This window comes from Etheostoma spectabile, unplaced genomic scaffold (assembly GCF_008692095.1).
Source record: "Etheostoma spectabile isolate EspeVRDwgs_2016 unplaced genomic scaffold, UIUC_Espe_1.0 scaffold00018315, whole genome shotgun sequence".
Classification (NCBI taxonomy): Eukaryota; Metazoa; Chordata; class Actinopteri; order Perciformes; family Percidae; genus Etheostoma; species Etheostoma spectabile.
Genome location: NW_022604205.1, coordinates 1 through 143610, shown reverse-complemented (window position 1 = coordinate 143610; position 143610 = coordinate 1). Strand labels below are relative to the sequence as shown.

General features: G+C 41.8%; 39 non-coding genes across 39 annotated transcripts; 20 read left to right on the top strand and 19 right to left on the bottom strand.

Moving 5' to 3' along the window:
* The first annotated feature begins 7284 nt into the window (after positions 1–7284).
* On the top strand, positions 7285–7356 carry trnag-ucc (transfer RNA glycine (anticodon UCC)). The gene has a single exon. It is a non-coding gene; the product is annotated as a tRNA-Gly (tRNA).
* A 1254-nt stretch (positions 7357–8610) lies between these two features.
* Positions 8611–8723, bottom strand: LOC116680057 (U5 spliceosomal RNA). The gene has a single exon (XR_004329625.1). It is a non-coding gene; the product is annotated as a U5 spliceosomal RNA (small nuclear RNA).
* Positions 8724–10683: 1960 nt separating this feature from the next.
* On the bottom strand, positions 10684–10899 carry LOC116680055 (small nucleolar RNA U3). The gene has a single exon (XR_004329623.1). It is a non-coding gene; the product is annotated as a small nucleolar RNA U3 (small nucleolar RNA).
* A 5801-nt stretch (positions 10900–16700) lies between these two features.
* Positions 16701–16772, bottom strand: trnaw-cca (transfer RNA tryptophan (anticodon CCA)). The gene has a single exon. It is a non-coding gene; the product is annotated as a tRNA-Trp (tRNA).
* A 7415-nt stretch (positions 16773–24187) lies between these two features.
* On the bottom strand, positions 24188–24260 carry trnar-ucg (transfer RNA arginine (anticodon UCG)). The gene has a single exon. It is a non-coding gene; the product is annotated as a tRNA-Arg (tRNA).
* A 2727-nt stretch (positions 24261–26987) lies between these two features.
* On the top strand, positions 26988–27060 carry trnak-uuu (transfer RNA lysine (anticodon UUU)). The gene has a single exon. It is a non-coding gene; the product is annotated as a tRNA-Lys (tRNA).
* Positions 27061–28071: 1011 nt separating this feature from the next.
* trnar-ccu (transfer RNA arginine (anticodon CCU)) lies at positions 28072–28144 on the top strand. The gene has a single exon. It is a non-coding gene; the product is annotated as a tRNA-Arg (tRNA).
* Positions 28145–32239: 4095 nt separating this feature from the next.
* trnal-cag (transfer RNA leucine (anticodon CAG)) lies at positions 32240–32322 on the bottom strand. Its single transcript has one exon. It is a non-coding gene; the product is annotated as a tRNA-Leu (tRNA).
* Positions 32323–34690: 2368 nt separating this feature from the next.
* trnak-uuu (transfer RNA lysine (anticodon UUU)) lies at positions 34691–34763 on the bottom strand. The gene has a single exon. It is a non-coding gene; the product is annotated as a tRNA-Lys (tRNA).
* A 3757-nt stretch (positions 34764–38520) lies between these two features.
* On the top strand, positions 38521–38593 carry trnar-ucg (transfer RNA arginine (anticodon UCG)). Its single transcript has one exon. It is a non-coding gene; the product is annotated as a tRNA-Arg (tRNA).
* Positions 38594–41410: 2817 nt separating this feature from the next.
* Positions 41411–41482, top strand: trnaq-cug (transfer RNA glutamine (anticodon CUG)). Its single transcript has one exon. It is a non-coding gene; the product is annotated as a tRNA-Gln (tRNA).
* Positions 41483–42730: 1248 nt separating this feature from the next.
* Positions 42731–42802, top strand: trnae-uuc (transfer RNA glutamic acid (anticodon UUC)). Its single transcript has one exon. It is a non-coding gene; the product is annotated as a tRNA-Glu (tRNA).
* An 8939-nt stretch (positions 42803–51741) lies between these two features.
* trnag-ucc (transfer RNA glycine (anticodon UCC)) lies at positions 51742–51813 on the bottom strand. Its single transcript has one exon. It is a non-coding gene; the product is annotated as a tRNA-Gly (tRNA).
* Positions 51814–58300: 6487 nt separating this feature from the next.
* Positions 58301–58382, top strand: trnas-aga (transfer RNA serine (anticodon AGA)). Its single transcript has one exon. It is a non-coding gene; the product is annotated as a tRNA-Ser (tRNA).
* Positions 58383–65224: 6842 nt separating this feature from the next.
* Positions 65225–65297, top strand: trnak-cuu (transfer RNA lysine (anticodon CUU)). Its single transcript has one exon. It is a non-coding gene; the product is annotated as a tRNA-Lys (tRNA).
* An 856-nt stretch (positions 65298–66153) lies between these two features.
* Positions 66154–66226, top strand: trnak-cuu (transfer RNA lysine (anticodon CUU)). The gene has a single exon. It is a non-coding gene; the product is annotated as a tRNA-Lys (tRNA).
* Positions 66227–67485: 1259 nt separating this feature from the next.
* Positions 67486–67558, top strand: trnak-cuu (transfer RNA lysine (anticodon CUU)). Its single transcript has one exon. It is a non-coding gene; the product is annotated as a tRNA-Lys (tRNA).
* Positions 67559–68894: 1336 nt separating this feature from the next.
* Positions 68895–68967, top strand: trnar-ccu (transfer RNA arginine (anticodon CCU)). The gene has a single exon. It is a non-coding gene; the product is annotated as a tRNA-Arg (tRNA).
* A 1511-nt stretch (positions 68968–70478) lies between these two features.
* On the top strand, positions 70479–70552 carry trnan-guu (transfer RNA asparagine (anticodon GUU)). Its single transcript has one exon. It is a non-coding gene; the product is annotated as a tRNA-Asn (tRNA).
* A 5393-nt stretch (positions 70553–75945) lies between these two features.
* trnas-aga (transfer RNA serine (anticodon AGA)) lies at positions 75946–76027 on the bottom strand. The gene has a single exon. It is a non-coding gene; the product is annotated as a tRNA-Ser (tRNA).
* Positions 76028–81904: 5877 nt separating this feature from the next.
* Positions 81905–81978, top strand: trnat-agu (transfer RNA threonine (anticodon AGU)). The gene has a single exon. It is a non-coding gene; the product is annotated as a tRNA-Thr (tRNA).
* A 759-nt stretch (positions 81979–82737) lies between these two features.
* Positions 82738–82810, top strand: trnat-ugu (transfer RNA threonine (anticodon UGU)). Its single transcript has one exon. It is a non-coding gene; the product is annotated as a tRNA-Thr (tRNA).
* A 750-nt stretch (positions 82811–83560) lies between these two features.
* Positions 83561–83633, top strand: trnat-ugu (transfer RNA threonine (anticodon UGU)). Its single transcript has one exon. It is a non-coding gene; the product is annotated as a tRNA-Thr (tRNA).
* A 15168-nt stretch (positions 83634–98801) lies between these two features.
* trnav-uac (transfer RNA valine (anticodon UAC)) lies at positions 98802–98874 on the bottom strand. The gene has a single exon. It is a non-coding gene; the product is annotated as a tRNA-Val (tRNA).
* Positions 98875–99056: 182 nt separating this feature from the next.
* On the bottom strand, positions 99057–99129 carry trnav-uac (transfer RNA valine (anticodon UAC)). Its single transcript has one exon. It is a non-coding gene; the product is annotated as a tRNA-Val (tRNA).
* A 239-nt stretch (positions 99130–99368) lies between these two features.
* Positions 99369–99441, bottom strand: trnav-uac (transfer RNA valine (anticodon UAC)). Its single transcript has one exon. It is a non-coding gene; the product is annotated as a tRNA-Val (tRNA).
* An 850-nt stretch (positions 99442–100291) lies between these two features.
* trnay-gua (transfer RNA tyrosine (anticodon GUA)) lies at positions 100292–100379 on the bottom strand. The gene is given in 2 exon segments: positions 100292–100327; positions 100343–100379. It is a non-coding gene; the product is annotated as a tRNA-Tyr (tRNA).
* A 161-nt stretch (positions 100380–100540) lies between these two features.
* Positions 100541–100612, top strand: trnag-ucc (transfer RNA glycine (anticodon UCC)). The gene has a single exon. It is a non-coding gene; the product is annotated as a tRNA-Gly (tRNA).
* Positions 100613–102593: 1981 nt separating this feature from the next.
* LOC116680058 (U5 spliceosomal RNA) lies at positions 102594–102707 on the bottom strand. The gene has a single exon (XR_004329626.1). It is a non-coding gene; the product is annotated as a U5 spliceosomal RNA (small nuclear RNA).
* A 2409-nt stretch (positions 102708–105116) lies between these two features.
* Positions 105117–105332, bottom strand: LOC116680056 (small nucleolar RNA U3). Its single transcript, XR_004329624.1, has one exon. It is a non-coding gene; the product is annotated as a small nucleolar RNA U3 (small nucleolar RNA).
* Positions 105333–111140: 5808 nt separating this feature from the next.
* Positions 111141–111212, bottom strand: trnaw-cca (transfer RNA tryptophan (anticodon CCA)). Its single transcript has one exon. It is a non-coding gene; the product is annotated as a tRNA-Trp (tRNA).
* Positions 111213–125540: 14328 nt separating this feature from the next.
* Positions 125541–125612, top strand: trnad-guc (transfer RNA aspartic acid (anticodon GUC)). Its single transcript has one exon. It is a non-coding gene; the product is annotated as a tRNA-Asp (tRNA).
* A 1938-nt stretch (positions 125613–127550) lies between these two features.
* trnav-aac (transfer RNA valine (anticodon AAC)) lies at positions 127551–127623 on the bottom strand. The gene has a single exon. It is a non-coding gene; the product is annotated as a tRNA-Val (tRNA).
* A 7522-nt stretch (positions 127624–135145) lies between these two features.
* On the bottom strand, positions 135146–135218 carry trnav-aac (transfer RNA valine (anticodon AAC)). The gene has a single exon. It is a non-coding gene; the product is annotated as a tRNA-Val (tRNA).
* Positions 135219–135459: 241 nt separating this feature from the next.
* Positions 135460–135531, top strand: trnad-guc (transfer RNA aspartic acid (anticodon GUC)). The gene has a single exon. It is a non-coding gene; the product is annotated as a tRNA-Asp (tRNA).
* A 1741-nt stretch (positions 135532–137272) lies between these two features.
* trnav-aac (transfer RNA valine (anticodon AAC)) lies at positions 137273–137345 on the bottom strand. The gene has a single exon. It is a non-coding gene; the product is annotated as a tRNA-Val (tRNA).
* Positions 137346–137586: 241 nt separating this feature from the next.
* On the top strand, positions 137587–137658 carry trnad-guc (transfer RNA aspartic acid (anticodon GUC)). Its single transcript has one exon. It is a non-coding gene; the product is annotated as a tRNA-Asp (tRNA).
* Positions 137659–139140: 1482 nt separating this feature from the next.
* trnav-aac (transfer RNA valine (anticodon AAC)) lies at positions 139141–139212 on the bottom strand. Its single transcript has one exon. It is a non-coding gene; the product is annotated as a tRNA-Val (tRNA).
* Positions 139213–142614: 3402 nt separating this feature from the next.
* trnar-ccu (transfer RNA arginine (anticodon CCU)) lies at positions 142615–142687 on the top strand. The gene has a single exon. It is a non-coding gene; the product is annotated as a tRNA-Arg (tRNA).
* The last annotated feature ends 923 nt before the right edge of the window (positions 142688–143610 follow it).

Here is a 143610-nt window from a genome sequence, read left to right as displayed (position 1 = left end):
TTAATGCATATACACATCAAATTTCTTTTTGATTAATGCATAAACACATCAACTTTCTTTTAGATAATGCATATACACATCAACTTTATTTTATATTAATGCATATACAGATCAAAATTCTTTTTAATTAATAAATGTACACATCAACTTTCGTTTTGATTAATGCATATACACATCAGCTTTCTTTTATATTAATGTAATACACATCAACTTTCTTTTTGATTTATCATCACCATTCATTATGTCATCATCACTATTCATTATGACATCAACTTTTTTGATAGATTAATGCACATACACATCAACTTTCTTTTATGTTAATGCATATACACATCTAATTTCTTTTATTAATGCTTATACACATCAACTTTCTTTTTTATTAATGCATATACACATCAACTTCATTTTAGATTTCTGCATATACATATCAACTTTCTTTTATATTTATTCATACACATCAATTTCTTTTTCAATATATCAATACCATTCATTATGTGATCATCACACAAATCATTATGTCACCATCACAATTCATTATGACATCAACTTTCTTTGATATTAATGCATATACACATCAACTTTCTTTTTGATGTATGCATATATACCTCAACTTTCATTTTCATTAATACATATACACATCAAATTTCTTTTTCATTAATACATATACACATCAAATTTCTTTTTTGATTTATGCATATACAAATCAACTTTCTTTTCATTATATCATCACCGTTCATTATGTCATCGTCACAGTTCATTATGACATCAACTTCGTTTTAGATTAATGCACATACACATCAACTTTCTATAATATTAATATATACAGTGGTGTGAAAAAGTGTTTGCCCCCTTCCTCATTCCCTGTTCCTTTGCATGTTTGTCACACTTAAGTGTTTCGGAACATCAAACCAATTTAAACAATAGTCAAGGACAACACAAGTAAACACAAAATGCAATTTGTAAATGAAGGTGTTTATTATTAAAGGTGAAAAAAATCCAAACCATCATGGCCCTGTGTGAAAAAGTGATTGCCCCCCTTGTTAAAACATACTATAACTGTGGTTGTCCACACCTGAGTTCAATTTCTCTAGCCACACCCAGGCCTGATTATTGCCACACCTGTTCACAATCAAGGCATTACTTAAATAGGAGCTGCTTGACACAGTGAGGTCCACCAGAAGATCCTTAAAAGCTACACATCATGCCGAGACCCAAAGAAATTCAGGAACAATTGAGAAAGAAAGTAATTGAGATCTATCAGTCTGGAAAGGGTTATAAAGCCATTTCCAAAGCTTTGGGAATCCAGCAAACCACAGTGAGAGCCATTATCCACAAATGGCGAAGACATGGAACAGTGGTGAACCTTCCCAGGAGTGGCCGGCCCGCCCAAAATTACCCAAGAGCACAGCGACGACTCATCCAAGAGGTCACAAAAGACCCCACAACAACGTCCAAAGAACTGCAGGCCTCACTTGCCTCAGTTAAGGTCAGCGTTCATGCCTCCACCATCAGGAAAAGACTGGGCAAAAATGGCCTGCATGGCAGAGTTCCAAGGAGAAAACCACTGCTGAGCAAAAAGAACATCAAAGCTTGTCTCAATTTCTCCCAACAACATCTTGATGATCCCCAAGACTTTTGGGACAATTCTGTGGACCGATGAGACAAAAGTGGAACTCTTTGGAAGGTGTGTGTCCAAGTATATCTGGTGTGGAAGGAACACTGCATTTCATAAAAAGAACATTATACCAACAGTAAAATATGGTGGTGGTAGTATGATGGTCTGGGGCTGTTTTGCTGCTTCAGGACCTGGAAGACTTGCCGTGATAAAAGGAACTAAGAGATCCTGAAGGAGAATGTCCGACCATCTGTTCGTGTACTCAAGCTGAAACGAACTTGGGTTCTGCAGCAGGACAATGATCCTAAACACACCAGCAAGTCCACCACCGAATGGCTGAAGAAAAACAAAATGAAGACTTTGGAGTGGCCTAGCCAAAGTCCTGACCTGAATCCTATTAAGATGTTGTGGTATGACCTTAAAAAGGCTGTTCATGCTCAAAAACCCTCTAATGTAACTGAATTAGGACAATTCTGCAAAGATGAGTGGGCCAAAATTCCTCCAGGACGCTGTAAAAGCCTCATTGCACGTTATCGCAAACGCTTTGCAGTTGCGGTTGCAGTTGTTGCTGCTAATGGTGGCCCAACCAGTTATTAGGTCTAGGGGGCAATCACTTTTTCAACACAGGGCCATGATGGTTTGGATTTTTTTTCACCTTTAATATAAACACCTTCATTTACAAATTGCATTTTCTGTTTACTTGTGTTTCCTTGACTATTGTTTAAATTGGTTTGAAGTTCCGAAACACTTAAGGTGACAAACATGCAAAGGAACAGCAAATGAGGGAAGGGGGCAAACACTTTTTACACCACTGTAAGTGTACCTATGTTTAAATGAACACACTGTAGCAATGTTTATAGTGTGTTTTTTTTTAATTTACCTGTTTTTTTTTCTGTGAGGGACAGCTCTGTCAGGCTTATTTATGTAGCATGGAGGCTAGCGTTAGCTAACTAGCAGCCAGCCTGCTTCTAAACAAATACTTTTTAATTATCTCAACACTTTTTAACAGTCAAACTGAAACACTGGCGGTGAGCTCCAGGTCCTGCAGCTGCAGACGGACATGGATAGCTTCAGACCCGCTCACCACTAGTGTTGGTGGATTAGCAAGCTAGCGTTAGAAAACTAACCCCGCTTATAAATAAATACCTTTTAAATATCTCAACACTTTTAACAGTCAACTCAAAACAATGGGGTGAGCTCCAGGTCTTGCAGCCACGGACGGACCACCATCATAGGTATAATGCGTGCCTTTTAAATTACTTTTTTTGTTGTTAGCGGGCTGGTTGGTTAGTTCGCTACGCTAGCTTGCTATTCCACCAACACTGGCGGTGGGCTCCCGGGGGGTTGCGCCGCTGCCACCGGGTCTGGAGCTTTCTGTGTCCCGCTGGAGATCAGATCACGTCGAGGTCGGCAGCGGAGCTTTCTAGCGATGTTTCCCCGCTGGCCGAGCCCCACTGACGGCAGACAGTCTGCGTCTGCAGGACCTGGAGCTCCAGTGTTTCAGTTTAACTGTTAAAAAGTGTTGAGCTAATTAAAAGGTATTTACAGTATTTAGTATTTGTTTAATGAGCGGGATCTTGATCTTTAAGCCACAAGCATTTGCTTATGGCTTTAGAGGTTGAGCTGCACATGTATGCTTATCAGGCTATTTTCCTGTTTATATTTCCTTAGAAATTGGGGAAGCTGACTCATGCGGAAATGTAGAAGCTGGACGTGCATTGTATTGATCTTACATCTCAAATGGATTCTGACTTTGAATTCAAATATTTGGCATCCAAGAAAAATTTTAACTGATGATGCATCAGTCATTTTGCTGGTGGTTTCTTGGTCACAGCAACAAGCTTGATCATTGACATACAGTTGCCCGCCACATATCACAAAACTGTTGGTGGGGCCTTAAGTATTGCTTGTATTACATCAAGTTTTCCAATAACATTAACAAGCATAACGTTGATTACGGTGCCTGTGTTTGTCATGATGTGGAAAGTTGATAATTGCAGGTAGTGTTGCCGAGTGGTCTAAGGCGCTGGATTAAGGCTTCAGTCTCTCTGGAGGCGTGGTTCAAATCCCACCACTTCCATTTGCATATCTTAAATGCTGGAAGGCAACCAATGTGATGTCTTACAGCTGTGGCATTTGGCCTGAACTTGGTGAGTAACTAGAATCATCCATCAATAACTTTGCTGAGATTAGAAAATCAACAGATAATTGTGATAATTAATCGTGATCTCCATATTGATCAAAGTTTTGTAATTATCATTTTGGCCATAACATGCAGCTCAAGATATTTTATCAAACCAGGTGGGCAAGTAACCTTTCTGCTGCTTCTCTTGTAAAAAAAGAATGTACCACAACCCAAAAACAGTTACTGCGACTGCGATGGCTGGGAATCGAACCCAGGTCAACTGCTTGCGGCAGCTATGCTCACACTATACCACCATCGCTGGATACGTGATGTTCATTTCAATCTTGTAATACATTGGGGCTTGAGACATGTTCAAATCTGGCTCGAAGGAGCAGTCTTTTCCAGAGTTTTTTATTGTATTTAGAAGCGGGCTGGATGCTAGTAAGCTTATGCTAGCTTTCATGCTAATAACTAAGACAGAGTTGTCCCTCATCTGGGGATAGACTTTAATGCTTTACAAACACCAAAGCAAGTAGCGCTGTGACTAACATTACTCTTCTGAAGTGATTTTGGAGAGGTACATCAGGTAGAAATATGCTGGTTGACTAGCATGACACCATTGTATTCATATAATAATCAATCCAGGCTAACGTGAATGAGAGTGACCGCATGTTACTTCCTCTAATTTAAGGTTGTGGTTGACTAGCGGGTCAGCTCGATAGTTTGACAAATTGATCAGAACCTGCACGTCATGCACACTAGAAACAAACCGTGTATCCAGAACAGTTCAGTCAGTGGAAATGACGTTCGATCAGACACAGCCATCTATAGTAGATTAGTGTTACGTTTCCAGTCGCGGCTCCGAACCAAAACGTTAGTTGGGACAGACGGACCGCTTGTTTCTTTAGGATAACTATATTAGCTTTAGACCGGCTGGTAGCAGCTTTGTGCTTGGTTCTTTAGCTGACTATATTAGCTTTAGCCTGGCTGGTAGCAGCTTTCTGCTGGTTTCTTGAAGCTAACTATATTAGCTTTAGCCTGGCTAGTAGCACTTTCTGCTTGTTTTTTGGGGCTAACTGTATTAGCTTGAGCCTGGCTGGTAGCAGCTTTCTGCTGGTTTCTTTAAGCTAACTATATTAGCTTTAGCTTGGCTGATAGCAGCTTTCTGCGGTGGGAAATGGCCGGGAGACGTTGTGATTATGTTGCATTAATCAGGGGATTTAGTTTGTATTTGTAGAGAACATAAAACACTGACTACTGTAGCGTCCCTTACTACCCATGAAAACTATGACATCACTGTATCAGCGGCAGCTGCTGCCTCCGGTACTTTTCTACACAAAGAGCCTCACTTCCCATACCAATAAACCCCATCGGACTAACGTCACATCCACACGTTGCCCACATGGCTACCTGTCTTAAAGGGGAATGGTCGGATGGTAATAATCATGTAAAGGAGAAACGGTGAAAGTTTACTTTTCTATCAAGCAGCAAAAAAGTATTAACGTCAACATCGTAACGTCCTGTGATGCGACCATCGCGCATGTGCACATTGCGATGTCAATGCTAAAACACAATATTGTTCAGCCCTAACTGACGATATACTTCAGTAAGCTAGTTTGCCACTTTTATCTTGGGTAATGCCACATGTAAGTATATCTTAGTTTATTTAGATACCCAACATAGGTTATACTACGTACACTGTATAACAATACATTACGTGTTTCTTTATTTCATCTTACATTTTCGCTAGCCTACTGTATATACCACCGCATTACAATGTTGTGTAGTTATATTGTTTTTACAATTATCTTTGTTTAATATCTGTGACTCATTAAGATCTAAATAACTGGTCATTGTGTTTCATCCCAGTTTCACCCTTTGTTACTCAAATAAACGTGTCGCCAGTGCTTGATGGTGGAAGGTGTTTAGCTGCTGGTCAGATTGCACAGCGTTACGTGCGTGCAGGACAATACATATTTCATGGTAATTTTAGAATAACAGAGGTGAAGAAGTTCCCTGGAAAATACCAGAAGCATTTCCAGGTAATCTCTTCACCTCTGTTATTGTAATATTACCATGTAATAAAAATTGAAACAGGCAGTTTTGCATTTTGCACCACTGCCTTCTAAAGCTCTAGCCAGGCGCCATTCCTCGCCTAAAACAATATAACCAACAATATGGCTAACTAGTCAAGGAACAGCAAGAGACTTGATATTTAAGACTACAAACTGACTATGTGACAGATGTGTAATCTGTCATGTCCTGCCTTCTGAAGGTCTAGCCAGGAGCCATTCCTCGCCTAAAACAATATGAGTCATTCCAGTAAGTGAAGAGGAAACTCACATCTACAAAGATAAATTTGATAGCGGTGACTCCCTGATGGTCTAGTGGCTAGGATTTGGTGCTCTCACCGCTGCGGCCTGGGTTCAATTCCCGGTCAGGGAATGGTCAGGACTTGACAGATGCAGGTGTAATATTTGAAAGACTAAGTTCCTGGACTACGTTTTGGTTGATTTGTCAAATTCTTCCTCATTAGTTTATCGCTAGAACCACAACACTTTTAAAGAGTACCATTTCCTTTAAAGCAGACCCCCGACAGCGGATGTATCTTTTTGTCATCATTGATGGGTCATAAACACTTCATCTGCCTCTATCTCAATAACAATTATTTTCATTTTTCAACAGTAACTTGTAATGGTAAATTACATTTAACCAATGATTTTCATATTAATTATTCATGATAAGATCTCCAATGCCTCTCAGAGGATATGACTTCTGTATCTTTTCTCAATGTTTTCTCCTTGTAGGAGACAACTGAATTTGTTATGTCTTTGCTTTCTCCCACCAAGGAGGGCTCGCTGATTCCACTCGGGAAATCCAAACGACAAGGAAGCAATTTCAAACAGCGGGGGTAAGTTAAAGTTTCAATACTGTTGGATAAATTATTTAAATGGACATTGAGATGGTTTGTGAGACAAATGTTGACTGTGATTTAACAGGGATTCGGTGAAAGTTATCTTTTGTTTTGTAAAACTTTGGGTTGTGTACAAAAGAGGAAAAAAAGAAGCTAGTTTTTTTGCAATTCTTCTGGTCACACTTGGCACTATTTCACAACTTTTGCCTAGTTCTCTATTCTGTCGGGGCTTAACTCTGTCTCCCCCACCTCTTCTTGTTTTTTCTTGTTCTGTCTTGGCAAGAAGTATTATGCTTTTGGGTTGTCTGTCCATCTCTACATCAGAATCAGAAACACTTTATTGATCTGTGAAGGGAAACTCTTAAAAAAGGGCTGCTTCTTCAAGCTGGATTTGAACCAGCGACCTAAGGATTTCAGATTCATGCCCCTACAGTCCTCCGCTCTACCAACTGAGCTATCAAAGGGAGATAACATACAGGAACACACTTCCCATTCTTGTTGATGTGATAACACAGGACCCCTTGGGGGGACTTTCTGAATCATCAGGGACTGTAGCTCAGTGATAGAGCGCACTTCCAGTCTCAATGCCCAGATGTATTACAAGATTTGAAGTGAACATTGGATTGCCCAGCGATGGTGGTATAGTGGTGAGCATAGCTGCCTTCCAAGCAGTTGACCTGGGTTCGATTCCCAGCCATCGCATTAGCTTTCTGTGAGTGATGTTACCTGCTTTATTTGACAAGAAGTCAGCAGAAAGGTTACTTGCCCAACCTGGTTTGATAAAACATTAGATCTCTTTGGGCTGCACGATTATGGCCAAAGTTATAATCACGATTAGTTTGATCAATATGGAGATTATCACAATTATTTGTTGATTTTCTACTTCAAAGTGCCGGAAAGGAAGCTTTCACCAATCGAAAAAAAACCTTCGCAAGAAAAAGCCAATACTTTATTAAAAAATGCCAGTACTTTATTAAAAAATGTTATCACACTTTGTCATTTTTCTCTGGCATTGTTGATTATTAGAATATTGTAACCAGCATTAAGTGAGTAGGTTTAGGTCTGTGTGAATATGGGCCGAGCATCTACCTGGGCTGAATTTGAGAACATCTTCTTTTGCATTTTCTCTGTAAAGAGCCATTACTCCTCCATGTAGGGCGTCAGAATTTGGGTTTCTTGAAAATGGTTCTTTGAATACAGGTAAACATAGAATGCTAAAACAGGATTTTGAAGAAAAGAAGAAAAATGTTTGAGGGGCAAAAATGAAAAGCACTCAAGATCTGATATAAATAGAGAAAAATAAGCAATGTTCTAATCAGTGGTTGAAAGAAGCCAAATGTAAAAAAAAAAAAAAAAAGAGGGTGCATCAACAGTTAACTCCAGAGAAGACAAAAAACAAAGAAAGGACATATGAACAATGTCACTAACGCATTTTCTCTCCATCCAAGTCCTAAAGATGGCGAATAGCTGCTCATCCCACCACCACCCTACCCTCCTCCGCCATCCAGGCCGAAGGGAGAAACACCGTCCGTGTCTCTCCCAGAAGCAAGCGCCAGGAGCGGACAAGATCCCACACAGCCCCCACCTCGCTGCAAGCTCTCTCTCTCTACAAGCAGCCACGCCCCTCCCCCACCTACATCTGACATTAAGATCAGAGAGGTATGATTCCATCCAGAACCGTGCCATAGCTGCAGTTTTAGGATTTCTGGATGGGGCCGTGGCTGCTGTTATGTGTGTAGCTGTAAATCTGCTCCTTAAAAACAATAACAGGTCTGGCACTCCTTTCCCTTCTTTGTCCTTTGACTTCTTCATCACTCTTCTTTTCACTCGTTCCCACTTAGACCACTACAGGAAATAAAAGATGGCTCGTTCGGGGTCTAAAATCCCTTTTCTGGGTGGGATAAAAACAGAGCTGATGAGTAAAAGCAAAGGTAAGCAAAAGCTAGTACAAAAAGCTGGGCCAAACAGCAAAGCCCACCAAAATAGTTTCAACTCATCGGCGTTCCCTTCCAAGGAAGTCTTTAGTAAAAGGCAAAAGACTTGTGTGTTATGAAGAGAAACCAGAGTGAGTACAGCCGTCTGATCGAGAGCAGCAGAAACCCCTAGTGGACCCAGTCCAAACCATCGCGGTAAGCCTCACTGGGTGTCCAAACTAAAATGATAAGAGGCAACTTGGTAGACTCCTTTCTGATGTTTATATCTGTACTCCCTGTACAAACGCCCTGTTTGTCAGGTCTATTTCCCATCTGGCAGGGACATTTCTAGATTCAGGTGGACATTGTGGACAGAAACATTGGTAGATCTTGATTCCCACCATAGGATTTGGCCTGTATTGCACATTGTCTTCACATCCCGCGCAATTTATTGCCATTGTCAAGCACATGACAGATTTTTTTTCCAAGCTCTCGTGTGTTTTTTCATTGTGTGACATCAAATTAAAATCTTATTTTTACAAGTGCAAATTTAAACATTTAGTTCAGATTTTTTTGTTCTGCAAGCTCTCACCTTTTGCCCCATATTTCCCTTCATATGAGTCCGAGCCAGCAGCACTAAGGAAGAGCAGCCTCTCCTACGGCGAGTGGTGGCGACCCACGGGGAAACTTTGGTTTCCCAGTCAGTTCCAGTAGTACAGGTGAGAAAGTGGTGGATAAAACGAGGACTGTGTGTCGGCGTTGTTGGTACGTGAGTGGAAATACATCCAACATGCTAACGCATATCCAACGCCATCACCCAGACATGACAATCACTGGAACGAGACAAAAAAACTATCCAACGTCTCCTCCCTACAGTGGTTAACCAGCCTTTAGATCCAAATACAAATAGGGCCAAAAAATCACTGAATCAATCAGGATTTCCACATCACCTTCAAAGCCCCGTATCCACTCGTAGAGTAACCTGGCTTCAAGTATTTGCTGTATGTACTCAAACCTCGTTACAACACGCCATCCCGTCCACCGGGACTTCAGTGTACCGTTCCACCCTTTAGTCGCCACCACTCGCCGTAGGAGAGGCTGCTCTTCCTTAGTGCTGCTGGCTCTGACTCATATGAAGGGAAATATGGGGCAAAAGGTGAGAGCTTGCAGAACAAAAAAATCTGAACTAAATGTTTAAATTTGCACTTGTAAAAATAAGATTTTAATTTGGAAAGTGTTCTTTCCTTTGGTATCATCTGTTGGTTTGGCAATGCCACTGAAGCACAAAAAAGGTACATTAGAAAAATAATAACTTCCAGCAAACTTTTGTGTATTCCATTTCCAAGTATGGAAAGTTTATACAAAAACAGGATACGGAGAAAGGCAAATAGCATTGTGGGCAACCAGAAGCACCCCCTTTCCTCCTCATTTGAACTGCTGCCCTCAGGACGACGATACTGTGCTCCTTTGTTTAAAAAAAACAGATCCAAGCTCTCCTTTGTTCCACAGGCCATTAAACTCCTTAATAATGAAGGTCCCGTCCAATGATATATATATTTTGTGTATCTATTTTATTCTCTTCTTTCTCCCAGCTGGTCTGGAACTCTACCCCCCCCCCTTCATATTATTCTGGTTTATGGTACGAGTGGTGGTGTACATATGTTTTGTTTTGTTTTTTCCTCCTTGCCTTATCTGTGTTAATGTTGAATACCATGTGATGTGATCTGCAACCTAATTTCCCTATGGGGACAATAAACATGAACTAACTAACTTTAATACATGTCAATCAAGCTGAGCCTGTAAAGGCCACACAGTCTGATTAGTCAAGTGGAAACACCTGTGGGAGTGGAACATGGATGTGAAGAGATGGGCTTTCAAACAATGCACCTTTTTTACATGTCAAAGTAGAAAAAGCAAAGGTAAAAATAAAAATGAATTATGGCTTAACTCAGTTTACATTTTTAAACCGGACATAAGGCATCACAAAGTCAAGAAAGTAGGTGTTAACCCGTTAAAGTAACCTTGTCCACCATGGACAAAACATACTTCAAGACTGACTATAATTTCGCATGGTTTATTACCTTCATACAATTACGTTTTACACATGTCTGCTACTACCACTCTGATCATATTCCCTTCTTCAATACTCCATAAAGAAGCAAAGAACGATCATCAATGACAGAGAGCACATGAAGTGAATCATTACTCTCTGTCAGTTTCACGCTCGGAAAAGAATATCACAACTCATCATCGTGGTCAGCGAGACCAAACACTTTAGAAACACATTCCTCAAGTCAGAAACTCTAGAAATGATCCCTGAAAGTATAGTCTTGTTTAGACTGAGGGGGGAAACTGCATCTCATTCACTGCAGAGTGATTGTCACTCAGGGTTCAGAGGGACAGACGCTAATCGTTACGTGCTCCAGATGACTCTGAGGTGAGAAAATCTATTTAGATCTTTAAAGCCCATGTTGCAGGTTAACCACCACTGTTGATTATTGGGTACAAAAAGCACTCAAGATTTGTATATCATCTCCAAATATTGTTAAAGGGGTGATATAATGCAAAACCGATTTTACCTTGTCATAGGTGAATAACGACAGTTCAGTGGGTAAATAGGACATACATAAAAGCTTTAAATCCCAATGACATGCCTTTCCTCTGAAAATCCCACATTTTGAAACTGCCGCTGAAAACGGGCGAATCCCAACAAAGCCAAAAGGTGACGTCAGGATCTCAGAACCATCAGCTTTGTCACGCCCATGGACGTATAAGGAGAACGGTCCAGCCCCAACATTTACACACAGGCCACTGACCTGAGACCAGCTCCTAATGTTGCTGGCGTTAGGTCGATTAGATGTCCGACTGAGAACGCTGCTCCTGTACTCTGACGGGATTTACTAAGAAGAAAGTTTGAAATATTTCCCAGGACATTGACAATGAACCCGGGTTGTAAATGCAGAGTTCCAGTCTGTACAGGGAACGGAGACACTTCTCATAGCTAGTCTTCCCAAGGAAGCAAACACTCGACGGACATGGCTGCTGTTTATAAGGAGATCCCTGTGAACTTTTCCCCCAAAGACAGTTTTCAAAACTTCGGACAATTTAAAGCAGGATTTGCTGAGCTGCTGCTGCTGTTCCGACTGTCTGGTCATCCCAACATCAAGCTGTAAGTATGATTTCGTCGCTAACAGTAACATTAGCAATGCTAACGTAGCCTGTAGCTAGCATAGGCTGAATGTGTGTTGATAACTGTAATGGCAAAGGGGCTAACGTTTCATTTTCCTAACTGTTCCATTCAAATAATACCCCGTGTTGTCATGTAGCTCCATCTATAGTTCACCGTGCATGTTGGTCCACTTTGGCAGGTTAATTTTTATTGTATTTCAGCAAGAAAGCTAACTGCAGCTGAGTAGAATCCTGATAGTTTGGTTGCGAGCTAGCTAGCGTTAAGCTGTAACGTTACTCAGCTAGCTAGCTAGCTAAATCATCCCGTTAGCTTCGGCAACAGAACTAGAAACGTTATCATTTCATATGATATTGAGTCAATCTCGTGAAAACGGTGTGTATATAGACTGCAATGTATTGATTTGCAGTTTTTTTTTATTTCAGAGCACAGAAGAAAGTCAAGACACGAAAGATGCGGCTTGCTAAACAGATGCTCAGAGTGTGTCATCTCGGGGACACAACTGTCTCATAAGACATCTAGACCTCATGTAACCCAGGTTTACTTAGTTAGCAAAATAAATAAACTGGTTAAAAGGAAATTAATCAATAAATATGTTAACATATGGTTAAACGTTTATTGAGAACCTTTTGTAATATTTTATTCCATGGTATGTCATTTCATGAGTTATTTTGTATTAAAAAGCATGTGGACTTTTATTTTGAATATGTGGACTTTTATTTTGAAAAGGGCACGTTGTTACGTAACCCAGGTGACTATCACTCACCAATCAGATTGTCAAAAAGTTTCTCTTGCTAGGACAGTTTGGTTTTTGCAGAGCGAGCCGCAGATGAAAAGCTGTGAGAGTAACGGAGAATAAGGTGGACAAAACCTGTACCTTTTGAAAGCCAATTTGGTTGACTTTTGTGAAAGATATCCCATGCAGGCACGGCGTCATGGGTGGGCCTGACGGGCCTAGGCCCACCCACTTTTCAACAGGCCCACCCACAAATTTTCATTAAAAAAAGAAGAATATAATAGGCTATATTTAATTATAAAGAATTATTAAAAAGTGTCAAATTATCTCATAATTTGTGCTAAATTAGTCTAAATCTTAAGTAGTTTTTAACTTAATTTTAAAAAAAAGTTGTTTGTCTATTAAGTGACATCGATCTGCGCAACATTTCCAACGCGCTAGACTGCCAGCTTAGCGAACTGAACACTCGATTCCACAGTGACACCTATGGCCTCATGGCATCTGCAGCAGTCCTGATGTCTCCTAGCCTTCATACAAATGACACCAGCTGGTCAATGAGGACGTTTTCCCAAATATCCGTGCTTTCCTAAAAGCTCTGATAACACTGCCGATGACATCCTGTACAGTTGAACGCGTCTTTTCCAGTGTCAATCGGATTAAAACACCAAACAGGAGCACCATGCTTACGTCTCGCCTTATGTCTCTGTGTCTGTTGACATACGAGAGCTTACAGTAACTCTTGACTTCGATGATATCATCTACATTTTAAAGAGCAAACCCCGCCGACTACTGCTGTAATTTGTGTCAGTGTGTGTGTGTGCGAGGCGACCTAAAAACATGCGATGAATCCGTAGGCTACATGTTGAAAGTTAGTAACATAGCAAAGAGAAAAAGAGGAAATGAGTCGTTCCATGTTCGCTTCTTCTAGGCCTTTTTAGCGAGTTTAATTGTTTACCACGAGGGGATAAGAGTATGTGAAGGCTACTCTGTCTGTATTGAGATATATTAAAATAATCGATTCATAACCCGTTACAAATCTACAGGCGCATTTCTATTTCTATATCAGCTTGTTACTGTTCTTTTTCCCTCCTGGGCTCCCCTTGTTATGGGCGCTGTGTCTGATGTTAATGTGATTTATTTCCTTTTGTTAAATATGGTTATAACATGAATCACACTAAAGTAACAGTTTGTCTCTTTCGGAAATAACTTGAGTTTTACACGACAGATGACGTCAATGAACCAGTTCTGTGCCCGAGTTATGAATGAAAACTGTCGGGAGGTGTTGTTGATCTGTAGTGCTGAAAATATAAAAACAATTAAACAGAATTGTGAAATATTTGGCCTCCTGTTATACGAGCAGAACTAAATTATGTTTTGGGGAAATATTAAATGCCTTACCACTGTTCCAGTCTTAGGTCTATGGAGCTTTGCGTAATAGCGCAGCCAGGTATGGTGCGTAATGGAGATTCCAACGCGCTCCTCTCTGGGCAGAACCAAGGAGAGCGGTCGCGGATGGGGTCGACCTATACAACCAAACGTTTGTACAATGTTTTTTTACAACATATTTAAAGAGCATCAAGCTATTGAAATCTCTATTATGTTAGCACATATAATATAACAGTATAGTAGTCATTTGTATTAGGTTAAACAGTGATTTGATATCATGTTTTAATTTAAGGCCCACCCAAAATTGGTCTGGCCCATCCAAAACTGAAATCCTGGCGCCGTGCCTGATCCCATGTACTCAATTTGTCCCTGGTGAAGACGATTAGTGCATTGGAAATCGGGACTTGGCTATTTTGAGTGGGTTGAAGAAATGTTCAACCGACGTCGACCGACATCGACTTGAGAGACACAAGGTTGAAACAAGATGGCGAGCCACCCAGTGATCTGCTGAACCGTTGTGAATACCTGAGTCACAGCGTCTCAATAGGACGTTGCTCACAATCTTCTGAACTGGTAGGATTCATCCAGTTTCTACGAATCCACACTTCTGACTAGTAGGATTTCCTTCAGCTTCTGCAAATTCTGCAGCGGACTCCAAACGAACTTTGAGTTACGGTTAACAAGTAAAAAGACGATAGGGGAGAGGAGAACTCCTTTTTCTTTACTTATTTCTGTTGGTCCTAACCACCAATTTGTTCAGTCTTTTGCTGAATTATTATGGTTTTGTAACTCCAAATTATTGTTTTTTTCATTTTCTTTTCCATGGGTATTACCACTTGTAAATGGGTACATTACTACATGCAAATACTCTAATTAAGAGGTGAAATTCACTGATGTGATTTAGATTAACTGAAGTTAACTAAACAAATCAAAACTCTAAACAGAACTAATTAGAGAACTAAAAAAAGGGAAAAGAAAACCAAAAGGGATTAAAACCTAAAACCAAACTGAGGTTAAAACTGAAATTAGATTAATATAGAACTAATATTGAACTTGGTATAAACTCAAAAGGTGAAAACCTAAATAACTTAACAAAAAGGGTGTTAAGTGGGATTGTATTTTGTGTAATTGTTGTCAATGGTTTTGTATGTATATGTGTATGTTAATATTCAAATAATAAGCCGGCAGTTCAAACTTATTTCCTGGTCTGTGGTTTTCTACTTTTTCTTTCAACATGTTGTAATATTAACTCTTCTGCTCCAGTAGACGAATCTAGTAGAACAATTCTGGTCCATAGAGCATAGATCACTACAACTAGTAATTACCCAACAGAGGGGTTACATTATGTTAAATACAATTAAACATAAATGTCAAAATGACCTCTTCTCGGATACACCTACACTTTTAATTTGACATTTTCTTTCAACCTTAAATATTCTAGAAATATTTTCCAGGGTGATGTCCACTTCCTGGGTTTGTATGGTTCTGGCTCCACGCCAGAGGGTGGCTTTGTATCAGTCTTTATATGTATACGTTAATACAACTTAATACATATTTTCCCATTATTTTTAATTTTTACATAAAATACAAAACACATAACATTTACAGCATGTACAACAGAACATAAGAACTAATGCATCAATACAAAAGCAGAAAAGGCCTTTCAAACAACACAACTATAACTTACTAATTGCAACAAATAATCATATACTTACATACACTAAAGTCTAACATACAACAGTTACTTTCATTACATGCAAATTGTGCAGCTCTTGATGGCCACAGCACTCCACCAATGTAAAGGTATAAAGTCCTTCTCCATGTCTTCTCCGAACTTCTCCCACACCCGCTGCTTTGCCTCTTCCACAGCAGAGGCTGAAGCCCTTCGGGCCCGTCGGTACCTTGCTGCTGCTAAACAAATGGCTTTCAACTGAATCTACCGTCCATTCTCTGCAGTTCATTGACAATTTTAACATTTTCCGGGACCGCAGACATCTTTTTAAAGAAGAAGGACTTAGAATTCCAGTCAATTTTAACACGTAGCTCTGTAGTTTGTACATTAGGAGGTCTGTCAGTGGAGAGAGAAATGAAACCAATCGGTGGTGTCTACACCGTGTTATCCTCCTGCTAGAGTCAGCACCCAACAGGCTTCAACAGGGCAAGTTTTAAACCTGTTTTTAGCCTCTTAACATGTTCAAAATGTCATTACCAGTGCCTAGCCATGTGCAGTTATTCCTTCCGAGTGAACACTGCTGTAGATGTGACAGAAAGGCGTGTTTCCACTAGTGTGGACTTCACCGGAAAACAGGAAATAACCAGAGGTATGGGCACTGGCTGAATTAACACAACTTTTATGCATTTCTTTCTCATCTACTGCAATCAAATTCATTGTGTTTACTCTGAAGGAATCACTGCACATGGGGGGGGCACGTTTAATGAAATTATGGACATGTTTAAAGGCTGGTGGTAATACAGTGTGTAAGTGTATCAACTTTCTTTTTGATTAATGCATACACACATCAACTTTCTTTTTGATTAATGCACATACACATCAACCTTCTTTTAGATTAATGCACATCATCTTTCTTTTTTAAAAATTAATGTAATATGTATACTACTTTTTGACACAATTTACACTCTTTGTTAGTAATCACACACAGGTCTGAAAACACACACATGCTCAGGACCTATTCATGCCTAAATGTAGAATTGTCACAGCTGGCCAGCACCCTGAGAGGTTGGGAGGGGGTACAATGCCTTGCTCAAGAACACCTGGTAGTGCCAAGACATTCTCATTCCGGAGCTACTGCCACCCCTAAACATCTGACCCCGACGTGATTTGAACACGCAACCTTCTGATCTGGAGTCAGACGCGCTACCGTTGCGCCACGAGGTCTGTTGATTAATGCATGTACACATCAACTTTCTTTGAGATTAATACATATACACATCAACTTTCTTTTTGATTAATGCATACACATATAAACTTTCTTTAAGAATAATGCATACACACATCATCACTCTGGAAGCCCCCTAGACATAACAATAGTATCAGGCTTTTCCAGATCATGCCCTGACATTAAAGTGTAGTCATGACGTCTCTTTTAAAGGCACAGTTTCTAGAAAACTGGCTGTGTGAATTAAGCGTTTTGTTACTTTCACAGTATTTATATTGCACATCAGCCTGGTTTTGAATCAAAGAAAGACACAGACATCTCCATTTTTACAATATAGGACTTTCAAGGGATGTCTTCCGTTTTTCAAAACCTGAACCCTATTTTCCTTTGTTTTTGTGTCTAAGTGACTGATAGATAACAATCTTTGACACTGGTGTAGTATTAAGCGAGATCGCTGCAGTCGGCAGCGGCGAAACAAGCTACAATATGAGTTAAAGAGGAAAATGTCCAGCTTGTATATACTAGGGATGAGCGAGTACAGCATTATCTGTATCTGTATCTGTTTACCACATGAATTATCTGTATCCGTATCCATACTCGGACTGGGCGGGGCCTAACTCGAAAGTGGTTAGATTTAACCGGAAGTGGGTCGGTTTGTCTTGAAATGGGCGGGGCTTTAACCGGTATGTTATTTTAAGCATGCAAATTGTTATATTTATTGCTGATTAGAAAACTATTTACATGAGCTTCAGATCAATGGTGTTGTCATGGTAACAAACAAACTATATACAGAACGTTTTGCAACAATGAATACAACACATGCGGTTGCAATTATGAAGTAAAATGTAATGAACAAGAGTTTTCATACTCAATATAACTTTAGTTTTTTAACTTTAAATTTTTTTACGATCAGTGTGATTTTTTTTTGTTTTTGGTTCTTTTTTATTTTTTTTATTTCCACACCAGGTATGTGTGAAATGTGTGTGTGTGTGTGTGTGTGTGAGTGTGAGTCAGCTAACAGTTAAAAAAAAAAAATTCTGATGGCAGAGACGCAACGGGAGTTGCATTTAAACCAAGCAGCATGTCTGAAACCCACGTTCACCAGAAATCTACTGGTTACTATGTAAGGACTACAAACCCCACGTTCAACAGAAATCTACTGGTTACTATGTAAGGACTACAAACCCCACGTTCACCAGAAATCTACTGGTTACTATGTAAGGACTACAAACCCCACGTTCACCAGAAATCTACTGGTTACTATGTAAGGACTACAAACCCCACGTTCACCAGAAATCTACCGGTTACTATGTAAGGACTACAAACCCCAAGTTCACCAGAAATCTACTGGTTACTATGTAAGGACTACAAACCCCAGGTTCACCAGAAATCTACTGGTTACTATGTAAGGACTACAAACCAAAGTTAAAAACAAACCTGAAGCTGAAGAAACCCTAAACGTTAACGGAACAGATCCGCAGACCGAATTGACTGACGGAGCAGGAGAGAGCGAGAGAGAGAGCGAGAGAGAGAGCGCATTTCTCCATGTTCTGTGTGTGTGTGTGTGATTGATCCGAGCGGGTTTGTAGGCGGGGTGGGGGGGGGGCGCTGTGATTATCACAGAACGCTGCGCGGCCAGTTGAGGAGTTTTATTCAATCCGAGCACGGATATTGACTCATATTACTCGGATAATACTTGTACTCGGCAAAAGTGCTTTATCCGTACCGGATACTCGTTTCAGCCGGACACTCGGATCACCCCTAGTGTATACCTTCACAAAAGTGCTTGTTTTGCCACTGAGAGGCTCTGATTATTATTCTAAATTTTTGAAAACTTTATGGAAAGGATTTTAAGGAGGTTGACCTTTCTGTTGAAGAGTAAGATTCTTTTTTAAACAAAAAAAATCCACGTAATTAAAATTGCTAAAGCCATCAGACTCCATGTAAATTTACAGTAATTTTAGCATCGTTAAACACGCACTTCATTCAAAGTCGAAAGAAACTAAATAAAACTATGAAAAGCCGTTTTGGGTCGTCTTTTCACTTCTCCAACCATCACAACTCTAGTTTTGGTTTAATAAACTCCTAGTTACCGACCTACAGGTGAAAATATGTCTGCTCTAAACACGTTAAAATAATTTACACATTTATAGTGTGATGTGTATATTCTCATAATGTATTACAATATGTTTTGTTTTCATCCCTCAAAAATAAATAAAAATAAAATGATAAAGTCTTATAGACTGGAATTGTCTACGGTGTATGACATCACAGCATTCTATAACACATCTAAAGAACTACTGGCCAATCAGCTGTGAGTTCACGATGACCTCATGAGTGAGGTCACAAAACGTCCATAGAGGACCTTATAAGTACAAGCCGTGTTGAGTCTTTAAGTTCAGGGTCCTGCTCCGGGCAGCTGGAGGCCAGCGGCTTCAGCAGAGACCAGGTGCTGCGAAAGCAGTTGGTCTTTGGAGGACTCGCTTCCAGAAGACTAGGACCAGATGCTGCTAAAGCAGTTGGTCTTTGAGGCCTCCTTGTCTGAATCCGCCGACCTCCAGTCAGCCAGAGCAGAGGGCCCGACCTGCTCCGCTGAGGAACAGAGCTACCAGCTCTGGGGGCAGGGGTCAGGGACCAGGGTAAGTGGTTTAGAAAGGTATTAGGGATCATGAATGTGCTTCAGCAAAACTAAAAACAAGTCTGAAAAAAAAAGCCCATAGTGTCACACCACCTTGTGTGTGTGTGACCTCTCAGGTCATCTGGGACAGGTCTACTTTCTGTCCCCAGAGTCAGAACTAAACAGGGTGAAGCAGCTTTCAGTTTCTATGCTCCTCATATCTGGAATAAACTCCCAGAAACCTGTAGATCCGCTGCTACTCTCAGTTCTTTTAAATCACGGCTGAAGACCTTTCTTTTTGATGCTGCCTTTCTTTACATGACTGCTCATTTCTTTAAATTTCTTATGCTGCACTGTAACTTTTATTCTTGTGTTTTATGTGTCCTAATGTTTCAATTTTGTTTTTAACTGTCTATTCATGTGTTTTATCAGTTTTTAATGCTTATGATTTTTAACTGTTTGTACTTGTGTTTTATCTGTTTAACTGATTTTATGTAAAGCACTTTGAATTGCCCTGTAGCTGAAATGTGCTCTACAAATAAAGCTGCCTGGCCTTGCCTTGCCTTGTGTGTGTGTGTGTGTGTGTGTGTGTGTGTGTGTGTGTGTGTGTGTGTGTGTGTGTAACTAGATAAAAAATGAAATGCTTTGGACTTTTAATTGGCACTTTAGGGATTTATGGCTTAGACCAATGCTGTTTATGTTATGTTTAGGTAATATTTTATGTTTGTCTGTGATTTGTCCTCAGACCTGCTGTACTTTCCTATGGACTATGGGATCAGGTCAGAGTTGACTGTGGGAAAAAGTTTTATCTGGCATTATTCATACAGGAAAATCTGGCAGAATACAGACACAATACTAAAAGGCAGCCTTACCTTCAGACTCCTTCTACAAGGGTGAAATGAATGTTTTGTTAAAAATTAATCCAGGTTTCTTGCAATTGTATTTCTAATGAAGGCTGGCAGACTTACACTATCCTTAAAAACCTGCACAGATTCATGTGATTGAGAGAATGTGGTGGGAGATGAATCCCAGAGTCAACTACCCTTTGAAGACAGCTTTGGTAGAGCTGGGGGACCAAGAGGAAGTCAACATAGAGGACAAAACATCAAAATATTATGTGTCAAACCAAAGACATGCCAGCTGGCTAGGATTGGCATCACAAAAGTCACAGAGGCATGGAATGCACACAGGATCCCAGGTATAATTAATTTAATATTACTGACTACATTACATACATTACATAACTTTTTTTTGTAATATTTTTATTGTAAATATGCACTACAATACTTAAAGTCACAGATAACAGCATTACACAGCCTTGTAATGCTGCACAGCGTCCTGCTATGCCATGAACTACCACAAAGAACTTCTACAAACTACTAATTTTTTCTATTTTTGTTATTGCCACTCTTCATTCTAACCCCAACCGGCCCGTCAGACACCGCCTACCAAGAGCCTGGGTCTGACCGAGGTTTCTGCCTAAAAGGAAGTTTTTCCTCGCCACTGTCGCACTGTTGCTTGCTCTGGAGGAAACTACTAGAACTGTTGGGTCCTTGTAAATTCCGGAGTGTGGTCTATCTGTAAAGTGTCTTGAGATAATTCTTGTTATGAATTGATACTATAAATAAAATTGAATTGAATTGAATTGAATAGATACAATTTATCTTTTTTTTAAACATATATGCATACATACACACATAGAAACAAACAAAAAAATAATAAAAAAAAAACGCTCTGAAAAGAATGTAGGAGAAAATATTTAAGTTAAATCCGAGTACCGTGTGGGGGCGCTAGTGCGCATGTGTAGGATATAGACATGCTTAGCGTGTGCTCTCCATAACAACTCACACAAAATTACCAAATACCACGACAAAACTGCCTGAGAGCTGACATTTCCTGCTCGCTTGTCTATTCCATCTGTTGAACTTCGCTACTCTGAAGATGTCGCAGCAAAGAAACCCTCCTGGGAAGCCCAAGAAGATCAATGGATACATCGGCGGTGCTAATGCTAGCGGCGCTAGTGCTAGCCATAGCCGCTCTAATGATCCCGCTGCTAAACCCCGACTACTGCTTCAGATACTGTGTCTATAGTAGGGTGACCAGACGTCCCCGGTTTCCGGGGACAGTCCCCGATTTTGGCTACCTGTCCCCGGCTGGATCTGTCCCCGGAAATGTCCCCGGTTTTTTCAGTGTGACTGAAAGACCCAAAATTGGAATGAAAGAAAGAAAAAACTAACAAAACGTAGCCGATAATCGCTCACCCAACACACGCAGGCTCTAGACAGCCAGAGCCAGCGGTGCTCAGAGAGGTTTTAGAAGCCGTGTTTTACGATGCTAAAATCACTGATTATTTACATGGAGTCTGGTGGGTTTACCGAACGCAATTTCTCGGACTTTTATGTTTTAAAAAGGATCTTAATCTTTAACAGAAAGGTCGACCTCCTTAGAAATCCTTTCCATAATGTTGTCAGACACTTAGAATATTAATCTGAGTCTGTTAGCTGCTAAACAAGCACTTTTATGAACGTAAATACAAGCTGGACAATTATCCTATTAACTTACATTGCAGCGATCTCGTTTAATACTGCATCAATGTCAAAGGAAAATATGTCCTCAGTAGTTGTTGTTGTATCTGATTCTAAAGGAGCTGTTGCAGAAACAAGCGTTGAGCAGTAAAGCAAAAGCTGTCAGTAGTTCAGTAAACATTACAATATTATGAAATATTGAGACTTTCTATCTTGAAATATTAAGACTTTCTATCTTGAAATATTAGGACTATTAGGACTTTATATTTTGAAATATTAAGACTTTCTATGTTGAAATATTAGGACTTTTTATCTTGAAGTATAAGGATGGATTTTTTTATCTTGAAATATTAGGACTTTCTATCTTGAGGTGTAGTGGAGTAGGAAGTAGCAGCTGGGGTGGGTCTAGGATCAGACCTGGGGGGGGGGGGGGGCTCCGCCCCTAATAAGAACAGCTCTAGGTCTAGTGTCCCCAATGTAAGTTTTGCAAAAATAAAACCATTACTTGTTTTGTAGGTAAATACGCTTCTGAGCTGAAAATGTCCCCGGATTTTGTCTGAGAAATCTGGTCACCTTACGTTAGCTGTAACGCTAAATTATATAATTTATGCTTTACTGCTGTGAACAGCTTCACATAATTGAACACACATTTACACACCTTGTTTTTCAGCTCATGAAGTCATCCCAATGCGTCACTTACCGGCGTGAGTTTTACAGTTTTATAGAAACAAATGTGCAAAGGTGCATTGGTGCTAGTAGCAAATCTCTACTGGCTAGCTACTGTTAGCTAGTTTAGTTAAGTTAGACTTGACAACAATCCAATGCTAGCTACGTGTTTTGGAAAACATGCTTACCGAGGTGGCCTGCGGTGGCCCAGAGGCTGTCGCTGTCGCTGTTGAATAAGTTTGTACAGCCACCAGGACGGCTCTGCCGATGTTCTCGGCTAACACTGAGTCATTTGACATTTCGGAGTGTGACCATGGCCGACAGTACCGTGCCTTATCGGGGGCGGGCGGGGATAGGCTCTTGCTGACCTTACTGCAAGCGAACGTGACAGACCAGTCAAAGTGAGCCCCCCCTCGTGGCTGGCTATAGTCATAAGTCCGGCACCATCCATAAAAGTGACACTTAAAACTCAAAGTACTCTTCAAACACAGTTTCTCCAACTGTGTTTATTATTTTAGGTAGTTATTATCACGTTTTCCAAGTTCAACAGTCCATATCCCCGGATGAGATGATTTTTATTCGTTATTTGACACTATAAACATACACTGACCTCCTCGAGCTTTTATTTTGTTACTTCCGGTTACATACATTATGAAAGGTTGATTTTTTTCACCTATACTGTGGCTTAAAACACATTCCACCGAGATTTGCACTCAGATTGCTGGATTCAGAGCCCAGAGTGCTAACCATTACACCATGGAACCTTTAAAAGTGTTGCAAGTGTTTGCTTGACAGTTTCTTTCATAATATCCACATAATATTGATATGATATGATATTGAAGGCACACAACAATCACAACGCAGATGAAAAAGCAACAATTATTGGCCAACTTAAGTCATTTAGTTAGCTAAGCATTCAGAGGATGTGGGAAAAGGCAAGTCAAGAACAGGTTTTCCAAAAGTAGAATGGGAGCCAGAGCGTTCCTCTCCTGTGGAACCAGGTTCCAGTTTGGGTTCAGGAGCCAGACACCATCTCCACATGTAAGAGTAGGCTTAAGACTTTCCTCTTTGATAAATCCTATAGGTAGGGCTGGCTTGGGTGAGTCCTGAACCATCCCTTAGTTGTGCTGCTATAGGCCTAGACTGCCAGGGGACTTCCCATGATGCACTAGGTACCTCTCTCTTCCTCCTTCTCTCCATCTGTATGCAACCTCATATGCCTTTGAGATACAAGAACTTCTTCACTTGCGTAAATGGCCTGTTTGTGCATACAAAAGGTGGAATCAGATGATCTTGGGTGTAGGGTTTGGTGATTTTAGTACCCCTAAAGTGTCTGCCGGTGCTTAGCATTATTAGCACCACACTCAAACCATCTGAGCTAACCGGCCTGCTTTTTAAGTGTTTGAAAAAGAAAAATTTCCCAAAACAAACCAGGCGAAATCAAGCAAAATTGGGCCAGTTCTGGATGGGTTACCTGGTTGTGAATGGTTTGTAGGGACTGCATATGTTTTCGGCCTTGCAAAAAAGACATGGAAAGCATAGCTATAGAGTCCAAACCAAGATGCTACATGCTCCCATTCTGTTTCTGGAGGTAGACAGGAGCTTCTAACCACGGAGGGACTTGAACCCTCAATCTTCTGATCCGAAGTCAGACGCCTTCTCCATTAGGCCACGTGGTTGCAAGAAAAGGTAATATTTCCAAATCTGAATTGCCATGGTTTATCTGAAATTCAGGAGCGAGGTAGCATTTAAAAAAAAAGGCAGACTAATTAGGTGGCCAGTTAGCTTTTGTTGAAGGAAATAGATTGAATGCTAGGCACATCAGTTACCTGTGACTCATATTGCACTTACTGATCAGACAACCTTACAACTGTATGTTTTTGGCCTTGCTACAAAAGACATGGAAAGCAGAGCTATAGAGATTGAGACTTGTTTTTGCGTTAATGGCCGATTTGTGCAAACAAAAGGTGGATACAGATTATTTTGGGCGTAGGGTTTGGCGATTTTAGTACCCCTAAAGTGTCTGCCGGTGCTTAGCATTTTTAGCACCACACTCAAACAATCTGAGCTAACCGGCCTGCTTTTTAACTGTTTAAAAAGAACAGATGTCCAGAAACAATTAAGGCCGAATTGAGCAAAATTGGCAGAGTTCTGGATGAGCTGGATGAGTTGTACACTTTGGCAATTCTGAACACTTTCAGACACTGTTGTCTCATGTAAGTAACATGTACAAGTCTTTAATAAGAAATGTGGCTGTTTTTTATGCAGGTTTGCATCATAACAATGCGGGTGCTATCTCTAAATGAACAATGGCCAACCTACATCCATCTTGTTAGCACCCAAATCTCTGTGCTGATCTCCCTACTTGGATGGCAAGTCATCTGGTGGATTTTTCCCGTCAAGAGGAAGCGGATCAAGAGGGAGAGTTGTTTTATTGTACTCACCAGCAATAAAGTTTATTTGTCCACAAATTGCAATAGGTTATCAACGTTTTCAGCGAAAAAGAATACCACAGCTCAAGTCCCTGGTAAGGCAACAGCTTGATTGTGTGATATGTATGAAGTGCTCGCTATTGTTATCTGTCATGCAGGTTTGCAGGATGTTCACAGTCTACTAGTGGCCATGATGAGTTGGGACTTTGAGCTTTTTAACCGTTTTGGTCAATTTAGCCAATTTTCAACCAGTTTGTGCAATAACATTTGGTGTTCTCAGGAATTGTGCAAATTATGGTCTACCCTCCTGCTGTCCAGAAGACCGTGATCATGGCAACAGCTTAATGGTCTTCATTTACTTAAACTTCAATCTGTAGTTCAGGAGATTATTTTTTCCACAGACAATAGTTTTAGAAGCCAGGGTAGCTCAGTCGGTAGAGCATCAGACTTTTAATCTGAGGGTCCAGGGTTCAAGTCCCTGTTCAGGTGTAGAGTTGATGTTCTTGAACACTTCAGATACTGACATATCGTTTGTGTTCCATCCATAAGTCTTTAAAAAGAATTGTGGCTGTTTTTCAAGCAGGTTTGCATCATAACAATGTTGCTGGTAAGTCTAAATGTACAATAGGCAACCTACGTCCATCTTGCTAGCACCCAAATCTCTGTACTCATCTCCCTGCTTGGATAGAAGGTCATCTGGTGCATTTTTCTTGTCACGCGGGCTAAGTGTTGTGGTCTGGTGCATTCCCCAACCTGTGTCGTGTCTTCCCTTTCTTCTGTGTGTCTTGTCTGTCTTGCCGTGAGGGCGTTCCAGGCGATCTAGAGGCGTGGCTTTCCATCTACGTTCCGTCATCCACTCAGCTGTTCCTCATCACTCATCACCCACTGCAATACATAAACCCGGGCTGACCGCCTCTTCAACGCCAGATCATTACATGCACTATTGTGGTAACTGGGCTCCTAGTCATTTGCGCCTGTGTTGTTGTTTGTTGTTGTATTCTAGTACTAACTCTGCCTCTCCTTAGATCCATCCGTTGTCCCTCCGAGCTGCCTTCCTCCCTCACTTCGACCAGCCACCTGTCTACACCAGTGTTTGAACCCCTCCGCACTCATTAAACGTGCCTTTTGTATCTCTATGGTTCTGGGTCTTACTAACCATAACACTAAGAGTATAGAAGCGGAACAAGAGGGAGAGTTGTTTTTTTGCACCCACCAGCAATAAAGTTTACTTGTCTGAAGCTGTGTTGTTTGAATTAGGTTATCAATGTTTTGAGTGAAAAAGAATACCACAGCTAAAGTCCTTGGTAGGGCGACAGCTTTATTGTGGAACACTTCAGATACTGCCATATTGTTTGTGGTCCCTCCATAAGTCTTTAAAAAGAATTGTGGCTGTTTTTCAAGCAGGTTTGCATCATAACAATGTTGCTGGTAAGTCTAAATGTACAATAGGCAACCTACATCCATCTTGCTAGCACCCAAATCTCTGTACTCATCTCCCTGCTTGGATGGCAAGTCATCTGGTGGATTTTTCCTGTCACAAGGGCTTTTGATCAAACTACGTATAGTGCTTCCGAATGAGGACACTAAGAGTATAGAAGCGGAACCAGAGGGAGAGTTGTTTTATTGTACCCACTAGCAGTAAAGCTTATTTGTCTATAGCCATAAAATTGCATTAGGCTGTCAACGTTTTGAGCGAAAAAGAAAACCACAGCTCAAGTTTGCAGGATGTTCACAATCTGCAAGTGGCCATGATGAGTTGGGACTTTGAGCTTTTTAACCGTTTTGGTCAATTTAGCCAATTTTCAACCAGTTTGTGCAATAACATTTGGTGTTCTCAGGCAATGTGCAAATTATGGTCTACCCTCCTTCTGTCCAGAAGACCGTGATCATTGCAACAGCTTTTTGGTCTTCATTTACTTGCACTTTAATTTGTAGTTCAGGAGATTTTTTTTCCCACAGTTCTCTGTTTTAGAAGCCTGGGTAGCTCAGTCGGTAGAGCATCAGACTTTTAATCTGAGGGTCCAGGGTTCAAGTCCCTGTTCAGGTGTAGAGTTGCAAACTCTGCTAGATGAGTTGTCCATTTGACATACCTGTATGGACATGGACCAATTCAGACACTATCATATCATGTGTTCCATGCACAAGTCTTTAAAAAGAATTGTGACTGTTTTTCAAGCAGGTTTGTATCATAACAATGTTGCTGGTAAGTCTAAATGAACAATGGGCAACCTCCATCCATCTTGCTAGCACCCAAATCTCTGTACTCATCTCCCTGCTTGGATAGTATGTCCAAGGACATACCATTTATGGTCTATAACCCTTTTCATTGGTTTGCTACCACTCTTAAATAATTCCTTTCATTGTATCAATCTCAGAAATAACCAAAGAATGACAAATTCCATTCATGTGCTTGTGCCAGTGTTCAACCACCTGTCACTGTATTTTCAGCAGCAGTAGTGTTTTTTAAAAATTGTTCAGAAAGCTTAATGAATTTTCATATGACCAAAGCTATTAACCACCTGAACCTGGTAAAAGGTATGAGGTACTCATGCATAGCTAGCTAGTGATTTACCTTCTGAAGATGGTGGTCGGCGTGCCAATGAGGCTTGGAAATTTGCAGTTGGTGATTCAGAGGAGATGTAACAGTTTTAAATGTAAAGTAACTTAATTTTCTAAATTGTCCACCTACAGTGCCAACGAGAGCTCTACTCTAATATTACCGGGTATGCAATAGCTATTCAACTTTAGAAGGTATTGTTGATCTCAGAAACAACGATAGACAGCACCATCTTATCACAACGCCCATGTTTGTGTTTCTTCAAAGTTTGCAAAAACATTCACATGAACTCGCAAATCAATTGATGAGATTTTGGAGGTCAAAGGTCCATTATCAAGGTGACTGTGTCCTCATGTCTGTCCATCCAATTCTTGTGAATGCAATATCTCTGGACGCCTAGAGGGAAGCACTTCAAAATCTAGAGGTCAAGGTTACTGTTTCATTATGTCTCCAGAACTGTATATGTATTTCTCCTGAACTGTTGAGTTTGGGTGACGTAAGGCCCCAGTGGCCTAATGGATAAGGCACTGGCCTCCTAAGCCAGGGATTGTGGGTTCAAGTCCCATCTGGGGTGGTTTTCAGCAGATTGGCACAATGGAAGTGTGCTGGGCCCACAACCTAGAGGTTGATAGTTCGAAATCATCCTCTGCTAGCTCTGTTTTGCTGGTGACACAATGGTAGACACTCTGAAAGGGAGATGAATCAAGAGATTATGATTTCCATGGTGAGATGAATCATGTTATAACTGCTGGAAAAGTTGTTGACAGCCCATGAAAAGTAGCAAATCACGTTCTGGCAGTTTTCTGTCCATTTTAAAAAATTGACATCCACTACCCTGTCAGGACCCTGTAGTAATGCTGTCTTTCCAGTGATGTGATTGGTAAGTGGTTGGGCTGTATACAGGTTTTAATCATATCCATCGGTTGCATGGACGGGACATCAATACCCTGGTTCCACCGCCTGACCGCTGTCTTGTCTTTGTCGTTCAACGACTATTTGGGCTCACACCTAAACGCACCCGAAGCATCTCAGCCGAAAATCACACTGCACCTCAAAAGTGCTCTCAAGCACTCCCAGCTGTGCTTTTGCAGAAGAGTGCCTTGTTTTCTTTTAGCTTAGAAAAAGGCTTTAGCTTGACAAGGTAAACAAATTGATCCATAGTGCTACTCATTAGTGTGTCCACTTCAGTTATGTATTGAAGCACATCCTTAGAGCTAATGGCCCTCATTTATTAACCTAACGTACGACTGGCTTCACGTGAGATTCATGAAACGTTGTATCACACCAATCAGAGCGTAAGAATGATCGTACATTGATAAATGCAGCAGCTGGAAACAATCATAATTAAAATTATCACACCCCATTATATTCTCGGTTTTGAGGCATCGCCGCTACTATTTACGACATGGACAGACATAATCCGGCTAAGAAGAGGCATTTTTCAGAGGTGGAGATTGCAAACCCTGACATCTCAGGTGCTCTAGTGCAGCCAGCTACCACCAGGACCAGGAGCAGCCGGCTACCACCAGGCCCAGGAGAATATGCCACCTAAGAAAAATGCAATCCTACCCGATGAGGTTGAGGAGATAAAGAAATCTCTGGACTTCTTGTCGGCGGAGATTTCTTCTGTTGCAGTGCAGTGCAACAGAAGAAAAATCATGGATCTGATGAGTAAAATACAAACGCTAAACGGGCAAAACGTGGAGAAGATTGCTTTTCTGAAACTTGAGTTGCTGACCTCGAGCAATGCAATGTGATTATCAGCGGCCTGAGAACCAAACAACGGAACCATGCCAGAGTGGCCGCAGACGCTGGATACACCACTGCTAGGCTGAGGGAAGCTCTCGAGGAGGAGAAGGAGACGCTGGAACAACAGGTGATTTGCTTTTTGGACAGCAAAGGCATTTATGTTGATAGCAGGGACATTGAGGATTGTCATACTCTGCCGAGCAAAAACAAACGGCCACTCCATTGGTAATAATCCGGTTCACCAACTGAAAGAAAAAGTCAGCACTCCTCAGACAAGGAAGGAAATTAAAAGGCATCCAAGTTTACATCAACAAACACCTCACCAAGAAAAATGCTGATATTGCAAAGAAAGCACTCATACTCAGAAAACAAAACAAGATCCAGGCAACATGGGCAAGAAATTGTAAAATATACATCAAACTTCACGGGTTGACGCCTGAGGCAGCAAAAGAGATTGAAGAGATTCTCATCAGGGACATCACCGAGCTGGATAAGTTTGAAGAAGGAATGAATCAAGAGCAACATAGGTCTACATAAGGTAACTGCATACAAACTGAATTGGACGTATCAAACACAATGATCATGGCAAACTTGGACAGAAACTTCTCTGTTACATATGATCAACTGAACTTTCAAACTTTCAAATACACAGAACTTAAACCACAAGACATTGAAAACAACATTGACCAAGATAATAATTTCTACAGTGGTTCTCACTGCCAGTGTGCATATTACACAGTTAAACCTGTAAGCTTACTGTAAACTAGATGTGGAAAGTTGAAAGGTTGATCTTTTTTACCTGTGGTGTGGCTTAAAAAATCAGGTTCCACCGAGACTTGAACTCAGATCGCTGGATTCAGAGTCCAGACTGCTAACCATTACACCATGGAACCTTTGAAAGTTTTGCAAGGGTTTGTTAACTAAAATGGACTAGTCCATACACACAATATATACATACTCTAAACAGAACAATACAGAGGCCGTCAGAGATGGCAAAAGTACTCACTGCCCGTGCTCAAGTAGAAGAACAGATAATTGTGTTAACAAATACTCTGGTAAAAGTAGAAGTACTGATTTAACTTCTTTACTCAAGTAAAAGTACCAAAGTACAGGCTTAGCAATATACTTAAAATATAAAAGTAAAAGTAGCCTTATGAATGACAAAGCTCCCTGGACCAGACACATGTTACTAGAGAGCACACTGAGAAACTACAGTAGACATGGAGAAAAGACTCTTTATTCTTTATTCTTTATATGCCATTGCCTACATTTTAAATGGCCGTCTGCCAATAGGCCTAAAACATATATAAACATATAGCCTATTTATATTGACAGAGACTGGGACTCCAGGTTAATAAGATTCTGACCGAGTAGCAAGATATGAATTCAAGTGTGATTTTGTGAGAAGTCTGTGTATGTTCCAATTTAATTAGATTAAATTTTGTAATGGTAACTCCAGGGAAATTATTAGAAATTTAGTGAGGACTAGATTAGAACTGGATTTAAAGCTAATTCTGGTTTCCAACTTCGGCCCAGGTGTGTCTGTTAAAACACAGATGGAGACAACTCTCTGTTACTGCTTTATTACAATCAATCATCAGTATAAACATGGGGGGGCAGCTCTGCTATGAATGTGTGTGTGGTAATAAATGAAATAAACAACATTGTAAAGGCTACCATACACAATGTATAGGAATCATATATGCTAGTAAATAATAACAATAAACCAACTACTTATTACATTATCTTAATGAGCAAGGACGTTCAACAATCGCCATTATATCAAATCAACAGCCAGGTGTAACCTAGCCAACAGTAGAAGAACGTAAACAAGCTAACTTTTAAATGTACCAGAACTACAGACCAATACAACAACAGGCTTACATGAACTGACAACATCAGTTCTATGACTTACAGTTCTCAAAGACGCACACGATCTCAACTGGTTATCCTCCAGACAGCTAGTCTCTTTTTCTTTTCTCTTACTTTTGTCTCCGTGTGCCGTGCGCGCCTGCTCGTGGTGTCAGGTGCATGTCCGCGCTATTCTCCGACATGGACTCCAAATCACACCTGATAGACAACCTTTAGCACAAAACTAAAGTAACAAGCCAATTTTGTAAAATGTAGGGAGTAGAAAGTACCAATATTGTGGTAAAATGTAAGGAGTAAAAGTAAAAAGTCGCCAAAAAAATAAAGAGTAAAGTAAAAAAATCCGAAAAATCTACTTGAGTACAGTAATGAAGTGTTTGTACTTCGTTATTTTGTTAACGAAGTATTTGTACTTCGTTACTTCCCATCTCTGATGACTGTAAAGATGACTATGTACATGGTTTCCAGAACTGTATCTTCTGATAGACATAAGGCCACTTGGGTTATCTTCAGGCTGCTCTATAGTCTCCTGAAGAAGGATAAATCCCAGAGTTGGCTCACTCCAGATTGTTTAAGCAACAAACGTCCCTGGGTGGACTTGAACCACCATCCTTTCGATTAACAGCCGACTGCGCTGACCTATTGCGCCACAGAGACTGCATATGTCTGATGTTTTTTTTTTATTTCTGATTCTGATGTAGAGATGGACAAACGACTCAAAAGCATAATACTTCTTGCCATGACATAACAAGAAACAGTAAAAAAAAAGAGGTCGGCGAGATAGAGTTCAAGACCCTTTTTTCAGGACACCCAAACTTTGTCGCTCAATATGGCAGGAATTCTATGCATCCAGGGCCAAATGTTTTACCATTTCATCCACTACGGGCCCCTAAGGAACTTTACATGTGTTGACAATAAAGATGCTCACAAAACGCTGCACTTGGAATTGCGTTTCTCATGCACATTCATGTCCTCTTAAATACAAAGAACTGCTAAGTTCTTTATTCCCAATATCAACTCTTAGACATTAGTTCCAAATGAAAATACTAGTTGTCAGAAGTGGGATTTGAACCCACGCCTCCAGTGGAGACTGCGACCTGAACGCAGCGCCTTGGACCGCTCGGCCATCCTGACTGATCCAACACATCTTCAGTAGGACCTGTCTCAAAAATTATTATATAGTAAATTAAACATGTCATGATATCATGACATGTCTGACGGGGCGCTACCTATACCATCCAAAGACTGAGACTGCAGCAATATGTTCAATGCCTGTATATGTTTAATGTATTCATATTTTCGTTATTTTCACAATGTTTATTCTTCTCATCGGGTAGGGTTGCATTTTTCTTAGGCGGCATATTCCCCTGGGCCTGGTGGTATCTGGCTGCACCAGAGCACCTGGGATGTCAGGCTTTAAATCCCCACCTCTGAAAAGTGCCGCTTCTTAGCCGGATTATGTCTGGCCATGTCATAAATAATAGAGGCGAGGCCTCAAAACTGAGAATGTATTGGGGCGTGATATTTAAATTACAATCGTTTCTAGCCGCTGCATTTATCAATGTATTATCATTCTTACGCTCTGATTGGTGTGATACGAACGTTTCATGAATCTCACGTGAAGCCTGTCGTACGTTAGGTTAATAAATGAGGGCCATTAGCTCTAAGGATGTGCTTCAATACATAACTGAAGTAGACACACTAATGAGTAGCACAATGGTGCAATCTGTTTACCTTGTCATAAGCTAAAGCCTTTTCCCAAGCTAAAAGAAAACAAGGCACTCTTCTGCAAACGCACAGCTGGGAGTGCTTGAGAGTTCTTTGAGGTGCAGCGTGATTTTAGGCTGAGATGCTTCAGGTGTGTTAAGGTGTGAGCCCAAATAGTCGTTGAACGACAAAGACCAGACAGCGATCAGGTGATAGAACCGGGGTATTGATGTCCCGTCCATGCAACCGATGGATATGATCAAACCCTGTAAACAGCCCAACCACATCACTGGAAAGTCAGCATTACTACAGGATCCTGACAGGGTAGTGGATGTCAATTTTTTAATCTGCCAGAACATGACTTGCCACTTTTCATGGGCTGTCAACAACTTTTCCAGCAGTTATATCATCTCACCATGGAAATCAGAGTTAGCAGAGGATGGTTTCAATCCATCATATTGCATTCACAAGAATCGGATGGCCAGACATGAGGACACAGTCACCTTGACATTGAACCTTTGACCTCCATAATCTCATCAATTTATTTGCGGGTTCATGTGAATGTTTTTGCAAACTTTGAAGGAACACAAACATGGGCGTTGTGATAAGATGGTGCTCTCTATCGTTGTTTCTGAAATCAACAATACCTTCCGAAGTTGAATAGCTATTAAATACCCGGTAATATTAGAGAAGAGTGCTTGTTGTCACTGTAGGCGGACAATTTAGAAAATTAAGTTACTTTAAACTTTACACTGTTACATCTCCTCTGAATTACCATCTGCAAATTTCCAAGCCTCGTTGGCATGCCGACCACCATCTACAGTAGGTAAATCACTGGCTAGCTATGCAGGAGTACCTCATACCTTTTACCAGGTTCAGGTGGTTAATAGTTATGGTCAAATGAAGCTTCATTAAGCTTTCTGAACAATGGTCTTCTTTTTCTGAACTTATTCACTCAGTAGTGTTTTATTATTGGTTGTGCATCTGTGATTGCCCTAGAGGTCTCTCAGTCCAGCACCTCTCCCGCTCATCTTTGTTAGTTTTACACTGTCCAGCATAAATCGCTGACACCATACCTCACACTCATCCATGCATACACCTTGCATACATGTATACAACCTTTGCACACAGTCTTTTGTCCTGGCCTTTTCATGGGGTCATGACAAAGCATCTAGTGTTGATCTTAGCCTTTGTGTGAGTACATAGGTCTCCACATACATTGTTTTTATTAAGATTGACGACCAAATTGTTAGTTTTTCTGAAATTTTGCGAACCATTGCAATGCCTTTCATAGCCTCGTTGGCGCAGTAGGCAGCGCGTCAGTCTCATAATCTGAAGGTTGTGAGTTCAACCCTCACATCGGGTAGGTGTTTTAAAAAACACTACTGTTGCTAAAAATACAGTGACAGGTGGTTGAACACTGGCACAAGTACATGAATGTAATTTGTCATTCTTTGTTTTTTTCTAAGATTGATACAATTAAAGGAATCATTTAAGAGTGGTAGCAAACCAATGAAAAGGGTTATAGAACATAAATGGTATGTCCTTGGACATACTATCCAAGCAGGGAGATGAGTACAGAGATTTGGGTGCTAGCAAGATGGATGGAGGTTGCCCATTGTTCATTTAGACTTACCAGCAACATTGTTATGATACAAACCTGCTTGAAAAACAGTCACAATTCTTTTTAAAGACTTGTGCATGGAACACACATGATATGATAGTGTCTGAATTTTTCCATGTCCATACATGGCATGTCAAATGGACAACTCATCTAGCAGAATGTGCAACTCTACGCCTGAACAGGGACTTGAACCCTGGACCCTCAGATTAAAAGTCTGATGCTCTACCGACTGAGCTACCCAGGCTTCTAAAACAGAGGACTGTGGGAAAAACAATCTCCTGAACTACAAATTAAAGTGCAAGTAAATGAAGACCAAAAAGCTGTTGCCATGATCACGGTTTTCTGGACAGCAGGAGGGTAGACCACGATTTGCACATTGCCTGAGAACACCAAATGTTATTGCACAAACTGGTTGAAAATTGGCTAAATTGGCCAAAACGGTTAAAAAGCTCAAAGTCACAACTCATCATGGCCACTTGCAGATTATGAACATCCTGCAAACCTGCATGACAGATAACAATAGCGAGCACTTCATACATATCCCAGAATCAAGCTGTTGCCTTACCAGGGACTTGAGCTGTGGTTTTCTTTTTCGCTCAAAACGTTGATAACCTAATGCAATTTTATGGCTATAGACAAATAAACTTTACTGCTAGTGGGTACAATAAAACAACTCTCCCTCTGATTCTGCTTCTATACTCTTAGTGTCCTCATGCGGAAGCACTATACGTAGTTTGATCAAAAGCCCTCGTGACAGGAAAAATCCACCAGATGACTTGCCATCCAAGCAGGGAGATCAGCACAGAGATTTGGGTGCTAGCAAGATGGATGTAGGTTGGCCATTGTTCATTTAGACGTACCACCAACATTGAGCTACCCGTTGAAGAGGCGGTCAGCCCGGGTTTATGTATTGCAAGTGGGTGATGAGTGATGAGGAACAGCTGAGTGGATGACGGAACGTACAGTGGTGTGAAAAAGTGTTTGCCCCCTTCCTCATTTCCTGTTCCTTTGCATGTTTGTCCCACTTAAGTGTGTCAGAACATCAAACCAATCTAAACAATAGTCAAGGACAACACAAGTAAACACAAAATGCAAATTGTAAATGGAGGTGTTTATTATTAAAGGTGAAAAAAAATCCAAACCATCATGGCCCTGTGTGAAAAAGTGATTGCCCCCTAAACCTAATAACTGGTTGGGCCACCCTTAGCAGCAACAACTGCAACCAAGCGTTTGCGATAACGTGCAATGAGGCTTTTACAGCATCCTGGAGGAATTTTGGCCCACTCATCTTTGCAGAATTGTCCTAATTCAGTTACATTAGAGGGTTTTCGAGCATGAACGGCCTTTTTAAGGTCATACCACAACATCTCAATAGGATTCAGGTCAGGACTTTGGCTAGGCCACTCCAAAGTCTTCATTTTGTTTTTCTTCAGCCATTCAGTGGTGGACTTGCTGGTGTGTTTAGGATCATTGTCCCGCTGCAGAACCCAAGTTCGTTTCAGCTTGAGTACACGAACAGATGGTCGGACATTCTCCTTCAGGATCTCTTGGTAGACAGCAGAATTCATAGTTCCTTTTATCACGGCAAGTCTTCCAGGTCCTGAAGCAGCAAAACAGCCCCAGACCATCACACTACCACCACCGTATTTTACTGTTGGTATAATGTTCTTTTTATGAAACGCAGTGTTCCTTCTACGCCAGATATACTTGGACACACACCTTCCAAATAGTTCCACTTTTGTCTCATCGGTCCACAGAATGTTGTCTCAAAAGTCTTGGGGATCATCAACATGTGTTGTGGAGAAATTGAGACGAGCTTTGATGTTCTTTTTGCTCAGCAGTGGTTTTCTCCTTGGAACTCTGCCATGCAGGCCATTTTTGCCCAGTCTTTTCCTGATGGTGGAGGCATGAATGCTGACCTTAACTGAGGCAAGTGAGGCCTGCAGTTCTTTGGACGTTGTTGTGGGGTCTTTTGTGACCTCTTGGATGAGTTGTCGCTGCGCTCTTGGGGTAATTTTGGGCGGCCGGCCACTCCTGGGAAGGTTCGCCACTGTTCCATGTCTTCGCCATTTGTGGATAATGGCTCTCACTGTGGTTTGCTGGATTCCCAAAGCTTTGGAAATGGCTTTATAACCCTTTCCAGACTGATAGATCTCAATTACTTTCTTTCTCAATTGTTCCTGAATTTCTTTGGGTCTCGGCATGATGTGTAGCTTTTAAGGATCTTCTGGTGGACCTTACTGTGTCAAGCAGCTCCTATTTAAGTGATGCCTTGATTGTGAACAGGTGTAGCAATAATCAGGCCTGGGTGTGGCTAGAGAAATTGAACTCAGGTGTGGACAACCACAGTTATAGTATGTTTTAACAAGGGGGGCAATCACTTTTTCACACAGGGCCATGATGGTTTGGATTTTTTTTCACCTTTAATAATAAACACCTTCATTTACAAATTGCATTTTGTGTTTACTTGTGTTGTCCTTGACTATTGTTTAAATTGGTTTGATGTTCCGAAACACTTAAGTGTGACAAACATGCAAAGGAACAGGAAATAAGGAAGGGGGCAAACACTTTTTCACACCACTGTAGATGGAAAGCTACGCCCCTAGATCCCCTGGAACGCCCTCACGGCAAGACAGACAAGACACACAGAAGAAAGGTAAGACACGACACAGGTTGGGGAATGCACCAGACCACAACACTTAGCCCTCGTGACAAGAAAAATGCACCAGATGACCTTCTATCCAAGCAGGGAGATGAGTACAGAGATTTGGGTGCTAGCAAGATGGACGTAGGTTGCCTATTGTACATTTAGACTTACCAGCAACATTGTTATGATACAAACCTGCTTGAAAAACAGCCACAATTCTTTTACAATTAAAAGTAAATGAAGACCATTAAGCTGTTGCCATAATCACGATCTTCTGGACAGCAGGAGGGTAGACCATAATTTGCACAATGCCTGAGAATACCAAATGTTATTGCACAAACTGGTTGAAAATTGGCTAAATTGACCAAAACGGTTAAAAAGCTCAAAGTCACAACTCATCATGGCCACTAGCCGACTGTGAACATCCTGCAAACCTGCATGACAGATAACAATAGTGAGCACTTCATACATATCCCAGAATCAAGCTGTTGCCTTACCAGGGACTTGAGCTGTGGTATTCTTTTTCGCTCAAAACGTTGATAACCTAATGCAATTTTACGGCTCTAGACAAATAAACTTTATTGCTAGTGGGTACAATAAAACAACTCTCCCTCTTGATCCGCTTCCTCTTGACGGGAAAAATCCACCAGATGACTTGCCATCCAAGCAGGGAGATCAGCACAGAGATTTGGGTGCTATCAAGATGGATGTAGGTTGCCCGTTGTTCATTTAGAGATAGCACCCGCATTGTTATGATGCAAACCTGCATAAAAAACAGCCACATTTCTTTTTAAAGACTTGTGCATGTTACTTAAATGATACAACAAAAATGTCTGAAAGTGTTCAGAATTGCCAAAGTGTACAACTCATCCAGCTCATCCAGAACTCGGCCAATTTTGCTCAATTTGGCCTTAATTGTTTCTGGACATCTGTTCTTTTTAAACAGTTAAAAAGCAGGCCGGTTAGCTCAGATTGTTTGAGTGTGGTGCTAAAAATGCTAAGCACCGGCAGACACTTTAGGGGTACTAAAATCGCCAAACCCTACGCCCAAAATCATCTGTATCCACCTTTTGTTTGCACAAATCGGCGATTAACGCAAAAACAAGTCTCAATCTCTATAGCTCTGCTTTCCATGTCTTTTGTAGCAAGGCCAAAAACATACAGTTGTAAGGTTGTCTGCTCAGTAAGTGCAATATGAGTCACAGGTAACTGATGTGCCTAGCATTCAATCTATTTACTTCAACAAAAGCTAACTGGCCACCTAATTAGTCTGCCTTTTTTTAAAATGTTACCTCGCTCCTGAATTTCAGATAAACCATGGCAATTCAGATTTGGAAATATTACCTTATTTTGCAACCACGTGGCCTAATGGACAAGGCGTCTGACTTCGGATCAGAAGATTGAGGGTTCAAGTCCCTTTGTGGTTGGAAACTCCTGTCTACCTCCAGAAACAGAATGGGAGCATGTAGCATCTTGTTTTGGACTCTATAGCTATGCTTTCCATGTCTTTTTTGCAAACCGAAAACATATGCAGTCCCTACAAACCATTCACAACCAGGTAACCCATCCAGAACTCGCCCAATTTTGCTTGATTTCGCCTGGTTTGTTTCCGGAAGTTTTTCTTTTTCAAACACTTAAAAAACAGGCCAGTTATCTCAGATGGTTTGAGTGTGGTGCTAATAATGCTAAGCACCGGCAGACACTTTAGGGGTAATAAAATCACCAAACCCTACACCCAAGATCATCTGATTCCACCTTTTGTATGCACAAACAGGCCATTTACGCAAGTGAAGAAGTTCTTGTATCTCAAAGGCATATGAGGTTGCATACCGATGGAGAGAAGGAGGAGGAGAGAGGTACCTAGTGCATCATGGGAAGTCCCCCGGTAGTCTAGGCCTATAGCAGCACAACTAAGGGATGGTTCAGGACTCACCCAAGCCAGCCCTACCTATAGGATTTATCAAAGAGGAAAGTCTTAAGCCTACTCTTACATGTGGAGATGGTGTCTGCCTCCTGAACCCAAACTGGAACCTGGTTCCACAGGAGAGGAACACTCTGGCTCCCATTCTACTTTTGGAAAATCTCTTCTTGACTTGCCTTTTCCCACATTCTCTGAATGCTTAGCTAACTAAATGACTTAAGTTGGCCAATAATTGTTGCTTTTTCATCTTCGTTGTGATTGTTGTGTGCCTTCAATATCATATCATATCAATATTATGTGGATATTATGAAAGAAACTGACAAGCAAACACTTGCAACATTTTTAAAGGTTCCATGGTGTAATGGTGAGCACTTTGGACTCTGAATCCAGCGATCTGAGTGCAAATCTCGGTGGAATATGTTTTTAAGCCACAGTATAAGTAAAAAAAATCAACCTTCCAAATTTCCACATTTAGTTTAAAGTAAGCTTACAGGTTTAATGTCCTTGGCCAGTTAGACTGAAAACAGTACATTGGTGGGGGCATGTTGAGGAGTCACCTGGTTGTTAATGTAACTTGAAGAAGCTCCACATTTGACAGTATTGACTGGAAGTGATAGGCTTTGAGTTACATGGTGGATACACACTTTGCATTCAGTCACCATAAAAATTAGGAATCACTGAAATTTGAACTTGTGTTGCTGCAGTCAGAGTTTACAGTGCTCATCCTGAATGGGTCGGTATAGTGCATCAGAATTGCTTGTTGAATGGTCTATTTGCTTTGGAACCCCCCTTTCCCCACAGCTTTCAATTGTCAGATATGGATAGGGGAGTGGGCACTGTGTCCAACCCTTTCTGTGTAAAAAACAACAACTAAAGAAGTCTCTTGGATGAGAGACAAAACTTCTGCGGAGGACCTTTTTACTAAGTCCTGTTGCCCTTCAAGGTTCAAGGAGTCTTTATTATCCCCGGGGGGCAATTTGTTGTGCAGCACCATGTAACATAAATAACACACAGGTTATACAAGACAACAGCCATACATCTAAAAACAAAATAAATATGTACTACACGGAAGTCTACACCTCACATTGACTTATTAAAGAAGCCTATAGCAGCAGGGACAAAAGAGTGTTTGTGTCTGTTTGTCCTTGTCCAGACGGCAACAAGATGAAGCAGCTGTTCAGGGGGTCGGCCAGGACTTATTGGGCCTTCTTGAGGGACCTTGTCTCATATACAGAGTTTAAGTCAGTCAGAGGGTTGTGAGAATTCTCGCAACGCACCTTAACTATATATTGCAGCCTGTTCTTGTTTTTAAGCGTTGGGGCAACGTTATTAAAAACTGACAGCTTCTCACTAAAATCATAAATATTAAAACAATTATAAAAAGTGTTGTCATTTGAGAGGGCAAGGTGTGACATGCCATTGAGGCGGATCAGACACTTCTTAGGTTGCATCCCCATCATTGTTTTCACACCCTCCCATGCAGGACGTGAGTGGCCTGTGCTCAGCATGTTCTCAGCTTTTTCCTTATAATTAAGTTTTGCAAGCTTAAGTTCCTTTTTAGCTTGTTTTTGAAGTACTCTGTATTGAGTCATGTTACCTTGGTTGAAGCTAATATTTCGTTGACTAATTATGCTTTTGACAGATTTGGAGACCCATGGTATATTATTTGGACATATGTATATGGATTTACGAGGGATGACTAAGTCCTCACAGAAGGGGATGTATGCAGAAACAGTCTCTTTGGGCTCATCAAGGTCCTTACATTTGTTTTTGAATAGATCCCAGTCAGTGCAGCAGTAGCATTCCTGTAGACACTGGATTGATTAATTTGACCAAACCGGAACTAAGTTTCGTTTTGGCTTGTTTCTCTTCAGGGCCGGTTTGTTAGACGGAACCAAATGAACAAAGTTGTGGTCAGACATGCCGAGTAGAGCTCTGCTGTAGGATTCATAAGCATCTTTGATGGATCCATAACAGTTTGCCATGTTCTTTACATTTAAGAGAACATGAATGTGCGCAAGAAACGCAATTGCAAGTACAGTGTTTTGTGAGCATTTTTATTGTCAACAGATGTAAAGTTACCATGTGTTTGTACACAGTAGACATATCTACGGCTGTAGTCACTGTCTGTGGCAAGTCCTTCAAAACCTGTTCTTGACTTGCTTTTTCCCACATCCTCTGAATGCTTAGCTAACTAAATGACTTAAGTTGGCCAATAATTGTTGCTTTTTCATCTTCATTGTGATTGTTGTGTGCCTTCAATATCACACATGTGGATATTATGAAAGAAACTGCCAAGCAAACCCTTGTGAAATTTTTGAAAGGTTCCATGGTGTAATGGTTAGCACTCTGGACTCTGAATCCAGTGATCTGAGTTCAAATCTCAGTGGGACCTGATTTTAAGTTGCATGTATGGATTAGCTTAAGTGTAATGTCTTGTTTGGGTTGTAGTATCTATAGAGATTTGTGGTGTAGTATGGAACCATTTTCCTGTCTTTTATGTATCATGAAACTTATTTCCCTGGAAGAATAGTTATTGTAGCTCATTGGGATTTTTCCTGGTTAAATAAAGGTAAAATAAAAATAAAATGAATCTGTAATAAGTCCAAACATTCTTCTCTTCATTACCAACATACTGGAAGTCGGCCATGTTTAATTAGATGCTCTCCAGTTATTGTTGTTTGGTAGATTAACATTATATTTTCCTACTTTGGGGACTTTTCATTTCATATTCTTTGTCTGACATTTTCTATTCCCTGTTTGTATTTTCTGTGACTGCATGTGGTTTTAAATCTGTTGGAGTTTCTTCAGACAAAAGCAAAGACACTGATGATGTCATCCAAAAGAAACATAAAGGACAGCAACCTGTTTCCAGAGGACACTAAAGAATGACGGAGCAGCAGGAAACAGAGCAGCTCAAATAGCAAACAGCTGATTTATTCATCTGACTCGTAGAATAACGCCAATGATTGACTTGTTTTAAATGTCTGGGAATGTGGAACAGCTTCATGCTAACTACCTGAAATAAAACAAGGCAAAATGCTGATTATTGGGGACTTGATTTGATGGATTTATTCTTCCTGTTGTGTCTCTGTTTAAACTCCTAATTTAAAGGTAAAGGCAGCGTCCACTAAAGGTTGTGTTGTTGCTGCTGACAGACTCAGATCATTATTTTAAGTGTGTGACAACATTATGGGATGGATCCCTACAGAGATAGACCTTTTAGTTAAAGAGGAACATCCTTTTAGTTTAGATCCTTTAGTTTCCAACCAGACCAGAGTGGTGATTGTAGGAACAGTGGAAAGATGAACCAAGACGGCTTGTCATATTTTGTTTTTTCTATTGACTATAGTTGTGTTTGTTATTAACAGAAATCAACCTGTCAACATTTCTATTTGTCATAAAGTTCCAACGTTAAGTTTTTTACCGCCAGTTAAAAATGGAGCTCCCTAACGGCCGCTCTGCTCTGCTCCGTGCCCCCGCTGTCCGGTAATAGTTAAAGCAGATAAAAACCTAAAGAACACTCAAAAGCTTCAAGATAAAACTTTCTTAAGAAGCTTCTTCATTCACGTTGAAGAGAAGGCCTGTTTCCAGCCAGACTATGAATCGATTCATGAAATCCCTGTTATTAATACGTAGTTGGTCCCATATGGTCTAGCGGTTAGGATTCCTGGTTTTCACCCAGGTGGCCCGGGTTCAACTCCCGGTATGGGAATTGGTATTTAGCTGGTGAAGGTCTTTAGAAAGATCTGTATGATCTCTGACATTGGCCTGTATTGAATCAGAGCTGTAGTTATGTACATTCCCAACACGGTTAGACTTTGCTGTAATTTCTACAGTTACTTACCGTAAAATACGATAACTTTCTTTTCCGGTTTATTACTGTAATATGCATTGCATTATGGGTAGTAACATTTAATTTACATTTATTTACTGTATTTTTTGAATTTGCTGTAGTCTGCTGTAAAACAACAGCAGTAGTGCTACTGTAGGTGAATAAAATTGTTTGTTCATGTTATAGAAGCATAGAATGAAATGGAAAAATAAAATATCTCTAAAAAATTAAACTATTTCATTTTATAGAAATATTTTACATTTTCTTTATTATGCTTTTAGCAGTGGAGGTAATTTAAAAATGTGAAATGCTTTTCAGCAGTGTAAATAACTTATTGAGAGTTGTAGAGACAAACAACCTGTAATTTTCTAATGTTAAACTCAGATAAAACTGAAGTTATTGCTCTGGGGCCCAAGCACCTCCGTGAAGCATTATCCAAAGAGATAGTTACTCTGGATGGCACCACCCTGGCCTCCAGCACCACTGTGAGGAATCGTTTCACCTATGTAAATGTGCAAAATAAATATTTGTATAAATATCAAATGTATTATGTTCCAGTTTAATGGGTGTTACGACAGGTATCAGCAATGCAGTTTCCATTTTAAACTTGACATGCCATAAAGTTTACTCTTCAGCAGCTAGAGACAATTCACTCAAGACACTTGCAGCAACAGATGCTTTGCCAGACATCAACAAACTGGAAATAGACTTGATGCTGAAACAAAGCATAGGGATTAGCAGAAGATAGTTTTGATCCATCGACCTCTGGGTTACGGGCCCGGCACGCTTCCGCTGCGCCACTCTGGTCTGCTGTTTATGTTCAGGGGAAGGAAAATTCTGAGATTCACATTTTGAGGGACAGTTTTCGGGTTGCAAAGTTAAACATTTGGTAGACCTTGCAACTATCATTTATGTGAGCTTCCTGCTTACCTCGAAGAATCTTGAAGGAGTCTACTGAAGCAATAATGAGCCAATACCTTGTTAAAAAATGTTATCAACACCCTTCACTCGTTGCAATTTTTCTCTGACATTGTTTATTTTAGAAAATTGTAACCAGCGTTAAATGAGTAGTTTTAGGTTCAATTCAATTCAATTCAATTCAATTTTATTTATAGTATCAATTCATAACAAGAATTATCTCAAGACACTTTACAGATAGACCACACTCCGGAATTTACAAGGACCCAACAGTTCTAGTTTCCTCCAGAGCAAGCAACAGTGCGACAGTGGCGAGGAAAAACTTCCTTTTAGGCAGAAACCTCGGTCAGACCCAGGCTCTTGGTAGGCGGTGTCTGACGGGCCGGTTGGGGTTAGAATGAAGAGTGGCAATAACAAAAATAGAAAAAATTAGTAGTTTGTAGCAGTTCTTTGTGGTAGTTCATGGCATAGCAGGACGCTGTGCAGCATTACAAGGCACAGCAGGACGTAGCAGGACGTAGCAGGACGTAGCAGGGCACCACAGTGTAGCAGTTGAACATGGCATCACAGAACGTGTAGCGGAACCATGGCAATAGCTGCTACCCTGATTTCGGAGCCTCTCTGATCCAAGGGAACATGCTGGGGAAAAAAGAACATAAGGACTCCGGGGAATGACTCCCCAGAAATAGGTTAGTAACAAGCATTTCTGGGACATGGATGCACATAAATGAAAAGATGGAAAAATAGAGGAGAGAGGAGCTCAGTGTATCAAAATAAGTCCCCAGCTGTCTAACACTATTACAACAAAACCAAGAGAGACGAGGTAAAGAGAGCTCCAGCCCGGCCGGGCCAGAACTCTCCCCAACCGGATCGGGCTGTATGCCAAGTCTCCCTTTGGTTCTATTATATTCTTGATTATATGTTAGATAAATCTGAAAACTATGTGACTAGCTACTACTCCCTAACAATATTCGATTCTATGCCCTAACTAGTGTATCAAAATAAGTCCCCAGCTGTCTAAAACTATTACAACAAAACCAAGAGAGACGAGGTAAAGAGAGCTCCAGCCCGGCCGGGCCAGAACTCTCCCCAACCGGATCGGGCTGTATGCCAAGTCTCCCTTTAGTTATATTATATGATAGATAAATCTGAAAACAATGTGACTAACTACTACTCCCTAACAATATTCGATTCTATGCCCTAACTATAAGCTTTATCAAAAAGGAAAGTCTTAAGCCTACTCTTAAATGTGGAGACGGTGTCTGCCTCCCGGACCCAAACTGGAACCTGGTTCCACAGGAGAGGAGCTTGATAGCTGAACGCTCTGGCTCCTGTTCTATTTTTAGAGACTCTAGGAACCACCAGTAACCCTGCATTCTGGGAGCGTAGTTCTCTCCCAGGGTTGTAAGGTACTATAAGCTCTTTAAGATAAGATGGAGCCTGACCATGAAGAGCTTTGTAGGTGAGAAGAAGGATTTTAAATTCTATTCTAAATTTTACAGGAAGCCAATGCAGAGAAGCTAAAACAGGAGAAACGTGATCTCTTTTCCTGGTTCCTGTCAGAACACGTGCCGCAGCATTCTGGATCAGCTGTAGAGTCTTTATGGATTTTTTCGAGCAGCCTGATAACAGAGAATTGCAGTAATCCAACCTAGAAGTAACAAATGCATGGACTAGTTTTTCTGCATCATTTTTAGACAGGATATTCCTGATTTTTGCAATATTACGTAGGTGAAAAAAGGCGATCCTTGAAATTTGCTTTAAATGGGAATTAAAGGACATGTCCTGATCAAAGATGACTCCAAGATTCTTCACTGTGGTGCTGGAGGCCAGGGTGATGCCATCCAGAGTAACTATATCTTTGGATAGTGCGTCACGAAGGTGCTTGGGTCCGAGAGCAATAACTTCAGTTTTATCGGAGTTTAACATTAGAAAATTACAGGTCATCCAGGTTTTAATATCTTGAAGGCACGTTTGAAGTTTAGCTAACTGATTAGTTTCATCCGGCTTGATTGAAAGATATAATTGAGTATCATCTGCATAACAATGAAAGTTTATGGAGTGTTTCCTAATAATACTGCCTAAAGGAAGCATATATAAAGTGAACAGGATTGGACCGAGCACAGATCCTTGTGGGACTCCATGACTAACGTTGGCGTGCACAGAGGATTCATCGTTAACATTAACAAACTGAGATCGATCTGATAAATAAGACTTAAACCAGCTTAGAGCAGTCCCTTTAATGCCAATTAAATGTTCCAATCTCTGTAATAAGATATAATGGTCAATGGTATCAAATGCAGCGCTAAGATCTAATAACACAAGTACAGAGATAAGTCCTTTGTCTGAAGCAATTAGGAGGTCATTAGTAATTTTCACAAGTGCTGTCTCTGTGCTATGATGAACTCTAAATCCTGACTGAAAATCCTCAAATAAGCTGTTGCTATGCAGAAAGTCACACAGCTGTTTGGCGACTGCTTTCTCAAGAATCTTAGAGAGAAATGGAAGGTTGGATATAGGTCTATAGTTGGCTAAAACATCTGGATCAAGGTTTGGCTTTTTCAGAAGAGGTTTAATTACAGCTACTTTAAAGTGCTGTGGTACATAGCCTGTTAATAAAGACAAATTAATTATATTTAGTAGTGAAGTGTTGACTAATGGTAAAACTTCTTTAAGTAGCCTAGTCGGGATGGGATCTAAGAGGCAGGTTGATGGCTTAGATGAAGAAATAATTGAATTAAATTGATAAAGATCAAGTGAAGCAAAGCAGTCAAAACATGTATCTGGTTTTACAGCTGTTTCTAAGGTTCCTGAGTTTAGAGATAAGTCAGTGCCAGTTAAAGGCAGGTCTTGGTGAATTTTGCTTCTAATAGTTATAATTTTATCATTGAAGAACCTCATAAAGTCGTTACTACTAAGAGCTATGGGAATACTTGGCTCAGTAGAGCTGTGACCTTCTGTTAGCCTGGCTACAGTACTGAAAAGAAACCTGGGGTTGTTCCTATTTTCCTCTATCAATGACGAGTAGTACGCTGCTCTGGCATTACGGAGGGCCTTCCTATACGTTTTAAGACTATCTTGCCAGGTTAAACGAGAATTTTCCAGTTTGGTGGAGCGCCAGATCTTCTCAAGTTTCCGCGATATTTGCTTTAATTTGCGAGTTTCAGTGTTATACCATGGAGCTAACCTTCTTTGTTTTATTATCTTCTTTTTTAGAGGGGCAACAGAGTCTAGAGTCATTCGTAGCGAGCCTGCTGCACTATCAACAAAATGATCGATTTGGGAGGGACTAATAGCATAGGAGTCCTCCGTTACTTTGGGACTTGGTAATGAATTAAATGCTAACGGAATCGTATCCTTAAATTTAGCTACAGCACTATCAGATAGACATCTTGTATAGGATGTTTTGCCTAACGGCGTGTAGTTCAGCAGTATAAACTCAAAAGTTATCAAACAGTGGTCAGATAGGAAGGGATTCTGTGGGAACACTATTAAATGTTCAATTTCAACACCATATACCAGAACAAGATCGAGGGTGTGGTTAAAACGGTGAGTCGGTTTATGTACACTTTGAGAGAAGCCAATGGAATCTAATAGAGAGATAAACGCAGTACTAAGGCTATCATTCTCATCGTCCACATGAATATTAAAATCCCCTACAATAATAACTTTGTCCGTTTTTAGCACTAAGTTCGATAGAAACTCTGCAAATTCGGATAAAAATTCAGAGTATGGACCAGGTGCTCGGTACACTATAACAAATAGAACTGGTTGCATTGATTTCCAACTTGGGTGTGAAAGACTAAGAACAAGACTTTCAAATGAGTTATAATTTAGTTTAGGTTTAGAGCTAATTAGTAGACTGGAATCAAAGATAGCTGCAACTCCACCTCCTCGGCCTGCGCCTCGAGGAATGTGAGTATTAATATGACTGGGGGGGGTGGACTCATTTAGACTAACATATTCTCCATTACTCAACCAGGTTTCAGTAAGACAAAATAAATCAATATTAGAATCTGATATTAATTCATTTACTAGTACCCCCTTAGAAGAGAGGGATCTGATGTTTAAGAGTCCACATTTAATTATCCTATTCTTTTGAACTATTGCACTTGTGGTTTTAATTGTTATGAGGTTTTCATGCACAGCTCCTCTTCTGTTTACCTTTGATTTAAATAATTTTAATGGTCGGGGGGCAGACACCGTCACTATGGGATTTTTACTAGGTAACACCTGGAATAAAGGAGCAGAGAAGTGTGTTAGACTGGGACTCTGCCTCCTGGTCCCAACTATGGATTGTCAAGGATTAGGTCCACCAATAAACTTGTCAATGTTTCTAGAAATGAGAGCTGCTCCAGTCCAAGTGGGATGAATGCCGTCTCTCCGAATCAGATCAGGTCTTCCCCAGAAAGACTGCCAGTGATCCACAAAGCCCACATCATTATCTGGACACCACCTCGATAGCCAGCGGCGAAATGACGACATGCGGCTATACGTGTCATCGCTGGTTAGATTTGGCAGGGGTCCAGAGAAAACTACGGTGTCCGACATTGACTTCGCGTATGTACACACCGATTCAACATTAATCTTAGTAACCTCCGATTGCCGTAACCGGGAGTCATTAACGCCAACGTGAATAACAATCTTGCTGTATTTACGTTTATCCTTAGCCAGCAGTTTCAGATAAGACTCAACGTCGCCCGCTCTAGCCCCCGGGATGCACTTAACTACGGCCGCCGGCTTCGCTAACTTCACGTTTCTCAGAATGGAGCTGCCGATAACCAGAGTTGGTTTCTCAGCGGGGGGGTTGCTGAGTGGGGAAAATCTGTTAGAAACGCTAACAGGCTGGTGGCGGTCCGACGCCTTGGAAAGCTTACGACTGTCTCTTCCTCGTCCTCGCACAGTAACCCAGCCACTATGTCCTGGCTGCTCCGGAGTTCGCGAGGAACTACCAGAGGCTAACTCAGGCTCAGGCCGGCCCGTGCTGACTACCGGGGGGAGGTTAGCTACAGTAACTGACGACTGATCTGTCATGGTGCGGATCCGGACTTCTAACTTACTAAGCCTCGCCTCCACGTCCAAAAATAAACTACACTTGTTACACACGCCATCACTGCTAAAGGATGCAGAGGAGTAACTAAACATCTCACACACCGAGCAGGAGAAAGTCGGAGAGGGGGCCGACATAACTAACTGCTAAGCTAAAGTCGTTAGCAGCTAAGCTAAAGTAAGGTAGCGTTAGCTACCAAGCGTTAAAACAGCTGTTATTTAACAAAAGTCGCTAAAAAATGAGAAGATATGTGAGTGCTTAGGCAGAACTGCTATAAGAATAAGTGTTTATGATCACTCTGGATGAACTGCAGAGAACTACAGCTGAGGTGGGAGAGTCTGTCCATAGGACAACAATCAGTCGTACACTGCACAAATCTGGCCTTCATGGAAGAGTGGCAAGAAGAAAGCCATTTCTCAAAGATATCCATAAAAAGTCTCGTCTAAAGTTTGTCACAAGCCACCTGGGAGACACACCAAACATGTGGAAGAAGGTGCTCTGGTCAGATGAAACCAAAATCGAACTTTTTGGCCACAATGCAAAACGATATGTTTGGCGTAAAAGCAACACCGCTCATCACCAACAACACACCATCCCCACTGTCAAACATGGTGGTGGCAGCACCATGGTTTGGGCCTGCTTTTCTTCAGCAGGGACAGGGAAGATGGTTCAAATTGAGGGGATGATGGATGCAGCCAAATACAGGACCATTCTGGATGAAAACCTTTTGGAGCCTGCAAAAGACCTGAAACTGGGACGGAGATTTATCTTCCAACAAGACAATGATCCCAAACACACAGCAAAATCTACAAAGGAATGGTTCACAAATAAACGTATCCAGGTGTTAGAATGCCCAAGTCAAAGTCCAGACCTGAATCCAATCCAGAATCTGTGGAAAGAAATGAAAACTGCTGTTCACAAACGCTCTCCATCCAACCTCACTGAGCTCAAGCTGTTTTTCATGGAAGAATGGGCAAGAATTTCAGTCTCTCGATGTGCAAAACTGATAGAGACATACCCCAAGCGACTTGTAGCTGTAATCGCAGCAAAAGGTGGCTCTACAAAGTATTAACGCAAGCGGGCCAAATAATTTAGCACGCACCACTTTTCAGTTTTTTATTTGCTAAAAAAGTTTAAAATATCCAATAGATTTTGTTCAAAAATCAACGTTAACGTTAGTGGTTAGCGATTGGCGTTAGCATAGCAAGCTAGCGATTTTTAAAAAGTTTCAGTTAGGAACATGGTTGCAAGCATGTATGGACAGGACTGTATAGACCACAAAACAAGACTGTCGTAATTTTTAAATCAATTATTTAAGCCGAAAATACCAGAAATGCGTCTCTCTGGTCGATGCGGCAGCCATTGTTGCCTGTTGCACATTGTGCACATTGCACATTGTAGAATAAAACAGATAATTCTGTATAAATTACACTAGAGCACATCTAAGAAAAACAAAAGAAAAGAAACATTTCACAAACAGATGCATTGTTAATTTTCATCAGCCTGGTAGTGGACTTTATATGGAGACAAAGCATAGCAATTAGCAGAGGATGGTTTTGATCCATCGACCTCTGGGTTATGGGCCCAGCACGCTTCCGCTGCGCCACTCTGCTCTGCTGGACAAAGCCACAGGTTCAAATAAGCAGGTAAATCACCGTAGTTTTAGATATTTAAATGTGCGCACAAGAAAGCTAAGAGATTACTGTGGGGAAATGGAGACTGGCTAGGTTAACTGAAGATTTTAAACATTGTAAAAAATGTATGAAACATATGAACACGTTAAACATATACGGGCATATAATATATACCTACAGTCTCAGTCCTTGGATGGTATAGGTAGCGTATCGCTACCTATACCGATAAATTCCAGAGTTGGCACACTACAGGTAATCAAAGCAACACACATCCCTGGGTGGACTTGAACCACCATCCTTTCAGCTAACAGCCAACTGCGCTGAACTATTGCGCCACAGAGACTACGCATGTCTGCTGTTTAATGAGCGGGAACTCGATCTTTAAGCCACAAACATTTGCTTTATGGCTTTTTGAGGTTGAGCTTCACATGTATGCTTCTCAGGCTATTTTCCTGTTTAAATTTCCTTAGAAATTGGGGAAGCTGACTCATGCGGAAATGGAGAAGCTGGACGTGCATTGTATTGATCTTACATCTCAATTGGATTCTGACTTTGAATTCAAATATTTGGCATCCAAGAAAATTTTTAAACTGATGATGCAACAGTCCTTTTGCTGGTGGTTTCTTGGTCACAGCAACAAGCTTGATCATTGACATACAGTTGCCCGCCACATATCACAAAACTGTTGGGTGGGGCCTTAAGTATTTGCTTGTATTACATCAAGTTTTCCAATAACATTAACAAGCATAACGTTGATTACGGTGCCTGTGTTTGTCATGATGTGGAAATTTGATAATTGCAGGTAGTGTGGCCGAGTGGCTCCAGTCTCTTTGGAGGCGTGGGTTCAAATCCCACCACTGCCATTTGCATATATTACATAGCTGGAAGCCAACCAATGTGATGTCTTACAGCTGTGGCATTTGGCCTGAACTTGGTGAAATAACTAGAATCATCCATCAATAACTTTGCTGAGATTGTTCCTTGTTAACCTGAGGTTCAACGATTGGTGAAATCTTCCTTTCCAGCACTTTGGAGTAGAAAATCAACAAATAATTGTGATAATTAATCGTGATCTCCGTAATGATCAAAGTAATTGTCGTTATCTTTTTGGTCATAATCATGCAGCTCAAAGAGATTTTATCAAACCAGGTTGGGCAAGTAACCTTTCTGCTGACTTCTTGTAAAAAAAGAAAGTACCACAACCCAAAAACAGTTACTGCGATGGCTGGGAATCGAACCCAGGTCAACTGCTTGGAAGGCAGCTATGCTCACCACTATACCACCATCGCTGGACAATGTGATGTTCACTTCAAATCTTGTAATACATTTGGGCATTGAGACTGGTTCAAATCTGGCTCAAAGGAGAAGTCTTTTCCAGAGTTTCCCTTCAGGGATCAATAAAGAATTTCTGATTCTGATGTAGAGATGGACAGACAACCCAAAAGTATAATACTTCTTGCCGAGACATAACAAGAAACAAAAAAACTGACTATTGTAAGTAATGAATGGCTTCATGAATAGACAACCATCATCCCAGTGTATGCCATTAACAGTCTATGAGTGGTCAATTAGAGTCCAATGACTTTCTTTGGGGCAACTCCTTTTTCCTCCAGATAGAGCTCATTCAGCATTAGAAAGTACCTGTTAGTGCTGAATATCTATTCCAAAACTCCCATTCTTTTATTTATTTAGCTAGCGGTGGACAACTGGTGAAATGTACTTGCTCTGCATGTGTTAGTGTCTGATGTTGAACTCACAACCAAGACAACCTCAAAGAGAAGCACTTATGAACACAATGATCATCAGTGTCTTTATTTGAGGTGATCTGAATGTGATTACAATGACATCTTAAGTTCTATTTCGTATAGGCTTCGCCCTCTAAGGGCTACGCTATTGGGTTTATCCCTTCGCGCATGCGCAGTCGTGAAGATTTTCTTTCCCGCCCTAGCGTCCAGCGCAGGCCTCAACTACGTCCGCATTTACTGCATATATACAGAGCGGACCCGTTGTTCGACTCCCACTTTTTCTTCAACTTCGCAGTATGAAGTCAAGCTCAAGACCTTCCGCCGGTGCCCGTGTCTGCCCCTCCTGCCGGACCGGCTACATCCTTCCGCCGGACCTCCACCCCCGTTGCGAGGCCTGCCTGGGTGCCGTTCACGCCGGCCAGGCTCTCACCCGCCACGCCTCCTGCCAGTTTTGCGCCCGCCTGTCGTCTAAAGAGCTAACTCGACGGGCGGAAGCTTTTCTGGTTTGCCAGGCTAGCGGGGACGGAGACGGCAGCTGGGCAGACAGACAGGAATCCGGCGGCACCTTGGAGCCGCTGGCGGACGGCGTTTTCGACGAGCATGAGTCCGCTGACTCCGCTCTCTCTGACAGCGCCTCCATCACCGGTTTCCCCTCCTCCCCTCTGGGAGGGTCCCCCTCCTCCCCTTTGGGGGGATTGGGCCTCGAGACGGCGGTTGATGCTTTCCCGCTGGAGCTCTCTCCGTCTCCCGAACGGCCTGGGGCACCGCCCGAGCGGCCTTCCCCTTTGCCCCACCCGGCTCCAGCCTCCACCGCTAAGGCTCTCTTCGCCGACCTGCCGGAGATCATAAGGAAGGCGGCGGAGCTGAGAGGCATAGCGCTCCCGGCGGAGCTGCCAGCCCCCGCTCGCGGCCTTTTGAGTGGTGATGTTTATGCCCAGGAGCCGCCCTCTTCACGGGCCCCACTCTGGCCGCGCTTCGCGGAGCTTTGGCCATTTGTGGAGGAGGCTTTCTCCCAGCCGGGGAAACTGAAGGCTCCCGTCTCTCGCTATGCCCCGTTTACTCGGGTTCAGGGCGATACGGACGCAGGTTTTCCTTCAGTCCCTCCCCTGGAGGGGAGCCTGGCGTCCATTTTGCTTCCGAAAGCTACTTTCTTCGGCCACCGGAAGCCCACGCCTCCCTCTCCCCAGGATCAAGTGTGCGCTCAAGTCACTGACCGGGCCCACCAATGTGCCGCCCAGGGGCTGGCGGCACAAAACAACATCGCCTTACTGGCCTCCGCCGTCTCCGCGATGGCCACTACTCCCGGCGCCCTCCCCTCGGAGCTTGCCACGGAGATTGGTAAGGCTATGACCGCCATCCTTACCCTGACCACGGCGTCCACGGTGGCGCTGTCCAGGGTGATGGCTTGGCAGACTGTGGCCCAGCGAAACATCTGGCTCCACATGTCTCAGCTGCCAGCGGACATTAGACGCAAGCTTCTGTACGGTCCCATAGCCCCCGATGGACTATTTGGGCCGCGCCTACAGACTGCCACGTCTCATCTCCATCAAGCGGCGAGGCTCGGCTCGTGGAAGGCTCCTCCTCAACAGCACCACCGTCGCCATGACAACCGTCACAAGCGGAAGCGCCCCGCAGCATCGGCTGCGGCTGCGTCTTCCCAAGCTTCGGCGTCGGGGCCCCCACCCGGTCCCCCTCCGCAGCGACAGACGATGCCACACGGCCGTCAACCTGCACGAGGCCGGAGGACCATGAGAGCGGCCCCCACCTGGTCCAACCCGCCTCCCGAGCCACCCAGCAAGCAGCAGCGGCGGTGGCAATGACGGGACGTGGGGATCGACTGTCCCTCTTCAGCTGAGAGTTGGAAACACAACGGCCCTTTTAAGGGCCACTCCCTCACATCTAAAGAGCTGTTTCCCCTCAGCCGAATAGTCCCTGTTTGCTCTAAACAGGGCACTGTTATGACAGTTGTTCCCCACACAAGCACACACCAGGCCGTCGCCGCGAGCGGGGCGCCATTGCGTCCCCGCTGCGCAGGCAGCGGAAATGAGCGTCCTCCCACGGTGGACGACGACGCTTGTCCACCCACCTCCCCACGGCGATGCCGGCGGGGCGGGGGTCGGGTTAACCCAGTGACCGCTCCCGCCCCACACGGCGGCGACCGGCCACTGCCCTTTCGAAAAAGCCCTACCATGGGCTGGGCGACGCGATCACTCGTCTCGCCCAGCGGCGGGATGGGCTCTGCGCTCCCTGCTTGCCATGTCGGTGAACAACACTCAGACATGTGCTCGCCCACTGTCAGAGTGCAGCGCGGCATGGATTGGCTTGACACACATGGACTCGTGGATGTCAAAGCTGATAACACGGGGTTACACACTCCAGTTCGCCTCCCCCCCGCCCCCTTTCGCGGGTGTGTTGGAGACGACGGTTTCATCCCTGGCAGAGTCAGACGCAATGACGTCAGAGTTAGAAGGGTTGCTGGCGAGCGGAGCTATTTCCCGCATCCCTCCAGGGGAGGAAAACGAGGGTTTTTACTCTCGCTATTTTCTCACCCCGAAGAAGTCAGGAGGACTGTGTCCCATCCTCAACCTGTCAAAATTCAACCGGTATGTCATGGAGCGCCCCTTCCACATGCTCACCATCAGGCACGTGTTGGAATGTGTGCGCCCCAACGAATGGTTTACATCCGTGGATCTGAAAGACGCTTACTTTCACATCCAAATCATTCCCAGGCACAGGAAATTCCTGCGCTTCTCCTTCCAAGGGGCCCGTTTCCAGTTCAACCGGCTGCCGTTCGGATACTCACTAGCCCCCCGCACCTTTTCCAAGTGCATGGAAACGGCGCTCCAGCCTCTACGGGAGAGGGGCATCAGAGTCCTCTTTTACTTGGACGATCTGCTCATTCTAGCCCCCTCTCGGGAGCGGGCGGCGCTGCACACTATGGAGGTTCTGCAGCACCTACAAACGCTGGGTTTTGCCATAAATTGGAAGAAGAGCGCCCTTGTCCCCGCACAATCGATAGTTTATCTGGGCGTAGACATGAGCTCGATCAGCATGAGAGCCAGGCTGTCAGCACCGAGGCAGGAAGCCCTGACTTCTCTGTTGTCCCGCTTCAGGCCGCGCGCGACAGTGTCAGCGCTGTCAGTTATGCGGCTCTTGGGCATGATGTCCGCGGCACACACGGTAGTCCCCCTGGGTCTCCTCCACATGAGGAAAGTCCAGAGGTGGTTTCACCGCCAGCGGCTCGATCCCATTCGCCACAAGTGGCGAATGCTGTCCATCCCTCATTCCCTCCAATCAGACCTGGCATACTGGGGGAGTCCCCAAACCCTGTCTTCCGGGGTTCCCCTGGGCAGAGTGACGTCATATGTGACGGTGTACACAGACGCGTCCCTCACTGGCTGGGGGGGAATGTGCGAGTCACAGGTGGTGGGAGGGGCCTGGCCTCCTCCCCCTCTCCCTCACATAAACTGCCTGGAGCTGTCCACGGTGTTGAAGGTGTTGAAACACTTTACACCAGTGGTGACGGGGAGGCATGTGGTAGTAAGGACGGACAACATCACGGCGGCGGCATTCATAAACCGCCAGGGCGGCATACGCTCAGCCCGGCTGTTAGAAATAGCCAGACGCCTCCTGCTGTGGGCGCACAGCCACCTGCTGTCTCTCAAAGCAGTATATATCCCCGGGATTTTGAACCGGGCAGCCGACTTGATGTCGAGGGGGGGGCCCTCCCACAACGAGTGGAGATTGAATCCCACTATCGTTCAAACGTTATGGAGCAGGTTCGGGGAAGCGGAGGTGGATCTGTTCGCTTCACGAGAGAACACACAGTGCACACTGTGGTTTTCCTTGACCGCGCGGGACAACCCTCCCCTCGGCGTAGACGCCTTCTCCCACAAACCCTGGCCCAAAACCCTCCTATATGCTTTTCCCCCGGTCCCCCTGATCCCTCGCCTCCTGGAGCGCGTCCAGGAGGAGGATCTGTTAATTGTTCTGGTGGCACCGGAGCGCACGAGTGCGTCCTGGTTCCCAACCCTCGTTCAGCTGCTGGTGGCTCCCCCCTGGCAGATTCCGTGGCGGAGAGACGCACTATCGCAGCTGAACGGTGCGATCTGTCATCCCCCAGTGATAAATCAGAGGCTGTGGGGCTGGTTGCTGAGCGGGAACGCTTACAGAGATTAGGCTTGCCCCCCGCCGTGGTACGCACTATCCAGGGCTCCAGAGCCCCCTCTACCATAGCAGGCTACGCAGGGCGCTGGTCTGCCTTCCAGCGCTGGTGCACAGAGAGGGACGCAGACCCCACATCGTGTCCCCTACCTCTCGTGCTGACGTACCTACAAACTCTGGTGGATAATGATTTGGCTCCATCTACAGTCAAAGCATACGCAGCAGCCATCTCATCCTGTCACGAAGGTTTCGGTGAGAGGACAGTTTTAGCGCATCCCCTGGTGAAGCGTTTCCTGAAGGGGGTTAGGCGTCAAAAACCGGCTGTTCGCCCCCTCGCCCCCCAATGGGACCTAGCTCTGGTGCTCCGGGCTCTGGGGAAGCCCCCCTTTGAGCCCTTGGCACAGGCTTCGCTCAGAATGCTGTCGCTTAAGACAGCACTTCTCCTTGCCCTAACGTCGGCCAAAAGAGTGAGTGATTTATGTGCACTGTCAGTTTCTCCGTCCTGCCTCTCCATTAGAGGGGACGGGAGCGCAGCCACCTTACAGCCAAATCCCTCCTTCACACCGAAGACTTTAACTAGTTCTTTTCGGTCAAGGGTGTTTTTCCTCGAGGGTTTTTTCCCCCCACCTCACGCTAACGGTGCGGAGGAGGCTTCCCACCGGTTGTGTCCGGTGCGCGCTCTGTCACAATACATTTTACGCACGGCAAATATCAGGAAAACTCAGCAGCTGTTTGTGCATTATAGAGAACACTCCCAAGGATCAGCCCTCTCAAAACAGCGTCTGTCTCACTGGCTGTGCGAGGCTATTACCCAGGCTTATAGCTCGGAAGGGAAAGAGCCCCCCCAAGACATTCGGGGTCACTCTACGAGGGCTCTGTCGGCGTCTGCGGCTGTATTTAAAGGCATGGCAGTAGCCGACATTTGCGCGGCAGCCTCCTGGGCTTCCCCGTGCCCCTTCATCCGCTTTTATCTGCGAGATATGTCTGAATCTTCCATGTCTCATGCGGTTTTGTCCACAGTCAGTGACGCGTAATGCCGCGCTGAATGTGCAAAAAAAAAAAAAAAAAAAGCGGATGCCTTGATTGTTGCCAATTTCCTTCACACCTAGTGCTGAATGACCCTGCTCTGCTGTCTCACCTCTCCTGTACCTGGGGTATTTCTTGTGAGACACAGTTCTTATCTCATACATTGTCATAATCATGTTGCATGCACGGAGGTAATCATGTCTCTCCGTTGCATGCGCGACAGGATCAATCACGCTTAACCCCCATTAATCATTGTACTACTGCATCATATTGCGGGCCACATGAACCTTTCCGGCCACGCCATTGGCAGGGCAGGCTTTGTCAGAAGAATGACTCTGACTAGCCTCTGTACATTGTTGCTGGGGCAATGTGGTGTATGTTCGGCTTGTGGACCTTGTGCCGCAGGTGGCATTGACTACATCAGCTTCGCCCTAACCCAATAGCGTAGCCCTTAGAGGGCGAAGCCTATACGAAATAGAACGTTAGTTACTTTGGTAACTCCAGATTCTATTAGTATAGGCGTAGCCCTCTAAGGTCCGGGCCACCTGCTCCTAGAACATTAGTTGAAGAAAAAGCTGATGTTTTGGGAGTCGAACAACGGGTCCGCTCTGTATATATGCAGTAAATGCGGACGTAGTTGAGGCCTGCGCTGGACGCTAGGGCGGGAAAGAAAATCTTCACGACTGCGCATGCGCGAAGGGATAAACCCAATAGCGTAGCCCTTAGAGGGCTACGCCTATACTAATAGAATCTGGAGTTACCAAAGTAACTAACGTTACAGGCTTAACCAATAGAAACGTTTATGAACATTTGTGCAAACAGGTATAGAGCTACTTGACATGTTATCGTGGCCGAGTGGTTAAGGTGATGGACTAGAAATCCATTGGGGTCTCCCCGCGCAGGTTCAAATCCTGCCGACAACGAGCGCTGTTTTTTAAGAGTGGTAGCCAACCAATGACACATCACAGTATACCAAATCGCAGATGTGCCTTCATAAACAATATTGTCTCATCTCATAAGTACTGGAAGCAACCAGTCTCCACCAATGTATTTCTTATCAATCTGTCTTACAAGATTTGCAGTGAACGTTGTATTGTCCAGCAGAAAGGCAACAGGTGTGTTACTTTTCGACTATGATTTATACCATAGCATTGCAAGCATTTTGCCAATGTTTGATTTCAAGCCACCGCATACTTCAATTTCCTTGCGGGAGTCATCTCAGAAAAAAAAGTCAAAAGAATTTCAAAATCTTCAGGGGATGTAGCTCAGTGGTAGAGCTCATGCTTTACATGTATGAGGACCTGGCATCTCCAGCAGGTATTATGGTAGAGTCTTTAAAAGAGCTGCAACAGATATTACCTCCTGTGGTAATCTGACTGGTAAACAACACAACAAGCACTCTGAACGTACATGTTTTACGGTTTCTATTTACAGTATTTATTACTTGTAGTGTAGTATATTTACTGTATTACACTCCAGTTTTTATGTGTGTTACAGCGGGAATAAAAGGTATGAGCACTGTAGTTTCTTTTTTTATGGGTGAAATAATCTCAACATGCCATTAAGTTTACTCTTCAGCAGGTGGAGACATTTCACTTCAGACACTTGCAACATCAGTTGCTGTGTTAAACATCAACAGACTGGATATATACTTACTGAAGATACAAAGCACAGGAAATAGTAGAAGATGGTTTCGATCCATCAACCTCTGGGTTATGGGCCCAGCACGCTTCCGCTGCTAATATTAATATAAAGGCTTATATTGCAATCTCGTCACCCTACATGTAGGTGTACCTATTTTTAAATAAACACTGTAGCAAAGTTTATGTAGTGTTTTTTTTAATTTTACCTGTGTTTTTTTTCTGTGAGGGACAGCTCTGTCAGGCTTATTTATGTAGCATGGAAGCTAGCATTGGCTAACTAGCAGCCAGCCTGCTTCTAAACAAATACTTTTTAATTATCTCAACACTTTTTAACAGTCAAACTGAAACACTGGCGGTGAGCTCCAGGTCCTGCAGCTGCAGACGGACATGGATAGCTTCAGACCCGCTCACCACTAGTGTTGGTGGATTAGCAAGCTAGCGTTAGAAAACTAACCCCGCTTATAAATAAATACCTTTTAATTATCTCAACACTTTAAACAGTCAAACTCAAACAATGGGGTGAGCTCCAGGTCTTGCAGCCACGGACGGACCACCATCAGTAGGTATAATGCGTGCCTTTTAAATTACTTTTTTTGTTTGTTAGCGGGCTGGTTGGTTAGTTCGCTAACGCTAGCTTGCTATTCCACCAACACTGGCGGTGGGCTCCCGGGGGGTTGCGCCGCTGCTACCGGGTCTGGAGCTTTCCATGTCCCGCTGGAGATCAGATCACGTCGAGGTCGGCAGCGGAGCTTTCTAGCGATGTTTCCCCGCTGGCCGAGCCCCACTGACGGCGGACCGTCTGCGTCTGCAGGACCTGGAGCTCAGCGCCAGTGTTTCAGTTTAACTAAGTGTTGAGCTAATTAAAAGGTATTTACAGTATTTAGAAGCGGGCTGGATGCTAGTGAGCTTATGCTAGCTTTCATGCTACATAACTAAGCCGGACAGAGTTGTCCCTCATCTGGGGATAGACTTTAATGCTTTACAAAAACCAAAGCAAGTAAACGCTGTGACTAACATTACTCTTCTGAAGTGATTTTGGAGAGGGACATCAGGTAGAAATACGCTGGTTGACTAGCATGACACCATTGTATTCATATAGTAATCAATCCAGGCTAACGTGAATGACAGTGACTGCATGTTGCTACCTCTAAATTTAAGGTTGTGGTTGACTAGCGAGGTCAGCTCGATAGTTTGACAAATTGATCAGACCTGCACGTCATGCGCACTAGAAACAAACCGTGTATCCAAGAACAGTTCAGTCAGTGGAAATGACGTTCGATCAGACACAGCCATCTATAGTAGATTAGTGTTACGTTTCCAGTGTCGCGGCTCCGAACCAAAACGTTAGTTGGGACAGACGGACCGCTTGTTTCTTTAGGATAACTATATTAGCTTTAGACCGGCTGGTAGCAGCTTTGTGCTTGTTTCTTTAGGATAACTATATTAGCTTTAGACCGGCTGGTAGCAGCTTTGTGCTTGGTTCTTTAGGCTAACTGTATTAGCTTTAGCCTGGCTGGTAGCAGCTTTCTGCTTGTTTCTTGAAGCTAACTATATTAGCTTTAGACCAGCTGGTAGCAGCTTTGTGCTTGGTTCTTTAAGCTAACTATATTAGCTTTAGACCGGCTGGTAGCAGCTTTCTGCTTGTTTCTTTGGGCTAACTGTATTAACTTTAGCCTGTTTGGTAGCAACTTTCTGCTTTTTTCTTTGGTCTAACTATATTTGCTTGAGCCTGGCTGGTAGCAACTTTCTGCTTGTTTCTTTGGGCTAACTATATTAGCTTTAGCCTGGCTGGTAGCAGCTTTCTGCTGGTTTCTTTAAGCTAACTATATTAGCTTTAGCTTGGCTGATAGCAGCTTTCTGCGGTGGGAAATGGCCGGGAGACGTTGTGATTATGTGGCATTAATCAGGGGATTTAGTTTGTATTTGTAGAGAACATAAAACACTGACTACTGTAGTGTCCCTGACTACCCATGAAAACCATGACATCATTGTATCAGCGGCAGCTGCTGCCTCCGGTACTTTTCTACACACAAAGAGCCTCACTTCCCATAACAATAAACCCCATCGGACTAACGTCACATCCACACGTTGCCCACATGGCTACCTGTCTTAAAGGGGAACGGTCGGATGGTAATAATCATGTAAAGGAGAAACGGTGAAAGGTTACTTTTCTATCAAGCAGCAAAAAAGTATTAACGTCAACATCGTAACGTCCTGCAATGTGACTTTCGCGCATGCGCACATCGCGATGTCAATGCTAAAACACAATATTGTTCAGCCCTAACTGACGGTATACTTCAGTAAGCTAGTTTGCCACTTTTATCTTGGGTAATGCCACATGTAAGTATATCTTAGTTTATTTAGATACCCAACATAGGTTATACTACGTACACTGTATAACAATACATTACGTGTTTCTTTATTTCATCTTACATTTTTGCTAGCCTGTAAAAATCAGCCTGTAGTTATATTGTTTTTACAATTATCTTTGTTTAATATCTGTGACTCATTACTATCTAAGTAACTGGTCATTGTGTTTTCTCCCAGTTTCACCCTTTGTTACTCAAATAAACGTGTTACAAGGATCCCGGTCGCCAGTGCTTGATGGTGGAAGGTGTTTAGCTGCTGGTCAGATTGCACAGCGTTACGTACGTGAAGGACAAGACATATTTCATGGTAAGTATTTCCAGGTAATCTCTGCACCTCTAATCTCTGCACCTCTGTTAATCTAATATTACCATGTAATAAAATTGAAACAGGCAGTTTTGCATTTTCCACCACTGATTCATGGTTTTTATTTCAGAAACTACCGGAAGCATTTCCAAGTAATCACTACACCTCTGTTTTTGCATTATTACCATGTAATTAAATCGAAACAGGCAGTTTTGCATTTTGCACCACTGCCTTCTAAATCTCTAACCATGCGCCATTTCTTGCCTAAAACAATATAACCAACAATATGTTAAATTAAATTTGATAGATCTAACTCCCTGATGGTCTAATGGCTAGGATTTGGTGCCCTCACCGCCGCGGCCGGGGTTCAATTCCCGGTCAGGGAATGGTCAGGACTTGACAGATACAGATTTAAAAGAGCAAGTTTTTGGTTGATTTGTCAAATTCTTCCTCATTAGTTTAACGCTTTAAAGAGTACCATTTCCTTTAAAGCAGACCCCCGACAGAGGATGTCTCCTTTTGTCATCATTGATGGGTCATAAACACTTCATCTGCCTCCATCTCAATAACAATTCTTTTCATTTTTTCAAGCAGTAACTAAACCCCTAACCAACATTTTTAACTGAAAACCAATGTATGTGAGTGTCAAGTAATGTTATTGTTGGATTCAGGTCCAAATTTTGACATTATAGCGCAATGCAAAGGTGCATAACAGATTTTTTTTCTACATACCCGGAGCGATGCAAAGCAGGGGTGGCCAACTAGTCAAGGAACAGCAAGAGACTTGGTATTTAAGAATACAAACTGACTATGTGACAGATGTGTAATCTGTCATGTCCTGCCTTCTGAAGCTCTAGCCAGGCGCCATTCCTCGCCTAAAACAATATGAGTCATTTCAGTAAGTGAAAAGAAAACTCACATCTACAAAGATAAATTTGAAAGATGTGACTCCCTGATGTTCTAGTGGCTAGGATTCGGCGCTCTCACAGCCGCGGCCTGGGTTCGATTCCCGGTCAGGGAATGGTCAGGACTTGAGAGACTCAGGTGTGATGTTTGAAAGAATAAGTTCCTGGACTTGATTTTGATTTGTCAAATTCTTCCTCATTAGTTTAAATGAACTGACAACATCAGTTATATGACTTACAGTTCTCAAAGACGCACACAATCTCAACTGGTTAACCTTTAGACAGCTAGTCTCTTTTTCTTTTCTCTCACTTTTTGTCTCTGTCTGGCCTTCTGTATTTGCTTGTATTACATCAAGTGACCTGCATACCAATGACCGTAAAGATTAATATGTACAGTACATGGTTTTCAGAACTGTACCTTCAGATAAAGGTAAGGCCACTTGGGTTATCTTTGGGCTGCTCTATATTCACCTGCAGAATGATAAACCCTAGAGTTGGCTTACTCCAGGTTATTTAATCAATGTTATGTGGATATTATGAAAGAAACTGTCAAGCAAACACTTGCAACACTTTTAAAGGTTCCATGGTGTATTGGTTAGCACTTTGGACTCTGAATCCAGCAATCTGAGTGCAAATCTCGGTGGAATGTGTTTTAAGCCACAGTATAGGTGAAAAAGGTTTTACAGGGGATTAAAGGTTTAATGTCATTGGCCATTTAGACTGTAAACAGTATGTTGGTGGGGGCATGTTGAGGAGTCACCTGATCGTTAATGTAACTTGAAGGAGCTCCACATTTGATAGGATTGACTGGAGGTGATAGGCTTTGAGTTACATGGGGGATACACACTTTGCATTCAGTCTCGTAATCACCATAAAAATTAGGTATCATTGAAATTTGAACTTGTGTTGCTGCTGTATATGTCACCCCCCCCCCCCCCCCCCAAGAGGTGGGGAGGTGCTTTCTAAACTAACTAAAAAGGTATACCAGCAAATTAATCTTTCCACTGACAAAACAGGACACAGACCAAGCATCTTACAGCATATAACACTTTTATTCTAAAACCCAAGTTAAAAGAGTAATAAAACAACTACGAATAAACAGGTATTACAACTAATTAGTAAAAGCTAAATATCTTAAGAGTAATGTCCTTGTCAGTCGTGCTCAGTGTTCTTTACAGTCCGTGGTGCTGGTTATCCTAAGGACAGCTGAATCCTGCCCGGGAAACCTAGGGTCTTCTTTTCACCGGTCCGCGTTGCGTGTTGCGTTCCCACCTGGCTGACACTGGGAGAGAACAAGGAGAGAGCTCTCAATCAAACAAGTCACAAAGCAGTTCTTTGCCCACACATTCTCCGAGGACAGCTGGCAGACTTTCCTTTACTTATCTTCGTTTTCGCTTTGAACTCCTCGTTTGGGTGGCTGCAGTCCCCCTCTTCTTTGGATTCTAAGGACGTAATCCAGTCTGCACCACCCCGAGTCTACCCGCACTTCGGTTCGTTTCGACTCGTTGGCACTTCTCCAGCCCGTTGGTTCGTTTCTCGGCTTTACTCTCTCTTCCTTTGTTCTGTCACCACCGTTTTCTTCTTCCCTCTGCTGCATCCTAGATCATCTAGAACTACGATGTAACATTTTAGAACTGCAATTTACATTTTAGGACCGTAACTCTTAAAATCCTATAACTTCAACCTATTCTTCCAGAACTGCAACTTAACATTCCAGAACTGCAGGTTAACATTCTTGAACTTTGACCTAACATTCTAGATTAACAGCTAAACATTCTAGAAATTAAACGTAACATTCTAGAACTACAACACAACATTGTAGAACTGTAAGTAACATTTTAGGACCATAACTCTTAAAATTCTAAAACTACAACCTATTGTTCTAGAACTGCAACTTAACATTCCAGAACTGCAGCTTAACATTCTTGAACTTAAACCTAACATTCTAGAACTGAATATTAACATTCTAGAACTCAAACCTAACATTCTAGAACTGCAATTTACCATTCTAGAACTAAGCTGTAATCTTTTAGAACTGTAAGTAACATTTTGGGACCGCAACTTACAAATATTCTAAAACTTCAACCTATTGTTCTTGAATTGCAACTTTACATTGTATAATGGCAGCTTAACATTCTAGAACTACAACATAACATTGTTGAACTGTAAGTAACATTTTAGGACCATGACTCCTAAAATTCTAAAACTACAACCTATTGTTCTACAACTGCAACTTAACATTCCAGAACTGCAGCTTACCATTCTAAAACTACAATGTAACATTTTAGGACTATGAGCAACCTTTTGGGAATGCAACTTATACAAATTCTAAAACTTCAACCTATTGTTCTGGAATTGCAACTCAAATTTCTAGAATGAAAGCTTAACTTTCTAGAACTATATCTTTACATTCTAGAACTTCAACCTAACATTCTAGAACTGCAACTTAACATTCTAGAATTTAAAGCTAACATTGTAGAATGGCAGCTTAACATTCTAGAACTTCAACCTAATTTTTAGACCGCAACTTAAAACTTGAGAAGTGCCTGGCTAGCTCAGTCGGTAGAGCATGAGACTCTTAATCTCAGGGTCGTTGGTTCGAGCCCCACGTTGGGCGGTGGTGTTTTAGAGAGTGGGAATTTCTCAGTTCTCCACAGTATCAGGTGGCTGTATTGCGGTGGATATGCTGTCAATTGCAAGATTAGCAGTTCCATCCTTGTGTAAAAATCCCTGAAATTTACCAGACTGAAATGTGCCTGCATTCTACAATCTTGGCCTGTGCTGACCTCCTGTTCCTCAGATCAAACTAAAGTCTGGTGACAATGCATGTTCAAATTCTAAAACTTCAACCTATTGTTCTAGAACTGCAACTCAACATTCTAGAACTACAATGTAACATTTTAGAACTGTAATTAACAGTTTTGGACCGCAACTCTTAACATTCTAGAACTACAAATAACATTGTAGAACTGTAAGTAACATTTTAGGACCATAACTCTTAATATTCAAAAACTACATCTTATTGTTCTAGAACTGCAATTGAACATTCCAGATCTGCAGTTAAATATTCTAGAATTTAAAGCTAACATTGTAGAATGGCAGCTTAACATTCTAGAACTTCAACCTAACATTCTAGAACTACAATGTAACCTTTTAGGACTATGAGCAACCTTTTAGGAACGGAACTTTTAAAAATTCTAAAACTTCAACCTATTGTTCTTGAATTGCAACTCAGATTTCCAGACTGAAAGCTTAACTTTCTAGAACTGCATCTTTACATTCTTGAACTTCAACCTAAAATTCTAGAACTGCAGCTTAACATTCTAGAATTTAAAGCTAAAATTGTAGAATGGCAGCTTAACATTCTAGAACTTCAACCTAACATTCTAGAACTGCCAAGTAACATTCTAGAACTGTAACATTTCAAAACCTTTAAGTAAAATCTTTGGACCGCAGCTCAAAGCTTGAGAAATGCCTGGCTAGCTCAGTCGGTAGAGCATGAGACTCTTAATCTTAGGGTCGTGGGTTCGAGCCCCACGTTGGGCGTTGGTGTTTAAGAGAGTGGGATTGCTTGAGTTCTGCACCGTATAATGTGGCTGTATTGGGGCAGATCGTCTGTCAATCACAAGATTAGCAATCCCTGTTATTTACCAGACTAAAAAGTGTCTGTATTCTACAATCTTGGCCTGTGCTGACCTCCTGTTCCTCAGATCAAACTAAAGTCTGGTGACAATGCATGTTCAAATTCTAAAACTTCAACCTATTGTTCTAGAACTGCAACTCAACATTCTAGAACTACAATGTAACATTTTAGAACTGTAATTAACAGTTTTGGACCGCAACTCTTAACATTCTAGAACTACAAATAACATTGTAGAACTGTAAGTAACATTTTAGGACCATAACTCTTAATATTCAAAAACTACATCTTATTGTTCTAGAACTGCAATTGAACATTCCAGAACTGCAGTTAAATATTCTAGAATTTAAAGCTAACATTGTAGAAGGGCAGCTTAACATTCTAGAACTTCAACCTAACATTCTAGAACTACAATGTAACCTTTTAGGACTGTAATTAACAGTTTAGGACCGCAACTCTTAAAATTCTAAAACTTCAACCTATTGTTCTAGAACTGCAACTTAACATTCTAGAACTACAATGTAACATTTTAGAACTGTAATTAACAGTTTAGGACCGCAACTCTTAAAATTCTACAACTTCAACCTATTGTTCCAGAACTGCAGGTTAACATTCTTGAAGTTTGACCTAACATTCTAGATCGAGAACTTAACATTCTAGAAATTAAACCTAACATTCTTGAACTACAAATACCATTGTAGAAATGTAAGTAACATTTTAGGACAATAACTCTTAATATTCTAAAACTACAACCTATTGTTCTACAACTGCAACTTAACATTCCAGAACTGCAGCTTAACATTTTAGAACTGCAGCTTACCATTCTAGAACTACAATGTAACCTTTTAGGACTATGAGCAACCTTTTGGGAACGCAACTTATAAAAATTCTAAAACTTCAACCTGTTGTTCTTGAATTGCAGCTCAAATTTTTAGAATGAAAGCTTAACTTTCTAGAACTGCATCTTAACATTCTAGAACTTCAACATAACATTCTAGAACTGCAGCTTAACATTCTAGAATTTAAAGCTAACATTGTAGAATGGCAGCTTAACATTCTTGAACTTCAACCTAACATTCTAGAACTGCCAAGTAACATTCTAGAACTGTAACATTTCAGAACTTTTAAGTAAAACTTTTGGACCGCAACTTTAAACTTGAGAAGTGCCTGGCTAGCTCAGTCGGTAGAGCATGAGACTCTTAATCTCAGGGTCGTGGGTTTGAGCCCCACGTTGGGCGGTGATGTTTTAGAGAGTGGGAATGCCTGAGTTCTGCACAGTATCAGGTGGCTGTATTGCGGTGGATATGCTGTCAATCGCAAGATTAGGAGTTCCATCCCAGTGTAAAAATCCTTGTAATTTACCAGACTAAAATGTGCCTGCATTCTACGATCATGGCCTGTGCTGACCTCCTGTTCCTCAGATCAAACTAAAGTCTGGTGACAATGCATGTTCAAATTCTAAAAAGAAAGTTGATGTGTATTTGCATTAATCCAAAATAAAGTTGTGTATATGCATTAATCCAAAATAATGATTGATGAATTGATGTGTATATGCATTAGTAAGTAGACCTTGTGGCGTGTGGCGTTGCAAAATTTAAGAAAAACTAACAATTTGGTTGTCAATCTTAATAAAAACAATGTATGTGGAGACCTATGTTCTCACACAAAGGCTAAGATCAACACTAGATGCTTTGTAATGACCCCATGAAAAGGGAGACAAAAGACTGTGTGCAAAGGTTGTATACATGTATGCAAGGTGTATGCATGGATGAGTGTGAGGTATGGTGTCAGTGATTTTTGCTGGACAGTGTAAAACTAACAAAGATGAGGGGGAGAGGTGCTGGACTGAGAGACCTCTAGGGCAATCACAGATGCACAACCAATAATAAAACACTACTGGGTGAATGCGTTCAGAAAATGAAGAACATTGTTCAGAAAGCTTAATGAAGCTTCATTTGACCATAACTATTAACCACCTGAACCTCGTAAAAGGTATGAGGTACTCCTGCATAGCTAGCCAGTGATTTACCTCCTGTAGATGGTGGTCGGCATGCCAACGAGGCTTGGAAATTTGCAGATGGTGATTCAGAGGAGATGTAACAGTTTAAAGTTTAAAGTAACTTAATTTTCTAAATTGTCCGCCTACAGTGCCAACGAGAGCTCTTCTCTAATATTACCGGGTATGCAATAGCTATTCAACTTTAGAAGGTATTGTTGATCTCAGAAACAACGATAGACAGCACCATCTTATCACAACGCCCATGTTTGTGTTCCTTCAAAGTTTGCAAAAACATTCACATGAACTCGCAAATAAATTGATGAGATTTTGGAGGTCAAAGGTTCAATGTCAAGGTGACTGTGTCCTCATGTCTGGCCATCCGATTCTTGTGAATGCAATATCTCTTAACGCCTAGAGGGAAGCACTTTAAATTTGGCATACATAACCACTAGGAGTCGCGGATGAACTGATTTCGATTTTGGAGGTCAAAGGTCAAGGTTACTGTTTCATTACGTCTCCTGAACTGTATATGTATTTCTCCTGAACTGGTGATGGGGATGCTCTGGGGATGTAAAGCCCCGGTGGCCTAATGGATAAGGCACTGGCCTCCTAAGCCACGGATTGTGGGTTCAAGTCCCATCTGGGGTGAATCTCAGCAGATGGAATGGAAGTGTCATGAGTGTCATGAGGCCTCTGACCCAGAGGTTGATGGATTGAATCAGGCAGATTAAAAAATTGACATCCACTACCCTGTCAGGATCCTGTAGTAATGCTGACTTTCCAGTGATGTGGTTGGGCTGTTTACAGGTTTTGATCATATCCATCGGTTGCATGGATGGGACATCAATACCCCGGTTCTATCACCTGATCGCTGTCTTGTCTTTGTCGTTCGACGACTATTTGGGCTCACACCTTAACACACCCGAAGCATCTCAGCCTAAAAGGACCTGCACCTCAAAGGACTCTCAAGCACTCCCAGCTGTGCTTTTGCAGAAGAGCGCCTTGTTTTCTTTTAGCTTGGGAAAAGGCTTTAGCTTATGACAAGGTAAACAGATGGCACCATTGTGCTACTCATTAGTGTGTCCACTTCAGTTATGTATTGAAGCACATCCTTAGAGCTAATGGCCCTCATTTATTAACCTAACGTACGACAGGCTTCACGTGAGATTCATGAAACGTTTGTATCACACCAATCAGAGCGTAAGAATGATCGTACATTGATAAATGCAGCGGCTAGAAACGATTGTAATTTAAATATCACGCCCCAATATATTCTCAGTTTTGAGGCCTCGCCTCTATTATTTATGACATGGCCAGACATAATCCGGCTAAGAAGCGGCACTTTTCAGAGGTGGGGATTTAAAGCCTGACATCCCAGGTGCTCTGGTGCAGCCAGATACCACCAGGCCCAGGGGAATATGCCGCCTAAGAAAAATGCAATCCTACCCGATGAGAAGAATAAACATTGTGAAAATAACGAAAATATGAATACATTAAACATATACGGGCATTGAACATATTGCTGCAGTCTCAGTCTTTGGATGGTATAGGTAGCGCCCCGTCAGACATGTCATGATATAGCAGGTTCTCATGATTGAGAACCTACTATATCGTGACATGTTTAATTTACTATATAATCATTTTTGAGACAGGTCCTACTAAAGCTCTATTACTGAAGCTAGGATCGGTCAGGATGTCCAAGCGGTTCAAGGCGCTGTGTTCAGGTCGTAGTCTCCACTGGAGGTGTGGGTTCAAATCCCACTTCTGACAACTAGTATTTTCATTTGGAACTAATGTCTAAGAGTTGATATTGGGAATAAAGAACTTAGCAGTTCTTTGTATTTAAGAGGACATGAATATGCATGAGAAACGCAATTCCAAGTGCAGCATTTTGTGAGCATCTTTATTGTCAACACATGTAAAGTTCCTTAGGGGCCCGTAGTGGATGAAATGGTAAAACATTTGGCCCTGGATGCATAGAATTCCTGCCATATTGAGCGACAAAGTTTGGGTGTCCTGAAAAAAGGGTCTTGAACTCTATCTCGCCGACCTCTTTTTTTACTGTTTCTTGTTATGTCACGGCAAGAAGTATTATGCTTTTGAGTCGTTTGTCCCTCTCTACATCAGAATCAGAAAAAAAAAAACATCAGCTATATGCAGTCTCTGTGGCGTAATAGGTCAGCGCAGTCGGCTGTTAACCGAAAGGATGGTGGTTCAAGTCCACCCAGGGACGTTTGTTGCTTAAATAATCTGGAGTGAGCCAACTCTGGGATTTATCCTTCTTCAGGAGACTATAGAGCAGCCCAGAGATAACCCAAGTGGCCTTGCCTTTATCTGAAGGTACAGTTCTGAAAACCATGTACTGTACATATTAATCTTTACGGTCATTGGTATGCAGGTCACTTGATGTAATACAATCAAATACATAATGCCAGACAGAGACAAAAAGTGAGAGAAAAGAAAAAGAGACTAGCTGTCTAAAGGATAACCAGTTGAGATTGTGTGCGTCTTTGAGAACTGTAAGTCATTTAACTGATGTTGTCAGTTCATTTAAACTAATGAGGAGGAATTTGACGAATCAAAATCAAGTCGAGGAACTTATTCTTTCAAACATCACACATGAGTCTCTCAAGTCCTGACCATTCCCTGACCGGGAATCGAACCCTGGCCGCTGCGGTGAGAGCGCCGAATCCTAGCCACTAGACCATCAGGGAGTCACATCTTTCAAATTTATCTTTGTAGATGTGAGTTTTCTTTTCACTTACTGGAATGACTTATATTGTTTTAGGCGAGGAGTGGCGCCTGGCTAGAGCTTCAGAAGGCAGGACATGACAGATTACACATCTGTCACATAGTCAGTTTGTATTCTTAAATACCAAGTCTCTTGCTGTTCCTTGACTAGTTGGCCACCCCTGCTTTGCATCGCTCCAGGTATGTAGAAAAAAATCTGTTATGCACCTTTGCATTGCGCTAAAATGTCAAAATTTGGACCTGAATCCAACAATAACATTACTTGACACTCACATACATTGGTTTTCAGTTAAAAATGTTGGTTAGGGGTTTAGTTACTGCTTGAAAAAATGAAAAGAATTGTTATTGAGATGGAGGCAGATGAAGTGTTTATGACCCATCAATGATGACAAAAGGATACATCCACTGTCGGGGGTCTGCTTTAAAGGAAATGGTACTCTTTAAAACGTTAAACTAATGAGGAAGAATTTGACAAATCAACCAAAAACTTACTCTTTTAAATCTGTATCTGTCAAGTCCTGACCATTCCCTGACCGGGAATTGAACCCCGGCCGCGACGGTGAGGGCGCCAAATCCTAGCCATTAGACCATCAGGGAGTTATATCTATCAAATTTAATTTAACATATTGTTGGTTATATTGTTTTAGGCAAGAAATGGCGCATGGTTAGAGATTTAGAAGGCAGTTGTGCAAAATGCAAAACTGCCTGTTTCGATTTAATTACATGGTAATAATACAAAAACAGAGGTGTAGTGATTACTTGGAAATGATTCCGGTAGTTTCTGAAATAAAACCATGAATCAGTGGTGGAAAATGCAAAACTACCTGTTTCTATTTTATGACGTAGTAAGACAGAGGTGTAGTGATTACCTGGAAATGCTTCTGGTAGTTACTGTCAAACAACCATGAATCAGTGGTGGAAAATGCAAAACTGCCTGTTTCAATTTTATTACATGGTAATATTAGAATAACAGAGGTGCAGAGATTAGAGGTGCAGAGATTACCTGGAAATACTTACCATGAAATATGTCTTGTCCTTCACGTACGTAACGCTGTGCAATCTGACCAGCAGCTAAACACCTTCCACCATCAAGCACTGGCGACCGGGATCCTTGTAACACGTTTATTTGAGTAACAAAGGGTGAAACTGGGAGAAAACACAATGACCAGTTACTTAGATAGTAATGAGTCACAGACATTAAACAAAGATAATTGTAAAAACAATATAACTACACAACAGGCTAGCAAAAATGTAAGATGAAATAAAGAAACACGTAATGTATTGTTATAGTGTACGTAGCATAACCTATGTTGGGTATCTAAATAAACTAAGATATACTTACATGTGGCATTACCCAAGATAAAAGTGGCAAACTATCTTACTGAAGTATACCGTCAGTTAGGGCTGAACAATATTGTGTTTTAGCATTGACATCGCGATGTGCGCATGCGCGAAAGTCACATTGCAGGACGTTACGATGTTGACGTTAATACTTTTTTGCTGCTTGATAGAAAAGTAACCTTTCACTGTTTCTCCTTTACATGATTATTACCATCCGACCATTCCCCTTTAAGACAGGTAGCCATGTGGGCAACGTGTGAATGTGACGTTAGTCCGACGGGGTCTGGTATGGGAAGTGAGGCTCTCCGTGTGTAGAAAAGTAGCCTACCGTTGGCAACAGCTGCCTCAGACACAGTGATGTCATAGTATTGATGGGTAGTGAGTGACGCTACAGTAGTTGGGGTTTTATGTTCTCCTCAAATACAAACTAAACCCCCTGATTAATGCAACATAATCACAACGTCTCCCGGCCATTTCCCACCGCAGAAAGCTGCTATCAGCCAAGCTAAAGCTAATATAGTTAGCTTAAAGAAACAAGCAGAAAGCTGCTACCAGCCAGGCTAAAGCTAAAATAGTTAGCTTAAAGAAACAAGCAGAAAGCTGCTACCAGCCGGTCTAAAGCTAATATAGTTAGCTTAAAGAAACAAGCAGAAAGCTGCTACCAGCCAGGCTAAAGCTAAAATAGTTAGCTTAAAGAAACAAGCAGAAAGGCGCTACCAGCCAGGCTAAAGCTAAAATAGTTAGCTTAAAGAAACAAGCAGAAAGCTGCTACCAGCCGGTCTAAAGCTAATATAGTTAGCTTAAAGAACAAGCAGAAAGCTGCTACCAGTCAGGCTAAAGCTAATATAGTTAGCTTAAAGAAACAAGCAGAAAGCTGCTACCAGCCGGTCTAAAGCTAATACAACTAGCCCAAAGAAACAAGAGGCATGCAGGTCTGGTCAGTTTATCAAACTGACAAGCTGGCCTCGCTAGTCGACCACAACCTGAAATTTAGAGGAAGCAACATGCAGTCACTGTCATTCACGTTAACCTGGATTGATTATTATATGAATACAATGGTGTCATGCTAGTCAACCAGAGTATTTCTACCTGATGTCCCTCTCCAAAATCACTTCAGAAGAGCAATGTTAGTCACAGCGCTTACTTGCTTTGGTGTTTGTAAAGCAATAAAGTTCAATAAAGAATATGAAGGTAAATATGGTGCAAATGTGAGAGCGCGTAGATGTGATGTGAGCACTTAGAGAATATGATTTGAGAGCTTGTAGAAAAAAATTCTGTACTTGTACTTTATTTCATTTTTTTTTTCACTTCAGTCACTTTTCCACAGCGGCGAGTCTGCACCCTCGACTTTTGCAACACTTCTTGCGATACATTTGGTGCAAAACTAAGTTGTACCTGTGGACTTAGTCTGTGGAGCTCTGAGCCAACAGGATGGGGGGGAGGGGGCAGCAGGGTTTTTATCCTCAGATGAGGGACAACTCTGTCCGGCTTATTTATGTAGCATGAAAGCTAGCATAAGCTTACTAGCATCTAGCCCGCTTCTAAATACTGTAAATACCTTTAATTATCTCAACACTTTTTAACAGTTAAACTGAAACACTGGAGCTCCAGGTGCTGCAGACGCAGACGGTCCGCCGTCAGTGGGGCTCGGCCAGCGGGGAAACATCGCTAGAAATCTCCGCTGCCGACCTCAACGGGATCTGATCTCCAGCGAGACATGGAAAGCTCCAGACCCGATAGCAGCGGCGCAACCCCCGGGAGCCCACCGCCAGTGTTGGTGGAATAGCAAGCTAGCGTTAGCAAACTAACCAACCAGCCTGCTTAAAAAAAATAAAAATGTAATTTAAAAGGCACGCATTATACCCATTGATGGCGGTCCGTCCGTGGCTGCAAGACCTGGAGCTCACCGCCAGTGTTTCAGTTTGACTGTTTAAAGTGTTAGGATAATTAAAATGTATTTATTTATAAGCGGTGTTAGTTTGCTAACGCTAGCTTGCTAATCCACCAACACTAGTGGTGAGCGGGTCTGAAGCTATCCATGTCCGTCAGCAGCTGCAGGACCTGGAGCTCACCGCCAGTGTTTCAGTTTGACTGTTAAAAAGTGTTGAGATAATTAAAAAGTATTTGTTTGGAAGCAGGCTGGCTGCTAGTTAGCTAACGCTAGCTTCCATGCTACATAAATAAGCCGGACAGAGTTTTCCCTCACAGAAAAAAACACAGGTAAAATTAAAAAACACTGCATAAGCTTTGCTACTGTGTGTTTATTTAAATATAGGTACACCTACATGTAGGGTGACGAGATTGCAATATAAGCCTGTATAAATATTAGGACTATCCATATGTCAAGGGTGTATATTAGGCGGTGCAGTACAGCCCGATCCAGCAGAGGAGAGTTCTAGCCCAACCAGGCTCCTCTCTTTACATTGTAAGCCTCACTGGGTGTCCAAACTAAAATGATAAGAGGCAACTTGGTTGACTCCTTACTGATGTTTATAGCTGTACTCACAATGCCCTTTTTTTAAAAACACCAGCCAATCACAAGTCTTACATGTGAATAATCAATGTGTGAGTAATAAGGGAGCTCAAATAAAAGATAGTTGCAAGGTCTACCAAATGTTTAACTTTACTACCCGTAAGCTGTTGGAACCTTGGTTGCCACAGGGTCCCAAATCTCCCCTCAAAATGTCAATCACAGACACTGAAGCGTGCTGGGCCCATAACCCAGAGGTTGAGGGATTGAAACCATCCTCTTCTAATTCCTGTGCTTTGTATCAGTATCAAGTCTATTTCCAGTCTGTTGATGTTTAACAAAGCATCTGATGTTGCAAGTGTCTGAAGTGAAATGTCTCCACCTGCTGAAGAGTTAACTTAATGGCATGTTGAGATTATTTCATCCATAAAAAAAGAAACTACAGTGCTCATACCTTTTATTCCCGCTGTAACACCCATAAAAACTGGAGTGTAATACAGTAAATATACTACACTACAGGTAATAAATACTGTAAATAGAAACTGTAAAACATGTACGTTTAAAGTGCTTTCTACCAGTCAGATTATCACAGGAGGTAATATCTTCTGCAGCTCTTTTAAAGACTCTACCATAATACCTGCTGGAGATGCCAGGTCCTCATACATGTAAAGCATGAGCTCTACCACTGAGCTACATCCCCTGAAGATTTTGAAATTCTTTTGACTTTTTTCTGAGATAGACTTACACTTATCTTTATTAATCCTTTTGGGATGACTCCCGCAAGGAAATTGAAATATGCGGTGGCTTGAAATCAAACCTGGGCAAAATGCTTGCACTGCTACGATATAAATCATAGTTGAAAAGTAACACACCCGTTGCCTTTCTGCTGGACAATACAACGTTCACTGCAAATCTTGTAACACAGATTGATAAGAAATACATTGGTGGAGACTGGTTGCTTCCAGTACCTATGAGATAAGACAGTATTGTTTATGAAGGCACATCTGCGATTTGGTATACTCTGATGTGTCATTGGTTTGGTACCACTCTTAAAAAACAGCGCTCGTTGTCGGCAGGATTCGAACCTGCGCGGGGAGACCCCAATGGATTTCTAGTCCATCGCCTTAACCACTCGGCCACAACAACATGATGAGCCCTGCTAGGACTGTTTGCAGAAATGTTCCTGTAGCACCTCAACACGCCATATAATGCCTAAGCTGCACTTGCAAAATAGCAGGGTGTTCAAATACTTATTTTCCTCACTGTAAGATTCCTATACATTGTGTATGGTAGCCTTTACAATGTTGTTTATTTATTTTATTACCACACACACAGCCTTAGCAGAGCTAACCCATCCCCCCCCCCCCCCATCTTTATCCTGATGCTTGATGGCAATAAAGCATCAACAGAGAGAAGTTGTCTCCGTTGGTGTTTTAACAGACACACCTGGGCCAAATTGAAAACCAGATTCATCTTTAAATCTTTTTAAATCCTAATCTCACCTCATTAAGTTTCAAATAATTTCACAGGAGTTAGTTATTATTTTTGATCATCAATACCAAATTGAATCTAATTGGATGGGAACATACACAGACTTCTCACAAAATAACTCAATTCATATCTTTCTACTCGGTCAGAATCTGGAGTCCCAGTCTCTGTCAATTTAAATAGGCTATATGTTTATATATGTTTTAGGCCTATTGGCAGACGGCCATTTAAAATGTAGCCAATGGCATATAAAGAATAAAGAATAAAGAGTCTTTTCTCCATGTCCACTGTAGTTTCTCAGTGTGCTCTCTAGTATCATCTGTCTGGTCCAGGTAGCTTTGTCATTCATAAGGCTACTTTTTCTTTTATATTTGAAGTATATTGCTAAGCCTGTACTTTGGTTCTTTTACTTGAGTAAAGAAGTTAAATCAGTACTTCTACTTTTACCAGAGTATTTGTTAACACAAATATCTCTTCTTCTACTTGAGCACAGGCAGTGAGTACTTTTGCCATCTCTGACGGTCTCTGTATTGTTCTCTTTAGAGTATGTATATATTGTGTGTATAGACTAGTGTGTATATTTTTTTTAAGCACAGTGTGAGCAACAATGCTCCAAAGAAAAATTCCTCGTATGTGTCCTCATACCTGGCGAATAAAGCTGATTCTGATTCTGATTCTGATTATCGTATGCAGGTCACTTGATGTAATCCAAGCAAATACATAAGGCCCCCCACAACAGTTTTGTGATACATGGCGTGTAACTGTATGATCAAGCTTGTTGCTGTGACCAAGAAACCACCAGCACAATGACTGATACATCATCAGTTCCCAAATTATCTTGGATGCCAAATATTTGAATTCAAAGTCAGAATCCAATTGACATGTAAGAAAAATACAATGCACGTCCAGCTTCTACATTTCCACATGAGTCAGCTTCCTCAATTTCTGAGTAACAGGAAAATAGCCTGATAAGCATACATGTGCAGCTCAACCTCAAAAAGCCATAAAGCAAATGCTTGTGGCTTAAAGATGGAGCTCCCTCTCATAAAATTGCAGCCAGGAGCAGTCTCTGTGGCGCAACAGGTCAGCGCAGTCGGCTGTTAACCGAAAGGATAGTGGTTCAAGTCCACCCAGGGATGTTTAAAGGGGTGATAGAATGTAAAACCGACTTTACCTTGTCGTATGTGAATAATGAGAGTTCAGTTCATCTGCATCTCACATTCTGAAACTAATGCTGCAAAATGGTGAATCCCATCAAAGCTAAAAGATGACGTCAATGTCTCAAAACCTGTGGCTTTGTCACGCCCATGGATGTATTAGGCGAATGGTCAAGCCCCAACGTTTACATACAGGCCACTGACCTGAGACCAGTTCAGAATGTAGCTAGGTTAAGTGGATGTAAAACTGAGAATGCTGCTTGTGTACTTTGACATTTACAAAGAAGAAAGTTTGGAATATTTTCCAGGATATTGACAATGAACCAGGGTTGTAAATGCAGTGTTCCAGGCTGTACAGGGAATTGAGACACTTCTCATAGTCTTCACAAGGAAGTAACCACTTGACGGGCTCGGCTGATGTTTCTCTACAAGGAGATCCCTGTGAAGTTCAACACTCAATTATTAATTTGCTCGTACCATTTCACCAAAGACAGTTTTCAAAACTTTGGACAATTTAAAGCAGGATTTGCTAAACTGCTGTTGCTGAAAAAAGGGGCTGTTCCAACTGCATGGTCATCCCAACCACAAGGTAAGTAGGATTTTGCTAACAGTAACATTAGCAATGCTAACATATCCTGTAGCTAACATAGGTAGAATGTGTGTTGGCAAAGGGGCTAACGTTTCATTTTCCTTTCAAATAACCTTTGTTGTCATGTAGCTACATCTATAGTTCCCGATGAATGTTTGTGCACTTTGTCAGGTTAAGTTTTATTGTATTTCAGAAAGATAGCTAACTGCAGCTGAGTAGAATCATGATAGATTGGTTGCTAGCTAGCGTTAAGCTGTAACGTTACTCAGCTAGCTAGCTAGCTAGCTATGTCAATCCCGTTTGCTTTGACAACAGAACTGGAAACGTTATCATTTCATATGATATCTAGTCAATCTCGTGAAAACATTGTGTTTATAGGCTGCAATATATTAATTTAAAAGTTTTTTTTAAGTTCAGAATACACCACAAGAACGACAACACACGAAAGATGCAGCTTGCCAAACAGATGCTCCAGGTGTGGCCTCTCGCAGGACACAACTGTCTCATATGACAATAAAACCTCACATACGAAGTAAAGCTAACCTTTCTAATTATTCTTACAAAACCAGATGTATTTTGGTGTTTGTGTAGCATTATGACTGGGTGGCATTTAGCAGAGCAGTGTTATCCAGCGGTTTGCTCCCAAAAATGTTGTTTTCTCCTTCATTGGAATGTTACGCAGGTATGTACACTCCCTATGAACTTCATCATTCAACAAAACAAGTCTAGAAAAGGCGGGCTGGTCAATCATACAGGTTGTCTCCTCAGGAACCTGGATCATTCTTCTCATGACCTGTAAAAATAAACACAATGAGCCTGCTGCTATTTCATAATGTTGAATGAGCAGAAAGCATAAAGTAGCTTGAGTTAATGTACAGTATCTCTAGTTTTAGTTACCTGAGGTATTTCTCTGCAACATATATTTTCTCTCCTGGGACATGTGTGCACAGTTTCCACAAGTACACCTGTCACGGTAAGATTGATGTACCGTAGCTTTAATTTTACATGTTAAGGTAATAATCTCATAGTCAGATGATCTAATCAGCAGGATAGTAGTTCCAAGATAACGTTTGAGTAGTAATACGTTAGACGCAGCATACAAACTGAACAGAAATAGTAGGCTCCTGTCCAGCTAAATGGACGTCCTGTTGTATGATAACATATTACTACTTCATGGCAAAGAATATACGGAACTCATAATCATAATCACAATCAATCACTTTTCAGCAGGAGAGTACACGGTAACAATGTCACAAAAGTGAATAAGAGACTTTCGTTGTGAGCAGCTCTATGAACTGGTCACTAACTTTTCAGCCAACTGGACATCTTGACTGTAATTGCGAGGGTACAAGTCTGTGTGCAAATTAATTACTTATCTTGCTTACAATGGTAAAAAAGAAAACTAATACAAAGTTATGCTTAGGCTACAACACAGAAGTGTGAGTATTACACTAGTATAACAATGTTGGGTTGAAAATGCTAGTAAATGCTAAATGACAAAACTTATCAGCCTGAAGGGGTTATTTCCAATCTACTAGCAGGTTGCTCCTCTCTGCCAGATCCTTCCTCTGATTCAGGCTCAAACAGATACGGTTCAACACATATAGTATCCATGCTATCTCCACCTTGGATCTTTTAGTGCGTGCTGTTGGTCATGTCCAATCAGGCCGCAGCTCATTTAAATATTCATGAGCAGACCATATAAGGCGGAACACCTCTCGTTTCAATCATGGTGAATCTAACATGGTAGCATGAGGGCCAAAAAACTGCAAAAGCAAAATTTTCCGCCAAACAAATGTTACATACCCTATCAGGAGACGTTAAGGAACAGCGTGATATACTCTATATAACCATTCTATTACCTCTTTAAGGACACCTCCTGCTTTGTACAGTGATGGTGGTATAGTGGTGAGCGTAGCTGCCTTCCAAGCAGTTGACCTAGGTTCGATTCCCAGCCGTTGCATTAATTTTCTTTGTGTGGTTACTTGCTTTATTTGTCAAGAAGTAACTAGAAAGGGTAATTGCCCAACCCGATTTTATAAAATATTAGATCTCTGTTATGGTAAAATAAGAGAGCATATCAATCAATCAAGAAGCCTCCATGAGGAACCACAGACACAGGCAGCGCACTACGATTTGCTATTTGCCCGTCCATGGTTAAGGCGATGGACTAGAAATCCATTGGGGTCTCCCCGCGCAGGTTTGAATCTTGCTGATAATGAAAGACTTTCTTTAAGAGTGGTAGCAAACCAATGACACATCACATTATACCAAATTGCAGATGTGTCTTCACAAACAATATTGTGTTATCTCATAGGTACTGGCAGCCATCCGTCTCCACCAATGTATCTCTTAGCATTTATTTTTAGTCTGTGTTACAAGATTTGCAGTGAACGTTGTATTACCTCCTGTGGTAATCTGACTGGTAGGGTTATAGAACATAGTGGTAGACTAAGACCTCCTGTGACACATACTAAGCGGTATGCTCTCTCTTTTATCAGACAGCACAACAAGCCCTTTAAGAATACATGTTTTACAGTTTATATTTTACTGGTAAAGTCTACTCCAAGGTGCTGGAAAGGAGGGTCCGGCCGATAGTCAAACCTCGGATTGAAGAGGAACAATGCAGATTCCGTCCTGGTCGTGGAACACGGATCAGATCTTCACTCTTGCAAGGATCTTGGAGGGAGCCTGGGAGTATGCCCAACCAGTCTACATGTGTTTTGTGGATCTGGAGAAAGCGTATGACCGGGTCCCCCGGGAGACACTGTGGGAGGTGCTGCGGGAGTATGGGGTGAGGGGGTCCCTTCTCAGGGCCATCCAATCTCTGTATGACCAAAGTGAGAGCTGTGTCCGGGTTCTCGGCAGTAAGTCGGACTCATTCAGGTGAGGGTTGGCCTCCGCCAAGGCTGCGCTTTGTCACCAATCCTGTTTCTAATATTTATGGACAGGATATCGAGGCGTAGTTGGGGTGGGGAAGGGTTGCAGTTTGGTGGGCTCAGGATCTCATTGCTGCTTTTTGCAGATGATGTGGTCCTGATGGCGTCATCGGTCTGTGACCTTCAGCACTCACTGGATCGGTTCACCGCCGAGTGGGAAGCGGCTGGGATGAGGATCAGTACCTCTAAATCTGAGGCCATGGTTATCAGCAGGAAACCGATGGAGTGCTTTCTTCAGGTAGGGAGTGAGTCCTTACCCCAAGTGAAGGAGTTTAAATACCTTGGGGTCTTTTTCGGGAGTGAGTGGACTATGGAGCGTGAGATTGGTCGGAGAATCGGAGCAGCGGGTGCGGGTGCTTAGCCAGAAGTCAAAGCTCTCGATCTACCAGTCAGTGTTTGTTCCTACCCTCACCTATGGTCATGAAGGCTGGGTCATGACCGAAAGAACGAGAGCCAAAATGGGTTTCCTCAGGAAGGTGGCTGGGGTCTCCCTTAGAGATAGGGTGAGAAGCTCAGTCATCTGAGAGGAGCTCAGAGTAGAGCCGCTGCTCCTTCGCGTTGAAAGGAGCCAGTTGAGGTGGTTCGGGCATCTGGTAAGGATGCCTCCGGGCGCCTCCCTAGGGAAGTGTTCCAGGCACGTCCAGCTGGGAGGAGGCCCCGGGGAAGACCCAGGACTAGGTAGGAGAGATTATATCTCCAACCTGGCCTGGGAACGCCCAGTCGGAGCTGGTTGGTGTGGCTCGGGAAAGGGAAGTTTGGGGTCCCCTACTGGAGCTGCTGCCCCCGCGACCCGATACCGGATAAGTGGATGAAGATGGATGGATGGATGGAAGGTGAAAGTACACAAGGAGGTGCTGTGGCTTAGTTGGTTAAAGTGCCTGTCTAGTAAACAGGAGATCCTGGGTTCAAATCCCAGCAGCACCTTGTCATTGTAGCGATTACCTCAGTTTGCTTCATCATTGCTACACATTAAGCCCTTGTAGCAAATGAAAAAGGCATGTTACATTTCTACAAATACAATAGATTAATGCAGATTTAAGATGACACATGAAATGCAGAGCAATTAACCTTTAAGCTACAATATACACCTAGTTCATTTACCAGGGTTTGTGGTTCGGTTTATAGAAACAACCTCCTGTTATATTGTGTGATCAAACATGAATTCGCGAGATCCCGTGGGTCCATGTGACTTCAGCTGTCAGTCATGGCCTGCAACAAATCCGGACCTGGTGGATGTTGACGAACTGTGGATCACAGAGCAGACACGAAGCAGAGTGGATCCGCAGCTGGTGGAAGTCAGGGGCAAGGCCTCCTGTGTGGCGTGAGCATGGCATTTCTGTTGCGTGGCATTTTCTTGGTCTTTGCACACCAGAAACGTTTCTGACGCAGTGCTGCTCCTATCCTTGTCTGTACACATGTATGTTTCTCATTGACATGTGATTCAATAACTTGTTAATTGTTACTTTGGACTTGTTCGGAAATGAATCAGATCATCTAAAGGGGGTGGATTAACTACCCACATTACACCTGGAATACCCTCAAGATGTAAATGATCCTTTGGAACTGAAATGCCCGGGAATCCCCATCAGTCATTCAGAACTGCCCAAGGTACTTGTGAGATCGGCTTGTTGTTGTCTGATTGATGGTACTAACTGTAATGAAGTCTTTCAGGGCTCTGCATGAGGCGCTGTAGCTTAGTGGTTAAAGCGCCTGTCTTGTAAACAGGAGATCCTGGGTCCAAATCCCAGCAGTGCCTGGTTATCAGTGAATGAAGTGTTTCCACATAGTTGCCGATACTTAACATGTGCAACCTGATTTTTTAGATCACTAAAGTGACATGTGATGTTGTTTTAAACCATAACATTACATGTGTCCATGTAAAGCAAATAAAAGCCTTTTGTTGGAGGTGTTTTTGCAACTTTAGTGTGAAGATTATAAAGTTTTTATTATCATGAATTTCAGTCTTACCTTGGAAGCTTAGGGCTCCTGCACACTGCCTGCATGGCGTGAGCGTGTAAGCTGAGGTTAGAATGCCTACCGTATTGGTCAATACTGTTAACATGAGAGAAATAAAAACGAACACGCCACACAGCAAACACTATGTTGACTGTTGAGGAGGACTAAACTAGGACTGTATTTTAAGCTTTCCATGAGAAATGGCATGATAACAGCTGTTTTCAGTGTTGATGGAACATGGCCTGACCGGAGGGAGTGGTTAATGACCTTTGTGATGAGGGGCCTTATGGCATGGAGGTTGGTTTTTACCAGGGCTGTGGGAAAAGGGTCTCTCATCTCTCAAGGTCCTTGCATAGGACTTCTGTTGTTCTCGGTAGGCCTGCCTATGAACAGTGAGTCCTGAGGCGTCGCTCAAGGACACGTCCAGCTGTTTTCATTTGCCGGAGTTCGTAGGGGTCCCCTGCTGGAACGGCTGGACGAAGATGGATGGATGGAAGCAACCCTGTTCATTAGCTCATTGTATTCTTGCATGACAGGGTTCTCTGTAGAAGGCGCTGTAGCTTAGTGGTTAAAGCGCCTGTCTTGTAAACAGGAGATCCTGGGTCCAGTTCCCAGCAGTGCCTGGTTCTCACTTAAGAAGTGTATGCATGTGATTCTTAACAGGTGCAACAAAATTACCAATTGCCTGATTTTTCCAGAGCACAAAAGTGACATGTGATGTTGTCTTATAACATTATATGTGGCTGAAACAGTCTATACAGGGGACTTTAGATTATTCTTGTTTTACAACAAGATTTATAAATCTGGACTTGTTACGACATACTATACTACGACTTTTTAGGAATATTTCGACATACTACAGTGTGACTTTTTATGTTTTTTTCGACATACTAAACAATGACTTTTATAAATATTTCGACATACTATGACTTTTTACAACTTTTTTAGAATTTTTTGACATACTATAGTATGACTTTCATGATTTTTTGTCATACTAAACTATGACTTTTTATGAATTTTTTGACATACTATAGTATGACTTTTTATGATTTTTTTGTCATACTATACTATGACTTTTAGAATTTTTGACATACTATACTATGACTTTTTAGAATTTTTATGAATTTTGACATACTATACTGACTGTGAATTTTTTGACATACTATACTATGACTTTTATGATTTTTTTGAAATACTATACTATGACTGTTTATGAATTTTTTTGACTTTTTATGAATTTTTGACATAGTATACTATTACTTTTTATGAATTTTTGTCATACTATACTATGACTTTTATTAATTTTTTGTCATACTATACTATGAATTTTTTGAAAAGGGGAATTAGCTCAAATGGTAGAGCGCTTGCTTAGCATGCGAGAGGTAGCGGGATCAATGCTCGCATTCTTGTTTTACAACAAGAACTATAAATTTGGACTTGTTACGACATACTATACTACACCTTTATAGGAATATTTTGGCATACTATACTATGACTTTTTTTGAATTTTTTTTGAAAACTATACTATGAATATTTATAAATATTTCAACATACTACAGTATGATTTTTTTATGTTTTTATCACCTACTAAACAATGACTTTTATGAATATTTCAACATATGACTTTTTATGAATTTTTATGAATTTTTGACATAGTATACTATGACTTATGAATTTTCGACATACTATACTATGACTTTTTTATACAATTTTTGACATTTTATACTATGACTTTTTATACAATTTTTGACATTTTATACTATGACTTTTTAAATTTTTGACACACTATACTATGAGTTTTATGAATTCTTTGACAAACTATAGTATGACTTTCATGATTTTTTTGTCATACTAAACTATGAATTTTATACATGTTATACTATGACGTTTTGTGACTTTTATGATTTTTTTCAACATACTATCCTATGACTTTTCTTTTGAATTTTTTGACATAGTGTACTATGAGTTTTATGAATTTTTGACAAACTATAGTATGACCTTTTATGATTTTTTGTGTCATACTAACTATGACTTTTATGAATCTTTTGACATGTTATACTATGACTTTTTATGAATTTTTTGAAATACTATACTGTGACTGTTTATGATTTTTTTTTACTTTTTATGAATTTTTGACATAGTATACTATGACTTTTTATGAATTTTTGACATAGTATACATGACTTTTATGAATTCTTTGACATACTATACCATTTTTTTGTCATACTAAACTATGACTTTTATGAATTTTTGACATGTTATACTATGACTTTTTAGAAATACTACACTGTGACTGTTTATGATTTTTTTTACTTTTTATGAATTTTTCGACATACTAGACTGACTTTTTATGACATTTTATGATTTTTTGACATACTATACTATGAATTTTACAAAACTAAAAGGATCTTACTCTCTAACTAAAAGGTCTATCTCTGTAGGGATCCCCCCTCATAATGTTGTCACACACTTAGCATAATAATCTGAGTCTTTCTTCAGGAAGGAAGGATAAATCCACCATATCAAGTCTCACGCACGAGGCCTCGTTTAATTTATTTTATTTTAACTATAAAACAACAATAACTTGAGAGCGTACAATTAAAAATGGCCAACTTCTAGTGTGCTGGTAATGATGAGAGGACCAATTTACACAAATGTTTAATTTGCGCTTTTTCTAAACTCCCAACTTTTCATAGTTTCATCCAAACCCACTATATAAATAAAACTTACAATGACTTTCTGTCAGCCAAAAAACAGTATGTTTCTAGAGATGAGAAGAAAGTTTTTACAAAATCAAAAAGTTTCAACATGTCTACGTTTTCCAACCAAAACATCTTTAAACGTCTTAATGTTTCTCCTTTGGGCCTCTCCTTCTCCTCTCCATGGTGGGTACATTGTGGTTAGGGTTGGGTACCAAAACCCGGTGCTAGTACGGCACCGGTGCCGTAACACCCGTATCTATCGGACCGAATAGTAACGGGGATTTCAGGGCCTCATTTTGGTGCTACTGAAACACCAGCGCTGCCTTTTTCCATCTAGTGGTTGTTTTTGTCATTTAGCAGCAATTTACTGGGGAAATATTACTTTTTTTTTTACATTTCATTTGGACCATATAGCGATAAACAAGCCGTTCTTAAATATTGCTGGCTGTTTTTTTGTGCTCCTTATTTTAAAACATATATACATTAAAAAAGGTATTTTTAAAAGGATGGGTTTAGGCACCGATTCTGGTGCCTAAATGGTAAAGAGTTCTGAGGACAGGCAGAAAACAGTCCAGCTGATCCACAATAACATACATGTTGGTCAGAAGATAGAGTTACTGCTGGTCAGCCTTCAATGTGGAGAGAAGATCAGAATATAACAACACAGCTATCAGGGCATGAGGAGGAGGAAACAGCTTGGCTCTGAAACATGTTCACAACGAGGCAGCGTGAACGCGCTGGTGTCTTTTAAGGTTACCACTATGAGAAAAGGTTTCCCCACATTGTTCACACCAGTACGGCTTCTCTCCAGTGTGAATGCGCTGGTGATTTTAAGGCTACTATAATGAGAAAAGGTTTCCCCACATTGTTCACAGCTGTACGGCTTCTCTCCAGTGTGAATGCGCTGGTGAGCTTTAAGGCTACTACTCTGAGAAAAGGTTTCCCCACATTGATCACAGCTGTACGGCTTCTCTCCAGTGTGAATGCGCTGATGGTTTTAAGGTGATTACTCTGAGAAAAGGTTTCCCCACATTGATCACACCAGTACGGCTTCTCTCCAGTGTGAATGCGTTGATGGTTTTCAGGGTACTCTGTAGTGTGAAAGCTGCCCCACATTGATCACAGCTGTACAGTTTCTCTCCAGTGTGAACTCTCTGATGAATCTTTAAATATCCTGATGTTGTGAAGGATTTGTCACACTGCTGACAGCGGTGACGTTTGACCCCTCTTCTTCTCCGTTCCTATCAACAGTCAGGAAACCAAGAAAATGATTAGTGAGGTGCCATGCTGTAGAGTTCTATCTTAAACTAGAAACATAGAGGATGTCTATGGAACATTGTTTGACTGACGCATTACCTTTCTTATTATCTGCCAACATCACTATTATGGAGTTGCATTATGGGACATGTAACATCCAGTGTTGGTTAGTTTTGGGATAGATAAACTACTTTTGATCAATTTATGTGCGGCCTGTATTTTGTTGCCAGCCTTTAGCCAGCCGGTAACAAATGGGGGATTATCCGGGATTTTTTTGTGCTGGGAAAGTTGAAAATGTAACTTTTCCCACAGATTTTGAGCTTTCACTGGTATCTGTAGGGGTTACCGTGTTGTCTTCATGTTGCTGGAACAGCTCTACTCCAGTTAAGTAAATTGGAACCATTGTCCCTGATAGGCATTAGCAATGAGGGGCACTAGTTGACCTTTGACCTTTTGTTTTAGGTTGTTGTTTTTGCTAAATCAAACTTGTATAGCCAGCAGTATTGTGTAAGAAAGTAATATGGTAGTGTAATGTGTATTGTCCCACAAGCTACATTTCCTCAAGCAGTTCTGAAGCTCAGCAGAGCTTTCTGCTGTGTGAAGAATAAAACTGCTGAGTATCACTGACGCCTCTGAAAAACACAGGTGCATATGTGTCGTGGTCATGGATGTTTAAAAAATAGCTTTGATGTACAGTTGTGTTCAAAATAATAGCATCACTAAACTCATAAATCATATTGGTAAAAGTGATATTTCTACATGGCAAATAAATAAAAGTCCTAGAAAACCAACAGTCATGACATGCATGCTGCTCATTCTGTGGAATTGAATCTGTAATTGAAAGGAGCATGTTCAAAATACTAGCAGTGTTGTGTTCAATTAGTGAGCTGATTGATTCTGTGAAGAAACAGGTGTCAGTTATGGCCCATATTTAATCTATATACTGTATATATACATATTTAAGGAAGGAAGCACATGTTGTGCATGCTGGTTATAGTGCATTTGACACTGAAATACTCAGCAAAATGGCTCGTTCCAGACATTGCCCTGAGGAACAGAGGACTTTGATTTAAAAGTTGATATGAGAGGGGAAAACATATAAAGAAGTGCAGAAGATTATAAGCTGTTCTGCCAAAATCATTTCAGATGCCTTGAAATGGCATCCAAAGCCTGACCGACGTGGGAAAGAACCAAAGGACACATTGACTGGCCAACGGAGAAATGGAGCAACATTCTGGGGACGGATGAGTGGGAAACTGTTCTTTTGGGTCTAGGAGCCGCAGACAGTTTGTCCTCCGACCCCCCTGCACTGAAATCAAGCCCCAGTCCACTGTGAAGACAGTAAAGCATGCTGGTTATGGGATGTTTCTCATACTGTGGTGTTGGGCCTGTTTATCACATACCAGGGATCATGGATCAGTGTCAATACATCAGAATACTTGAAGAGGTCATGTTGCCTTATGCTGAAGAGGAAATGCCTTTAAAACGGGTCTTTTAACAAGACAAAGACCCAAACACACCAGGAAGGACCAAAGTTGGTTCCAGATGAACCAAGATGTTATGGAGTGGCCAGCCCGATCCATGGACCTCAATCCCAGAGAACACTTGTAGGGTGACATCATAAATGCTGTTTCTGAGTCCAAACCCAGTAATGCAGAGGAATTATGGGATGTAGTTCAATGGTCCTGGGCTGGAATACAGGTGACTCCATGCAACACAGATATGAAGCGGTTCTCAGAAATAATGGTTATGCAACTAAATATTAGTGCAGGGATTCAAACCCTAACACATTTTTCAGTTTATACAGTAAACATTTGAGTTTGTAAAGAAAAATGCAAATACTGCTAATATTCCTTTTCTTCACTTCCTGTAAGGTAGAACACAAACTGATCAATGTTGGTCATGTTTTGATTTGGAAATCAACGGCCAGTGTTCCCAATGCATTGGTATTATGGAATTAAAAGCTATTCTAAGGATTTGGAGCATTATTCACTTCTTTAAAAACACTGTTGTTATTCTGAACACAACTGTATGTAAAGGTTTTGGATACAAAGATTTAATGATTGGTGGAAATGGGGGTGGCCTAATACGACCCCCCACCAATACATGCATGTCTATTGATCTGCGTTTGTAGACAGAGTGAGTGAGTTAGTAAGGTGCCATGGTGGAGCGAGCTAAGTAAAACCAGAAGCATTGTTCACAGCATTTCTTTGTCTAAGTTCCACTGCTGTATTACCATGGTTACGCTGTGTTTGTGTGTTAATAAAGTTTGGATTGAATATCTGTGTGGCGTTTTTGTTGCCAGCCTTGACCTGCTCTTTATGGAAAGACCTGGGAGATAAATAACATCCCAGAGTACGGTCTAGACCTGCTCTTCATCTTTATGGAAAGCGCAAAGAGATAACTGATGTTGTGATTTATAAATATATATAATATATAAATTTAATTGATATATCTGCCAGTCAGTAACAACCGGGGATGGTCTGGGATTGGTAGTGCTGGAAAAGTTTCTTTGAGGGAGTGTTTGACTCCCAGTTGAACTTGATCTAGTATCTGTAGGGTTATCAGCCTCTCCGACTCAGGGGATTGGTTGGCACTCTTTGTTTCTTAATTAGATCAAAAATAAAATTTGATCACAAAAAATACTTTACATGAGAACCATAATCCAGAAAAACAAAGTGTGAATATATTGTTGAATCTGTTAAGTTAAATTGGTAGAAATGTACATTACGATAAACTTAACTGCACATTGTATGAAAGGCACCGAGGAGATTATCCACTCTGATTTTTCCCGGCCTTTATCCGTATTGCCCCCCGCCCCGGCCACTATCAGAGGGCCGCAGTTTAAACGACTACCGTTTTTTCTTTGAGGAATTACGGTATAATAAATAAATCCTAAAAGACATTTGTGAACCCTCTGTGTGCATTCATTAGTATTGAGATTAGATTTCTGGGACTCTTCAGTCTGGAGTAACCTCTTTCCTTCACTCACCTCCTCCTCCCGAAACCTCTCCTCTTGCCCTCCTTCTTCTTCTTCTCCTCCTCCTCGTGTTTCTGCAGGTACTCGGTGATAAGGTCCAGGTTCAGGTTGTCTTGTGGCTCCCATGTGTTCTCCTCACTGGAAAGGGGAGTGCAGACAAAAGAACATCTCCTCACACTTTGTTTTTAGACAATCCATTCTCACTCTAATTATCATTCCTATTTTTCCTTTTCCTTTTCTATTGCCATCTTATAAGGTTATTTGTGGGTCTGCAATGCAGTGTCAAAATACCAAACCTTCAACTTTGAGGGCATGATACCATGTTGACACTTACTGCAATATGTAAATATATTATATATATCAGGACCAAGAACACCAAGCATTAATATTATAGACTCATACTTACTCTGAGAACCCCTTCCATTTCAGCAGAAACTCTACTCTTCCCTTCACCACTCTGCGGTCCAGAACCTTCTCCACCACATACTCCTCTTCTTCCTCTTCCACCTCTTCCTCCTTCTTTTTTCCCTTCTTTCCTGCTCTGGTCGCCAGCTTGCCGTCTGCTGAAGGTGCCTTTAGTAGACCTATGGAGGTGGTGGTGGTGGTGGGGGGGGGGAGGCATGCAGAGATAATGATACAAGGGTTAGAAGAACTAATGGAAGGTGTGAGTGAAATTCTAGTTGACTGTGTTTTACTAGATTAAAATCTTCTGTTTGAATGGAGAAAATGCAAGGGCTGATGAGGGGACCAATCCATAGGACTCCAGAGTGTCAAGTATCTCCTGCATTCAAACTAAAAGAACTACTAAAATGTAAGGCCCAAAAGTCATTAACTGGAGCTACAAGCTACATGCTCAGTAGCCTGGATCAACCACACTTCATTTAGCAGAACATCTCCAGATGTTCCTGTGTGAAAATGGAAAGTTCAGAAAGACGTTTTGATGGTGCAACAAGGCAGGCCTGGCCACTTCTTTAAGGGAATAACTGTAAAGATCCCCAAAGGATATGTTTACCGTTAGCGAGGGCTGTGCAATTAATTGAATTTGATTTTAATTTAGATTTTGACTCCAACGATCACAAAAATAGTATAATCGAGAGAAAAAAGTTCTGTATTGAAGAACACTCTTATTTCGTCTTGTGTTCTGAATGACACACGCATGCACACATCTGCCCTTCCCGAAGCCATAAAACTTCTCAGCAGTCAGGGGGCAAGGTGTGTGCATCCAGTGGAATTTAAAACTCAGCACGAGTAAAGATGTTAGAAGGAGAGCAGCCACAGCAGCGTTTAGTCCGCAAAAAAGGCAAATCCAACTCCGTTGTCTGGAAAAAGTTAACGTTAGCTAACTTTGCGGTCCCTCTGCCTGAGCCGCACAACACGTGTTGTAGCCCAGGAGCCCTGGCTCTTATCTAACATGTGTCTGTGTAAATATATTTAAAAAAGACAAAAATGGTTTGACTAAAACTTGGCCATGATACCCGAGTTTTTCTTTGGACTAAAACGATAAATGGACTGTTCTCTTTAGCACTTTTCTAGTGTCAACGACTACTCAAAGTTCTTCTACATAATACAGGAACCATTCACACACATAAGTACACTGTGGCCGAGGCTGCTGTACAAGTACACCCCGTACTCAGGGTTCAGTGTTTTTGACATAGGACTGCAGGGATTGAATCACCAACCTTCCAATTGGCAACCACTCTACCACTGAGCCACAGCTACCGTCTTATTATTATGTTGATGACGGCCAGACCCGGTATAGGGCAGACGCACAACAGGGTTTCTGCTATGTACACCGCCGCTCCTTCAGCTGGTCATGAAAAGTCATGAAGTCGTAATTACGCGACTCTGCAGAGCCGTCTGATCTACTGGACTCGAGCCAACTGTCATCCGCTCTTTTGCCAAAGCAATTGGAATTGCCTAGTCTTACTATTTTGCATGTATGTATGTATGTATGTATGTATGTAATATGCACGTGCATATTGTAATGACGAGAGTCATTTAAATATAAATCCTAAAAGACATTTGTGAAACCCTCTGTGTGCATTCATTAAAGTGAGATTAGATTTCTGGGACTCTTCAGTCTGGAGTACCCTCTTTCCTTCACTCACCTCCTCCTCCCTGACACCTTTCCTCTTGCCCTCCTTCTCTCCTTCTCCTCCATCTCCTCGTGTTTCTGCATGTACTCGGTGATAAGGTCCAGGTCCAGGTTGTCTTGTGGCTCCCATGTGTTATCCTCACTGGAAAGGTGGGTGCAGACAGAAGAACCTCTCCTCACACTTTGTTTTTAGACAATCCATTGATTATTTGAGGGCATGATACAATGCTGCAATCTATGCTGTAGATTATTTGCATACAGACACATATACAGTACAGGCCAAAAGTTTGAACACACCTTCTTATTCAATGCATTTCCTTTATTTCATGACTATTTACATTATAGATTATCACTGAAGGCCTCACAACTATGAATGAACACATGTGGCATTATGTACTTAACAAAAAACTGTGAAATAACTGAAAACATGTCTTATATTCTAGTTCTTCAAAGTAGCCCCCCTTTGCTTTTTTGATAGTGCTGCAAACCTTTGGTGTTCTCTCAATGAGCTTCATGAGGTAGTCACCTGAAATGGTTTCCACTTTACAGGCGGGCATTTTCAGGTTAATTAGTGGACTTTCTTACCTTATTAATGGAGTTGGGACCATCTGTTGTGTTGTGCAGAAGTCAGGTTGATACACAGCCGACAGCCCTATTGGACAACTGTTACAATTCATATTATGGCATGAACCAATCAGCTAAGTGAAGAGAAACGAGTGGCCATCATTACTTTAAGAAATGAAGGTCAGTCGGTCCGGAAAATTTGAATGTGTCCCCAAGTGCAGCGGCTAAAACCATCAAGCGCTACAACAAAACTGGCACACATGAGGACCGCCCCAGGAAAGGAAGACCAAGAGTCACCTTTGCTGCTGAGGATAAGTTTATCTGAGTCACCAGCCTCAGAAATCACAAGTTAACAGCAGCTCAGATTAGAGACCAGATTAATACCACACAGAGTTCTAGCAGCAGACATAGCTCTAGAACAACTGTTAAGAGGAGACTGAATCAGGCCTTCATGGTCAAATAGTAGCTAGGAAAACACTGCTAAGGAGAAGAGATTTGTTTGGGCCAAGAAACACAAGGAATGGACATTAGACCAGTGGAAATCTGGGCTTTGGTCTGATGAGTCCAAGTTTGAGATCTTTGGTTCCAAGCGCTGTGTCTTTGTGCGACGGAGAAAAGGTGACGGATGGGTCCTACATGCCTGGTTCCCACCGTGAAGCATGGAGGAGGAGGTGTGATTGTGTGGGGGTGCTGTGCTGGTGACACTGTTGGGGATTTATTCAAAATTGAAGGCATACTGAACCAGCATGGCTACTACAGCATCCTGCAGCGACATTCCATCCCATCCGGTCTGCGTTTAGTTGGACCATAATTTATTTTTCAACAGGACAATGATTCCTAACACACCTCCAGGCTGTGTAAGGGCTATTTGACCAAGAAGGAGAGTGATGGAGTGCTTTGCTTCCACACTCACCGGACCTGAACCCAATCCAGATTGTTTGGGGAGAGCTGGACCGCAGAGTGAAGGAAAAGGGCCAACAAGTGCTGAGCATTCTGGGAACTCCTTCAAGACTGTTGGGAAACTATTTCAGGTGACTACCATTCAAGAGAATGCCAAGAGTGTGCAAAGCAGTAATCACAGTAAAGGGGGGGTACTTTGAGGAAACTAGAATATATATGACATGTTTTCAGTTATTTCACACTTTTCATAATTCCACATGTGTTCATTCATAGTTGTGATGCCTTCAGTGATAATCTACAATGTAAATAGTCATGAAAATAAAGGAAATGCATTGAGTTATATGATAATGATATATATATACACAGTATATCAGGACCAAGAACACCAAACATTAATATTCTAGACTCATACTTACTCTGAGAACCCCTTCCATTTCAGCAGAAACTCTACTCTTCCTCCACCACTCTGCGGTCCAGAACCTTCTCCACCACATACTCCTCTTCTTCCTCTTCCACCTCCTCCTCCTTCTTGCCTTCCTTTCCTGCTCTGGTCGCCAGCTTGCCGTCTTCTGAAGGTGCCTTTACTAGACCCAAGGAGGGGGGGGGGGGGGGGGGGACATGCAGAGATAAAGATACAAGGGTTAGAAGAACTAATGGGAGGTGTAAGTGAATGCTAGTTGACCGTGTTTTACTAGATTAAAATCTTCTGTTTGAATGGAGACAATGAAAGGGCTGATGGGGGGACCAATCCATAGGACTCCAGAGTGTCAAGTATCTCCTGCATTCAGACTGGAAGAACTACTACAATGTAAGGCCCAAAAGTCATTAACTGGAGCAACAAGCTACATGCACAGTAGCCTGGACCAACCACACTTCATTTAGCAGAACATCTCCAGATGTTCCTGTGTGAAAATGGAAAGTTCAGAAAGACATTTTGATGGTGCAACAAGGAAGGCCTGGCCGCTTCTTTAAGGGAATAACTGTAAAGATTCCCAAAGAATATGTTAACGTTAGCCATCTTATATCTAACTGGGATGTTTTGGGAGTGATTGGAGCAGGATTGCTGAGGACAAAGTAATGTTACACAGACTGATAAGCCATGGATGCAACACATTGACATAGTGTGTGTGTGTGTGTGTGTGTGTCTGTCTGCTCTCTGTCAACATGCACATGTGTTTCTTCTATCAGGGTGAACAGTTCCTTCCTGAGACTATGTAGCAGAGCCAAAGTCGTTGCGTCCAGAGCTCAGCCCCGCCCACGACTATTCTGATTGGTTTAAAGAAAACAAACAAGCCAAACATTTCTTCTACAGTAAAAGAACGAAGCAAAAAAATCCCAGTTAAAGCTGTTTTTAACTTTAATAAATGAAAACATCTTTCTAAGAGACAACAAGGAATCCTGTTAAATAATCCTGATTTCAATAGAAACCAAAGTAATTGGGATTCATATCTCTTTCCCTAACGTACGACACGGAAAAGCTTCAAATGATCACATTTCAGAAACATAAAAATCAGCAATTGTTTGTTTGTTTGAAGATATATTTCAGGCAACGCATTAAAGCTTGGTCTATTTGCTGGAATGTTCCAAGGTAACTGTTGGTAGCTAACGTTAGCAGATAAGCCCGTTGACAGTGTTGAGTCATGAAGAGTTAAAAACAATGTACTTATGCTAAAGTATGCTGCAGTCGGGTTGAGAAGATTTGATTTAATTCAGAGGTGAATGCTCCATATCAAGCTGTTTAATTATCATCTGTTGTCTCAGTGACGAGTAGATCAGGACGGCCCTATTGTCCCCCCCCCCCCCCCCCCTCTAAAGAAATGATTAGGTCAAGTCTGGCATCTCACATATAGAAAGAACCTTTTGCTTCACACCAGGAAGTAACCTTCTGCCCCCCCCCCCCCCCCCCCCCGCTGTCTTAGACTATAAGACGATACAATTGTTGATTGTCAATTTGTACAGTTGATTAACTGTATTTTGTGTCTCTTTTATGTAGTGTTAACTAGCATGTTAGTTAGCAGTAATTAGCCTGTGCCTATGTTAACTAACATTTTAGTTAGCAGTAATTAGCCTGTGTCTGTTAATGTTAACTAGCATGTTAGTTAGCAGTAATTAGCCTGTGCATATGTTAATGTTAACTAGCATGTTAGTTAGCAGTAATTAGCCTGTGCCTATGTTAATGTTAACTAGCATGTTAGTTAGCAGTAATTAGCCTGTGCCTATGTTAATGTTAACTAGCATGTTAGTTAGCAGTAATTAGCCTGTGCCTATGTTAATGTTAACTAGCATGTTAGTTAGCAGTAATTACTTACGGTTACAACTTTCAGACAGGTTGCTCACGTCACATTTACGTCGTCAGTTGGAGGCTGCGCAGTAACGCTCAGCATCACCGGAAAAGCGCTTCTAATAGACTTCACTGGTCTCCATGGAAACAACGGACCTGTTGGTCCACTTCTTAACTGTCTATGGTTTCACTCACTCACTTAAAATAACTACTAACTGGCTCTATTAGACTACAAGCTAGTGCTAGCTTGTAGGCTAATAGAGCCAGTTAGGTCAGTTGGGTCAGTGTTTCTTTCTTTCATTCCAATTTCAGGTCTGTCAGTCACAGTGAAAACCGGGGACATTTCCGGGGACAGGTCACCAAAACCGGGGACTGTTCCCGGAAAACGGGGACGTCTGGTCACCCTCCACAAGGACTTTAGCTTGTGCTACACTAACTGCTAACGATGCTAACGGGCTAACGATGCTAACAGCCGTTGGTATCATAACTTTAACAAACTGTATGGATGTAAAACAATATTAACACACACACACACATATGTATGTTTTTCATATGTTTACATATGGAAATGAATGAATGTATGAATGTTTACCTTCCGTCTGGTTCAGTAAATGCAGCTAATCAGCCCGGTAAAGATAACTGATTCTCTTCATAATCACGGATAACGGTCGCCGAAGGCCCGCCCCTCTGCCCTCACATCGACAGCTGATTGGACGGGACGTTAACAGCAACCAATAGAATTGAAGTAGGTCAACAGATTTAAAAAACTGTATTTTACTGTAACGCTGAACATATTCAAAATAAATTATTTAACGGTTACAAAAACAACAACGGAAAAACTACAAAATAATATGTAATATAGAGTATACATAATTAAATCAAACTGACATGTGTGTAGTAATAACAATAACTGAACTTGTCTTTCATAAACATTATATTAATATTTAAAATCCTGAAAATGTAGAAAGTATATGTGTGTGTGTGTGTGTGGTGTGTGTGTGTGTGTGTGTGTGTGTGTGTGTGTGTGTTAATATTGTGAGTACATTTCTTGAGTTATTATTGTATGAAATTATGGTTTAAATTATGATAAATGTATATATTAACTCAATGTTCACATCACTCCAGTTTGGAGGTCTTTACACTTTTTTCCTGCCCCTCAAAGAATGTATTTCAAAATGCTACTGCATACACAGAACCACGGGGGGATGGAGTCCAGGTTGAAATATACACAAGTTATACTTTAAATATTAACAGATTATTAAAATGAAAAGTGGGCGTGTACAGGGAGGGATAAGAGGCTGATTCACATATGCACACTTGTAGGTAATATGTGATTTATAAACAGAATATTACATACAGATGTGCATGCACATGGTTTTATAGATCTGATTTATTTTGGCTTTTGGGTGTACGTACACTTTCCGTAAGGATCCTACATGCAATTTTATAAATAAAACCCCAGATTATATGGATTATGGTGGGTTTGGTGATAGTGCTCTAGTGTGGAGTAGTGCTCTATATAAAAGTAGTGATTATTTACATGGAGTCTGGTGGAGATATGCTGCTCTATACACTAGAAGTAGTGATTCTTTAGATAGATAGATATTCATTGTTCCCAAAAAAATGGGAAATTACAGTGTTACAGCAGCACACAAAATAAACATACATACAATATACATGAAATAATAATAATAATAATGACAAAATATAAGAATATAAGAACAAATATTTAAATATGTACAAGATGGGAAAAACAAAATCTGCAACTGTTTAAGTATGGTAAAATGTAAATGATCCAATCGTGCCGGTTGCCCTTATTGCAATATTGTGGTGTCTCAGAGTCTCATCTACCCCCCAGGGATGACGCGTTGAAGAGTTTTATTGCCTGTGGTAGGAATGATTTCCTGTAGCGGTCCGTGCTGCATTTAAACTGTCGGAGCCTCTTTGAGAAGGAGCTCCTCTGTTGGACCGGTGGGGGGTGGAGAGGGTGGTCAGGGTTATCCATGATAGATAACAGTTTGTTCAGTGACCTCCTCTCCACCACAGCTTCAAAAGTGTCCTGTTTGCAGCCGATCACGGAGCCAGCCTTCCTGATCAGTTTGTTCAGTCTGTTTGTGTCGCTGGCTCCGATGCTGCTGCCCCCCCCAGCAGATGGCGGAGGACAACAGAGCGCTGGCCACAACAGACCGGTAGAAGATCTCCAACATCCTGCTGCACACGTTGAAGGATCTCAGCTTCCTCGGGAATAGAGTCTGCTCATCCCCTTCTTGTAAACAGCAGTGCTGTTGATCTTCCAGTTCAGCCTGCTGTCGATGTTGACACCCAGGTATCTGTACTCCTCCACCATGTCCACGTCACTTCCCAGTATGCAAAGGGGCTGCGGAGCCGTTCCCTTCCTCCTGAAGTCGATCACCATCTCTCTGGTCTTATCCACGTTCAGAAGCAGGTGATTCTTACCAGACCACTCCACAAATTCATCCACCAGTGCCCTGTACTCTCCCTCCTGTCCATCCCTTATACACCCAACAACTGCAGAGTCATCAGAAAACTTCTGTAGATGACATGACTCTGAAATCTTTGGTGTATAAGGTGAACAGAAAAGGAGACAGCACAGTCCCCTGTGGGGCCCCCGTGCCACTCACCATCTACTCAACATCAGATGGAACACGGTCCAGACCGACAAACTGTGGTCTGTCTGTCAGGTTGTCAGTGATCCAGGAGACTGTGGACGCACCGACACCCATCACCCGCAGCTTCTTACCTAGTAGCACAGTAAATGGGTCAGTAAAACAGTAATATTTTTCATTCATGTGTACACTGCCAAGAATGAGAGACAAAACATATTTGAAGAACCTTAAAGAAAGTCAATTTTCCATTCATTTTTACAATTCTATGTATAACTATGCCCTAATTGACTGAGAAGAGAAGGCATTGCTGTGGGTTTTTTTTCAATTGTTGTTCAACCCTTTTCAAACGGTAACAGGACATAGTTCTCACTTCAAACCATAAGCCTGATTCCACTAGGGATTGAACCCAGGACCTTCTGCATGTAAAGCAGATGTGATAACTACTACACTATGTAACCTCTGACGTACTGCCATCTTTAACATAATCAGAACAATACAGTAAAAATAATGGCTTGAGGTGAGGTTCTGAAAAGACATGGGCTTATATTTTATTATTTGCATTGAATTCTTTCTAAAGACTTTTTAAATGACAATTGCCAGGTGGTACCAAATCCATAGTTCTTACTTTAAAGCATAAGTCTGGTTCCTCTGGGGATTGAACCCAGGACCTTCTGCGTGTAAAGCAGACGTGATAACTACTACACTATGGAACCTCTGTAATAGTGTTATTTTTAACATTATCAGAACCATACTGTAAATAAAATGGATGGAGGTCAGGTTCTAAGAAGTGAAACCAATGCAAAAGCACTAAAGAAGTCTTTCAGATAGACGATATGTCTTTGGAGCAGGTTTTTTTTTATTGTCAAGTGTCTTTTACTCCCTTTTTTAAGACTTTTCAAGGGACGCCTTCAAGACGGTAACAGGACATAGTTCTTACTTTAAAGCATAAGTCTGGTTCCACTGGGGATTGAACCCAGGACCTTCTGCATGTAAAGCAGATGTGATAACTACTACACTACGGAACCTCTGTGATATGGTTTTTCTTTACATAACCTGCATATAAATGTGACCTGAACCATAGACTGTAGAATTAGCTGTACTGTAGCTCCGGTTCTGAAAAGTGAAAACAATGCAATGGTGAATGAAGTGAAGTGAGGATTCTTTTCAGCACTGTAGCCAGGCTGACGGATGGTCACAGCTCTATTGAGCCAAGTATTCCCATAGCTCTTAGTAGTAACGACTTTATGAGATTCGTCAATGATAAAATTACAACTATTAGGAGCAAAATTCACCAAGACCTGCCTTTAACTGGCACTGACTTATCTCTAAAGTCAGGAACCTTAGAAACATCAGTAAAACCAGATACGTGTTTAGACTGCTTTGCTTCACTTGATCTTTATCAATTTAATTCAATTATTTCTTCATCTAAACCATCAACCTGCCTCTTAGACCCCATCCCGACTAGGCTACTTAAAGAAGTTTGACCATTAGTCAACACTTCTTTACTAGATATAACCAATCTGTCTTTACTTACAGGCTATGTACCACAGTACTTTAAAGTAGCTGTAATTAAACCTCTTCTGAAAAAGCCCAACCTTGATCCAGATGTTTTAGCCAACTATAGACCTATATCCAACCTTCCATTTCTTTTTAAGATTCTTGAGAAAGCAGTCGCCAAACAGCTGTGCGACTTTCACAACTTTTGCCTAGTTCTCTATTCTGTCGGGGCTTAACTCTGTCTACCCAACATCTTCTTTTTTTTTCTTGTTCTGTCTTGGCAAGAAGTATTATGCTTTTGGGTTGTCTGTCCATCTCAACATCAGAATCAGAAACATTTTATTGATCTGTGAAGGGAAACTCTTAAAAAAGGACTGCTCCTTCGAGCCGGATTTGAACCAGCGACCTAAGGATTTCAGGTTCATGCCCCTACAGTCCTCCACTCTACCAACTGAGCTATCGAAGGGATATAACATACATGAACACACTTCCCATTCTTGTTGATGTGATAACGCAGGACCCCTTGGGGGGATTTTCTGAATCATCAGGGACTGTAGCTCAGTGATAGAGCGCACTTCCAGTCTCAATGCCCAGATGTATTACAAGATTTGAACTTTGCATCGTCCAGCGATGGTGGTATAGTGGTGAGCATAGCTGCCTTCCAAGCAGTTGACCTGGGTTCGATTCCCAGCCATTGCATTAGCTTTCTGTGAGTGATGTTACTTGCTTTATTTGACAAGAAGTCAGCAGAAAGGTTACTTGCCCAACCTGGTTTGATAAAACATTAGATCTCTTTGGGCTGCACGATTATGGCCAAAGTTATAATCACGATTAGTTTGATCAATATAGATTATCACAATTATTTGTTGATTTTCTACTTCAAAGTGCCGGAAAGGAAGCTTTCACCAATCGAAAAAAAAACCTTTGCAAAGAAAAAGCCAATACTTTATTAAAAAATGCCAAAACTTTATTAAAAAATGTTATCACACTTTGTCATTTTTCTCTGGCATTGTTGATTATTAGAATATTGTAACCAGCATTAAGTGAGTAGGTTTAGGTCTGTGTGAATATGGGCCGAGCATTTACCTGGGCTGAATATGTGAACATCTTCTTTTGCATTTTCACTGTAAAGAGCCATTACTCCTCCATGTAGGGTAGGGATGAGCGAGTACAGCATTATCTGTATCTGTATCTGTATCTGTTTACAACATGAATTATCTGTATCCGGATCGTACTCGGACTGGGCGGGGCCTAAACCGGAAGTGGTCAGATTTAACCAGGAAGGGGGTCGGGTTCTCTTGAAATGTGCGGGGCTTTAACCGGTATGTTATTTAAGCATGCAATTGATATAAGTTGATCAAAAATTGTTATATTTATTGCTGATTTGAAAACTATTTACATGACAGCATCAAGCTTCAGATCATTGGTGTTGTCATGGTTACAAACAAACTATATACAGAACGTTTTGCAACAATGAATACAACACATGCGGTTGCAATTATGAAGTAAAATGTAATGAACAAGACTTTTCATACTCAATATAACTTTCTTTTTTTTACTTTTTCTTTTTTTTATGATCAGTGTGATTATTTTTTTTTTTGGTTCTTTTTTATTTTTTTATTTCCACACCGTGTGTGTGTGTGTGTGTGTGTGTGTGTGTGTGTGTGTGTGTGTAAGAGAGAGACACAGAGAGAGAGGGGGCGGGGGGCAGCTGACAGTAAAAAAAAAAAAATCTCCGATGGCAGAGACGCAACGGGAGTCACATTTAAAACAAGCAGCATGTCTGAAACCCACGTTCACCAGAAATCTACTGGTTACTAAGTAAGGACTACAAACCCCACGTTCACCAGAAATCTACTGGTTACTATGTAAGGACTACAAACCCCACGTTCACCAGAAATCTACTGGTTACTATGTAAGGACTACAAACCCCACGTTCACCAGAAATCTACTGGTTACTATGTAAGGACTACAAACCCCACGTTCACCAGAAATCTACTGGTTACTATGTAAGGACTACAAACTGATATAAATAGAGAAAAATAAGCAATGTTCTAATCAGTGGTTGAAAGAAGCCAAATGTAAAAAAAAAAAGAGGGTGCATCAACAGTTAACTCCAGAGAAGACAGAAAACAAAGAAAGGACATATGAACACTGTCACTAACGCATTTTCTCTCCATCCAAGTCCTAAAGATGGCGAATAGCTGCTCATCCCACCACCACCCTACCCTCCTCCGCCATCCAGGCCGAAGGGAGAAACACCGTCCGTGTCTCCCCCAGAAGCAAGCGCCAGGAGCGGACAAGATCCCACACAGCCCCCACCTCGCTGCAAGCGCTCTCTCTCTACAAGCAGCCACGCCCCCCCCCCACCTACATCTGACATTAAGATCAGAGAGGTATGATTCCATCCAGAACTGTTCCATAGCTGCAGTCTTAGGATTTCTGGATGGGGCATATAAATAGCTACAAATCTGCTCCTTAAAAACAATAACAGGTCCGGCACTCCTTTCCCTCCTTTATCCTTTGGCTTCTTCATCACTCTTCTTTGCACTCGTTCCCACTTGGACCTCTACAGGAAATAAAAGATGGCTTGTTCCGGGTCTAAAATCCCTTTTCTGGGTGGGATAAAAACAGAGCTGATGAGTAAAAGCAAAGGTAAGCAAAAGCAAGTACAAAAAGCTGGGCCAAACAGCAAAACCCACCAAAAATAGTTTCAACTCATCAGCGTTCCCCTCCAAGGAAGTCTTTAGTAAAAGGCAAACGTCTCGTGCATTATGAACAGAAACCAGAGTGAGTACAGCCGTCTGATCGAGAGCAGCAGAAAACCCTAGTGGACCCAGTCCAAACCATCGTGGTAAGCCTCACTGGGTGTCCAAACTAAAATGATAAGAGGCAACTTGGTAGACTCCTTACTGATGTTTATATCTGTACTCACAATGCCCTGTTTGTCAGGTCTATTTCCAGAGATGGGAAAAGTACTCACTTTCCGTACTTAAGTAGAAGTACAGATACTTGTGTTAAAAAATACTCTGGTAAAAGTCAAAGTACTGATTAAACTTCTTTACTCAAGTAAAAGTAACAAAGTACAGGCTTGGAAATTTACTTAAAGTATAAAAGTAAAAGTAGCCTTAGAATGACAACAATATTTTTTGCAAAGCTACCTGGAGCACACAAATGTTACTAGAGAGACGCTGAGGAACTTCAGTGGACATGGAGGGTACGTCTTTATACGGCAATGGCTACATTTTAAATGGATGTCTGCCAATAGGCCTAAAACATAACATATATGATTATTATTATGACAGACACTGGGACTCCAGGTTAATAAGATTCTGACTCATTAGCAAGATATGAATTCAGTTGTTATCTGTAAGAATTCACAGATCCAGTTTCTATTTTTAATCTTCCCCCTAACATGTAAATGAATCTACATGTATGTACGTGTGCTCAATATGGCTTCTGGAAAGAAAATAAAGGATTAAATATGAATAAACAAACTGACATTAATGAGGAAGTTCCCAGCACATTGGCCAGGAGTCTTTCTTGATGCCTACTGTTTACATCTCTTTCAGATAAGGTCGAGGATGATGGGAATGTATTGCTGCTTGTCTGCCCTTTTTTCTTCATTTTCAATCATGTTGCCATCCATACTACCATGTGCTAACGTTAGCGCCATCCATACTACCATGTGCTAACGTTAGCGCCATCCATACTACTATGTGCTAACGTTAGCGCCATCCATACTACTATGTGCTAACGTTAGCGCCATCAAGCCTCAATGATTTGCTGTGAATGAATGCAGAATCTCGTGCGTCAAATGCAACGTACAGTAGATATATTCCCATCCATTTAGATTGAATATGGTATTGATGACATAAACAATAATAACAAAAACTCCAGTGAAATGATGTGAAAGTTGAGGACTAGATTAGGACTGGAAAGCTGATTCTGGTTTCCAACTTGGCCCCAGGTGTATCTGTTAAAACAGACGGAGACAACTTCTCTCTAGCTAAGGTTCCATCCACTTGTCAATTGAATTACAGAATCTGAAGTTTGGTAAAAAAAATAAAAAAAATAAAAAACTCATGCGAATAGAGCTGGTAACGTGTAACCCAGCTAACATGTGAAGACCACACCAAAACACGAGCTAACAGGTGAAGAACACACCAGAACACTAGCTAACTTACTTTAAATGTGCAAGAACTATAGACCAGTAACAGGCTTAAGTGAACTGACAACATGAGTTATACGACTTACAGTTCTCAAAGACGGCACACACACAATCTCAGCTGGTTATCCTCCGGACAGCTTGCCTCTTTTTCTTTCTCTCACTTTTTTCTCCGTGTGGCGCGCGCACCCGCTCGCGGTGTGTGGCGCGTGTCCGCGCTATTCTCCGAAAGACGACCACTTGTACAAAACTAAAGTAACGAGCCAATTTTGTAAAATGTAAGGAGTAGAAAGTACCGATATTTGTGTTAAAATGTAAGGAGTAGAAGTAAAAAGTCGCCACAAAATAAGTAGTAAAGTAAAGTAAAAATATCAGAAAAATCTACTTGAGTACAGTAACGAAGTATTTGTACTCCGTTACTTCCCATCTCTGTCTATTTCCATCTGGCTGGGACATTTCTGGATTCAGGTGGACATTGTTGACAGATACATTGGTGGATCTTTATTCCCACCATAGGATTTGGCCTGTATTGCACATTGTCTTCACATCCCGCGCAATTTATTGCCATTGTCAAGCACATGACAGATTTTTTTCCAAGCTCTCGTGTGTTTTTTCATTGTGTGACATCAAATTAAATCTTATTTTTACAAGTGCAAATTTAAACATTTAGTTCAGATTTTTTTGTTCTGCAAGCTCTCACCTTTTTCAAGCTGAGCCTGTAAAGGCCACACAGTCTGATTAGTCAAGAGGAAACACCTGTGGGAGTGGAACATGGATGTGTACAGATGGGCTTTCAAACAATGCACCTTTTTTACATGTCAAAGTAGAAAAAGCAAAGGTAAAAATAAAAATGAATTATGGCTTAACTCAGTTTACATTTTTAAACCGGACATAAGGCATTACAAAGTCAAGAAAGTAGGTGTTAACCCGTTAAAGTAACCTTGTCCACCATGGACAAAACATACTTCAAGACTGACTATAATTTCGCATGGTTTATTACCTTCATACAATTAAGTTTTTCACATGTCTGCTACTACCACTCTGATCATATTCCCTTCTTCAATACTCCATAAAGAAGCAAAGAACGATCATCAATGACAGAGAGCACATGAAGTGAATCATTACTCTCTGTCAGTCTCACGCTCGGAAAGGAATATCACGACTCTTCATCGTGGTCAGCGAGACCAAACACTTTAGAAACACATTCCTCAAGTCAGAAACTCTAGAAATGATCCCTGAAAGTATAGTCTTGGTTAGACTGAGGGGGGAAACTGCATCTCATTCACTGCAGAGTGATTGTCACTCAGGGTTCAGAGGGACAGACGCTAATCGTTACGTGCTCCAGATGACTCTGAGGTGAGAAAATCTATTTAGATCTTTAAAGCCCATGTTGCAGGTTAACCACCACTGTTGATTATTGGGTACAAAAAGCACTCAAGATTTGTATATCATCTCCAAATATTGTTAAAGGGGTGATATAATGCAAAACCGATTTTACCTTGTCATAGGTGAATAACGACAGTTCAGTGGGTAAATAGGACATACATAAAAGCTTTAAATCCCATTAACATGCCTTTCCTCTGAAAATCCCACATTTTGAAACTGCCGCTGAAAACGGGCGAATCCCAACAAAGCCAAAAGGTGACGTCAGGATCTCAGAACCATCAGCTTTGTCACGCCCATGGACGTATAAGGAGAACGGTCCAGCCCCAACATTTACACACAGGCCACTGACCTGAGACCAGCTCCTAATGTTGCTGGCGTTAGGTCGATTAGATGTCCGACTGAGAACGCTGCTCCTGTACTCTGACGGGATTTACTAAGAAGAAAGTTTGAAATATTTCCCAGGACATTGACAATGAACCCGGGTTGTAAATGCAGAGTTCCAGTCTGTACAGGGAACGGAGACACTTCTCATAGCTAGTCTTCCCAAGGAAGCAAACACTCGACGGACATGGCTGCTGTTTATAAGGAGATCCCTGTGAACTTTTCCCCCAAAGACAGTTTTCAGAACTTCGGACAATTTAAAGCAGGATTTGCTAAGCTGCGGTTACTGTTCCGACTGTCTGGTCATCCCAACATCAAGCTGTAAGTATGATTTCGTCGCTAACAGTAACATTAGCAATGCTAACGTAGCCTGTAGCTAGCATAGGCTGAATGTGTGTTGATAACTGTAATGGCAAAGGGGCTAACGTTTCATTTTCCTAACTGTTCCATTCAAATAAATACCCCGTGTTGTCATGTAGCTCCATCTATAGTTCACCGTGCATGTTGGTCCACTTTGGCAGGTTAATTTTTGTTGTATTTCAGCAAGAAAGCTAACTGCAGCTGAGTAGAATCCTGATAGTTTGGTTGCGAGCTAGCTAGCGTTAAGCTGTAACGTTACTCAGCTAGCTAGCTAGCTAAATCATCCCGTTAGCTTCGGCAACAGAACTAGAAACGTTATCATTTCATATGATATTGAGTCAATCTCGTGAAAACGGTGTGTATATAGACTGCAATGTATTGATTTGCAGTTTTTTTTTATTTCAGAGCACAGAAGAAAGTCAAGACACGAAAGATGCGGCTTGCTAAACAGATGCTCAGAGTGTGTCATCTCGGGGACACAACTGTCTCATAAGACATCTAGACCTCATGTAACCCAGGTTTACTTAGTTAGCAAAATAAATAAACTGGTTAAAAGGAAATTAATCAATAATATGTTAACATATGGTTAAACGTTTATTGAGAACCTTTTGTAATATTTTATTCCATGGTATGTCATTTCATGAGTTATTTGTATTAAAAAGCATGTGGACTTTTATTTTGAATATGTGGACTTCTATTTTGAAAAGGGCACGTTGTTACGTAACCCAGGTGACTATCACTCACCAATCAGATTGTCAAAAAGTTTCTCTTGCTAGGACAGTTTGGTTTTTGCAGAGCGAGCCGCAGATGAAAAGCTGTGAGAGTAACGGAGAATAAGGTGGAAAAAACCTGTACCTTTTGAAAGCCAATTTGGTTGACTTTTGTGAAAGATATCCCATGCAGGCACGGCGTCATGGGTGGGCCTGACGGGCCTAGGCCCACCCACTTTTCAACAGGCCCACCCACAAATTTTCATTAAAAAAAAGAAGAATATAATAGGCTATATTTAATTATAAAGAATTATTAAAAAGTGTCAAATTATCTCATAATTTGTGCTAAATTAGTCTAAATCTTAAGTAGTTTTTAACTTAATTTAAAAAAAAAGTTGTTTGTCTATTAAGTGACATCGATCTGCGCAACATTTCCAACGCGCTAGACTGCCAGCTTAGCGAACTGAACACTCGATTCCACAGTGACACCTATGGCCTCATGGCATCTGCAGCAGTCCTGATGTCTCCTAGCCTTCATACAAATGACACCAGCTGGTCAATGAGGACGTTTTCCCAAATATCCGTGCTTTCCTAAAAGCTCTGATAACACTGCCGATGACATCCTGTACAGTTGAACGCGTCTTTTCCAGTGTCAATCGGATTAAAACACCAAACAGGAGCACCATGCTTACGTCTCGCCTTATGTCTCTGTGTCTGTTGACATACGAGAGCTTACAGTAACTCTTGACTTCGATGATATCATCTACATTTTAAAGAGCAAACCCCGCCGACTACTGCTGTAATTTGTGTCAGTGTGTGTGTGCGAGGCGACCTAAAAACATGCGATGAATCCGTAGGCTACATGTTGAAAGTTAGTAACATAGCAAAGAGAAAAAGAGGAAATGAGTCGTTCCATGTTCGCTTCTTCTAGGCCTTTTTAGCGAGTTTAATTGTTTACCACGAGGGGATAAGAGTATGTGAAGGCTACTCTGTCTGTATTGAGATATATTAAAATAATCGATTCATAACCCGTTACAAATCTACAGGCGCATTTCTATTTCTATATCAGCTTGTTACTGTTCTTTTTCCCTCCTGGGCTCCCCTTGTTATGGGCGCTGTGTCTGATGTTAATGTGATTTATTTCCTTTTGTTAAATATGGTTATAACATGAATCACACTAAAGTAACAGTTTGTCTCTTTCGGAAATAACTTGAGTTTTACACGACAGATGACGTCAATGAACCAGTTCTGTGCCCGAGTTATGAATGAAAACTGTCGGGAGGTGTTGTTGATCTGTAGTGCTGAAAACATAAAAACAATTAAACAGAATTGTGAAATATTTGGCCTCCTGTTATACGAGCAGAACTAAATTATGTTTTGGGGAAATATTAAATGCCTGACCACTGTTCCAGTCTTAGGTCTATGGAGCTTTGCGTAATAGCGCAGCCAGGTATGGTGCGTAATGGAGATTCCAACGCGCTCCTCTCTGGGCAGAACCAAGGAGAGCGGTCGCGGATGGGGTCGACCTATACAACCAAACGTTTGTACAATGTTTTTTTACAACATATTTAAAGAGCATCAAGCTATTGAAATCTCTATTATGTTAGCACATATAATATAACAGTATAGTAGTCATTTGTATTAGGTTAAACAGTGATTTGATATCATGTTTTAATTTAAGGCCCACCCAAAATTGGTCTGGCCCATCCAAAACTGAAATCCTGGCGCCGTGCCTGATCCCATGTACTCAATTTGTCCCTGGTGAAGACGATTAGTGCATTGGAAATCGGGACTTGGCTATTTTGAGTGGGTTGAAGAAATGTTCAACCGACGTCGACCGACATCGACTTGAGAGACACGAGGTTGAAACAAGATGGCGAGCCACCCAGTGATCTGCTGAACCGTTGTGAATACCTGAGTCACAGCGTCTCAATAGGACGTTGCTCACAATCTTCTGAACTGGTAGGATTCATCCAGTTTCTACGAATCCACACTTCTGACTAGTAGGATTTCCTTCAGCTTCTGCAAATTCTGCAGCGGACTCCAAACGAACTTTGAGTTACGGTTAACAAGTAAAAAGACGATAGGGGAGAGGAGAACTCCTTTTTCTTTTCTTATTTCTGTTGGTCCTAACCACCAATTTGTTCAGTCTTTTGCTGAATTATTATGGTTTTGTAACTCCAAATTATTGTTTTTTTCATTTTCTTTTCCATGGGTATTACCACTTGTAAATGGGTACATTACTACATGCAAATACTCTAATTAAGAGGTGAAATTCACTGATGTGATTTAGATTAACTGAAGTTAACTAAACAAATCAAAACTCTAAACAGAACTAATTAGAGAACTAAAAAAAGGGAAAAGAAAACCAAAAGGGATTAAAACCTAAAACCAAACTGAGGTTAAAACTGAAATTAGATTAATATAGAACTAATATTGAACTTGGTATAAACTCAAAAGGTGAAAACCTAAATAACTTAACAAAAGGGTGTTAAGTGGGATTGTATTTTGTGTAATTGTTGTCAATGGTTTTGTATGTATATGTGTATGTTAATATTCAAATAATAAGCCGGCAGTTAAAACTTGTTTCCTGGTCTGTGGTTTTCTACTTTTTCTTTCAACATGTTGTAATATTAACTCTTCTGCTCCAGTAGACGAATCTAGTAGAACAATTCTGGTCCATAGAGCATAGATCACTACAACTAGTAATTACCCAACAGAGGGGTTACATTATGTTAAATACAATTAAACATAAATGTCAAAATGACCTCTTCTCGGATACACCTACACTTTTAATTTGACATTTTCTTTCAACCTTAAATATTCTAGAAATATTTTCCAGGGTGATGTCCACTTCCTGGGTTTGTATGGTTCTGGCTCCACGCCAGAGGGTGGCTTTGTATCAGTCTTTATATGTATACGTTAATACAACTTAATACATATTTTCCCATTATTTTTAATTTTTACATAAAATACAAAACACATAACATTTACAGCATGTACAACAGAACATAAGAACTAAGGCATCAATACAAAAGCAGAAAAGGCCTTTCAAACAACACAACTATAACTTACTAATTGCAACAAATAATCATATACTTACATACACTAAAGTCTAACATACAACAGTTACTTTCATTACATGCAAATTGTGCAGCTCTTGATGGCCACAGCACTCCACCAATGTAAAGGTATAAAGTCCTTCTCCATGTCTTCTCCGAACTTCTCCCACACCCGCTGCTTTGGCTCTTCCACAGCAGAGGCTGAAGCCCTTTGGCCCGTCGGTACCTTGCTGCTGCTAAACAAATGGCTTTCAACTGAATCTACCGTCCATTCTCTGCAGTTCATTGACAATTTTAACATTTTCCGGGACCGCAGACATCTTTTTAAAGCAGATGGACTTAGAATTCCAGTCAATTTCAACACGTAGCTCTGTAGTTTGTACATTAGGAGGTCTGTCAGTGGAGAGAGAAATGAAACCAATCGGTGGTGTCTACCCCGTGTTATCCTCCTGCTAGAGTCAGCACCCAACAGGCTTCAACAGGGCAAGTTTTAAACCTGTTTTTAGCCTCTTAACATGTTCAAAATGTCATTACCAGTGCCTAGCCATGTGCAGTTATTCCTTCCGAGTGAACACTGCTGTAGATGTGACAGAAAGGCGTGTTTCCACTAGTGTGGACTTCACCGGAAAACAGGAAATAACCAGAGGTATGGGCACTGGCTGAATTAACACAACTTTTATGCATTTCTTTCTCATCTACTGCAATCAAATTCATTGTGTTTACTCTGAAGGAATCACTGCACATGGGGGGGGGGGGGGGGGGGGCACGTTTAATGAAATTATGGACATGTTTAAAGGCTGGTGGTAATACAGTGTGTAAGTGTATCAACTTTCTTTTTGATTAATGCATACACACATCAACTTTCTTTTGATTAATGCACATACACATCAACCTTCTTTTAGATTAATGCACATCATCTTTCTTTTAAAAAATTAATGTAATATGTATACTACTTTTTGACACAATTTACACTCTTTGTTAGTAATCACACACAGGTCTGAAAAACACACACATGCTCAGGACCTATTCATGCCTAAATGTAGAATTGTCACAGCTGGCCAGCACCCTGAGAGGTTGGGAGGGGGTACAATGCCTTGCTCAAGAACACCTGGTAGTGCCAAGACATTCTCATTCCGGAGCTACTGCCACCCCTAAACATCTGACCCCGACGTGATTTGAACACGCAACCTTCTGATCTGGAGTCAGACGCGCTACCGTTGCGCCACGAGGTCTGTTGATTAATGCATGTACACATCAACTTTCTTTGAGATTATACATATACACATCAACTTTCTTTTTGATTAATGCATACACATATAAACTTTCTTTAAGAATAATGCATACACACATCATCATCTGGAAGCCCCCTAGACATAACAATAGTATCAAGCTTTTCCAGATCATGCCCTGACATTAAAGTGTAGTCATGACGTCTCTTTTAAAGGCACAGTTTCTAGAAAACTGGCTGTGTGAATTAAGCGTTTTGTTACTTTCACAGTATTTATATTGCACATCAGCCTGGTTTGAATCAAAGAAAGACACAGACATCTCCATTTTTACAATATAGGACTTTCAAGGGATGTCTTCCATTTTTCAAAACCTGAACCCTATTTTCCTTTGTTTTTGTGTCTAAGTGACTGATAGATAACAATCTTTGACACTGGTGTAGTATTAAGCGAGATCGCTGCAGTCGGCAGCGGCGAAACAAGCTACAATATGAGTTAAAGAGGAAAATGTCCAGCTTGTATATACTAGGGATGAGCGAGTACAGCATTATCTGTATCTGTATCTGTTTACCACATGAATTATCTGTATCCGGATCCGTACTCGGACTGGGCGGGGCCTAACTCGAAAGTGGTTAGATTTAACCGGAAGTGGGTCGGTTTGTCTTGAAATGGGCGGGGCTTTAACCGGTATGTTATTTTAAGCATGCAAATTGTTATATTTATTGCTGATTAGAAAACTATTTACATGAGCTTCAGATCAATGGTGTTGTCATGGTAACAAACAAACTATATACAGAACGTTTTGCAACAATGAATACAACACATGCGGTTGCAATTATGAAGTAAAATGTAATGAAAAAGAGTTTTCATACTCAATATAACTTTAGTTTTTTAACTTTAAATTTTTTTACGATCAGTGTGATTTTTTTTTGTTTTTGGTTCTTTTTTATTTTTTTTATTTCCACACCAGGTATGTGTGAAATGTGTGTGTGTGTGTGTGTGTGTGTGTGAGTCAGCTAACAGTTAAAAAAAAAAGATTCTGATGGCAGAGACGCAACGGGAGTTGCATCTTCTTCCTGCTTCTGGCGAGAGCAGACGTGTTTTTCCTCCTCTCCCCTCTTATCTTAGCTTGGCTTCTTCCCAGTCTGTCTACCCTGTCTTGTGAAATCTTTTTCTTTTCTCTTTGTCCCCTGCCTGCTGTTTTCCTGAGACATTCGAATATGGAATTGATTAACTGGTCACTCAGCGCTATTGACAAGATTTTTTCATCTAAACATGCTTCTCCGGGTGAGCCGAATTGTCCCAGCGGGACGTTCCCTGCAGGCTACGCTCGCGATTCCTATTCCCGGGAGTGGCAGGTGGTCTGCCTGGACGTTCTCACTGTGGAGGACGTTGAAGACATTTGGATAATTGGAATTCTGTTGGTGGGGCTCCTGATCATCGGCCTTGGGGTCTCACTGACCTATCGGAAAATTGGTAAGACAGCCGCCAGCAAATTCACCCACAAGCTGTCTGGGGAACTTAAAGAGTGCCTACACGGAGTGGTTGAGGGGATGAAGGTTTTACATCTAAGGGCTAACCAGTCCAGTGAACTGTCTCGTAACATCTCAGACCGTGGAAGCGCAGAAGGGGACTGATAACAACAGGGCCCAGTCGGTGGAGTTGCTTCGTGTGACCACCGGACTGGCAGAGAAGGTAGATGGACTGCAAAAATCACTACGTGATATGGATGCTCGCATGACGCTGAGGTCGGTGACAAATGATTGATGGACATTGATTTGGATAAATTCTACCGAGTCACCCTAAATTGGACTGCAACTGATCAACTACCCCCCCCCCCGCCACCCTTCACCCGAGCAGGAAAACAACCAGCAGCTGGCCTTCTATCTCGTCCTGTGCTCTGGTTATCTCTTCAAGGTCACGCCGATGAACTGAGCTTTTAACAACACAGACAGTTTGACGCGCACATTGCACACACAACTCACTATCTCACACACACACCATACACTCCCTCCCCCATCCCGCCCCACATCCATATGTCTGCCTCGTTTCTGTGTTTCTCGCACCCTCTATATGCCACCTCAAAAATTCCTTCATGTGTCCACATGAACTGTGTGTTGTCTTGCATTATGTTATGTTGTTATGTCTTGTACTTTATCTTGCTACAATGCTGATTGATTCTGTTTCTGATGCATCTGAAGTGAAGTGTGCGCATGCGCTGAAAAGTGCGAGCTGCCTGTTGCAGTGCTCCGTCTTTGTCTTCTTACTACTGGTGCTACTGTGATACAGAGTTTCCCTTCGGGATCAATAAAGTATTTCTGATTCTGATTCTGATTTAAACCAAGCAGCATGTCTGAAACCCACGTTCACCAGAAATCTACTGGTTACTAAGTAAGGACTACAAACCCCACGTTCAACAGAAATCTACTGGTTACTATGTAAGGACTACAAACCCCACGTTCACCAGAAATCTACTGGTTACTATGTAAGGACTACAAACCCCACGTTCACCAGAAATCTACTGGTTACTATGTAAGGACTACAAACCCCACGTTCACCAGAAATCTACCGGTTACTATGTAAGGACTACAAACCCCACGTTCACCAGAAATTTACCGGTTACTATGTAAGGACTACAAACCCCACGTTCACCAGAAATCTACTGGTTACTATGTAAGGACTACAAACCCCACGTTCACCAGAAATCTACTGGTTACTATGTAAGGACTACAAACCAAAGTTAAAACAAACCTGAAGCTGAAGAAACCCTAAACGTTAACGGAACAGATCCGCAGACCGAATTGACTGACGGAGCAGAGAGAGAGCGAGAGAGAGAGAGAGAGAGAGCATTTCTCCATGTTCTGTGTGTGTGTGATTGATCCGAGCGGGTTTGTAGGCGGGGTGGGGGGGGGGCGCTGTGATTATCACAGAACGCTGCGCGGCCAGTTGAGGAGTTTTATTCAATCCGAGCACGGATATTGACTCATATTACTCGGATAATACTTGTACTCGGCAAAAGTGCTTTATCCGTACCGGATACTCGTTTCAGCCGGACACTCGGATCACCCCTAGTGTATACCTTCACAAAAGTGCTTGTTTTGCCACTGAGAGGCTCTGATTATTATTCTAAATTTTTGAAAACTTTATGGAAAGGATTTTAAGGAGGTTGACCTTTCTGTTGAAGAGTAAGATTCTTTTTTAAACAAAAAAAATCCACGTAATTAAAATTGCTAAATCCATCAGACTCCATGTGAATAAACAGTAATTTTAGCATCGTAAAACACGCACTTCATTCAAAGTCGAAAGAAACTAAATAAAACTATGAAAAGCCGTTTTGGGTCGTCTTTTCACTTCTCCAACCATCACAACTCTAGTTTTGGTTTAATAAACTCCTAGTTACCGACCTACAGGTGAAAATATGTCTGCTCTAAACACGTTAAATTAATTTACACATTTATAGTGTGATGTGTATATTCTCATAATGTATTACAATATGTTTTGTTTTCATCCCTCAAAAATAAATAAAAATAAAATGATAAAGTCTTATAGACTGGAATTGTCTACGGTGTATGACATCACAGCATTCTATAACACATCTAAAGAACTACTGGCCAATCAGCTGTGAGTTCACGATGACCTCATGAGTGAGGTCACAAAACGTCCATAGAGGACCTTATAAGTACAAGCCGTGTTGAGTCTTTAAGTTCAGGGTCCTGCTCCTGGCAGCTGGAGGCCAGCGGCTTCAGCAGAGACCAGGTGCTGCGAAAGCAGTTTGTCTTTGGAGGACTCGCTTCCAGAAGACTAGGACCAGATGCTGCTAAAGCAGTTGGTCTTTGAGGCCTCCTTGTCTGAATCCGCCGACCTCCAGTCAGCCAGAGCAGAGGGCCCGACTGGCTCCGCCGAGGAACAGAGCTACCAGCTCTGGGGGCAGGGGTCAGGGACCAGGGTAAGTGGTTTAGAAAGGTATTAGGGATCATGAATGTGCTTCAGCAAAACTAAAAACAAGTCTGAAAAAAAAAGCCCATAGTGTCACACCACCTTGTGTGTGTGTGACCTCTCAGGTCATCTGGGACAGGTCTACTTTCTGTCCCCAGAGTCAGAACTAAACAGGGTGAAGCAGCTTTCAGTTTCTATGCTCCTCATATCTGGAATAAACTCCCAGAAACCTGTAGATCCGCTGCTACTCTCAGTTCTTTTAAATCAAGGCTGAAGACCTTTCTTTTTGATGCTGCCTTTCTTTACATGACTGCTCATTTCTTTAAATTTCTTATGCTGCACTGTAACTTTTATTCTTGTGTTTTATGTGTCCTAATGTTTCAATTTTGTTTTTAACTGTCTATTCATGTGTTTTATCAGTTTTTAATGCTTATGATTTTTAACTGTTTGTACTTGTGTTTTATCTGTTTAACAGATTTTATGTAAAGCACTTTGAATTGCCCTGTAGCTGAAATGTGCTCTACAAATAAAGCTGCCTGGCCTTGCCTTGTGTGTGTGTGTGTGTAACTAGATAAAAAATGAAATGCTTTGGACTTTTAATTGGCACTTTAGGGATTTATGGCTTAGACCAATGCTGTTTATGTAATGTTTAGGTAATATTTTATGTTTGTCTGTGATTTGTCCTCAGACCTGCTGTACTTTCCTATGGACTATGGGATCAGGTCAGAGTTGACTGTGGGAAAAAGGTTTATCTGGCATTATTCATACAGGAAAAGCTGGCAGAATACAGACACAATACTAAAAGGCAGCCTTACCTTCAGACTCCTTCTACAAGGGTGAAATGAATGTTTTGTTAAAAATTAATCCAGGTTTCTTGTAATTGCATTTCTAATGAAGGCTGGCAGACTTACACTATCCTTAAAAACCTGCACAGATTCATGTGATTGAGAGAATGTGGTGGGAGGTGAATCCCAGAGTCAACTACCCTTTCAAGACAGCTTTGGTAGAGCTGGGGGACCAAGAGGAAGTCAACATAGAGGACAAAACATCAACATATTATGTGTCAAACCAAAGACATGCCAGCTGGCTAGGATTGGCATCACAAAAGTCATAGAGGCATGGAATGCACACAGGATCCCAGGTATAATTAATTTAATATTACTGGCTACATTACTTACATTACATTACTTATCATTTTTGCTGTGCTATTATAGATTTCAATTTGTATTGGATTAGTTAATTTGTAGCTCAAATTAAACTGCAAATGTATATTGAAACTACAGTATATGGGCAGATTCAACATGTAAAACATGTTATGTTTTGAAGGAAAGGGAATACCAAATGAACTGGTTAAAGAAGGCTGTCCTGCAAAAATTCCTGTGGACCTTCTGCCTGTTGGTTCTGTTGCAGCTGACCTGTATCAGCAGGAAATGGGATCCACGTTGAAAAGGGAATCCACTTTTGGTTGGGATCCTTTCCCTCTGAAGAGGCCCAACAATGGACTGAAACTGAGTTTGGTTCTCATTTTGACATGTTATCACTGTATGAAAATGTGGTTCACCATAACTACGGCCCTTTTAAAGATGCAGTTAGGTCTCTTATTGATTTCACCAGAAGGTGTGTGTGACCTGCAGTGGTCAATAAAGAAGCAGTATACTTCAAAAAATAACATTTATTACAGAGGAAACTGTAAAAGTGGTTTAAGTCTATAACAAAATAAAATGCACTAACAATGCAGTAACTCTGATTGTTTAAAATGAATACACAGCATTTACAATCTGTGCTTTAGGTTCTTGATCTTTTTTCTAAAAATCAAGCTCATCAGATCACAAGAAAGAACATAAAATCAGTTAATCTGTTTTAACTACTTTCTATATAAACTGTTCTTTTAAGAGGTCAATTTCAGCATGTTGAAAACATGGGCTCTTCCATTAGTCTGCAAGGTTGTAATCAAAGAACAAAATATGCAGAATAGTTTATTTCAAAATAAAAGGAACTTAACATGTACTGCATATGTACCTATTGTAACATAACTTACAAATACCTTTTCAAATTTGACAGGGGAAGGCGTCCTTTAAGGAGCTCACATAAACTGCTGGGTCCCATTCCTGTGCTATTCTACCTGTGTTGTCTGGTTGAGTTCTAGGGGGTTCTTCTCTGCTGACCTCCGTAGTAACACTCAACTTAGTGAGGTCTAACTTGTCTGTCTGTATTCTCTGTATTACTCTTTTATTGCAAAGATTCTAGAAAGACTTGTGTCCAAACAGCTGCTCACTGTACTGGAAAATAACACAATATTTGAAAAGTTTCAGTCTGGTTTTAGAAAGTACAACAGCACTGAGACTGCTCTGCTTAAAGTCACCAATGACCTTTTAATGTCTGCTGATGAAGGCATGTGCTCAGTCCTTGTACTCCTGGACCTTAGTGCTGCTTTTGACACACGTCAAAAGTGCGTTCCTTAGCCTCTTGGGCACGTAGGACACCAGAGTGGCAACGGGCGTGAAGGCAAACTTTGACTAGAAGAGCGCACGGCCCTTGGTGGCGAGGAACGCTCCCGGCACCTCGGGCTTGTTTTGCGCATCTTGCCCACCACGGTGAGGCGCCGCTCGACGAGCAGCCGCTGGGCCAGCGCGTAGCAGGTGAAAAGGTTGTTGCACGTCACGTCAGGCTGGAGCCGGCGTCGCAGGCCACCCACGACTTGAGTCCGTACCGAGCGGGCTTGCTGGGCATGTACTGGCGGAAGGCGCAGCGACCTTGTGAAAGTGGGGTGTCCTTGGTGCATCTGGAAGGGGGTTAAACGGCTTCAGGTGGTGCTGCCGGGACCACATCTTCACAAGTTCCACGAGGTCAGTGTCCATCAGAGCAAATGTGTAGACCCCGATGACCCCACAGTCCACACGCACAACATGGAGAATACATCGATGGGCACAAAGGAGAAGCTCGGGCAGCAGCACGGAAACACAGCTGGGCTACTTCAGTCTTACCTGGCACCAAACCAAATGACGCCAAATCTTTTCCTGCCACTAATACCCACAGTTGCCACAATTTACAGCGTAGCCTCATAAAATCGTTTTATGAACACTACGGTGCTTTTCCGGCTGCACCCCGATCCAGTCTCAGACGGCTCTGCTCACCTGGACCCGAGGGCCCGGTCTGGTCCAGACCGACTGAAGCACCTAGGCTACGTCTGGGAGGGACTCAGAATTAGAGGCGTTCAGTCAGAACCCCACAGATGGAAGCTTTATGGTAGCTTTGGGACACTCAGTTTTTGGAAAATAATAAACTAGCCTTTCTCAAATAAGACATTCATCATTAAACTGCATGTATACCTACACAGAAATACATAAATTAATTCATTCACTATCTGTTAAAAGTGTGGCGGGGCACTTCCACATTTAATACCACTCCATTCCTGACAGAATACCAGCTGATCAGAGTGGGGGGCTATTTAATGCAATATCTACAGGTGCTGGCCATATAATTAGAATATCATGAAAAAGTTCATTTATGTCAGTAATTCCATTCAAAAAGGGAAAGTTACATATTATATTCATTCATCACACACAGTGATATATTTCAAATGTCTTTCAATTCTAAAATTTAATTGTAAAAGACTGAGGATCAATGAACAGTATAAATTAAATTAATTGTGACGATCGTAACTGACAACTAATGAAAATCCCAATTTTGTATCTCCGAAAATTAGAATATTACTTAAGACAATACAAAAAAGGATTTTTAGAAATTTTGGCCAATTGAAAATTATGAACATTAAAAGTATGAGCATGTACAGACCTCAGTACTTAGTTGGGCTCCTTTTGCCTGAAGTCCTTCAGCAATGTGGTGTGGCATGGAGTCCATCAGTCTGTGGCCCTGCTCCGGTGTTATGATAGTGGCCTTCAGCTCTTCTGGGCGTCGCATCATCCTCTTCACAACACCCCATAGGTTTTCTACAAGGTCAGGCCAATTAAGAACAGGGACACCATGGTCCTTACACCAGGTTCTGGTAGCTTTGGCACTGTGTGCAGGTGCCAAGTCCTGTTGGAAAATGAAATCTGCATCTCCATAAAGTTGGTCAGCAGCAGGAAGCATTTACCACTTCCTGGTAGAAGGCTGCGTTGACCCTGGACCTCAGAAAACACAACAACCAGCACCAGCAGATGGCATGGACCCCCCAAACCATCACTGGACCAACACCAGCAGATGATATGGCCCCCCAAACCATCACTGGATCAACACCAGCAGATGATATGGCCCCCCAAACCATCACTGGAACAACACCAGCAGATATGGCCCCCCCAAACCATCACTGACTGTGGAAACTTTACACTGGACTTCAAGCAGCATGGATAATGATCTGTCCCTCTCCTCTCTTCTCTTCCTCTTTCATCAGAGAACAGAAGTCTTTGTCCCCCCTCAGGTGTCTCCCCCATGATTGTGCAGCCTACAGAACTAGACAGAGACCATTTAATGGCCTTTGCAGCTGTTTAGAGTTAATCAGCTGATTACAGTGTGGCACCCGGTGTCTTCAATATTGAACCTAATTTACTGAGATTCTAAATTTAGGGTTTTCATTATAGTTATAATCATCACAATTAAAAGAAATATATCACTCTGTGTGTGATGAATGAATATAATAAACAAATTTCACTTTTTGAATGGAATTACTGACATAAATCAACTTTTCCATGATATTCTAATTATATGACCAGCACCTGTACATCGCCCATTATCAGCAACCATTCATCCAGCGTTCCAAAGGAACATGCTCTTTACTAATCAGATCTCATTTTAAAAAACTAAGTGAGAAAACATTTGTAATTATGTAAGCACATCATATAATCTGAAAATTGCTGCCCTGGTTAAAAAAACAATGCAACTGGTCCCAGCTGGTGTTCTGTCTATAATGGAGAGGAATGGGAGTTTCTACGTGACCCCAAACTGTTGACGGGTAGGAAACATTCATCACTCGGTCAGTCACACATTGTGCTCTGATCACGTGGATCAGTTTAAAGATGAGGGGATGTTAACGCCAGAAGATATCTTATGACAGAAATAAACAGATCTTTAGTTAACATGGAGGTGGAGGAATACTTTTCTCCAATAAACACTAATTAAACTCTAAATATTCCATTATAAGTTCCCTTACTGTTAGAACAATATAACCATCCACTATATGAACTTTTGCTTACTGAAACAACAGCCTGCAGCAGACAGGTGAAGGCCTGAACACCAATGAACAGGTACCACTGGCTGCTTAATAAGCTGATCGCTGATTGAACTCAGCCTGTTGTTTTAACTGGACACCAACAGTCCGACTCAGCGGAAGCAACTCCGTTAGCCTCTCCAGAGTCTCAGCGCTCAGCAGCTCCGCTTTGGTCCCAACCACCCGGGAGCGCACAGTAGGAGAAGTGGAAATGTTGGTCTGCTCTCAGCTGCTGGCCTCAGCTGCTCTCTGAGCTCTGGAGGCTGGGAGGTGGAAGTTTCATTAAAGGGGGTTGTCAAAACTTCTCCTAACCTCGTTTAAAAAGCGGTGTGAAACTAACCGCATGTGTTTGAAACATACTTTAAGTAATGTTTTGAACTGGTTATAAAAATAAAAGCTTTTTGAAGACATACATGCTTTACAGGTACAGAGACCAGAACATAGTCTACATCTAGGACGTTCCACTTTAGGGATTGCTCCGGGGCTGGATGTCCCCCCCACCTTCCTCTTCCTTTGTGCTGTGATTGGACAGAGTTCACACAGCAGTTGATATGAATTCAACCAGTTTAAAATATGGTTAAAAAATCTAAAATATGGGGGAGCATGTTAACCGAGGCTTACTTACCCAGGCTACTTGCTGGGGTTTAGAGTTGAGGCCAAGGGCCTTGCAAGTATAGGCTGCTCAGCTAAAATCTGTCAGCTAGAAAGCTAGTGTCAGCTAGTGTTACTGGGACGGGCCTATTTATAACATACCTGGGATCATAGAATAGAATAGAATAGAAAGCCTTTATTGTCATTATACACAAGTGCAGTACCTGTGCAACAAGATTGAAGCAAAAACCTTTACACTGTCAACACAGGGCGGCTGTGGCTCAGTGGTAGAGCGGCTGTGGCTCAGTGGTAGAGCGGCTGTGGCTCAGTGGTAGAGCGGCTGTGGCTCAGTGGTAGAGCGGCTGTGGCTCAGTGGTAGAGCGGCTGTGGCTCAGTGGTAGAGCGGCTGTGGCTCAGTGGTAGAGTGGTTGCTTGCCAATCGGGAGGTTGGTGGTTTGATCCCAGCCCTTGCAGTCATTGTCGAAGTGTCCTTGGGCAAGACACTGAACCCAGACTTGCCCCCGGTGCTGCGCATCGGAGTGTGAATGCTTATGAATGTTTATCTGATGAGCAGGTGGCACCTTGTACGGCAGCCCCGGCCACAGTGTATGAATGTGTGTGAATGGTGAATGTTTCCTGTAGATGTAAAAGCGCTTTGAGCAGTTGTTAAGACTGGAAAAGCGCTGTATAAATACAGCACATTTACAAATAATAAAAAAATATATAAAATGTAAGCAAAGAAGGGGTGGAATGTGGTGCACAGTCCTGAGAGCAACTATATACATATATAAATTAGTAGAGAGATAAAGGGTTTGTATACGCATTATGCAAAAATATAGTTTGTATCAAAAGTCCTGAGTATTAAATATTGCACTGTAATGAAATTAAATGGTTAAGTTTTAATAATAAATAAAATAAATGATGCACTGTAATGAAATTACACAGAATTCCAGTGTCCTTTTAGGTACAAAATAACTATTGCACAGTAGGTTGGAGAAGAAAGTCCGGGAGGGGGGTTGGCTATGGAGTGTAGTCTGTGCATGTGTGAGTTCAGAGTGGTTATGGCTTTTGGGAAGAAACTGTTCTTGAGTCTGTTAGTCTGTTCTCTGATGCACCTGTCGTGGCTTCCTGAGGGGCAACAGATCAGAGCTGGGGGTGGGGGGGGCTGTCCTTGGTGATGTGTTCTTCTCTGCTGAGGCAGCGGGAGGATTTGATGTCCATCAGGGTGGGGAGAGGGCAGCCTATGACCTTCTGTACTGATCTTCCAAGTCTCTGCAGCCTCTCCATGCTCTCCATGGACGAGTGGTAGAAGGTCAGCAGCACGTTGGAGTCCAGGTTCTTGAGGACCCTAAGGAAGTGTAGTCGCTGATGGCCCATCGTCAGCAAACTTGACGATGAGGTTGTTGTTGTGGGCCGGACTACAGTTAAATGTAAATGTGCTGTATTTATATAGCGCTTTTCCAGTCTTAACAACTGCTCAAAGCGCTTTTACATCTACAGGAAACATTCACCATTCACACACATTCATACACTGTGGTTGGGGCTGCCGTACAAGGTACCACCTGCTCATCAGATAAACATTCATACGCATTCACACTCCGATGCGCAGCACCGGGGGCAATTCGGGGTTCAGTGTCTTGCCCAAGGACACTTCGACAATGACTGCAGGGGCGGGGATCAAACCACCAACCTTCCGATTGGCAGGCAACCGCTCTACCACTGAGCCACAGCCGCCCCAGTTGTGGGTGTAGAGACAGTACTGGGTGATTGTGGCTGATTTTAGGCGGGGGGGGGGGATGACTGCCTAGGCCAGGGAGAGGTTGAAGATCCTGGTAACTCCGTCTGCCAGCAGGAACCAGGTGGGGGTGTAGGCAGGGCAGGCAGATGAGTGGTGCTGTTGTGATGAATCAAAGCGAGCAAAGAAGCACTCAGGTCACCTGTTGTTGCACCACAGCCTCTGTAGTTCAGCCCCTGTGTGCCCGCTGCTGTTTGTTGATGGTGTTTGACAGGAGAGAGAGCGCTGTGTTTCCATTGGATGGATCACTTTCAATACATCAGAATACTTGAAGAGGTCATGTTGCCTTATGCTGTAAAGGAAATGCCTTTGAAATGGGTCATTAAACAAGGACCCAAAACACACCAGTAAGAAGCAAAGTCTTGGTTCCAGATGAAGATTCCCAGACCTCAATCCCATAGAAAACTTGGGGGTGACATCAGAAATGCTGTTTCTGAAGCAAAACCCAGTGATGCAGAGGAATTGTGGAACGTGTTCAATGGTCCTGGGCTGGAATACCAGTTCACAGGTGACTCCATGCAACACAGATGTGAAGCAGTTCTCATAAATAGTTATGCAACTAAATATCAGTGCAGGGATTCAAAATAAAGCAAGCCCTTGCAACATTTTTCAGTTTATACAGTAAATGTTGAGTTTGTGAAGAAAATTGCAAATATTGCTATTTTTTGAACAGCCTAATATTCCTTTTTCTTCACTGTCAGTAAAGGTAGAACACAAACTTAATCAATTTCGGTTATGTTTTGATTTGGAATTGAATGTGCAGTGTTCTCAATGCATTTATATTATGGAATTACATTAGCATTATATACTTGTTTAACACAATGCTATTATTCTTATTAACTGCAGCAAGTCCTGAGATAAACAATTTAATAATATTAACACTAATAACAGTCATTTACATCATTTCCACTGATACAAGTATGGCTTAGAGCCACTTACTGGTGCTGGTCACTGGGTGACTCCGCCATGATGATCAGAAAAAGATGCAGAGCAGAAAGGTCAAAGGCAATTACAGAATGCAGTGTTAAAATACATTTTTATGAAGTGTACAAACCTGATTATGATGTTGTATGATTAAGCCCATGCTGACTTCTTTCCCCCTTGGAAGGTGTCTTGGAGCGGTTCGGCTCGGTTGCTGGAGACCATTTGCTAAGATCTTTCATTAAAGGTGTAGAATGGGACCGAACCAAAAGTGAATGTCTGGGGTTGAAAGCAGGTGTCTTTGCAGGACGCTGGATTCACAATTGGTGCAGTGCCCGGGTATGGGACCTAACCAGAAGTGAATGAGTGTCTGGCGTTGACCTAACCGAGCCAAGAAAGGTCAGAACCCTCTCTTCCAGAAGACTCGGAGTCCACTCCATAATCAAACAAGAGTTCATCGTTCAACTTAATCTTCTTGGTTGCGATCAAAAGAATGACATCTTTCTCCTCCTCGTCTGTTTGCAGATTAGAGAACCTGGGTCTGAGGTTACATGTTGCTCTGGAGTGATTTATCATCCTTCCAAAGGTCTGCTGTCCAGGGTGGCAGTCGCAGCTAGCCAAATGGGCATTGATGGCCCTGGCCTTCCCTTTCTTGTCAGTGTAGAAGAAAATATATCCTTTTCCTCCCTCTTGGAGTATTTTCTTTCCCTTTTTGGCAGTGACAATGGACCCATGGTAATCACAAACCACCTCGCCAGGCTGAAATGTGCGGGTGGCAATGACACCATTGCCTTTCCCTTCAGTGTCAGAGATACGGAGTCCCCTCCACTTCTGGGACCTGACAAGCTTTTGAATCTGTCGTGAGTCAATCGCTTTCTCCTCATTTCCTGAGGGTTTCCACTCGTGAAAGAGTTTGGCACCGTTGGGCACATTGCTTGTCCATCCCTGTTTCTTTATCCATGTGATGATCCGATGTTCAGTTGGCCGACGCCTGCAGAAGTATGCTGTCAGGAAGAAAGTATTTTGTTAGTTAAGAAAGCTTTAATATGTTGGAATCATGCATTTAGCATTGTCACTTGATAATGGCCATTTAATGTGAAAAAAAACTGTAATGGGAAAATTACATGTAACCAATGATTTTCATATTAATTATTCATAATAATATCTTCAATGCCTCTCAGAGTATTTGGTTCCTGTATCTGTCCTCAGTGTGATCTCTTTGTAGGAGACAACTGGATATGTTATGACTTTGCATTTTCCCACCAAGGATAGATGACGTGGAGCCTGACAGAAACAGTTGCCTAGAACGGTGTTTATCATAGCAGGTCCCAGGTCGAGACCAGAGCCTATCCAAGAGACAAGATGTCCTTTTTTAGCTAAGATAGAATGACCGGTCAAGACACTTGGACACACGAGGGACAGATTCAGAAATACGTAAGAGCTCCAACTGTCTGCCTGAGGTCCACTGATTGTTATGTTTGAGATTAAACTGGTTTCCAAACAAGGGTTGGTTTTCCTCTGGGGGCACTGCATATAAAGAAGTGGATTACTGATTGTATTTACCAGAATGTGTGGTGTCACTTGTTACTCTGTTTCATTGTGAACTGCCATTCTCGTCATTTTGTTTGATTGTTCTCTCGAGAAAATAATTAAACTCTTTCACCGAATATCCAAACTTTTAACCCAGTCTTCAGCCTGTCTTTATTTTTGTTTCAACAAGGTCTCTTCTTCATTCACAAATTCCTCCCTCGCTGAACAGAAACTTCCACAACAAATGATAGCAAATATGTAGTAAACCTAAATATTTCTACATGCATTGACTGTGGTCTGAATGTTGGAGTAGCGCCACCTATTTGTTGATGTGCCAATTATTAAGCTTGGGCATTCCTCGTTAGTATAATGGACAGTATCTCCGCCTGTCACGCGGAAGATCGGGGTTCGATTCCCCGACGGGGAGATTTTTCTACTAGCTAACCAATGCAAGGCCTCGAGGAAGTCCCGGCGAACGCGTGGGACTACTCGGGAAAGTGGGCCTTGGCTCAAGCTGTGTTCAGCATGGAAGGAGAACTCCTGATCCTAAATGGGAATGTTTTCAAGCGATTGAAAGAGCACAACTCCTGGACGTGAACAAAACGTCACAAGGTGCCGCAGGAGTTGGGAGAGTGTCAAGTCTAGCCACCTTGGAATTCCATTTATGCTCTTTGCAGACTATGTGGTTCATTTGGCTTTATCAGGCATTGATCTACAGCTTCCACTGGGGTGAATCATGAGGGGGAAAGCGTGCCTTGGCTCAGGCTGTGTTCAGCATGGGAGGAGAACTCCTGACCCTAAATGGGAATATCGTCAAGCGATGGAAAAAGCATATCTACTGGACATGAACAGCACCTCACAAGGCGCAGCAGAAGGTGGGAGAGTGTCAAGTCTGGGCACCTTATAATTCCTCTTCTGCTCTTTCCAGATTATGTTGTTCTGTGGGCTTCATCAAACAGTGATCTACAGCACCCACTGGGGCAGATTGAAGTCCAGTGTCAAGCATTCGTAATCAAAGTCAGCCCCTCCAAATCTCAAAGCTCAGGATTTCTCCCATCGGGTTGGGAGTCAATTGCTGTCCCAAGTGAAGACGTTCTTGTATCTCAAAAGCTTATTTCAAACAGTGCAACTTGTTCCAACACAAAAACCACAATACTACTGAAACTTTGGATGGTCGCCTCCGCCTCTCACACGGAAGACTGGGGTTTTATTTCCCGATGGGGAGATCTGTCTACCAGCTGCTAATTATTTCCCAAGGCTAAATCAACACTAGTATCATCTGCCAGAGTAGTTTGGATACGAGGCCCAACCATAGCAAAATATATGACATTTTTTAAGAATGTATTATAGTGGATATACTCCAAGAAAGACAAAGGTTTTACAAAAGGATTGAGAATGATCCTGCTATCAAAGATATGTTTTCAGTGACGATATGATCACCTACTTCAGGATCCAGGAACGTAGGCAGACAGCAGGAACCTAAGACGGATCCAAGAATGTAAAACATCAACTATGAGGCTAGGAAGTTGAGGTTCAGGTAATTTAATTCAATTCAATTTAATTTATATAGCGCCAAATCACAACAACACTTATCTCATTGCGCTTTTCATAAAAGAGCAGGTCCAGACCATCTTCTGTGATGTTATTTACAGAAACCGGAAAATTCCCACCAAGAGCAAGCACTAGGCGAAAGAGGCAAGGAAAAACTGAGCCAGAACTACCTATAAGCTTCATCAAAGAGGAAAGTCTCAAGCCTACTCTTAAATGTGGAGATGGTGTCTGCCTCCTGAACCCAAACGGGAACCTGGTGAGGAGCTTGATAGCTGAACACTCTGGCTCCCATTCTACTTTTGGAGACTTTAGGAACCACAAGGAACCCTGCATTCTGGGAGCGCAGTGCTCTGGTGGGGTAATAAGGTACAATGAGCTCTTTAAGATAAGATGGTGCTTGAACATGAAGAGCTTTGTAGGTGAGAAGAAGGATTTTAAATTCTATTCTGGATTTTACAGGAAGCCAATGCAGAGAAGCCAAACCAGGAGAGATGTGATCTCTTTTCTTGGTTCCTATCAGAACACGTGCTGCAGCATTCTGGATCAGCTGAAGAATCTTTATGGACTCTTTTAAGCAACCTGATAATAAAGAACTGGAGTAATCCAGCTTAGAAGTAACAAATGCGTGGACTAGTTTTTCTGCATCAATTTTCGACAGGATACTCCTGAATCTCTGAATGTGATGACTACTGCACCGGGGAAACTTCGGCAGGCCTGGCCACGATTTCACGTCAGGGAGATTTTTCCGTGAAGGTTATGGAGAGTTTAACTTCGCAGAGTTTGATTGTGTAAAGTCAATACAAACAAAGAAATGTGTTTCCGCCCTGTTTCGAACAGGGGACTTTTTGCGTGTTAGGCAAACGTGATAACCACTACACTACGGAAACTGACAAAACAAATTTATTTGGCATATTTGTGGGAAAATGCACCATTTTTATTTTACTGCAAATGTTCAAAATGCTACAAAATAGAGATTTTAAACTAGATTCAGTCACAGATGCTTTGTCATGTATTTGAATGACAGCAAATATCTAGTAAACATAAATATTTCTACATGCATTGACTGTGGCCTAAATGTTGGAATAGAGCCACCTATTTCTTGATGTGCCAAATATTAAGCTTGGGCATTCCTCGTTAGTATAATGGACAGTATCTCCGCCTGTCATGCGGAAGATCGGAGTTCGATTCCCCGACGGGGAGACTTTTCTACCAGCTAACCAATGCTACAAGGCCTCGAGGAAGTCCCGGCGAACCCGTGGTATACTCCGGAAAGTGGGCCTTGGCTAAAGCTGTGTTCAGCACGGGAGGAGAACTCCTTATCCGAAATGGGAATATTTTCAAGCAATGGAAAGAGCACAACTCCTGGACATGAACAATACGTCACAAGGCGCCGCAGGAGTTGGGAGAGTGTCAAGTCTGGGCACCTTATAATTCCTTTTCTGCTCTTTCCAGATTATGTTGTTCTGTTGGCTTGATCAAACAGTGATCTACAGTGCCCACTGGGGCAGATTGAAGTCCAGTGTCAAGCATTCGGAATCAAAGTCAGCCCCTCCAAATCTCAAAGCTCAGGATATCTCCCATCGCGTTGGAAGTCAATTGCTGTCCCAAGTGAAGACATTCTTGTATCTCAAAAGCTTATTTCAAACAGTGCAACTTGTTCCAACACAAAAACCACATTACTACTGAAACTTTGGATGGTACGCCTCCGCCTCTCACACGGAAGACTGGGGTTTTATTTCCCGATGGGGAGATCTATCTACCAGCTGCTAATTATTTCCCAAGGCTACATCGACACTACTACATCTGCCAGAGTAGTTTGGATACGAGGCCTAACCATAGCAAGAGATAGACTTAGACTTAGACTTAGACTTAGACTGAATCTAGTTTAGACTTAGACTTAGATATGCATTTTTTAAGAATGTATTATAGTGGATATACTCAAAGAAAGACAAAGGTTGCACAAAAGGATTGAGAATGATCCTGCTATCAAAGATAGGTTTTCAGTAATGATATGATCACCTACCTCAGGATCCAGGAACGTAGGCAGACGACAGGAAGCTAAGAAGGATCCAAGAATGTAAAACATCAACTATGAGGCAAGGAAGTTGAGGTTCAGGTAATTTAATTCAATTCAATTTTATTTATGTAGCGCCAAATTACAACAACACTTATCTCATTGCGCTTTTCATAAAAGAGCAGGTCCAGAACATATTCTGTGATGTTATTTGCAGAAACCCGAAAATTCCCACCAAGAGCAATCACTAGGCAAAAGAGGCCAGGAAAAACTGAGCCAGCACTAACTATAAGCCTCATCAAAGAGGAAAGTCTCAAGCCTACTCTTAAATGTGGAGACGGAGTCTGCCTCCTGAACCCAAACTGGAACCTGGTTCCACAGGTGAGGAGCTTGATAGCTGAACACTCTGGCTCCCAGTCTTCTATTGGAGACTTTAGGAACCACAAGTAACCCTGCATTCTTGGAGCGCAGTGCTCTGGTAGGGTAATAAGGTACAATGAGCTCTTTAAGACAAGATGGTGCTTGAACATGAAGCGCTTTTTTAGGTGAGAAGAAAGATTTTAAATTCCATTCTGGATTTTTTTTTTTTTTTTTGAACTTTATTGCCCAAACTGAACATTACAGGCAATTTTAGACAATTAAACTTTTTTTTTTTTTTTTTTTTTTCCTAATCAACGAAAAAAAAAATAAAAAAAAAAAAAAAAAAAAAACAACAACAAAAGGTTCACCCTGTGTTGAGCTTCATTCAACAACCATATTGGCTACATAGAAATAGGATAAATACACCATTACACATCATTATGTTTAAATTATTTTAGATCAAGGCCTAGAATGACAGCGGTCCATCTTCTCACAAACACAGGCACCTTCAGCTGTAAAATAGCAGTCATATTTTCCATTGTGTGGACTTGTTTAATTTTTTGTTTCCACTGAGCTACTGTAGGGGGCCAGGCTTCATCCAATTAATAGTAATCATTTTTCTTGCGGTCATTAACAAAATATGTAACATGTAGCTTTGGTCCTTGGAGAGCAAGTCCTCAGGCATTATCTCCAATAAGAAAAACAAAGGGTCCAAGGGGAAATCCATCTGGAAGATTTTGTCCACTTCCTCTTTAATGTCTTTCCAGTATGTCTGTATCACTGGACAGTCCCAGAATATGTGGGTATGGTCTCCCACCCTACCACAATTTCTCCAGCAAGTGTTGGGGGTATTGTTTTTAAACATGGAAACCTTAAGAGGGGTCCTAAAAAATCTCATCTTCAACTTCCAATCAAATTCTTTCCACATTGGACTTTCAATCCCTTTATGACTCGCCTCACATATATCTTCCCATGTATCATCATCTATAATTGTATTGAGTTCCAATTCCCATTCACTTTTAATGTGGAAGGTATTGTCTGATGTGTCTCTCATAAGACTCTGATAGATATGTGAAACTTGGTGCTTAGTTGAAACCACTTGTTGAGAAATATGTATAAAGTACCGTTCAACACTAGTTGGATCTTTTTTAAGACTAGCCCCATCCATGTGATTTGTGATGTAGTGTCGTATTTGTAGATATCTGTACAAGTCCTTTGAGGGCAAGTCAAACTTTTCCTGAAGTTGTGAGAATGATCGCAATGTATTGTTCTCAAACAACTGATTTATAATAACCAGCCCATTTTCCGCCCACCGTCTGTATGCTAAGTCCGTCACTGATGGGAGAAACTCAATGTTTCCGAGAATGGGCATGGCCCTCGAAAGAGCTATAGACCCCTTTAATTGCTTCTGGGCACTGTTCCACACTTTCAATGTGTGTTTGACCCAGATGTTATTAATTCCTATTTTTTTCTGAGCCTGCTGACTAAGAAATGGAAGAGTAGATATTGGTATCCCTTTCAAGGAATTCTGTTCAATGGATAGCCACCCATTTTCTTCATCTTTGGTCACCCATGCCACCACTGCATTGAGTTGGGCTGCCCAATAATACATTTTTAAGTTAGGTAGACCCAGGCCCCCCCTTTCCTTCCCTGCCATCAGTATTTTTAAACGTATCCTGGGTCTTCTATTTTGCCAGATAAATTTTGATATACGTTTTTCAAGAAGCTTAAGTGTTGATTGTGGTATATAAATAGGCAGAGATTGAAATAGGAAAAGAAGTCTGGGTAGAATATTCATCCTCACTGACTCTATTCGGCCAAGAAGTGATAAAGGTAGCAAATCCCACCTAGTTATATCCTGTTTAATCTCTTTGATTAGTTTGTTGTAATTGGAGGGATAAAGCTGTGCTGGTGTTGGTGTCAGAATAACACCCAGATATCTAAATCCCTGTTTGGATTTCCTAAAGGATACCAATTCATCTAGTTGCTGGGGCCATTCACCACTTATCATCATTACTTCCGATTTGTTGGTATTTATCTTATAACCTGACACTGCACTGTATTTATCTAAACTATTTAAAAGTGCAGGAACAGAGACCCTGGGATGCTCTAAGAATAACAACATATCATCAGCAAATAGAGCTAGTTTGTGTTGAACCAATCCCTCATCAGGAATACCCAGTATGAGGGGATTTGACCTTATTAATTCTGCTAATGGCTCTATGCTTAAGGCAAACAAAGAAGGAGACAAAGAATCACCCTGTCGGGTGCCCCGTCCCAATGGGAAAAAATTGGAGCAATGTCCATTCACTCTGACTCTAGATTTAGGGTTTTTATAAAATATGCAAATCCATTTAATAAATGTTTCATTGAAGCCCATATATCGGAGAGTCTGCTGGAGGAAAGTCCAATCAACCCTATCAAATGCTTTCATAGCATCTAAGCTGAGAAGCAATGAAGGGGTGTTCCTTTTGGCTGCAATAGATTGCAAGTTTAAAGCCCTCCTGACGTTGTCCGCACCTTGTCGATTATTAATAAAACCAGTCTGATCTGGTTTTACCAGTTTATGTATGACTTTTTGTATTCGTTTTGCTATAATTGAGGTAAGAATTTTAAGATCAACGCACAGGAGGCTGATTGGGCGCTAAGAGGTACACTGGATCGGGTCCTTGTTCTCTTTGTGAATGACGCTTATTATTGCTTCTGACCATGATCCAGGCGGGTCTCCTTTCTTCAATGCATAGTTATATACCTTACACAGGATTGGGGTCATATCTTCTATAAATGCTTTGTAGTATTCTCCTGGGAAGCCATCCGTTCCTGGGGATTTGTTATTTTTAAGTTTTAAGATAGTGTCCCTGATTTCTTGTTCTGAAATTGGCAGAGACAACATGTCAGCCTCTTCTGATGTTAATTTTGCCAATTGGATGGATTGAAAAAAAGACTCCATCTTGTCTTTTTTGTGTGGGTCCACCTGCTCCTCGTATAACTTTCTATAGTATGAGGCGAATGCCTCTGCAATATCAGTAGGTAGTGTTAAGATTTCATCCCTCTCTGTGCTTTTTACTTTGTGAACTGTCCTGCTATTTTGCGCCTTCCGCAGTTGAAAAGCCAACAAGCGGCTCGCTTTGTTACCCATTTCGTAATATTTTCTATTTGTGAATCTTAATGCTCCCTCTGCTTTGTATGTTAGTAGGTGATCCAGTTTTTTCCTCGCCTCCCTCAGCGAATGCAATACTTCTTGTTTCTTAGATTGTTGATGTTCTATTTCTAGCTGCTTAATTTCTTTTTCTAGCTCCTCTTGTTGACCTAGCCTTTGTTTCTTCAATCTAGAAGAAATGGCAATAAAACGGCCCCTCATCACAGCCTTAGCCCCTTCCCACAGAGTTATTTGAGAAACCGTGTCATCCTCATTTTCCTTAAATATCTAGTTAATTCCTCGTGTATTTCTTGTTTAATTAAATCATCATTTAACAGTGAGACATTAAGCCTCCAGTATTTAAATGTTTTCGTGGGCCCTATATTTATTTTTAAGATGACTGGAGCATGATCTGATATGGTGATTGGCTCAATTTTACACTCATTGACCCTGTAGAGATCCGGTCCTGATAACAGAAACATGTCCAACCTTGCGTAGCTGCCATGTACCTGTGACATAAAGGTAAAGTCCTTCTCTTTAGGATGTAAGCGCCGCCACACGTCTACTAAGCCCAGCTCACTCATCATTGCCTGCACTGTATTGGATTTTCTGGATACTGAGCCCAACTCTGCAGGTAACCTATCCATATTTTGTCTCAGGACACAATTGAAATCGCCTCCTATTAACACAACCCCAGCTCCTGTGCCTGCTATTAAAGTTGCTATGTCTTTAAAAAAGGCAGGACAGTCTTCGTTTGGGGCATATAAATTGAGCAGTGTTACTTTTGTGCCACTGATATCCCCCTTTACCATAACATATCTACCATCTTTATCTTTGACTGTTTCTGAATGATTGAAGTACACTGATTTATTAAAAAGGATGGCCACTCCCCGTTTTCTCCCCTTTTCAAAAGAGGAGCTGAATACCTGATCCACCCACTCTCTTCTAAGCTTTAGATGCTCTTTTTCAGACAGATGGGTTTCTTGGATCATTGCTATAGAGCAGTGTAGTTTTTGAGTTGGCTAAATATTTCTTTCTCTTTATTGGATTACCTAGGCCCTTAACATTGTAGCTGATGAAATTCAGACTATTCATACTCGTTATATGGACATGCTTGGCGTCTATCCTTCCACCTACTTAAGGCACTCCTTCCTACCCAACATTTTAGCACACCTGTCAAATCTATACAGAAAACCAAACTAACACTCTCAGGGTGACCGTAACCATTCAAACATAAAATAGAACGACTAACTATATGAACAGTACTCGTGGAGCGGTTGCTGCTCTTGCTGCTCATTGCGCGTTGTGTCTCACAGTTCAGCTGAGCTCCGTCCAGTGAGAAAAAAAACAAAACAAATAGTAATCCTTACGCTAGGCATATCCAGAAATATCCGGAGAGAAAAAAGAAAAAACCTCGGCGTTGATTCCACACCTACTCGAAGAGGGCCGCAAGATCCACCGAAGGCAGCACTCCCGCTGCACCTCCACCACGTCTCTCACCCCTTACATTCCACCTGTAGCGGGACATCTCGCCCTCCATCTGCGCTCTTTCGTCAACTTTTGGATGTATGTTGTACTTCGCCAGGACTGGAAGAGCCTCTGTGAGCGTGGGGTAGGTCTGTTCCCCCGTCTCCATGGTCATTTTCAGTTGCGCTGGATAAATGCACTTGGCTTTAATGTTTTTTTCCTTTAGTTGTTTGACGACCTCCCGCACTTGCGTTCTCTTTCTTTGCAGTTCCGGAGAGTAATCGTGGTCAAAGTATATTTGCTCGTCTTTGTATATTAGTTTTTGGCTCCATGCTTGTCGAAGGATCTTGTCTTTGACTGCGTAGTCCAGAAATCTGACTACTAAAGACCTTGGAGTGGCCTTGGGGTCTCTCGGTTTGGACACTGTCGAGCGGTGTGCTCTCTCTATTTGCACATTCACGTCAGGCATTGGTTTAAGGACAGATTGAATCAGCTCCTTGACAAATGCCTGTACATCTCTCCCTCGATACCCTCAGGCACCCGGTAGATTCTCAGATTGTTTCGTCTTGTTCTGTTCTGTAAATCCTCACATCTAGCTGTTAAGTCCATCTCTCGGCGTAATAGATAGCATATAGCTCTCCCGTACCTTCTTCCATTTTCTTCAACCGAATTTATACGGTCCTCCGCCTCCGTAGTTCTTTTCTCTAGCTTTGCCATTTCCCCTTTTAGTTCTTCCATTGAGGTTTCCAACTTCTTGAGGGATAATTTAGTCTGACTGTGCCCTTCCCGGTTTTCTGACCTTAGCTTTTCTAGCTCGGCTAGTATTTTGGATTCCGGGCTAGCGCTATCTTTGCTAGCATCTTGGGTAGATTTTAAATTATCGTTCTTCTCCTTCGATGCATCCTGCTTAGTTGCAGGTCTGTTTCTAGAAGACGATGCCATTGTAAACCTGTGGTGTAGTGCCAAGTTTCTCCTAGTTTGTAAGGTTATTTAGTAGTCGGGTGGACGGAGCTCAACTTCTAGGTTGCTGCTTACAGCATGGCGTCAACGGAAGTCCCATTCTGGATTTTACAGGAAGTTAATGCAGAGAAGCTAAACCCGGAGAGATGTGATCTCTTTTCCTGGTTCCTATCAGAACACGTGCTGCAGCATTCTGGATCAGCTGAAGAATCTTTATGGACTCTTTTAAGCAGCCTGATAATAAAGAATTGGAGTAATCCAGCTTAGAAGTAACAAATGCGTGGACTAGTTTTTCTTCATCAATTTTAGACAGGATATTCCTGAATCTCTGAATGTGATGACTACTGCACTGGGGAAACTTCGGTAGGCCTGGCCACGATTTCACGTCAGGGAGATTTTTCCGTGAAGGTTATGGAGAGTTTAACTTCGCAGAGTTTGATTGTGTAAAGTCAATACAAATAAAGAAATGTGTTTCCGCCCTGTTTCGAACAGGGGACCTTTTGCGTGTTAGGCAAACGTGATAACCACTACACTACGGAAACTGACAAAGCAAATTTATTTGGCATATTTGTGGGAAAATGCACCATTTTTATTGTACTGCAAATGTTCAAAATGCTACAAAATAGAGATTTTAAACTAGATTCAGTCACAGATGCTTTGTCATGTATTTGAATGACAGCAAATATCTAGTAAACATAAATATTTCTACATGCATTGACTGTGGCCTAAATGTTGGAATAGCGCCACCTATTTCTTGATGTGCCAAATATTAAGCTTGGGCATTCCTCGTTAGTATAATGGACAGTATCTCCGCCTGTCACGCGGAAGATCGGGGTTCGATTCCCCGACGGGGAGACTTTTCTACCAGCTAACCAATGCAAGGCCTCGAGGAAGTCCCGGCGAACCCGTGGTATACTCCGGAAAGTGGGCCTTGGCTCAAGCTGTGTTCAGCACGGGAGGAGAACTCCTTATCCGAAATGGGAATATTTTCAAGCAATGGAAAGAGCACAACTCCTGGACATGAACAATACGTCACAAGGCGCCGCAGGAGTTGGGAGAGTGTCAAGTCTGGGCACCTTATAATTCCTTTTCTGCTCTTTCCAGATTATGTTGTTCTGTTGGCTTGATCAAACAGTGATCTACAGTGCCCACTGGGGCAGATTGAAGTCCAGTGTCAAGCATTCGGAATTAAGTCAGCCCCTCCAAATCTCAAAGCTCAGGATTTCTCCATCGCGTTGGAAGTCAATTGCTGTCCCAAGTGAAGACGTTCTTGCATCTCAAAAGCTTATTTCAAACAGTGCAACTTGTTCCAACACAAAAACCACATTACTACTGAAACTTTGGATGGTACGCCTCCGCCTCTCACACGGAAGACTGGGGTTTTATTTCCCGATGGGGAGATCTATCTACCAGCTGCTAATTATTTCCCAAGGCTACATCGACACTAGTATCATCTGCCAGAGTAGTTTGGATACGAGGCCTAACCATAGCAAGAGATAGACTTAGACTTAGACTTAGACTGAATCTAGTTTAGACTTAGACTTAGATATGCATTTTTAAAGAATGTATTATAGTGGATATACTCAAAGAAAGACAAAGGTTGTACAAAAGTATTGAGAATGATCCTGCTATCAAAGATAGGTTTTCAGTGATGATATGATCACCTACCTCAGGATCCAGGAACGTAGGCAGACGACAGGAAGCTAAGAAGGATCCAAGAATGTAAAACATCAACTATGAGGCTAGGAAGTTGAGGTTCAGGTAATTTAATTCAATTCAATTTCATTTATGTAGCGCCAAATCACAACAACACTTATCTAATTGCGCTTTTCATAAAAGAGCAGGTCCAGACCATATTCTGTGATGTTATTTACAGAAACCCGAAAATTCCCACCAAGAGCAATCACTAGGCGAAAGAGGCAAGGAAAAACTGAGCCAGCACTAACTATAAGCTTCATCAAAGAGGAAAGTCTCAAGCCTACTCTTAAATGTGGAGACGGAGTCTGCCTCCTGAACCCAAACTGGAACCTGGTTCCACAGGTGAGGAGCTTGATAGCTGAACACTCTGGCTCACATTCTTCTATTGGAGACTTTAGGAACCACAAGTAACCCTGCATTCTTGGAGCGCAGTGCTCTGGTAGGGTAATAAGGTACAATGAGCTCTTTAAGACAAGATGGTGCTTGAACATGAAGAGCTTTTTAGGTGAGAAGAAAGATTTTAAATTCCATTCTGGATTTTACAGGAAGTTAATGCAGAGAAGCTAAACCCGGAGAGATGTGATCTCTTTTCCTGGTTCCTATCAGAACACGTGCTGCAGCATTCTGGATCAGCTGAAGAATCTTTATGGACTCTTTAAGCAGCCTGATAATAAAGAATTGGAGTAATCCAGCTTAGAAGTAACAAATGCGTGGACTAGTTTTTCTTCATCAATTTTAGACAGGATATTCCTGAATCTCTGAATGTGATGACTACTGCACTGGGGAAACTTCGGTAGGCCTGGCCACGATTTCACGTCAGGGAGATTTTCCGTGAAGGTTATGGAGAGTTTAACTTCGCAGAGTTTGATTGTGTAAAGTCAATACAAATAAAGAAATGTGTTTCCGCCCTGTTTCGAACAGGGGACCTTTTGCGTGTTAGGCAAACGTGATAACCACTACACTACGGAAACTGCCAAAGCAAATTTATTTGGCATATTTGTGGGAAAATGCACCATTTTTATTTTACTGCAAATGTTCGAAATGCTACAAAATAGAGATTTTAAACTAGATTCAGTCACAGATGCTTTGTCATGGATTTGAATGACAGCAAATATGTAGTAAACATAAATATTTCTACATGCATTGACTGTGGCCTAAATGTTGGAATAGCGCCACCTATTTCTTGATGTGCCAAATATTAAGCTTGGGCATTCCTCGTTAGTATAATGGACAGTATCTCCGCCTGTCACGCGGAAGATCGGGGTTCGATTCCCCGACGGGGAGACTTTTCTACCAGCTAACCAATGCTACAAGGCCTCGAGGAAGTCCCGGCGAACCCGTGGTATACTCCGGAAAGTGGGCCTTGGCTCAAGCTGTGTTCAGCACGGGAGGAGAACTCCTTATCCGAAATGGGAATATTTTCAAGCAATGGAAAGAGCACAACTCCAGGACATGAACAATACGTCACAAGGTGCCGCAGGAGTTGGGAGAGTGTCAAGTCTGGGCACCTTATAATTCCTTTTCTGCTCTTTCCAGATTATGTTGTTCTGTTGGCTTTATCAAACAGTGATCTTCAGCGCCCACTGGGTCAGATTGAAGTCCAGTGTCAAGCATTCGGAATCAAAGTCAGCCCCTCCAAATCTCAAAGCTCAGGATTTCTCCCATCGCGTTGGAAGTCAATTGCTGTCCCAAGTCAAGACGTTCTTGCATCTCAAAAACTTATTTAAAACAGTGCAACTTGTTCCAACACAAAAACCACATTACTACTGAAACTTTGGATGGTACGCCTCCGCCTCTCACACGGAAGACTGGGGTTTTATTTCCCGATGGGGAGATCTATCTACCAGCTGCTAATTATTTCCCAAGGCTACATCGACACTACTACATCTGCCAGAGTAGTTTGGATACGAGGCCTAACCATAGCAAGAGATAGACTTTGACTTAGACTTAGACTGAATCTAGTTTAGACTTAGACTTAGATATGCATTTTTTAAGAATGTATTATAGTGGATATACTCAAAGAAAGACAAAGGTTGCACAAAAGGATTGAGAATGATCCTGCTATCAAAGATAGGTTTTCAGTAATGATATGATCACCTACCTCAGGATCCAGGAACGTAGGCAGACGACAGGAAGCTAAGAAGGATCCAAGAATGTAAAACATCAACTATGAGGCTAGGAAGTTGAGGTTCAGGTAATTTAATTCAATTCAATTTTATTTATGTAGCGCCAAATCACAACAACACTTATCTCATTGCGCTTTTCATAAAAGAGCAGGTCCAGACCATATTCTGTGATGTTATTTGCAGAAACCCGAAAATTCCCACCAAGAGCAATCACTAGGCAAAAGAGGCCAGGAAAAACTGAGCCAGCACTAACTAAAAGATTTTAAATTCCATTCTGGATTTTACAGGAAGTTAATGCAGAGAAGCTAAACCCGGAGAGATGTGATCTCTTTCTTGGTTCCTATCAGAACACGTGCTGCAGCATTCTGGATCAGCTGAAGAATCTTTATGGACTCTTTTAAGCAGCCTGATAATAAAGAATTGGAGAAATCCAGCTTAGAAGTAACAAATGCGTGGACTAGTTTTTCTTCATCAATTTTAGACAGGATATTCCTGAATCTCTGAATGTGATGACTACTGCACTGGGGAAACTATGGTAGGCCTGGCCACGATTTCACGTCAGGGAGATTTTCCGTGAAGGTTATGGAGAGTTTAACTTCGCAGAGTTTGATTGTGCAAAGTCAATACAAACAAAGAAATGTGTTTCCGCCCTGTTTCGAACAGGGGATCTTCGCGTGTTAGGCGAACGTGATAACCACTACACTACTGAAACTGACAAAATGCATTTATTTTGCATATTTGTGGGAAAATGCACCATTTTTATTTTACTGCAAATGTTCAAAAAGCTACAAAATAGAGATTTTAAACTAGATTCAGTCACAGATGCTTTGTCATGGATTTGAATGATAGCAAATATGTAGTAAACCTAAATATTTCTACATGCATTGACTGTGGTCTGAATGTTGGAGTAGCGCCACCTATTTCTTGATGTGCCAAATATTAAGCTTGGGCATTACTCGTTAGTATAATGGACAGTATCTCCGCCTGTCACGCGGAAGATCGGGGTTCGATTCCCGACGGGGAGATTTTCTACCAGCTAACCAATGCAAGGCCTCGAGGAAGTCCCGGCGAACGCGTGGGACTACTCGGGAAAGTGGACTTGGCTCAAGCTGTGTTCAGCATGGGAGGAGAACTCCTGATCCAAAATGGAATATTTTCAAGCGATGGAATGAACGAAATGTCACAAGGCGAAGCAGGAGTTGGAAAAGTGTCAAGTCTGGCCACCTTAGAATTCCGGTTATGCTCTTTGCAGACTATGTGGTTCATTTGGCTTAATCAGGCATTGATCTACAGCTTCCACTGGGGTGAATCATGAGGGGGAAAGCGTGCCTTGGCTCAGGCTGTGTTCAGCATGGGAGGAGAACTCCTGACCCTAAATGGGAATATTGTCAAGCGATGGAAAAAGCATATCTACTGGACATGAACAGCACCTCACAAGGCGCAGCAGACGGTGGAAGAGTGTCAAGTCTGGGCACCTTATAATTCCTTTTCTGCTCTTTCCAGATTATGTTGTTCTGTGGGCTTCATCAAACAGTGATCTACAGCGCCCACTGGGGCAGATTAAAGTCCAGTGTCAAGCATTCGGAATTAAAGTCAGCCCCTCCAAATCTCAAAGCTCAGGATTTCTCCCATCGGGTTGGGAGTCAATTGCTGTCCCAAGTGAAGACGTTCTTGTATCTCAAAAGCTTATTTCAAACAGTGTAACTTGTTCCAACACGAAAACCACAATACTACTGAAACTTTGGATGGTCGCCTCCGCCTCTCACACGGAAGACTGGGGTTTTATTTCCCGATGGGGAGATCTATCTACCAGCTGCTAATTATTTCCCAAGCCTACAATAATCAGGCCTGGGTGTGGCTAGAGAAATTTAACTCAAGTGTGGACAACCACAGTTATAGTATGTTTTAACAAGGGGGGCAATCACTTTTTCACACAGGGCCATGATGGTTTGGATTTTTTTTCACCTTTAATAATAAACACCTTCATTTACAAATTGCATTTTGTGTTTACTTGTGTTGTCCTTGACTATTGTTTAAATTGGTTTGATGTTCCGAAACACTTAAGTGTGACAAACATGCAAAGGAACAGGAAATGAGGAAGGGGGCAAAACACTTTTTCACACCACTGTATAAGCTTCATCAAAGAGGAAAGTCTTAAGCCTACTCTTAAATGTGGAGACGGTGTCTGCCTCCTGAACCCAAACGGGAACCTGGTTCCACAGGTGAGGAGCTTGATAGCTGAACACTCTGGCTCCCATGCTTCTTTTGGAGACTTTAAGAACCACAAGTAACCCTGCATTCTTGGAGCGCAGTGCTCTGGTAGGATAATAAGGTACAATGAGCTCTTTAAAACCTGTTAGCTGACAGATAACACTTCCTCTCCTCCTCTCCAAGTCTGTTTTCTATGAAATTGCTGTTGGTGTTGAGGCCTGAGGTCAGTTAGGAGTCAGTCAGTCGGTCAGTTAGTCAGTAAATCCTGACTGATAATTTAAATGTAGCAGCTGAATCAATCTGGAAAATAACATGAGATCAATACAGTTGTTTGGGCCTGTGCTACATGTTTATTGGCGTTGCCTAGCGTCTGCGTCGGACAACTCTCCTACGTCTGCGTGGCATTGTCAAAAAACAACTGATGGGAGCAACCTGATTGGTCCTACTTATAGACTCTCATGACAATGCTCTGTGATGTCACTGATAATGGCACAGTGATCCAGAAACGGCTTTCCTGCTTGCAGTGGAGATGTGTTAACAGGTCGAGTTTACATTTAGGTTGACACTTGATTTCACAGTCACTTGCTTTTGAAGCTGGGTAGCTCAGTCGGTAGAGCATCAGACTTTTAATCTGAGGGTCCAAGGTTCAAGTCCCTGTTCAGGCGTAGAGTTGCACATTCTGCTAGATGAGTTGTCCATTTGACATGCTTGTATGGACATAGATAAATTCAGACACAATCATATCATGTGTGTTCCATGCGCAAGTCTTTAAAAAGAATTTCGACTGTTTTCAAGCAGGTTTGTATCATAACAATGTTGTTGGTAAGTCTAAATGAACAATGGGCAACCTACATCCATCTTGCTAGCACCCAAATCTCTGTACTCATCTCCCTGCTTGGATAGTATGTCCAAGGACATAACATGTGGTGTGAAAAACTAACAATTTGGTCGTCAATCTTAATAAAAACAATGTATGTGGAGACCTATGTTCTCACACAAAGGCTAAGATCAACACTAGATGCTTTGTAATGACCCCATGAAAAGGGGAGACAAAAGACTGTGTGCAAAGGTTGTATAATGTATGCTGGTGTATGCATGGATGAGTGTGAGGTATGGTGTCAGTGATTTATGCTGGACAGTGTAAAACTAACAAAGATGAGCGGGAGAGGTGCTGGACTGAGAGACCTCTAGGGCAATCACAGATGCACAACCAATAATAAAAACACTACTGAGTGAATAAGTTCAGAAAATGAAGAACATTGTTCAGAAAGCTTAATGAAGCTTCATTTGACCATAACTATTAACCACCTGAACCTGGTAAAAGGTATGAGGTACTCCTGCATAGCTAGCCAGAGATTACCTCCTGTAGATGGTGGTCGGCATGCCAACAAGGCTTGGAAATTTGCAGATGGTGATTCAGAGGAGATGTAACAGTTTAAAGTTTAAAGTAACTTAATTTTCTAAATTGTCCGCCTACAGTGCCAACGAGAGCTCTTCTCTAATATTACGGGTATGCAATAGCTATTCAACTTTAGAAGGTATTGTTGATCTCAGAAACAACAATAGACAGCACCATCTTATCACAACGCCCATGTTTGTGTTCCCTCAAAGTTTGCAAAAACATTCATCTGAACTCGCAAATCAATTGATGAGATTTGGAGGTCAAAGGTTCAATGTCAAGGTGACTGTGTCCTCATGTCTGGCCATCCGATTCTTGTGAATGCAATATCTCTGGACGCCTAGAGGGAAGCACTTTAAATTTGGCATACATAACGACTAGGAGTTGCGGATGAACTGATTTCAATTTTGGAGGTCAAAGGTCAAGGTTACTGTTTCATTACGTCTCCTGAACTGTATATGTATTTCTCCTGAACTCGTGATGGGGATGCTTTGGGGATGTAAAGCCCCAGTGGCCTGATGGATAAGGCACTGGCCTCCTAAGCCAGGGATTGTGGGTTCAAGTCCCACCTGGGGTGAATTTCAGCAGATTGGCACAATGGAAGTGTCCTCGGCCTCTGACCCACAGGTTCAGGGATTGAAACCATCCTCTGCTAACTCTGATTTCCATGGTGAGATGATGATGTAACTGCTGGAAAGTTGTTGACAGATGTCCAGGATCCTGTAGTAATGCTGACTTCCAGTGATGTGGTGGGCTGTTTAGAGGTTTTGATCACATCCATCGGTTGCATGGATGGGACATCAATACCCGGTTCTATCACCTGATCGCTGTCTTGTCGTTCGACGACTATTTGGGCTCACACCTTAACACACCTGAAGCATCTCAGCCTAAAATCAACGCTGCACCTCAAAGGACTCTCAAGCACTCCCAGCTGTGCTTTTGCAGAAGAGCGCCTTGTTTTCTTTTAGCTTGGGAAAAGGCTTTAGCTTATGACAAGGTAAAACAGATTGCACCATTGTGCTACTCATTAGTGTGTCCACTTCAGTTATGTATTGAAGCACATCCTTAGAGCTAATGGCCCTCATTTATTAACCTAACGTACGACAGGCTTCACGTGAGATTCATGAAACGTTCGTATCACACCAATCAGAGCGTAAGAATGATCGTACATTGATAAATGCAGCAGCTAGAAACGATTGTAATTTAAATATCACGCCCCAATATATTCTCAGTTTTGAGGCCTCGCCTTTATTATTTATGACATGGCCAGACATAATCCGGCTAAGAAGCGGCACTTTTCAGAGGTGGGGATTTAAAGCCTGACATCCCCGGTGCTCTGGTGCAGCCAGATACCACCAGGCCCAGGGGAATATGCCGCCTAAGAAAAATGCAATCCTACCCGATGAGAAGAATAAACATTGTGAAAATAACGAAAATATGAATACATTAAACATATACGGGCATTGAACATATTGCTGCAGTTCAGTCTTTGGATGGTAT